The sequence below is a fragment of the Phyllostomus discolor genome, chromosome 1 (genome assembly GCF_004126475.2).
Source record: "Phyllostomus discolor isolate MPI-MPIP mPhyDis1 chromosome 1, mPhyDis1.pri.v3, whole genome shotgun sequence".
In the NCBI taxonomy this organism is placed as follows: domain Eukaryota; kingdom Metazoa; phylum Chordata; class Mammalia; order Chiroptera; family Phyllostomidae; genus Phyllostomus; species Phyllostomus discolor.
This window is the reverse complement of record NC_040903.2, coordinates 53358936-53503114: the sequence shown is the minus strand read 5'-3', so window position 1 is coordinate 53503114 and position 144179 is coordinate 53358936. Positions and strand designations below refer to the sequence as shown.

Genomic DNA, 144179 nt, shown 5'->3' with positions numbered 1-144179 from the left:
CCTTTTCTGAGAAAGCAGTGCAGTATTTTGGCAACTAAGAAAAGGACATGCTGGTGGTAGTGATGGTGGTAGTGGAGCAACACTGTATGGGACAGGTCTGGAGGCATTGGTGGATCCTTAGAGAGACTGACACCCTGTGGTCCCAACTGCCTGCAGATCATAGGGAAGGTAGGGTCTGTAAATGGTGGTGGTGATGGAAGGAAAAGCAAGTAGTTCTTCCTTACTAGGTTCCTGTCATCTGCTGGCTTCTTCAAAGGGTGTGAGATTCTTATCACTTGGGGTTTCCCTAATCCTCTGGGGTTGGGTTCTTAAAATGAAAATTAAACCAGGGAAGAAATTGGGTCAAATTTCCTTGGGGTTATCTCCACAGCTTTGGACCAATAGCAGCAAAGAGAAGAGTGGAAGGAAAGCTGTGACACCCTCACCAAACAGAAAATTAATGCTAACTAATTTTTTTTAACCATGAAGTTCTTGGTAATATGGATGGTTATATTACCAAGAACCATGAAGTTCTTGGTAATATGGATGCTTATTTGCTTCAGAGAAACAAATAAGAAATGAAAAATAATATAGTAAAGCAAGAAAATTGAATAAAAAGATAATTAAAACAAATCCAAATATATACATAATCATGACCAATATAAATGAAATAAAATTGTAAATGAAAAAACAGAGATTGATGGCATGGATTTTAAAAATCCAGTTTTATGCTAATTTATAAGATAATCTAATACATAAGGCTATATAGAGGCAGGATATAAGAGAATATGAAACATATGTTAGGTAAATGCTAATTAAAAGAAAGGTGGCATAACTTATTAATTATTATAACATAATATAAAATATGTACTTTAAAATAAAAAGCACTATTAGGGATACAGATGTTTATTACATAATAGTTAATGTTCAATTCGATAAGATGTAAAAATTACATTAAAAATTCTAAACGTGTATATACATACTAAATTGATCTGAATATACAAAGTTGACAAAACTACAAGAAGAAATCAACAAATCCAATGCCATGGTAGAGAATTTAGCAAATATGTAATTGTTGATATATTTTTAAAAAATCCAGTTAGAAGCCCTGGCTGGCGTAGCTCAGTGGATTGAGCGCGGGCTGGGAACCAAAGTGTCCCAGGTTCGATTCCCAGCCAGGGTACATTCCTGGGTTGCAGGCCATAACCCCCAGCAACCGCACATTGATGTCTCTCTCTCTCTCTGTTTCTCTCTCTCTCTCTCTCTCCCCCCCGCCCTTCCTTCCCTCCCTAAAAATAAATAAATAAAATCTTTAAAAAAAAAATCCAGTTAGAAACATAGATTTGAATGTTACTATTAATAAGCTTGATTTAATGGACAATTTTAACAGTTATAAAAACTTATCATTCTGTAAGCCATAAAGAAAATCTCAACAAATTTTGAAGAATAGGTATTATACTGACCAAAATATACCAGAATTTAATGACAAAAACAAGTCATTAAAATTTTTTGCTACTTGAAGATTTAAACAACCTACAATTCTAAAAATCTGATGACCAAAATTTGAAAATACTTAAAACTGAATGACATTCTTTTCAATCACATGTTTTTTAAATAATCCGTATATTGTGATTCTTTGAACACAATGAATTAAACAATGAACAAAATGTAGCTAGAAAAATACTAATCTAATTACAGTCTTTAAATTATACTTTTGAATAACCTATGTGTCACAGAAGAAATCATAATAAAAATTAGAAAATGTTCTAAACAATAACAGAAATACTTTGTATTAAAATACATGCCATATTATCTTTACTATATTAAAACATATTGCAGAAAATGTATAACCATTAATCCATAAAGTTTTTTTAAAATGCTGAAAATGAATGTGAGACAAAATAAACTATCAAAACAAACCAAAGAAAGTAGGAATAAGGAAAGTAATATTTTACAACAGTGAAAACATAGTTACATACAATAATATGAATAATAATTTAGTAATGTTAGTGGAAAAAGACTACATTTAGTGTTTGCATTTATTTTGTAATGGTTTATATGATAAATAACAATGAAATTTACCATCTTAACCATTTTTAAGTATATAGTTCAATACATTTTTAAGTGTATTGCTGTGAAACATAGCTAAAAAACTTTTTCATTTTGTAAATCTGAACATCTATGCCCTCCTCTTCCCACTCCCCAGTAACCACCTTTATACTTTCTGCGGCTGTGGATGCGCCTACTTTAGACACCTCGTATAGTGGAGTCATACAGTTTTTGTCTTTTTGTGTCTGGTTTATTTCACCTAACATAATATCCTCAAGGCTCATCCATGTTGTAGCATGTGTCCAAATTTTCTTCTTTCTTAAGGCTGAATAGTATTCCACTGTATGTATATACACCACAATTTATATATCCATTCATCTGTCAGTGGAAAACTTGGGTTGCTTCTGTCTCTTGGCTACTGTGAATAGTGCTGCTATGAGCATGACACCCATTTCAAAAAAGTTTAAAGAACATTCAGAACTAAACAAGTTTTCAAAGTCATGTTAAATGAAATATTCTAAGATATCAAGAGAAGGTTAAATAGGAATTTCAAGGCGGTTGGTAATTTTAGGCAGGGTTTTTGAAGGCCAGGATATAAAATGGGTCAAAGTAATGATCAGAATTATTTATTTGGCCGGGTACTCATGACTCTTCATAATATTATGATAAATATAGAAGCAAATAAAATAAATAAGACTATGCAGGAACCAATGATGATAGTGTATTATATGCCAAAGATTCTTATTTCTTAAATTTGTTTGTTCCCCTCAGACTAATTAGAGACACAATTGTGGGTGACTGTCCTCTGTGCTGTGTTTTCATTTGCATGTGCTCAAGCAACTGGTAAATAATTCATTCAGTTTATTTTTTAATATATAAAGTTCAGAGTAAATTGCTTTCTTTGTCTTTTAAATGGATTTATTCAGAATTGTTGTTATACAATAAGCTGCACATATATAAACAATTTAAGAAGTTCTACATACTTATATAGGAAACCATCACACCATCAAAATAACAGACATAGCACAATTCTCAAAAGTTTTCTGCCCCATGTAACACCCCCTTCTGATTCTTCCCATCACCCTAAACACCCACTGACCTGCTTTCTTTCCCAATAAATTATATTGCTTTTCCTAGGGATTTATATAAATGGAATTATACTATGTACTTTTGTTGTCTGGCTTCTTCATTCACAATAATGAGATTCATTCATGTTGCATGTATCAGTAGGTCATTCCGTTTTGTTGTTAGATAGTATTCCATTGTATGGATATACCACAGTTTTTTTCCCACTCACCTTTCTATTTTCAGCCATTTTAGTTAGGTGAATAATCTTATCTTATACTTTTAATTTGTATTTTTCTAATAACTAATAAGGCTGAGCATATTTTCATGTGTCTATTTGCCACCTATATATCTTACATGAAGTGTCAGAATCTTTTTTGAGGATTTTTGATTTTGAGATTTTAAAAAATTATTTAGTTTTGATAGTTCTTTGTATATCCCAGGTACAAGTCCTTTGTATAGTTTATTTTGAAAAGCAGAAGTTTTCAATTTTGAGGAAGCCCAGTTTATCAATCTGTACATATGTGTATTGTACTTTTGGTATCATGTTTAAGAAATCTTTGCATGCCCTGGCTGGTGTGGCTCAGTAGATTGAGCACTGCCTGTGAATCAAAGGGTCACCAGCTCCACTCCCAGTCTAGGGCACATGACTGAGCTGCAGGCCAGGTCCCTGGTAGGGGGTGCACAAGAGGCAACCACATGTTGATGTTTCTCTCCCTCTCTTTCTACCTCCCTTCTCCTCTCTAAAAGTAAATACATAAAATCTTAAAAAAAGGAAAAGAAATTTTTGACTAACTTAAGGCCACATACATTTCCTCTTATGCTTTCTTTTTTTCTAAAAGTTTTATAATTTTAGCCTTTACATTTAGATCTCTGATCCATTTTGAATTAATTTTGGTACATTGGCAAGGTGTGGGACAAAGCTGATTTTTTTTTTTTGCTTGTGGATATCCAATAATTCTAGCACCCTTGTTGAAAAGACTATCCTTTACCACCAAGGTTATTTTCATATTATTTCATCTAGATATACTTTGAAATTATGTACTCTGGAATGATATATTCTTAGTGTTACACGCACATGTGCTAAGGGTAAAGTAAAGCAAGAGAAGGCCAGACCCTGAGTTCAGGATAGCAGGAAGGGGATAAAACCAGGAAGGTACCCACAGAGGACTGGTAATATTTCCATCTTGTTACATTGATGCTGGATACAACATGTGGTAAGAAGAACTCTAAAAAGGCCCTAATGATCTCTGTTCCTTTGTGTTACATCTGTGATTCTGTCAGTTAATGTGCAAAAGGCATTTTATAGATGTGATTAAGGCTAATAATCAGCTGATTCTGAGTTAATCAAAGGGGAGAAGTATCTGGGTGGGCCTAATCAGATCCCACGAACTCTCTAAAGGCAGAGTTTTTTCCAGGGTTGCAGATTAGGATGTTAGAGATTCAAAGCATCAGAAGGATTTGACTGACATGTCATTGCTGGCTTGAAGATAGAGGGGGCCACATGTCAATGAATGGAGGACTTAAATCCTACAACCGCAAAGAGCTAAAGTCTGCCAACAGCAAGAATGAACTTGGAACTGATTCTTCCCCAGAGCCTCCAATGAGCATTCAGCCTGACTGGTACATTGATTGCAGCCATGTGGCAACCTCAGCAGAGAGCTCGGTTCCGCCATGCTGGACTTCTGACACACACAGCTGTGAGCTAATAAATGGGTGTTGTTTTAAGCAGCTAAGTTTGTGGTAATGTGTGATAGAGCAATAGGAAACCAATACACAGGGGCTTTTATTTATTTAATTTTTACACTTCACAAATTTGTGTGTTATCCTTGCACAGAGGCCATGCTAATCTCCATGTCGTTCCAATTTTAGTGTATGTGCTGCCAAAGGGAGCACCAAGAGTATTTAAATTATTATAGTTGTACCTTTTACATATGTTTTAAATGTTCTTTCATGTGATTTTATCATTTAATAAACATTTTTGCCGTGTAGAATATTTTTAAATTTTTATTTTATTGAGACACAGTTGATATATAATATTCTGTAAGTTTAAGGTATATAGTGTGTTGGTTTCATACATGCACTTATTTGTTAAAAAGAAAGGCAGCAATTCTCCACTTCAGTGGGCCCCCTGAGCGATGCAGATATAAGGAGCGGTGGTGGTGGTGGTGGTGGCGGTGTGTGTGAAAAGAATGTAAAGATTTGACCTACATGATAATGATAATATGTCTTCAAGAGAAATCATGGATTATGGGCCATGCCCAAGACCTTTTCTATAATAAGTTCTTTATTAGACCGCATAAAGTTACCAAGCAAAGATTACCACATTGGGCCAAGAATGCAGACTACTATTTATGGAGGCTTGGATTTGGGGAAATGATTCAGTCCTATTGGTTCTGCGTAATGATGTTGTTGTTACACTAAACATAGGGGTTGTAAAGTGATTGTGTATGTTAGTTTAAATGTGTACATATTTCTGTTATGACATCCTTATGTATATTGATCATGAATATTGTATTTTATGGTGTGCTTGCAATAAATCCATTACAAGTGAAGAAGGCAGTTGGACATGATGTGAAACTGGTGTGGCTGCTGGTATCTGGAACCCACCAAGCATGGGTTTGCCACTAAAAATACAAGTGAAACGGGAGCTGAAACCCTGGAGCCTTAGGCAATTCCATTGATTCCAAACATTTTACCATATCTTAACAGATGTGGGATGAATGGCACCAAATAAATGAAACTTCATGTGAATAACCAGCCACAAGATGGCATTTGGATACTGATGGTTTCAAAGTTTGAGCCGGTGTTGTAACTTAAAGGCATGCCTATATTAACCTCCTCCCCTTCCCTTGTCACTTTCTCTCCTATCACCATGTGATGAGATCACCAGATCTGTTTTCTCTATAGTCTAACTGTCATAAAATATCTCATTTACTTGTTTTTATATCTCGTGATGGTTAATTTTATGTGTCAACTTGACTGGGCCATGAGGTGCTCAAAATTTGGTCAAACATCATTCTGGGTGTTTCTGTTAAAGTGTTTTTGGATAAGATTAATATTTCAATTGGTAGACTGAATAAAGAAGATTGCCTCCCATAATGTGGGTGGGCCCCATCCAATCAATTGAAAGCCTGAATAGAACAAAAGGTTGACTGCCTCCCAAGGAAGAGAAAATTCCTGCCTGATAGGCTTCAAATTGGGACATTGTCATCTTCCTACTTCTACAGCAGCCTACTGTCTTCAGACCGAAACTGCAACCTTGGCTCTGCAGATTTCGGGTTTGCCAGATTCCATACTTGTGTAAGCCAATTCCTTTTATCTGTCTACCTACCTACCTACCTACCTACCTACTTACCTACTTACCTATTCTATGGATTCCTTTATCTAAAGAATCCCAACTACTGTATCTCTCAATTTGCTGTTGACTAATCCCCCAACATAGTGAAAGTCTCATGAAGTCAAGAACTTTGTATTATTTTTCATTATATTCCCAATGTCCAGATTAGCTCTTAATCAATGTGCAAACAATTGTTTGCTAAATTAAATTATTCTGCTGGGGGGGGTGGGCAGTGATGCATTTAGATGTTTTGGGAGTGGCACTGAAAGGGACAAATATGTCAACTTGAGAAAAGAACATCAACTTGAGTGACTCATGAAATAGTGTCCCACTGATATGAAAACTAAAATGGAAGAAAATTTTTAAGACGGTTGAGGCATATTATTACTAAATTGGAAAGTATGTAAACTCTGCTAAAAGGAAGAGAGAATCTATTCATGAGTTTTAAATATTGTTTGTAGATATTTTGAAATTGTATATGTGGACAGAAAAATCTGAGAGACTTATACAAAAGTTTTGGCCATTGCTGACGTCTTCAATTTTATGTTTGTTGTCCTAAACATTCCCAGACTTGCCCATGTCATTCAGCTGAAAGCAAACCATAAAGAAATCAGTATCAATTATGATTACACATTTTGCTTGCCTCTATTAAGAAGAAATGGGAGGGCTAGAAATCAAGGGATAGAATGAATGAGAACTTTTAAAATGTTGTGCTGATGGTTGCTGAGACTCTGAATGTGAGTCAAGGGGATCATGTGTCATGTGTGTGAGTGCAAATCCTATGACAAATCACCATGTCTTAGTGCATAGTGTTGCTGTGATGAAGTAGGTAGGCCCTCCATTGTAAGCAGTCTTAACAAAGTGAGAAAGAAAAATTGAATGAGAACTACATCGTGTGTAACTGACGTACTTCATGGGCTGAACAGAGTAGGGCAACAATCAGGAAGGAGCATACTTTTCTCTCCCCACTGCCTCTCAGCCAGCTCTTCCTCATCTCGCTTTCTGTGTTCATTGATGGCAATTCTGGCAGATTGCATCGTTCACTTTTGTCTCTGAGAACAGTCACATTTTCAGATAGTAAAAGTCCAATACAGTATGACACAAAACCTCAACCTCAACTCTAATTCCCAGCTTCTCCTCTCCTTCTTCTGTGGCCCCTTGAGTCATGGTTCGGGAATCCTCTGTGGCTAGAGGGGTGGTTCTGTGCCTTTATTCATGCTCCACCATGGTCTCCCACTTCTCCTCACTCACAAGTGATTTCCTAAGTGGAAGTAGAGCAAGGTTGAGGAGAAGGGACAGAGGAGTACAGCTCCGTTCACATAGGTGGTGTTGTTTATCATTCTCTCTACAGCCTTCCGTCCTGCACACCTCCAAATGCTGGCTCTGTGCGGGGCATGTTAGTGGATTCCTCAGAGATCTCTGCCCACACTCTGATGCTCATTGGCTAGGCCCTGCCATCTTTATCCTAGTCCCTGCTTCCCTGGCATGACACCCCCGCTTCTTTCTTTAACCTCTTCATCTAGATTAGAAGCCCTTGTGTGGGGTCCCTTCAAGATCTCTCATGTGCAGTTGCCAGCCATGGCATCCTTTGGCCCAGGGATTTGTACTTGCTAACCTCCCTCAAACAGTGAGAAGTGCAAACTGCCAGACGACTGCCTCCTGCAGCCTCTGCCCTCATGTGCAGGCTGATCCAGAATGCCTCCTGCCTTCAGGTTCTTCCAGTTGGGCAGCAGACACCCCCAATCTCCTGGAGTATTTTTTCATGGAACACCCTCACCTGGATGGAGTAAGGGAATAACCTCTCTCTTCCCTCATGGAGGGGCAGTGAAGTTGAATGCTACTCATCAGCCACCTCGCCTAGCTGCACACTTGGAGGGTGCAGGGAGACTGGGTTTCCCACTTCACCTCTGCTCTTTAAGTGCTGGCCACACCCTGCTGAGCCTGGGCTCTGGGTCTCTCTCACTGCCTTGGCCCTGAGGGGTACTCTAGTAGTGGGTTTACATGGCCAGTGGTTTTCAACTTCTGCACAAGATATTTTAAAACTTTTTGTTAAAGGGGACCTCAAATTTTTTATGGTTAGGCTCCACAAAACCTGGTTAACCCATCTCCTGAGGGAAACTGCTTAGACTCAGAATGAATTGCCCCCACGACAATCCAAGGAAGACCAGGGGTAGGAGCTTAAAATGGAATGAGTAACCCTCAAGTTGTCCTTTCGATCATTTAAAACTGGCCTAGAAGTCACCACTTAATTGGGACATATGTTTGACTCAGATTTGGGAAACAGTATTTTACCTGTCCTCCTTACTCTGGGTAATTCAGTAGCCAACTAGAACACATATATCTACCAGCCTATCTAGTTGTCTATAATCCAGATAATTTAAAAACTGAAAGAGAAACATGCACACAATATATATACACAACCCTATGATTTCCTTTCTTAACATATCACAGATATTTCCTTGCCATTATATATAATCTCTCTCACAGATATTTCCTTGCCATTATATATAAGAGTGTAACATAATTATTAGTTCCTATTAGTTAACATTTAGGTGTTTCTTATTTTTATTTATTATAAAATACCTCTTCTATGCAATTTTACTGTCGAACAAGACCATACAAATAGTGACATTTGACTGACAATACCAATTTTTTCATACCTTTGATAACCCCAGATACTTTTAAATCTTGGCAATTCTTACCAAATATGTAGGCCCCCAATGATATCTCCTTTCTTTAGTTTGAAAAACTATTATAAATGAAACTGAGCATTTTTGTCTATGTATATTGTTGACCTCATTTAACTTTTATTTCCCTTTCAATGATTTGATACTTTCCCTCTCCCACCTTTCAGTTCTGAATCTGGAAGTCTCATTAAGTCACTGTAAGTACAAACTAGGTGGGATGTTTAAAGCTCAAGTTTCTCAAGACTCTGTCATGTGGCATTACCCTGTGGCAGCTTACTGCACTTAGACTGTTTTTACCCTCAGCACAGACATGGAACACTATACAGATGAGCGATACAACGTCTGTTGGGACTGAGATTACATAGTGCAATTGGTGTGTGTGCCAGTGGACCTGAGCCAGACAGCAGGTGTGCAGCTTGCTATGAAGGGGCGGAGGGGGGGGGGTGTCGAGACTAAGTCTGCAGCAGCATGATCTTGATTCTCACTGGAACAAAAGACTGAGGTGGGATTAGACCTCCTCAGACACTGATGGTTGGAACAATATTTATTTCTCTTCAACAGCAAGGAGCTGAGTTTAGTGTATTCTACAAAGCACAAGTGAGGTTCTAGGTTAATGTGGCTGCCAGGCCTAGATAGGCAGCACTATATCAGTTAGCTCCAAGTGTCAAGGTTTATTCAGGGCCAAGGAAGGAAATATGAAGAGGCCAATTATGAATAAATGGCACTCCTCAAGTTGGAGTCACCCCCACCATGTACATTAGCTCTACATTAGGGTTGCCAGATTGAGCGAATCAAAATATAGGATGCTTAAGATTAGGAACAAGACAGGGATGTCCACTTTCACCTCTCTTATTCAACATAGTACTGGAAGTTGTAGCCACAGCAATTGGACAAGAAGAAATAAAAGGCATCCAAATTGGAAAGAAAGAAGTAAAGCTTTCATTATTTGCAGGTAACATGATACTATATAGAGAGAACCCTAAAGATTCCACTACAAAATACTAGAACTGACAAATAAATTTAGTAAAGTAGCAGGATACAAAATAAATATTCAGAAATTAGTTGCATTTTATAGACCAATAATGAACTATCAGAAATAAAAACTAACAAAATAATCCCATTTGCAATAGCATCAAAAAATAAAATACGTAGGAATAAATTTAACAAAGATAAAAGGCCTATACTTTGAAAACTATAAGACACTGAAGAAAGAAACTGAAGAAGATACAAATAAGTACAAGCACATGGATAGGAAGAATTAACATAGTTAAAATGTTCATACTACCCAATCTATAGATCCAACACAATTCTTATCAAATATCAATGACATTTTTCACAGAACTAGAACAAATAATTCAAAAATTTGTGGAACCACAAAAGACCCCAGATAGCCACAGCAATCTTGAGAAAGAAGAACAAAATTGGAGATATTATGCTACCTGGTATCAAACTATACTACAAGGCCATAGTAATCAAAATAGCATGGCACTGGCATAAAAACAGAAGCATACATCAATGCAATGGAATTGAGAGTCCAGAAATAAGCCCACAACTATATTGTCAGTTAATATATGACAAAGGGGACAAGAACATACAATGAGGTAAAGGCAGTCTATTCAATAAATGGTGTTGGTAAAATTGGACAGATACATGCAAAAATGAAACTAGATCCCCTTCTTACATCATATATAAGAATAAACTCAAAATGGATTAAAGACTTAAATGTAAGACCTGAAACTATAAAATTCTTAGAAGAAAACATAGGCAATAAACTCTGTGGCATTTCTCTTAGCAATATTTTTTTCTGATATATCTCCTTAGGCAAGGGAAACAGGAAAAAATCAACAAATGGGACTACATCTAACTAAAAAGTTTGTGCACAGTAAAGGAAACCATCAACAAAATGAAAATACAACCTACTGAATGGGAGAAGATATTTGCTAATATATTTGATAAGGGATTAATATCCAAAATTTATAAAGAACTTATAAAACTCAACACCAAAAACAAAGAATCCAATATAAAAATGGGAATAAATCAGCAAATAATTAAGTTTTGAGAAGGATGTGGAGAAAAGCAACCCTCATGTACTATTGGTGGGAATGTAAATGAGTGCAACCACTGTGGAAAGCAGTATGGAGTTACCTCAAAAAGTTGAAACTAGAACTGCTTTATGACCCAGTGATTTCACTTCTGGGAGTATATCTGAAGAAAGTAAAAACAATTCAAAAGAATATATGCACCTCCATGTCCATTGCAACATTATTTACAATAGCCAAGATGTAGAATCAGCCCAAGTGCCCATCAGTAGATGGGTGGATAAAAAAGTGGTGGTACATAAATACAACAGAATATTACTCAGTCATAAAAAAAGAATGAAATGCTACTATTTGTGACAACATGGATGGACCTAGAGGGTATTATGCTAAGTAAAATAAGTCAGTCAGAGAAAGACAAATACCATATGATTTTACTTTCATGTGTAATCTAAAAAGCAAAACCAACAAATAAAATAGAAACAGACTCTTAAATACAGAAAACAGGCTGATGGTTGTCAGAGGGGAGGAGGCCTAGGAGCCTGGGTAAGAAAGGTGAAGGGATTAAGAAGTATAAATTGGTAGTTATGAAATAGTCATGGGCACTTAAGTTCAGCTTAGGGAATATAGTTAACAATATTATAATAACTATGTATAGTGCCAGGTGGGTACTTTAATTTTGGGGGTGGGAATCACTTTTATATAATTGTTTAACCACTCTGCTGTATACTTGAAACTAATATAAAATAATATTGAGTGTCAACTGTAATTGAAATATAAAATTTTAAAAATATAGGATGCTTGTTAAATTTGAATTTCAGATAAACTAATTTTTTTTAGATTTAGGTTATATCCCATGCGATACTGAGACATACTAAAAAGGTTTTGTTGTTGATTTGAAATTCATATTTAACTGAGCATGCTGCATTTTATCCAGCTACCCTCTAGTAGGTGGGTCAAGTAAACATGCTTTTAATGTAGCTTCCAATGCCCAGGACTCAAACTGTACAGTGTGTTGTATGGAGTAGCAGCCCATGATAGAAGAATGGTGTTCATTAGAGCTCTAGGACACCAAACACAATTTTCAAGAGCTGCTTTGATCTTCCATTTGAAACAGACTTGGGGAGTGAAAGAGAAACCGTCCCCGGCAGGCAAGTTTCACAGGCTTTGGCAGGAGAGCCGCTGAAGCACAGCACTGAAAATGCCTGTCCACATGACAGCACAAAGTACGGGCAGGACAGAGCCATGCTCAGCTCATCACGACATCGGGTTATCCAACAGCAAAATGAGAAATTAAGATGATTGAATAATGCTGGCTGAAAAATGAAGGCTCCTCAAATAAAACCTAGTGCTTGGAACTACATCATTGCAGAAATATTATTAAGGACATAACATTTTAAAAAATGCCACTTTCTGAAAGAGGGCATGATGTGTAGATAGCTTTTTTCCCTTGATATGTTAATGCAGGGTGCCAAATCTAACCTCTTGATGGAAGATTTCTTCCAACAGAGTTTAAATTCCCAGGTGGTGGACTCTGGACAACTGATGTAGACTAACCATTATCCTGGGGAAATGAAGCAAGCTTTTCATCATTCTTTCCTTCTTTCAGGCACTAATGAATTTTTGCTTTGGATTCTGGCAACACTAAGCTCTTGGTTCTGAGAACATAATTTTGTCTGGGATAATTGCACTTAGGGTCTGAAAATTGGCTTGCTTCCCAAGTTTGGTAGCTATAAGCCAATGTTGTGATAGTCTCACCTTTCTCTGAATACAGTGGACTTTTAAAAGGCAGGGTATATGAGAAGCTAGTTCAACTTCTGTGGTCCAGAACGAACTACACCCTTCCAGTCGTTAGCCTGATCTGCAGCCCTGAGCAACACTCAGCTTACCTACCCAAACATGGAGGACCGTCTTGTGATGCTGAACAAAATCATACATACATTGCAGTAGAGGAGGAACATTTCATTTCTTTGCATTTTTCACTCACAAGGGCAAGAAATTTGGAATATTACATCTTTTAGACAATAACTTAATAATTTTTGGATTTTGATCTCTTTGGGATAAAATCTTTAGATCTTAATTTCTCAGGAGAAAATTAATACTGGGAGGGGATTTATATGCAAATTTGAAGCAATTTATAAATTGGAATGTGATTTCCATAATAAAGGATTTAATACTAACACAATACTGAAATAATGTTGAAGAGTCTTTGGCAATGCGGCAGGATGTAATTGGGTTGGAAAATAGGATGGAGTGAGCGTTCAGTCTTTAGTATAGATTAGCCCAAAGAAAGGAATTTTTGTATTTAAACGTTTTCAAATCATATTAAAGAATAAAAAGCTTACTAATGAATTTTATGAACTTAGCATAGTCTTAATATTAAACTCTGGTATGAAGATAGCAGTTAAAGATATATAGCAGTTGTTTTTATTTACAGTATTTGTGTTCTGTGAGGTTGCCACAAACAATGAATCAGCAAATGGTGAAACATTGCTCCTAGGGAAATACACACAGGGTTCGGTTCCTACAAGTCTCTGATCATAACATTTTCATCAACCAATCAATACATGCCCTCACTGAATGCATGTTTCTGTTTGGAGACACCTTGTTTAACATACAGGGGTAGGTGAAAATAGGTTTACAGTTGTTCACATGGAAAAAGACATATAGGTTATGATTATTACAATAGCTTTATTAACATAGTTCATTCAATAAATGCTATTGGGAAAATGGACAAATACATGCAGAAAAATGAAACTAGACTACCTTCTTATACTACACAGAAGAATAAATTAAAAATGAATCAAAGGCTTAAATATTGGATCCCAAACCATAAAAATCCTAGAAGAAAACATAGGCAGTAAAATCTTGGACATTGTTCATAGCAATATTTTATCTGATATATCTCCCAAGGTAAGGGAAACAAAAGAAAAAATCAACAAATGGACCTACATCAAAGTAAAACATTTTTGCACAGCAAGAGAAACCATGAACAAAATGAAAAGACAACCCACAGAATGGGAGAACATATTTGCTGATATATCTGATAAGGGGTTAGTGTCCAAAATTTATAAAGAACTTACAAAACTCAACACCAAAAAAATAAACAACCCAATTAAAAAATAGGCAAAGGACCTGAATAGATACTTATTCAAAGAGGACATACAAATGGCCAATAGACATATGAAAAATGCTCAATGTCACTAATCATCAGAGAAATGCAAATTAAAACCACAATAAGATATCACCTCAATCCTGTCAGAATGGCTGTCATCAATAAATCAACAAACAACAAATGCCGGAGAGGATGTGGAGAAAGGGGAACACTTTTCACCCTTGGTGGGAATGCAGACTGGTGCAGTCACTGTGGAAAGCAGTATGGAGCTACCTCAAAAAATTAAAAATGGACCTGCCTTTTGACCCAGTGATCCCACTTCTGGGAATATATCCGAAGAAACCTGAAACACTAATTTGAAAGAACATAAACACTCCTATGTTCATGCAGCATTATTTACAATCACCAAGATATGGAAGCAGTCCAAGTGTCCATCAGTAGATGAGAGGAAAAAACAACTATGGGACATTTACACAATGGAATATTACTAGGCCATAAAAAGAAAATTTTACCCTTTCTGACAGCATGGATGGAGCTGGAGAACATTATGCTAAGTGAAATAAGCCAGTGAAAGACAAATACCATATCATTTCATTTATATGTGGAATCTAATGAACAAACTGGACTGACAAGCAAAATACAGACAGACTCATAGATAGAGAGCAGGCTGACAGCTATTGGTGGGGGAAGTTAGGGAGTGAAGGGACTGAGCATAAAAGAAAACTGGCTTATGGCCATGGACAACAGTGTGGTGATTGCAAACAGGGAGGGAGGCATAAGGGGGTTAAATGGTAATGGAAAAAATACAATAAAAATTAAAAAAAAAACAATAATTTTATTAGCTCTGTGCTTTGCATACTCACAACTTTAAATCAACTTTTGCCAACCCCTGTATATTGTTGATTCACTAACATGGAACTCACAGTCAACTCATGCCTATATCTCACGCCTGAATAAAGCTTTTCTAACACACATATTTTCTTCCTAAGGCACATTACAGTGTTTCTACACTGAGGCACACTGGGCAGCACTTCAGTACTACGCTTAGATGCCATTTTAGAGTGAAATCACCAACAAAAAGTGCAAATAGTATGGCACTGAATATACTGTGAAAGAGATACTTGTTTACAGTATAAAAGCTAAAACAAAATGTTGGAACATCTACTTTTTCAACCTCCGCTGAGAACTTGCATATCAGGTGACTCAAATTTTTGCGACTTTGCGCATGCCCATTAATGACCATGAAAGTGCAGTGAGTTACAAATACCTTTTAGCAACTAGGTGTATTCGCAAACACACAGAATCTGCGAACAATGAAGGTTGCCTGCATGGCAAAATTTTATCCATATTAGCAACATAGTTCTAATTGTGGAGGGAAAACCTAATTGAAGATTTGTAAAATGGGTTTATAGGGCAATAGATGAGACATACCATGTTTCTTTATGCAAAAATTTAATTACATAAGATGTAATTTCAATCAGAAGTCCAGTGAGTAGTTTTTGGGTTTTTTTTTTTTTCAGTCCTAACCCAAGGATGTTTTTAAATTGCTTTTTTAGAGAGAGAGGAATGGAGAGAGAAAGGGAGAGAGAGAGATATCGATGGGTGAGAGGAGCATCAATTGGTTGCCTTCCACATGCACCCAGACCAGGATCGAACCCGCAACCTAGGTCTGTGCCCTGACTGGGAATAGAACCCTCAACCTTCTGGTTCAGGAGGATGCTCCAACAAACTGAGCCCCACTGGACAGGACCCAGTGAGCAGTTTTTTTAATAGACAAACTATTTTATAGTTTTGTATAAAAACAGATATATGAGTTGCCCCAAATTTTTCTTAAAAGGTAGAGAATATTAAAACTTACTGTGAAAGCATTGTAAAAAAAGAATGTAGCAGAGTCATAGGCATTTGAAAGAGAGAGAGAGTGTAGACACAGATTCACGGGAACGCACTGTGTGGCCCCACGGCATTTCAGCTCACCAGAGGACAGGGTGATGTTTCCTAGGAAGCGTGGCCATGATCGGCTTTACTTATCAGAAGAATCTAAACTAAGACCTGAACCTCACATAATATACACAAAAATAAACTTAAGACGTATGATTTAAAATTTTTGTTCTTTTTAGCTATAAATATTTTTAGGAGAAAATTTAAGATTTTACAACCTTGGTGGGTTAAGACTTTAGGAAACCCAGAATCTGTAAAGAGTTAACTACCTAAAAATTTAAAGTCTCTGTATGTCCAAGGGCAAGATTAGCAACCAAGCTAAAAGACAAACAAGTCTGGGAAAAACATTATTAACATATGTGCAAGACCAAGTGTTAATGTTATGCAGCTTCTGAAAATAAAGAAGAAAAAGAACCTACTATGACAAGGGGTGGAGCAGGCCTGCAGGGAAGAGAAAATGCTTATTATATGACCAATAAACATATACAAATATGCTTGACCCGACTCACAGAAATGCGGGTAAAAATAATATTTTATGTCCATTGAAGTGGGGAAAACAGAAGCAACTGTGCTCACAGGAGCGTGAGAAAGCTGATGCTGCCCCTGCTTCTGACGGGGATGAGGCTTGTTAGTGTCACTTGTGGGAAAAGAGTGCACGGTGGGGCAAAAGCAGGTTTATAGTTGTGAGTGTGTGAAACACAGTTTATTCTTGTATTATTATTTATTAATTATTGTATTATTTTCCATACAGACAACTGTAATCCTACTTTTGCCCCACCCTGTATGGTAATATTTATTAAATATTCAATGTCCATGCTGGTGATTATTCTTAATCCATCAACATTAATTGTGAAATTCTTACTCTATAAATATATGCAATAGATATGAACATATATTTATTTATTTATTTGGCATTGATTATAAGAGAAAAAAGTGTAAACAACCTGGATGTCCACCAATAAGCAGTATAGCCATATTGTGGAATAGTCCACAACTATGAAAAAGTATGCCCAGAAGGCTTTTTCTTTTAATGTAGTGGCTTTCCCAAAATTATACCTTTAAGACCTTGTGAGATCTTGCTCTCAGTTTCTCTAGAAATCCCCTTGGCTTTGCAGGGCTGGCTGAGCTTCAGATAGGATAGTATTATGGAAAAATTGTGTTTGTAATCTCGCATTTAGTAGCAAAACAGGTGTCCCTCTCTGGGGCCACCCACACGATCCTGCTTATATACTTAAAGGGTTCACAGCTTTTCCCCCTCTCCCCCTGAGAGGCAGAGGAAATGGCATCATCCTTCCACCAAACCGTTTCGGGTCTTGCTTGGCCCAGTGAGGATTGCCCCAGACCCTTAGAAATTTGACCAGTGGGGTAGAACCATGTTAAAAAGGTTTTTCTTTTAAGAAATGATTTAAGAAAACCCTGGGGGAGGGGGAGGGGGAGGTGGGATAAAAAAAAATCACAATATGGGTTTTTAAATAACATCTTGAACTTATAACTCTGTGAAATATTGTCTTTGAGCCATTAATGAAACCCACATTGCACCAGTGGCCTTGATGTTGAACATGGAGGGGGAGGGTGGCTGTATTTACTTTCCTTGGGCTCTGTGCTTCTCATTACATTCTTGTTCCCTTTTGTAGTTGAAGGGGACTTCTGGAGCTCCCATTGCTTGTGTGACATTTCTTCTGGGAAGAACCGGTTCAGAAATTCAAATAACGCTTGACTCTATGTCCCAAGCACGCCACTGCCACGTGTGTCGCCTGGATATGTCTGGGGGGGGGGCCTCTGACTCTGGTCAGCTCTCCCCAATTTGGATTGATGAGAATTCCCCCAAAACTTTTCAAACCAGCCCAGTGGAACAGGAGTCCTACGAATTAGTAGAGAGAGGTACACAGGCCCTAAAGGAAATTGGAAATCTTAGATATCACAGATTTCTAGGCTGGTAGAAGGTTTAAAGCTTTTTTTAAAAAAAAAAAATCCACCCCATTTACATACTGAAGGGAAATGTAAATTCAAGAAAGGAAGACTCACTTTAAGCTTCAGATGGTTGCTCTAGACCTGGGCAACCCTCAGCCAGCGCTTCTTGGCATGTGGCCTGTGGACCTTGTTAAAAATGCAGATTTCACGGTAGGTCTGGAATAGGAACCAAAAATAAGGAGTTTAGTCTTCCAGGTGATTCATCTATTCTCTGAAATGTAAGAACCACTGCACTATGCTCAATCTACCAACCCCAAGGTACTTCCTCTCAGCTGATGAGGTGGGCTGGCAGGCGCATCTGAAGTTGTTAGACAGCTGAGGTTTAGGAATTGAGCCCTTAAGCCACCCCAGACACTTTTACTGGAAGACAGAGGTGTTCTTCCTGATTATTTAAAGGACTGTGACTTCTAGCTCTGATAAAATTAAAGCTGACACTCTCTTATTTCTGTGCCTCCATAAGCATGTCAGTCATTTGCCACCTGGGGAATTTGTGGTTCCCCTAAGCCGAGGCAGTTTGATCCCTCACACGGATGTGCCTGCTGCTGTCTGCAGAGGGTGGGCAATGCCGGCGTGAGGCTGGGAGAGAAGGCAAGAATGGTTGGCGTTTGCCATGTGTGTACAGTTACACTGATCTCATCTTCTGATTTTGGTGGACATCATGGACCTCATCCACAAAAAATTTACATCCACAAACTTTTGCATAAATTTCTAAAGATGCCTGGGCCCCTTGAACTTAAATCTAGAAAACTGTACCAGAGAATTTCTTCTACTTGAATTGACTCTAGGAACTCAAAGAAGTTGTATTCCAGCAGATCAAGGAAACAGTGGGTAGGCTAGCAGCAACAAATTCTGTAAAGTACTGATGATTGTTAAAGCTGGGTCATGGTTTTGTGAGGGTCATTAATCCACTTTCGTTTGGGATTGAACATGTCTGTAGTAAAAATGGGAAAAAAAACTTTTAAAAGATCTAGTTTCTATTATCCCACTTACTTTACAGTGACAGTCATTGAAGGAATCTAGGATGCCAACCTAATGTCAATGAGAATCAGTCAAGTCACTTTGCTAAAATACAATCTCCGAATTTTGCAGCTGTAAAAAAATCCTGTATTACACACCAAACATCAGGCTTTCACTTGTAATTTATAACTTGTCCTACTTTCCATGGGGACCAATAGCAGTTAGCTATTGCTACAGAAGGCTGCATGACAAGCCACCTCCAAACATGGTGGCATCAAAAAATAAACTTTTGTTCTGCATCACTTGTCTGTAGGTCTGTTGGGGCCAGCTAGCTTCAGATTCCCAGCTAGCTGGGGAAGCTCTGATGATTTCACTCTTCAACTCAGTGGTACAAGTATGTTCCAGGAGTTTGTCATTTTGGGGGTTTGTCAAGTTACCCAGCACATGCTCTTCTCATGACACAGGCTCAAGAGAGCAAACACTGGCTTGCATTATGTTGCTAATACAGTGGTCCCCCCTTATCCACGGTTTCACTTTCTGTGGTTCTAGTTACCCATGGTCAACTGCTGCTCTAAAAATATTAATGGAAAATTCCAAAAATAAACAATTCTTTTTTAAAATCTTACCATCTAACTCCATTCCACCTGTAGCGTAAGTCTCCCCTTTGTCCAGAGTCTCTGCACTGTAGACACTCCCTGCCTGTCAGTCACCTCGTAGCCATCTGGGCTACTAGATCAACTGCCACCATATCACAGTCCTTCAGTTCAAGTCATCCTTATTTTACTTGATAATTTCCCCAAAGCATAAGAGTAATGATGCTGGCAATTTGGATATTACAAAGAGAAGCCATAAAGGGCTTTTTTTTTTTAAACTGAAAAGGTGTGTACTTGTATATACAGGGGAAAAAACAGTATGTATAGGGTTCAGTGCTAAGTTGATGGGCTTTTTCATCTGAAATGATAAAAAGTGTAGTCAAAAGGCTCAGGTATCACTCTAAAGAATCATTCCAAATGCAGGTCAACTTCTTTTTTTTAACTTTAAATATATATTTTTTTAAATTTTCAACTATAGTTGACATACAATATTATAATATTTTCAGGTATGCAACCCAATGATTAGATATTAATTTACTAAGTAATCATCCTGATAAATCTTGTACCATCTGACACTATGCATAGTTATTTCAATATTGTTGACTATCTTCCCTATGCTGTATTATACATCCCTGTGACTATTCTGTGACTACCAATTTGTACTTCTTAATCCGTTCACATTTTTCACTCACCCCTTAAAACTCCTACCCATCTGGCAACTGTGAAAATGTCCTCTATAAGTCTGTTTCTGTTTTGCTTGTTTTTTTTTTTTATTTTGTTTTTTTAGATTCAATTGTTGATAGATATGTAGTTATGCCATTTTATTATTCATATTTTTTCTTATTCTCAAAGAAGACCCTTTAATATTTCTTGTAATACTGGTTTGGTGGTGATGAATTCCTTTAGCTTTTTCTTGTCTGGGGAACTCTTTATCTGTCCTTAGATTCTAAAGGACAGCTTTTCTGTGTAGAGTAATTCTGGTTGTAGTCCCTTGCTTTTAGTCACTTTGAATGTTTCTTGCTAATCCCTTCTGGCCTGCAAAGTTTCTATTGAGAAATCAGCTGACAGTTTTATGGGAGCTCCTTGTAAAAAACTATTTTTCTCTTGCTGCTTTTAAGATTATCTCTTTGTCTTTAACCTTTGTCATTTTAATTATGACATGCCTTGGTGTGGGCCTCTTAGGGTCATTCTTGTTTGGTACTCTCTGCATTTTCTGGGCTTGTATGTCTAGTTCCTTCACCAGCAAGTTTTCTGTTATTATTTTTTCAAATTGTTTTTCAATTCCTTGCTCTCTCTCTTCTCCTTCCAGCACCCCTGTGATGTGAATGTCGGTGCACTTGAAGTTGTCTCAGAAGCTCCTTATACTATCCTCATTTTGGATTTTTTTTCTTCTTCCTGTTCTGATTGGGTGTTTTCTGCTTCCCCTATCATCCAAATATCTGATTTGATCCTCTGCGTCAACTACTCCACTGTTGATTCCCTGTAATGTATTCCCTGTAATGTCTGTCTTTCAGTAATGTATTCTTCATTTCTGACTGGTTCTTTTTTATGTTTTCTAGTTTCTTTTTTATGTTTCCTATCTCTTTGTTGAAGTCCTCACAAAATTAATCAAATATCCTTGTAACCAGTGTTTTGAACTCTTCCTCTAGTAGATTGCTTGTCTTCATTGTGTTTATTTAGCTCTTTTGCTAGTTTCATCTTGTTCTTTCACTTGGGACATGTTTTTTTGTCTCCTCTTTTTGGGTCCCCCCCCCCCAGATTTGTTTTTATGTATTAGGTAGAGCTGCTATGTCTCCCAGACTTGGAAGAGTGGCCTAATATAGTTGGTGTCCTGTAAGGTCCAATGGCACAGCCTCCTGGATCACCTGAGCTAAGCTGCATGGGCTGTGTACACCCTCCTCTTATAGTTGAGTCTTGATTGCTGTTGGCACCTCAGTGGGAGGGATTCACCTCCAGCCAATGGCTGCAAGGACTAGCTGTGACCACTGGGGAGAATCACCTTTACAGCAGCTCACCCCTTATAGCAGTCTTAATTCAGTGGAGCTTTGGTGCCCACTGAGTTTGCTCATAGAGTGTATCCTTTGTGGAAGAGGTTGGTTGGTGCTTCAGCAAAATCTAAAGCTTTCTACCAGGTGCACTGTCCCTGAGTCCTCCCAGGAGGTACATGCCAAGGTCAGCTGCTGCCTGTGCCCCTCCTGGGACAACCCAGCATGAGCTACAAAGTGATCTGCAGATGGCTGCTGCTTGTGCTGGGCTTAGAGGTGCCCGGGAGAGGCCTCACTGTGAAGCAAGGTGGCCTGTTCCTAGTGCTAGGTTGGGGCCACTTAATGGCAGATATGTGGCACACTGAGGCCAGATGTTGCCTGTTTGAGAGATGTTAGGAAAGTCTGAAGCATGAGCCAAAATGAGTTGTTTGTGTGGAAAAGTCACTGGAAATAGCTTGAGTGTGTCATGCATTAGGATGCAGTGGGGTCTCAGGGACTCACCAGGGGGAGGCAAACAGGGATAGCCAGGTTGATGGAGACTCAGATATGGCACCTGCCAGCTCAGTGGAAAGAGGACTCAGAAAAGGCACAATGGCCTCTGCCGGTACTTCTGTCTGGGAGAAAACTGCCCCTCCAGCTTTGGCCTGATGCCAGACAGTTCAGTTCCTCCCTGTGTGTTCCTGGTTCCTTTCAGGCTGCTGCCCCAGCTCTGGATCTCAGAATTAGTGAGTCCAAGTAAGTCCACATGGACCCTTTAAGAGGAACTGTCTGGGACTCCAACTGCCTTCAGTCTCTCTTAGCCACAATGCCCACTGGTTTTTACCACCAGAAATTATGGGAACTTCTCTTTATGGTGCTAGAACCCTAGGATGGAGGGACTAATGTGGGACAGGGACCCCTTCCTCCTCAGGAGATACCTCCACAGCTGAGATACCCCTCCTGATTTTCAACTGCTACATCTGGGTGTGGGACCAGTCAATTCAGCATCTCTACCCCCCGCTACCAGTCTTGATGTGGCTTCTTCTTTATATCCTTAGTTGTAGGACTTCTGTTCAGCTAAATTTCAGGTGGTTCTAAGTGATAGTTGATCCATAGTTGAGTTGTAATTTTGATATGGTTGTGGGAGCATCTGAATATTACATTTGCCTATGCCGCCATCCTGACAGAACCCAGTCAATTTCTTTAACTCTTTTTGACAGTGGGAGACAGCTGAGTTTGAAAAGTGAGGTTGCAATTTTAGCAACTCTGACACCCTCTGAGTTTCTTACTTGGAAGGGGCAGGATGTATTAGGCAAGCCCGCCCATGCCCTCAAACTCAAGTCCTGCCAGTCCAGCTGGCTGCATAAAACCCAGAGCAGAGTCACCTACTCCTTTTTCTACATACTACCTTCCATCCCATATTGGTGTCAAGAGAAACTGGAACAGCTTGTGCAGGTAACTACCTGCCCTCTGCCCTCTATCTTCTGCTCAGCCTGTTTAGAATAATTTGAGAACAGTACATTTCTTGTGCACTAAAGGAACTTCATGCTTTAAAAGTGCTTTCAACATCTTGACAATTTTATCTTAAACATAAAAAATGATTCAAGAGGGAAGAAAGGTCTTCTTATTTAATAGATGGGGGAACTGAGATACTAAAGCTCACAGGTAACCCCAGGTGCCTGGGACTAACCCCCAGCCTGATTCCTGTATGACCCAACAGATGGGCAGCTTGTACAATCAGTATTGACCCAGCTCATCAACTTCTACCCCTGGCTCTAATCTCAAAAATTACTAAAGAAGACATTTTCCCAGAGTGGCTTTTACTTACCTAATTTGAAGCTTTCTGTTTGGATGCCTGAAAGTGAATAACACGAAGAGGGAGGAACATTTTATTTTGATGTGGCAGAGTCTATTGACAAGTATTCAGTTCTATGGATATTGTTTTCCATTACCCTTTTCCAGTGGAACTCTCGGGAAGTTTTATTACTATTGATCCCCTCTAATTTGAATGCTGTAATAATGTTGTTTCCATTCACAAGGGAGACGGTTTTGTACTCAGACTTCTATACTCCAAATTGTGTGAAAATATATCCATATATCTTTGTTGTCATAGCAAAGTTCTCAATGGCAGTTAAAATTACATGCCAATGTCTTTGCTAAACCCCTTCCAGATGTGTCAAACAGCAGCATACTGGAAATCAGACTTTATTTTCATTTGTTGGTATTTGGTTTTAATGTGCCAAGCATTATGGATTATTGTATTGAGGAGATTACTATAGAAGAGGTTTGGCCCTGTCTGGTGTGGCTCAGTGGATTGAGCTTTGGCCTGTGAACCAAAGGGTCACCCATTCCACTCCCAGTCAGGGCACGTGCCAGGGGTGTGGGCCAGGTCCCCAGTAGGGGGCACATGAGAGGCAACCACACAATGATGTTTCTTTCCCTTTCTTTCTCCCTCCCTTCCCCTCTCTCTACAAATAAATAAATAAAATCGTTAAACAAATAAAATAAAGGCTAAAATTTTAAAAAAGAAAAGGACGATGTTTGTTCTCTTTCTCTTTTTTCTCCTCCCTTTCCCCCTTTTAAATAACTTTGCAACAGACTCATAGATGCAGAGAAGACTGATGGTTGCCAGGGGGAAGGGATTGGGGGGCTGCACAAAAAAAGGTGAAGGGATTAAAAAGTACAAATTGGTAGTTGCAGAATAATCATAGGGATGTAAATTAGAGTATAGGGAATATAATCAATAATATTATAATAACTACGTATGGTGCCAGGTGGTTACCGGAAATATCAGGGAGAACACTTTGTAAAGTATATGATTGTCTAACCTGTATGCTGTACACCTGAAAGTAATACAGAATAATATTGAATGTAAATTGTAATGTTTTTTTAAAAAACCTCTTTTTTAATGTAAGAAGTCAAAAGCTTCCTGTGTTATTCTTTGGGTTTCTCTCTACAACATTCAGACTTTTGTCTGGGCCAGAAGAAGAGCTAAGGAGGCTCCCTCAGACTGGCAGCCAGCTTTCAGAGTCTCTCCTTTCCAAGTGGAGAATAAATTCAAGCTGACACTTGGAGTGTGTATGCACCCGCTGCCTTTGGATTTGTGCTTGCATGAGCTTATTTATTTTTGCTCTATTGCAAAGAAATTTCTGACCCCTAATTATGGATTCTGACACTTTTGAGCTATAAGGATGCACTTAGATTAATGTTCACTTTCTGATGGCTTTGAAAAGCTTTCCTTTTCAACTCTAAACCCTCCAGGGCAACAAGGGTCTCTTTTGAAAGAGGGTCTGGCCAGTGGTACTGCTCATAAAAGCTGTTTACATGGCTCAGGTTTAATCAGGGCCCGGGGATTCACGGATGAGGAGCAACCTCGGCCGCTGCTTCATTGACTTTTTCTTGGCCCTTTTCTCCCTGAGCATTGAAGTGACTATATTAAAAAAATATGTTTTCTAAATAAAAGTTGGCAAGTACAGTGTCAGCCTGGAAGTAACCTTTTCAAGACATTTCAGGAAAACAAGACTACTTCATTATTTAAAGTTGAGAAAAGATAACAGTTGATGGCTGATTTGGCTGGATGGTGGTGTTGGCTCGGCAAGCGAGAAATTGCATTGATTTTGTATAACAGAAAAACTGATGTGAACTTCGTGGACGATTCATCCAAACCACCATAAAAGATGTGGGATCTTTTGGTTTTCTTCTACTAATGCTTAGCTTACAGGATTTCATCAGAAGTAAGCAAGAAGAGAGGTCGGTTGGATGGGTAGGGCAGTCATGGTATTAGTGCTGGACCCAAGTGTCCTGCAGGAAGTATGGGGGGTTCACGCTGGAGAGAGAGTGTGTCACACAGGACTGTGCACCAGCTAAAAATCCAGGCAGATTCTTATCTCCTCCCTTTCCAGCTTCCCACCTCAGGCCAGAGCCTGTGTCCCTAGTTTTCATTACACTGTTTATGAACCCCTCCTGCAAGATCCAGTGATTTAAAACAACAACAAAACACCTACTAAATTACGCAGATGTCTTGCTTCCTTAAACCTCTCCAGAGATTTCCTGTGAGCTCAGAACAACACGCAAACTCCTTGCCGTGTACCTATACAACCCACATGATCTCCATGCCTTTCTAACCACCCCATTCCCAACCTCTCTCTTCGGATCCCACTAAGCTTCAGCTATAAGGATTTTCTTTCCCCTCCATGGACATGCCCAGCCCACTGTTATATACTGTGTGGAATCTTCTGTCACCGCGATCTTTGCAGAGCTGGCCACATTCTGTCACTCTCATCTCTGCTCAAACATCACCTCTCTAACAACTCCATTGCCTCCTAGCACAAGTCTGTCGCCTCAGGGCTGCATCAGAAACATAGCGTCCTCTTTTATTTTCTTCACTGTACTTAACAGGTCTCTGCAGTTCTCTTGTTCATTTGTTTATTTATGCATTATCTTCTCTTCTCCATCCCCACCCCATCCCTGAATTTATTTATTTTTTAACTGAGATATAATTGACATAATGTTCTATTAGTTTCAAACATACAACATAATGACTCGATAGGTGTATATATTATGAAATAATCACCACATTAAGTCTAATTAACATGCATCACCATACATTGTAGTAGCAATTTTTTCTTTCTATGTCTTGTGATGAGGACTTTTGAGATTTATTCTCTTAGCAACTTTCAAATACACAATACAGTATTAACTATAGTTGTCATGCTGAACATTACATCCTCATGACTTACTTATTTTATAACAGGAGTTTTATACCTTTTGACCCCCTTCACCCATTTCACCCACCCTTGGCCCCATCTCTGAATTTAAACTTAATGAGATCAAAGAAGGCTTTTTCTGCCTTATGCCTCATGGTATCCTCATGCTTGGCACAGATCCTGTTACATATTTAGACGGAGCACAGTGAACATATGTTGAATGAATGAATGAATGAATGAACAAATGTGCCAGGTACTGGTGGCTGAGGATCAACAGTAACTGGTACCCTCTTCCTCCACATGGCTTGCAGGCCAGTGGAGGACACAGTAAATCAGCGTTTGACAGCTTCTAACAGGAGACTGGTCTAGTGGAGGGATCCAGGGGGGCTTCCCTGAGGAGGTGGAGTCTGCAGATATCATTTGAAGCATAAGAGAATTTTCCACTTGGTAATTTGATATTAATTTGTTAATTAGCCGGGATTTAAGAAGATAACTGTGAGAGAGGGAAGCCATGTGGGAGTGAGTGGCCCCCGGAACAGCTGCTGAGTCTCCCTAAGTCCAGTGGACTTTTTTTTTTCACTCTTTTCACACTTGAATTCATTGACTTTCCCCCTTTACTTCTTTTCATCCTTTTGGAAAAGCATTAAGAAACTCTCCTCAGCAAATAAACTGATTTTTTTCAGTCCATATTTGTGCCCCCCCCACAGCCCCATGCCCCCATTGTTTGTTTCCAACACAAGCTCTTTCAAATGTCTTTTTCTGCATGTTTTGATCTTTTCTGTTTGCCAGACGGTGATGTTCCCATGCATGACTGGAGTGGAGCTCAGCCCTGTGTCCTATTTGTCCTGGTGTCCCACACGTGCAACCTCGAGACAGACTGGCTGGAGGACGTGCCGACCCCCAGCGTCTGTCATCTGGGGCGAAGCCAGCGGGTGGAAACCAAATCAACCCAGCCAGGCTGTGCCAGGTACATTTTTGTTCCTCCTTATACTGTGTGCACTTCAAAGAAAATTTCTCCTGCGGGTTTCCTCTTTATGTAAATTAGCTCCTGACAATGGTGGTTGTAAGAGTCCTTTCAAGCTCAGCAAATTTCTCTGCTCTTCAGAGCCTAGTAATTGAAAAGCTGCTTGAGATTTCAGATGCTACCACCTGGGAAAATGTTCCTGACCTCACTGTCCGGGCTCTGCTACTGTGGGAGTGGTCTCTACCTCAAAGTGAATGAAGCACTGAGGAGACTCGATCCTGCCTTCCATGCCTGGATCACTTGTACATTTCAAGGAAAGGACTTCATGTACCAAATCAGAGAGAGACTTCAGTTACAGGCAGTTGGAAAAAGTTAGTTCTCCAAAACAATAGTTCAAGTTCCAACAAGACTGATCCTGAGCTCCTCATTTGGTAAGTGCAATCCCCCAGTTGGGCAGAGGAGGGCGCACTGGAGTCCCGCATCTGAGGAATCTGCTGTGCGCCATCTACCAGATGGTCCAAGGTCTCAGGACACCAAGTACCCTAAGTGCCTCTTAAATACAAAGAACAAATGTCCCTTTTAGGGACCATGGAGTTGCATGCTGGGCCTTACCTTCTCTATGGCAGCAATGGGTAGATGAAGGTGACTGTTCGAAGCCTGTGAACTTCAAACAATTAGTTGAATAAAAGTTGATGCTAAAATGAAAAACACACAGTTTCAGGTAAAAAGGGTCATATCTTTGTAGGCAGTGATTATCAGAAACAAAAAGATCCTGCTTCGTGGGTAAGAGTGCCCAGAAATCCAGAAGAGAAAATATTGTGGTATGAAAAGATTTCCTGAAATATTGTGAGTAAAGATTAGTTCTTACTTTAGGTAAAAGTTGGGGTGGAAAGAAAAACATATCCAGAGAAACAAAAAAACTTACAACAGGGTTTTAGAAATGAGGTCTTTTTAGACAGATGGATATAGTTTTGGAATCGTCTTTTTGGAAATTGTTTTTTAACTTGTTGACTTGAAATTGTGCTTAAAATTTTGAAGAATGAAGAATCCTTTTGGTGTTGGTTATATAGTCTCTTGTTAAGAATTCAGCATTATTTTATCAAGAGATATATTTAATCCAATGGGATAAGAATATTTTCTTTCTCTTCCCCCGTTTTTTCAGACTGAAGGAATCTAAATTCAATCCGAATGAAAAACAAACAACGATGCCCATCCATCAGGGGACAGCTGGCTTCTTTAACAGCGATACCGGAAATCAAGAGCTGAGGCTACAGGTAAATAGAAAGGGTGATATCTCTGCTCGAAACTCTTAGCTTAAGATGAAGTTATATTTATGCATAGCACTAAGAATGCCTTCCATTCTTTGCTTCGGAAATGTGTCAGACACTGGAAATCAGGTATCTCTGAGCCCTTCAGTTCCCATTTTCAATGGATTTTTAAAATTTTGCTGAAGTTTTCCCACATGCTAGATTTCTCAATATATGTTTCTCGTTAGATGTTTCTCGTCAGTATGTTTTAGCTTTCGCTTGTTAAAGTTATTTACGTGGCCTAAAGTCAAATGGTGTTGTTTCACATTTTGCTTGACACAAACCTCACTGGGCCCCATTGTTTTTATAGCAAAGGATCAGGTTCAATGAAGTGGTAGTGAACTTCACTTCTAATGTGTCTGTTTCACAATACACTCACCAGGCATTCAAATCTTCTCAAGAAGATGTAAGACCATGAGGTCTGCATCTGAAGTTTTAATGTGGTGGTCCCTGATCTGAGGTGGGCTGGTTCACACGTTGTCATGCTCACACACCAGCGAGGGAGACGGTCAGGCGTAACATTCTTTCCAACAGAGGCAATGGAGAGGTGGCTTTGCTTGCTTGAGGATTATGTAAGAAATTGAGATGTCTGGAGGTCATCGATGGTAACTGGAGGAGAAAATTGAGCTGAACAGGCTGCTTCCACTTAGTGAGGCTCCTCCAGGAGATTATTTACAAGTGTCAGAGTTCCACTCTGGTGGAGCTCAGTTTCACAGACTCAGAGAAAAGATGTAAAATAAGTTTAAACCAGCCCATCCAACATTTGAAAGGGCAGAAGAGGGGGTGGAGAGAAAAAGGACCCATTTCAAAACCCGCCTAATTTATTCCTCTCCTCTTTGTCTTCGTCTCGTTGGCTCTCATCTTTTTCAAGAAGTCTGCAAGTAGAGCCGATGGGGGTGAACAGCCAAAATGCTAACCATCTCTGTTGTTCAGTAGCACAGCCTCCAGACTCGGGCAGCCATTTTCCCTTGGATCATGGATGTCCGAAGTCACATTCTATTAGCTCAGCAGCACATGCAAAATAATAACCATAAACCCAGAAATGTGCTGTGGAATTTTCTCCGGCTCTCTTAACGAGCTTTGCAAAGCTCCTCTGTCAAGGAGAGTGGGGAACGTGTAATTTCAAACACATTTTTAATAGTTTCTCTTGGCTCTCTCTGAAGAAGAGGGAGGCATGCTGACGCGGCTCTAGGAGAGGCAGCAACTTTACAAGAGTAATGTTAAACAAATCACCCAGGTGCTGGTAGCACTTGGAAAGCATGGGAAACCAGGGCTGGGCGGGCACAGGGCGGCGCTGGAGTTTGATGTGCGGTGCTGGAAGTCAAACCAGAAGGGCAGATGGCAGGTTCGAATGAAGCTAGGCAATCTCAGTGCTCTCTGCCCAGGTCACTCTCAGTTGCACTACTTTTCAAACTCCCTTTTCCTCTTATAACCAAACAGGATTTGGTAAAGCAAAGGAAAAGAGGTAGCAAAAGTGGAAATGGTAGCAGGTGCCACACCGCCAAGGAGAATCAGTGAGAATGCCGGGAGCTCTTGGCCTTTGGCTATAGCAGTAGACAGATACTTTGTGTAGTAGCTCCACGTCTTAGAATGCTGAAGAGGAGTCAGGACTCCTAAGACTATGGGCAGGGGTTGGGGAGGAAAGAGGGTGACGGGGGTGGGTGAGCTATGTGATTTCTGGGCTTCTCAAGAACTTTTAAAAAGTCTTACCCAGAAAAACGTAAAGAACTAACAAGAAAACTTCATACTCAGGATCAAAATAGTTGTATGAAATAATAACTCTATGCCCTCCAGCCTCTCTCCATTTTCCTGCCAGTGTTTGTAAGTACCTGACTGTATCTGCTTAACTGAAAACTAGAACTCATGGTGTGAGAGCAGGTCAGAAAATCTGAAATCAAGACAATTTTGAAAAATCTGTGACTGTGGTCATTGTATAATATATTTCGATGAATTATTGAAGTAATTTAATTTAATGAATCTATTGAAGTACTTGGGCTTTTCAAATTTTAAAAATGTCACCTTTATTGAGAAAAAAACTTTCTATCTTTCATCTGATAACTAGTAATGGAAAAGTTATTTCCTCATATCAATTTAAATGTATTATCTGTTTTTTAAGGAAGAGAAGAATCAGAAAAACATTGAATCAGGGGGCTAAAACAATGTTAGGGATCATCTTTTCCAAGATCCCTCTTATACAAATGATATGACTGGGTCTCAAATAAATGACAAGTTCATGGCTGAGGAAACCAGGAATCTGATTTCTAAGCTCAGTGTTCTTTCTCCTAATACTTTCTGCAGCCCATTGTGTATCTGCCTCATCTGGGTCCCTTCTGCCTTGAAGGCTCTGCTCCCAGCCGTCTACCCGCCCTCTCCCCCTCCCCCAACATCATCTGCTGGGGAAGACGGTAAACTTCTCCCTTAACTCCCAGAACTTGAGCATCATTGCAGCCCAAGTGGGGACCATGGGATGGAAAATGCTGAGTGGGGTCTGGCTTTGGTACAGGTAGGCCAATCATGGTGAGTGGCTGGTAGGAGCTGTGAGAGAGACATGAGCTCCCTATAGTACCATTTTCTTCCCTGAGCCCCACGTTTATCTTCCCTGCCTCCTTTAGGTCATCTATTTCTTCCCTGACAAAAACATCTGGTTGTTTCAAAACCGAAATTTTCATGCATTTTAGCTCATGTAGGAATGTCAAAAAGCTGTTCTGAAAAACATAGCTCCCCTCTGTGCCAAACCAGTTGGGCTGGAATGAACAACTGTTGTTATAAATCTCCACTCTGCCTCTTCAACAGCCGCAGAAGGTACAAAATAGAATGTTTCATGAGCCAGATGGATTGAATAAGACCTGCCCAGAGGAGCCCTGTGTGTGAAGGGTATGAAAACACCCCCTCTCTCTCCACCCTCCTCCCACTCTCTTTCAGACAATTTCTGGGACTGCTGGCAAGTAGACAGCATGTCAGAGTTTTCTGTGTTCACACAAATTTTTTGTGTCCTTAAAGGGAAAATTATTTTGTGACATGACAGAGCAACTGCTTGTTCCATGAGTGATTCACAAAGAACATGTAGCGACGTAATGACGTGTGTCCTTGCCAAGACCAAGGCAGGGAAAGGGGTCGCAAAAAGTGCCCCAGAATCAAAAGGCTGAGAGGGACTTTGGAAGTCACTGAAGTCACGGTTCCACCAAGAATTTCCTAGACTGGGCTAGGAAGCTTTCATTCTCTGGTTGCACAAGCCTGTCTCCCGTCACTCCTGACCGCTGCAAGAACTCCTGCTTCTCCCTGGTGGACAGTTCTTTAAATATTTGAAGAGAGCACTCCCACTTCTCCAAACTATCTTTTCCAAGCAACACATCCTACCTTTTGAGTGATTTGTCATGTTTCTTTGAATTCTCCTCCATTAGCCCTCCTCCTCTGCTTGCCTGCTGGTTATTCTTAATCCCCCAATCTTTTTCTTATGAATTTATGCCAACCTAAATCTCCTATATCCTCTTCTTCTGTGATTTATTTTTGGAGAGTAACTATTAAGACTTTCCATTTCTTCTGTGTTAAGATTCATCCCATCAATGCTTAGTCAATATTTGAGATTGTTGATGACATTTTGAATCTTGAATCTGTTACCCACGGCACTGGCTATCTTTTTTGATTTTGCTTTTCCATTGCAATGTTGATAATTTTCTCTAATCATTAAAGTCACTGGTAAAAAAAAGTTTGAGTTCAGAAACAACTCTCCAGATGTTATCAGGCTGTTCATCACTCTTCAGACTCCATTGTTCTCCACTTCCAAATTTAGCTAGCCTTGTTATCATCTAGCCCGTATTTCACCATACTTTCTATAAAATATTGTTGGATATTTTGTCACAGATTTTGCTGAAATCACTGCACAAACTATCCACTGCAGCATCCTCATCCATCTGCTGGAGATGCTGTTTGAATGGAACTGAATCTCTCACAGGCACCTCAGTTGGCTGTACAGTAGCAGCTTTCCTCTCTCCACACCCTCCTCATGAACCTATTTGCTTTGCTGCCTTTGCTGCTAGCATCCTCCTTGGTTTCACTCTAGGGCCCCTTTTCTTTTTCATTCAGAGCACGAAGATGTCTTTAGCTGACCATTAAAGAATTGATCTGACCCACTGTCACAAGCATATGTTTGCAATATAGTCTTTCCTATAAGTCAGCTGGGCAACTGTTCAGCTGGCTGCCTGCTGAGCCGCGGGGCACCAAGGAATAGACAAGAGTCACACACAGGAACTAGGCTATTCACTCAGCTTTTATTGAAGTCAGGTTCAGTCAAAGTAGAACATCAACATACATTAATATCCTACTTACACTCTAACAATCTAAGAGAATTATAACACATACACATAGAGCAATCACTTGGGGGATAGTAAACCCAAGTTCCCGAGTCTCAGTCTGCAGGTCCAGGAGACAGCACAGTGGGCAAGGGAGTTGTCAGCATCTTGTAAGGAAGGATCTCTGGAGCCCGGTGGGCAGCAGGGCAGGTGAAGTAGTCGGTCTGGCAGGGCAGAGCCTCTGGCAGCCAATGCCAAGGGAGACCAGCGTGCACGGAACAGCACTATGGTTTGTGGAGCTTGGCTGTCTCAGCAGTGGTCTGGGGCCTGCCTCAGTTATACCTTGAGAGTGATGTACTCCACCCTTGGGGTCTTTTAGATAAATGTCTTGGCACCCCTGATGCCAACTATGGAATTTGCTGAGGAGCCTCTCTATGGGTGGTCCTGCTCTGCAGACTTGGCTACTCTGACCATGTGTGCAGATATCTTATGAGTGTCTCCTCGTGTCTGCTCTGACCATGTGGGTAGATATGTCTCCATGCCAGATGTGTTTACTCTGACTTAGGTAATTTTCCTCTTGAACCAAACTGTCACAGCTGACTGATAGCCATTTTAGTTGACGTGAATGACTCCACTTTGTTTTATACTTTACGCTGTCTTGATCAGACCAATGGCATTTTATTGGTCCTGCTCTCCACACCCATTCCCGAAGTTCCTGCTGGGTTATCCTCCAAAAATCACCTGCATTTCAATGGCAGCCCTCTGTAACTCAACCTTAAAGAGAGGGGAAGGGGAATTTGTGGCAATACCATCTCCTGGGAGGCAGTGTGCTCTTTCAAGCTGGCCTTTCTCACACTCTCCTTGTTTATGCTTCTGATAACTTTGCCACTTTTCACCTGCAACCAACCAAATCCCCAAACTCCACACCCCAGCACTGACAGGTTACACACTGGGAATTCTCCTTGAGCCCTAGGCCAGGTTTCTCTTAGCCAATAGTTAATATAGCCTGTTGGGAACCGCCCTGCCTGGTTTCAGAAGCTGCAACCCCCACCAAGGCTAAGGCTGAGGGAGTGACCTTGTACTGTAAGCCACCAAGGAGACAAAAGCTTTTCTCCCTGGCAGGAGCACTGCTTCTGCTCCTTTTACTTCATCCATAACTGGCCCCTAATGCTTGGTCGGTTAGCCAATGATGGGTAAAATTCCCAAAGGGGGGAATGATCTAAGACAGGCACGATCACGTGGGAGGCCCCCAAAAGAAGGACTTTGGGGGCTACAGCAAAAGGGGGTGATGGGCCCTCGCCCCCCTCGGTTTTGACAAAGCCTGAGTCCTCATTGTATGGGGGAAATCTCCTAATCTCTTGGCTGCCTTAGTTCCCTTGGTCCACCTAAGCCTGAAACAATGACAGGGTGGTACAGCCCTGTCCTGGAAAGGGCGGGTTCCCCGGGTGATCAGGCCTAAGAAAGAATATGTAAAATCCTGTGAAACCTGCTTTGTTTAGAATGCTCTTAATTAAATGATAAGGGTCCAAGCAAGAAGTAAGCTTGTTCCTCAAAGTTTTACAGCTCTTTAGCTATCTGACCCTGACTCAATTGGCCCTCAGAGTTCTTTGTTATCTATCGTTTGATCCTTACTGCCTGACAATGATGAATGAGCTTTACCTGGATTCTTGTGCAAATGAACCCAATAAAAGGCCATTGAGGAAAAGGCTCTTGATCCTTCTCCAGTGAGAGACCGGCCACCTTTCCTCCCCAAGCAGATCATGTCTTGGTAGACTTATTCTCATCCGTGGCGGCTGGGGGGTAGGAGGGGGGTCTGCGGGCGCAGCCCCCTGATAATAGCCTCAAGGGATTTTGCCTTTAAAACTCTTTTCTAAATCATCCTGTCCAAATTAGACCAGTTGGGGTCTTAAAAACTTCCATCTTTCTCTCTCTCTCTTTCCATTTCTTGGCTCCACACTCTTCTTCATTAGCAGGGAGCAGCAGGGCTCATTTTTTCATTCATTAAGCCAAGAGTCTTTAAGAACCTACTATGTGCTTCTCTGAGTTAGGTACGGCAGATTCAGAGGTGAGTAATACAACAGAACTCAACCTCAAGGAGTTGCCAGTTCAAGTAGGCAGATAGGTTTTAAACATATGAACCACAGAGTGAGAGGGTATATGGGAAGGACAAAGGCATACCTCAGTTTAAAGGTCAATGATGTGAGAGGTAACATGCAAACAGTGATTGCACCTGAGTGCACCTAAAAGCCTAAGAGAAGCCAGCTCTCCCAGGATACCATGCCCAGAGTAGGACTCCCAAAACTGTCTGGCTTGACACACCCAGAGCCACCTTGATGGAAAAAAGGACAGCCCATATACAGACACCAAATGGCTCCCGCAGCTCTTCTGAGAAGTCTCCACCACTTTCCCTGAAAAGATCCTTAATATTCTTCCCCCTCATTGAATACCGAATCCTCCATTAAATGAACCTTAATAAAGGGAGCAAATCCCGCAAAACAGGGGGCTGCTCTGTCTGTGGAGGAGCCCATTCTCTGTTTCACTGCCTCACTAATAGACTCACTTTTACTTCAACTGTCGGTTGCACAGAACTAAGAGCCCCTAGAGAGCCCCCCCCCCCCATGAGCTCCCCTAAGAGGTTGTGGATGGGGAGGGAGGCCAGGGGGCAGGGGGCATTGGAATTTAGATACTAGGGTTGGGGAATGTGTTTTTTACAGCTGTAACCACGGCTGCATCTATACGGCCCAACAAGATTAGTGGAGGGCACTTCCAATCTTGTTTTGTGAGGACGTCACCGTCTGCTGCACGCCCATCTCCTGGCCCAGGGACCTGCAGAGCCCGCACAGCCAGAGGACTATGAAGGCAATTGTACGCGAAGAGTTTTCTCGGCAGTGTCCGTCTTGGGATGGGGGCCACTCCACTCCTGAGCGCCAGCCTCTGCCCGCGCTCGCTCCAGCCTCTGCCCGCGCTCGCTCCAGCCTCAGGATGAGACACATTTTGCTGGTTGTGGCTGCACAGCCACCTGGTCGTTTTGCCAGACATCCCTTCATTCCCCTACCTCCAGGCCACCCCGCGGGGCTTTACCCCCAGAAGCTCCTCGAATCGGGGTGTAGGCTTCCAACAGACACTAGGGGTTGGAGCCCGTGGAATGCGTCTCAAAGGTGGAAAGTTGCCCTTTTGCATTCTCCCTAAACATTTGACAAGAATTAAAGTTGCCCCCCGGGGAACCAATTTCACATATTGAAACCAAACTTTTTTCCTGCCTATAGTCTCTCTCAGTCTCGGACTCACAAAGAATGATTTCCTCTGAGATACAACCACTCGTGCACCGAGCGCGCGGCCAGCACTGCCCGCCCAGAGCCCCCGGCGGACCCAGGGCGGCGGCGGCGGTCACTGGTCTCCGCGAGCCTCGGGCCTGTCGCAGCTCACCTCCTCCCGGGCGCGGAGGCCGGGGAGAGGCCAAGCCTGTTTTCCCTGGAAAAATAATAAAACGTAGAGCCGGTTTCTTTTCAAATGGCTTCTGTTTCAAAATTCAAGTTGCGTTTTCTGTCGGGAAACGGTTCTCCGTTAGGTCTGTAAGGCGGAGGCCGGGAAAGGGGAGGCAGGCCGAGAGGGCCGTTTCGGGGTCCTGCGCCCTGCGTCCGGCTGGGGGGCTCCCGGCCGGGACGGGACGGTCCCTGCGCGCAGAGCCTCCGCTCCCGTGGCCGGCGGCCCTCCTCTGTTCGTGGCGGTCGGGTCTCGCTGTGGGCCCGGCTCGCTTCGGAAGGATAGGGTCCCGCCTAGCCAGACAGGATACGCACGTCTGTAATGAAGCGGGGCAGCCACTGGATGTCAGCAGCCCGTGTCATTTTCGACCACGGGGATGGGCCAACGAAAATCCCAGGCGGCCCTAAACAAGTCAGCCTCCATCCAGAAAAACAAGAATGGAAATGAGGGGCGGGGGCGAGAGGGGCCCAGTCCGACAGAAAAGAGAGGCCCGACCATAAATATGCATGTCTGGGCAGTTTGTGTTTCAAATTGAACGCTAACGCACACACAGGGTATACTGGAGTATGTTTGTGAACATCCCCCAAAGGGTGGGGCGCTCGAATACACATTTGGAATTTTCATTGGAAACACATGCACAATTAACAAAAATGAAAGCATATCTTAGAAACATTGAACTTGCACCCAAGCAATTAGCAAGCCAGTTCATTTTGATTTACTCGATTGTGGGGCCCACGTTACCGAATCCTAATGCTGTGGAAATCTAGGAGATTTCAGGGGCACTTAGCCCTATGGAAGGCTTTCCAGATTCATTCTATGGCTGGGGGAATGGGGGGAGACAGGATGGAGACTGGACTTTTTTATACTCACACCGTGTGATTCCCAAGTTTGGAAAAGGGATTTAGAAAGAAAGTATTGCTCTTATTTTTAAGATTTTTAAGTTTTTTTTTTTTTTGAAATAACACACATACAGAGAAGTGCACATCTCAGCTCAATGGATTTTCTCAAACTGAACACATCTGTGTCATAGCATCTGGATCACAGGAAAGAATATCAGAAGCAACCAGAAGCTTCACTCAGCTCCCTTCCAGGCCTTGCTCTCTCCCCCTTATTCACTACACTTTAAATTACATTTTCTTGTCAGCCCTAAAGGTAATAATTTATCTTGTGCCAGAAGTTTACGGCAAAATGAGCTCAAGTAGGGGCATGCCATGCACTCCAGAGCCCTCCTCAGGCTCCCCTGACTGTGCCCTCACCTACCTCTGGCTTCCTAATGGCACCATCCCTATCATCTCCCAAATATCATCTCCCGGAAATCTCTCAGGTCTCTACTGCTTCAATTCTAGTGGCTCTTGGAATTTGTAAATTCACTCACTGTATATGTTATCTTATCCTTTAAGGCTGCTATAAGAGAATACCATAGACTGGGTGACTCATAATCAACAGATATGTATTTTTCACAGTTCTGGAGGCTGGGTAGTCAGTCCAAGATCAAGTCACCAACAGATCTGATGTTTCCTTACATGGTGAAAGGAGTGCAAAAGGTCTCTATTATAAGAGCACTAATCCCATTCATGACAGCTCCCTTCTCATTACCTAATCACCTCCCAAGGGTCTTACCTTTTAATACCATCATTTTGGGGTTAGAATTTCAACATACGAATTTAGTGGGGACACAAACATTCAGTCTATATACCATACAAACTGAGAGTCAACCAATACCAGGATCTCTGCTCTCAAGGAGTTTAGCAATCTATGGGGGCAGAGAAATGAGTAAATAATAGGGTGTGGTCACTGCTAAGGCTAGTCAGCACAAGGGAACAGAGACTATAAAAAAGGAAGCACTTAGCTCGGTTTAAGAGGTCAAGGAAGGCTTCCTAGAAGAAGAGGAGACTAAGTAAGGACCTAGAGGACCAATCAGAGCCATCCAGGTGAAGGGGTGGGTGGTAAGGAGAATGAAACTTCAGACAATGAGAACAGCATGTGGGAAAATGGGAAAGGGATGGGAGGTGAGGTAGGAGAGATGAGCAGGGGTCAGTTCATGAAGGTCCTCTGTGCTCTGATTGACCCTATGTCCCAGTTTACCCTGGAACAGTCCCTATTTACACCTACTGTTCCAGCATAATCATCACCCACACCCCTCCTGCACTCTCAATAGTGATTGGTTTGGACAAATAAAAATGCCTTCCAGGCATTTTGAATGGTCACCCTATTCAAGCCATGCCAAAGAATATGATCTCAATACTGAAAACTCAAGGAGCCAGGTAGGCTTTTGAAGAAGGAAGAAATACCACATTTGCATTTACATAGGCTGTAGTAGAAGAATGGTTTGAAGAAAAGACTACTGGAGGCAAGAGATGCAAGAGATGTTTTATGAGATTATTGCATTGATCCAAAAGGTAGAGATAATGACGGCCAGGGTTAAGAGACTGATAGTGATGATGGATGAATTCTAGACATGAGAAACAGTGAAAGGGAAGAATCACAAGGACATGATGATTTTATTTATTTTATGTTTATTAGTCATATATGTGTTGCCTTCTAAGATTTAAAATTGGATTCTGCTGGCAGGCTGTTGCTTGGATTTCAGGATCACAGAACCCTTGGAAGAGCTGGAAAAGAAAATGAGACCAGGCCCCCAGCCTAGACTCTTCTATCTCTGGAATGCAGAACTTTCCTGGGCTGAGCTTCGTCCCCATGGTGGCCTGGGTTGAGGCCAATGTTACCACATTGGGTTGAGCTGGAGCAGGATGGTGCTGGTTTGGGGTGGTAGCGGCAGCTTGGTGGCAATGGGGTTCTCTGCAAGGACTCTACCCTTTGACTGGGAGGTAGGTTGACATTGTGTAGGGTTGAGGAATGTTACAGGCTTGTGAATTACTTTTTAAAAATTATTTTATCAACACCTCTAAAGTAGAACAAACTCTAATCCATGCCACATGTGTTTTCCATGTGTGTTGCAACAGTAGAAAGTAACCAAACAACTCTCTATTGAACTTGTCAGAATATAATAAAAAATTCCTCTAATTACTTCAACATGAAGCTTACTGAGCCCTCTCCCTTCATCATCAGAAGCAGGTCTTATGAATGGGCACCACGGCTCAATAACACGACTTTATTGTGTTTCTTGGACAACTGCAGAAACTTATCTTTCACAGGAAGCTTTGTCCCCTTAGTAGTCATCATTACTAACTACATCAAGAGTACAGTGTGAGAAAAAGTACCATGCAAAGAAATTCCTGAAGTGGGAATGGACATTCATGTTGGAGTGGTGGTTTTTGCCAGAAAGTTAAACCCCAGAAAAAAGTGGAGTTTTGTAGGCTGCTAGCTTCCTGACCTGAGACAGCAGTAAACATAAAAACCTGCCAGTGTGTACAGGCTATTTAGCACATTTTTTTCTTTCTGAGAGGCCAATAATAATGATGATAGAACAAAGTTAAAGGAACCTTGAGCCCAGAAAGAAAAAATTAAGAGGTTTATAATATTTACAAAGAAAAACATTATTTCTCTTTAATCTTTCTTGCCTCTCATTTCAGTTTCCTTTAAGCATCTGCACAGTCTGGGGGAAAATAAAAAAAAAAAGAGAGAGAGAAAGCGAAAGCAATGAAAAGAAATAGTAAGTTCTCAAGTAGAGAGAATGCACAATTATTTATACAGATGAGGGAGCCATGTAAATGTTTATTATATTTGGTTTTTAAATGAAATGTGTTAAGCCCTTTTACTATTCAGAAATCCAAATTTATAAACCAGATTTTTTTGTTATTGTTGTTAGTGGAATGAGGAGGTGGAAATGGGTCGGGATAGGAGTTTATTCACTGTGCATAAAAATTCTGTACTTTGCAAAATGATTCACTGAAGCCTTCCTTTAAATAACAACTCTGCTGGTGCATTTAATTTACCAAAAAAAGTCCATTTTAAACAGAATTTTAGGAATAAATTTTGTGTTATGCAAGGAAATGTAATAGGCCTTTTAAAATTAAAACAGGCTGGGGTGAATATTAAAATAAATTTGCATCCCTTGAATAAGTAGGCAAGAAGGTTGAAGTAAATTAGACAAGATTAGGGGAGGGAGCATGGACTTGTATTTAACAATTGCACATGAAATAGTTTAAGTAATGGATTTTAATGTAAGACCTTGCCTCCATAAAAGTAAATGAGTGAATTTTTAGTTTAAGGTGCAGATAACTTCTTCTGCATTTGAGCATGTAGGTAATTTTTCATTCCTTTCTAAGTTCTTATTGTAATAACCAAATAAATACATTAACAGAGAAATCTACATCAATATTTATCTGGTTGATCCTGATATTTTTAGGCTGTTACTCCTGAGAAGATTGATAAAGGTGACTTGAAAGCTAATAAACATGATATTACAAATTAATATTAGTGATTTGGATTTACAAAGCTTAGATTAATTAGCAATAATTTGGAGCTGGGGCTATGAAGTAAAAGCCTGTTAAAATGTCTGATTTTACATGTGAGAGGGGCAATGAATAGATATGATTTCTTACTTGGCTGTTATCATGAATTTAGGCTCAAATATCATTGAAAAGAAACCTCCTATAGGACAGAAAGAAATATATAGAGAAAAAATAATTGTAGTATGTCATGTCAAAAGGACAGAGAGTCTTTGTATTGGTCTTTTCAACCTATAGAGAATGTTTTGGGGGAAGACCGAAGCTTTAAGCTTTAAGCTTCAATCTTTAATCACATGCAGATACTTTGGTGCTGGTAAGTATAAGATTTGAAAAATATATCCCTTTTCTAGTGTAGTATGCTAATGAGTTTTAGGGATCTACAATGGTAGATAGACTTTAACATGGGTAAAGAGCTAAAATGTTACCTATGCAAAAATAAAAGTCTAGTCTGGCCAAGATGGAAGTATAGGTAGATATGCTTTGCCCCCTCGCACAACCAAAAGAAGGACAACCAGAAATTTAAAAACAGAAAATAACCAGAACAGCCAGAAATCAAACTATATGGAAGTCCAACAACAAAAGAATTAAAGAAGAAACATTCATCCAGGCCGGTAGGAGGGGCGGAATAGGGCAGCTGGGGTGAAGAGGATTTGTGGCAAGGTGGTGGCTGCAGGAGCAGGTGGTCCCACATTTGTGTGAGGATAAACTGGGAGGATCAAGTGAGGAGTGAGATAGACAGTGCAACTCAGGGTTCCAGTGGGGGAAATAAAGCCTCAAAACCTCTGACTGAAGAAACCTGTGGCAGTTGAGGTGGCAGGAGAAACTCCCAGCCTCATAGGAGAGTTTACTGGAGAGACCCACAGGGTCCTAGAACATACACAAACCTGCTTACCCAGGAGTCTGCACCAGAAGGGCCCAATTTGTTTGTAGGTAGTGGAGGAAGTAATTGAAAGCCCACCAAGGGCTGAGCAAGGGCCATTGCTTCCTCTTGGATCTCTCCCCCACCACAGCACCACAACGCAACAATGTGGGTTACCCCACTATGGTGAATACCTAAGGCTCCTCCCCTTACTATGTAACACCAGGCATACCAAGACAAAAAAAAGTATGGCCCAAAAGAAAGAACAGATCAAAACTCCAGAAAAAAAATACAACTAAGTGATGAAGTGGTAGCCAACCTATCAGATTCAGAGTTCAAAACAATGGTAATCAGGATACTCACAGAAATGGTTGAGTATGATTGCAAAATAAAGGGAAAAGGGAAGGCAATGAAAAATGAAATAAAAGAAAATGTACAGGGAACCAACAATGACAGGAAGGAAACTGGGACTCAAATCAGCGGTTTGGACCAGAAGGAAGAAATAAACATTTAACCAGAACAGAATGAAGAAACAAGAATTCAAAAAATTGAGGAGAGGCTTAGGAACCTCCAGGACAACTTTAAACATTCCAACATTCAAATCATAGGGGTGACCGAAGGAGAAGAGGAAGACTAAGAAATTGAAAACTTATCTGAAAACATAATAAAGGAGAACTTCTCCAATCTGGCAAACGAAATAGACTTCCAGGAAGTCCAGGAAGCTCAGAGAGTCCCAAAGAAGTTGGCCCCAAGGAAGTACATGTCAAGGCACATTATAATTAAATTACCCAAGATTAAGGATAAGGACAAAATCTTGAAAGCAGCAAGAGAAAAGAAGAGAGTTACCTACAAAGGAGTTCCCATAAGGCTATCAGCTGATTCCTCAAAAGAAACCTTGCAGGCAGTAAAGGGCTGGAAAGAAATATTCCAAGTCATGAAAGGCAAAGACCTGCATCCAAGATTACTCTATCCAGCAAAGCTTTCATTTAGGATGGAAGGGCAGATAAAGTGCTTCTCAGATAAGGTCCAGTGAAAGGAGTTCATCATCGCCAAGCCCTTATTATATGAAATGTTAAAAGGACTTCTCTAAGAAAAAGAAGATCATAAATACATATAGTAAAATGACAGGAAACTCACAGCTATCAACAACCTAACCTAAAAAAAACAAAAACAAACAAAGCAAACAACTAGAAAGCAACAGAATCACAGAAATGGAGATTACATGGATGGTTATTAGCAGGGAGGGGTAAGGGGAAGAACAGGGGACAAGGTACAGAGAATAAGAAGCATAAATGGTAGGTACAAAGTAGACACGGGGAGGATGGAGAAGCCAAAGAACTTATATGTCTGACTCATGGACATGAACTAAGATTGGGGAATGCTGGTGGGAGTGGGGTATAGGGCAAAAGGGAATAAAGGGGAGAAAAAGTGGGACAACTGTAATAACATAATCAATAAAATATATTAAAAAACGAAAGTCTAGTGAGAAAAAGAATTGAACTTTACACAGTGAGAGCAATAGTCACCTGTGGAGAATGGTGGCTTGCAAGAAATCTCTAATGTCAGGATGATCAAAGAAATTTTATGAAGAGATTTGCTTCATCCAATATTCTGTTTCTTGTGCAGCTATAACTCACTGTCCCTTCTTTACCTCAAGTCTTCAGTGAAAGCTTTGCGGAAGATCCAGAAATAATTAAAAGCTTAACATAGGTTTGAAGTGATGAGGAGGTTGAGAGGGAATAAAGAGAACAGAAAACACGTTTCAGCCAGAATAACGCTGTGGGATTGCAAAGCTACGGTAAGTGTCACAGAGATATTGAAGTTAGAAGACACAGAGAATCAGAAGCAAAATTCACCATGAAAATTTAAGTGTCTATAAATTTGCCAGAATCTTGGAGGGGATGTTAGTTTTCTCATTGAATGTGGTAGAGAGGGGATCAATGGTTTGGTTTGGTTTCAGATGTCAAGGAGCCATGTGACACCTGGGGTACACAATGTCTACACTATTGGAGTTATAAAGATAAATCTATGAAAAATAATTGCAAAACAATACATCTTTAGTAAAGATATAAGAAATTAGATCACATAAAGGAGTTATCACATTAACAGTGAATAGTTAAACTTGCTATTGAATGACAAAGACTCAGAGACTTGCACTTCTTGGCTGGATGTAGTAGGTCATAGTAATTCAGTGTTCTCACTGCATAACCAGACAAATCCTGAAACTTTCCTAAATTATGTATTTAAGGACATAGGAGAGTTGTGGAAACAAGGAGAACTAGATGAATTAGAATTACAGTTCCGAGGTGATCTGTCAGTTTTCTCCACTGAGCCCATTTGCCAATTTGGATTAAAAAAACACCTGACTATATGCTATTTACAAGAGACACACTTTAATAAAATACTGTTCGTAAGAGACACAAGAAGATGGAAAAATAGGAAGGGAAAAATGTACCATATCAACACAGACCAAAAGATAGCTGATATATTCCTATATTAATAACAAATAATAGAACTTAAGGCAAAAATATTAACAAAGACAGGAATTTCCATAGTGATAAAGGAGCCAAGATATCAAGGAGACATAAAAATTTTAAATTTGAGTATACCTAATAGTTAATAAAAGCTACAAAGCAAAAGTTGATAGAACTAAAAGTAGAAATTGAAATGAACAATTATAGTTGGATGTTTTAAAATACCATTCCCAGTAACTGATTATAATTGATAGTAATATGAAGAGAAAATAATCAATAAAATCATGAACTATCTGAACCTAATTGACAGGTATAGAATATAACACCCAACAACTGCAACATGCATGTTCTTTTCAAGTTTATATGGAACATTTACCCAAATAGACTACATGCTGGATCATAGAGTAGGCCACAGAAAATTGTAAAGGATTAAATATATTCAGAAAATATCCTTTGACCACAGTAGAATTAAACTTGAAATCAATAACAGATGGATAAGTAGAAAATTTCCAACTTTAATAACCTGTGTATGAAAAAATCACAGTAGTAGTAGCTATGAGATATTTTGGACTCAATAGTAGTAAAAATTTGGTGTATCAATTTGGGGGATGCAATTTCTGACTAAGAGAAATTTATAATTTAAATGAATATGTTAGAAAAAGAAAAGTTGAAAATCAAGTATTTAAGTATCCTCAAGAAATTGGAATATAAAAAGCATATTAAGCCCTAAGTGTTATATACAGAACAAAAACAAAGCTCAAGCAGAAATTGATGATAGCAAAAGCAAAGATATAAGAGAAACAAAATTAACAAATCGAGCAAAAAGGAAAAAGCTCTCGTGGACATGGACAACAGTGGGGTGATTATGGGGAGGAAGCATAATCAATAAAACATATTTAAAAAATATTTTTAAACGATCATTTAAATCACAAAATTAGACATAAAATATCAACATTAACCATTTCCAAACATTTCCAGAAGCAAAATGTGCAACATTATTGGTTTCTATTTGAACATGCAGGTATCCTCCTGGGGCGCATGGGTGCACTTTGCTCATGGTCTTATTTGTGGCCCTATTTTATGAGTGCTTGCATTGAGCTGTTAGAAAAAAAGAGCATGTTGAATGAGTGAATAAAAAAATATCCTTAATAAGGTTTTTGACAAGTGAACCCCAAGATATCTTAGCCTTTCCTGTTCAGGTACATTTCTGGAAATAATGTTTCTCATTTTTAGGACAGGATACTTTGGAAAGGGTAAGGTGACTACTTTGGGACCTTATTTTCCCATGGTCTTAATGAAAGTAGCCTACTGTGCATTGCACAATGTTCAATCATAATCCTAAAGACAGTTTTGCCTTTAAGACAACCTTTATGAGTGCACTCTTAACCTCCTTGTTCCTCAGGCTGTAGACCAGAGGGTTCAGCATGGGGATGACCATAGTATAAAACACATAAAGCATGTTTATGTGTTTATTACCATTTATAAAGCATAAGGGAACTAAATGGTAATGGAAAAATACAATAAAATTTTTTGAAAAAGAAAAAATATCTACGTGTATAGAAAAAAAATGGAAAGAACACACTACTTAAGAAAACAATATGTATTAAAGGTGAACATGTGTATATCCTATGATCCAGCAATTCTCCTGGGATATGTACCAAAAAATGACTTTTTATGTTTTTCCAAAATAAAATAAATATAATGTATGGGCTAGACATGTATAAGAATGTTAATAATAGCATTGTTCATAGTAGCCCAAAATGGAAACAACCCAAATGTCCTTCAATGGAAGAATAGATAAATAAATTTTGATATGTTCTGACAATAGAACACTGTATAGCAATGAGAAAAGCAACTTCTACCTGTAGTAGCACGATGGACCTCACAGGCATAGTGTTGAACAAAATAAAGTACCTAGAATGAAAGCACGTGCCGTGTGATTCCAGTTAAGTGAAATTCAAAATTAAGTAAAACTTATCTGTGGTAGAAGTTAGAATGACCTGGAAGGCGCTGACAAGGAGGGGATGGCAGACATGAGGAGGCACTGCCTGGACTCTCCCTGCGAGGGAGGACTTTTCCTCAGCTGCTGGGAGTGCAGTCCGTGAGAAGAGCGGTCAGTTGCCTCAGCTGCAGAGAGCTGCCTCGTCCAAGCTCGTGCTCTTCCAGAGACTGTCCACATCCAATAATTCATGAAGGCAAAAGACTGTCCGTTTTGGCCCAATTCGGGACAACTCTAATGTGCCCTCTCAGCTCTAGAGTTTCCTGTGGGTGTGGGTGAGGTTGTGGACCCTGCTTCACAGCATGACATCTTCTCCCTGGTCATGCCTCTGCCCCTCCCTTCCACAGGTATTGATCCTGAGGGTTCATGGGAAATATCCTAAGGACTAAAATTTGTCTCAGAGAACCCAAACTGCAACATAGGGGTGGAAGGAAGCCTGCTGGGTTGATGAAAATGGTCTATAATTTGATTTGGGAGTTGGCTACACAAGTTTATGCATATGTAAATACTCATTTAATTGTACATTTAAGATTTGTGTCTGTTACCATGTATAAATCATACCTTAAAAAAGAAAAAATAACAGGCTCAAATTGACTTTAAAAATGCCAACTATTTGCTATCTTCAAAAGACACACTGTAAAAAATAAGAAAGTTTAAAAGGTAAATAATGGAAACATGGTGCATTGAACACACAGGTTTCTCCCCACTCTCTCCAGAAACACCACTAAAATGACTGTAAAAATATTCGAAAGGTATAAATCCATACAGAAAAAAAGAAGGGTAGAAACCAATAGCAAATCCTATCTATCAACATTTTGAAAGCAAGAAAACGGTGACTGACTCCACAAAGTAGAGAGAAAGTGGAGATGTAGGCCTACAGGTGGAGAAACCAACAGGAAGTAAGATAGAGACCTCTGGCCCTTCTCCTTCACTTGGGTCTTAGAAAACTAACAGCCCACATGAACGCTACAGCAGAATTTTAGTTCATTCTTTTCTAGGGAAACCGCCCAGCGCAAATGAAAAGGCTGCTCTCATCCTTTCTTGCAAGAGCCCTAAATTCCTGAAGCCCAAGCAACTGGCTTTCAGCAGGAGTGGCTTCAGTCAGCTGAAGAGTCTAGGATATTGGTTCTGAACATGTTGCACATCACCAATATGCCCACCTGTCCTTGAAGGTCCACCTCCTCTGGGTTTCCCACTGCATTTGAGAGAGGGTTCAAGACAACTCAATGCGAATGTTAAAAAATGTGCGAAGTCAGTATCTGGATTATACCCATGGGAAGAAAACAGAAAAAATTTTAAAGAGGAATCTTTAAAAAAATTGCAATGATGTTAAGTGCATCCTAATTTAATAAATAAATCTTAATAGAGGTTTTTAATAAAATCTGTCAAATGATTCTAAATTTCACTCAGAATAAATATAAATATAATAGTATTTTAAAGGTCCAAGGAAGTAAACTTACTATATAAGATATGAAAATTACTCAGAAATTTATAGAAATAAGAAGGGTCAGACTCTGCTGCCAGAACATATATCTCAATATAACAGAGTAGAATTAAATAATGAGAACTCCATCTTTGACAAATGTGGCATTTTACATCAGTATGGAAGGAGTAGGTTGTCTAATGAGTTGTCTTGATCATCACTAAACAAAGAGAAGGGAAATGATTTTATTTCTCTTTCTTTTTTTATTGCTTTGTTTTTTATTGTTGACACTTTCACGGATGTCCCCATCCCCCCCTTTGCCTACCTCCACTCACAGCCCCTCCCTTCTTTCTGGCCAACACCACACCGTTGTCTGTGTCTTTTGGGAGTTACACACATGCTCACTGGTTGATCCCTCCACTTTCTTTCATCCAGTCTTCCCTCCCCCCTCCTCTCTGACTGTTCCTTTTTCAATGGCTTATTAACATGGGCAACCCATGTCAAAGTTGGTAACCTTGACTGCTCCCAGTTTCCCTAACTAGTAAATAAAACATTGTCAAATTAGCTGCCCACTCAGATCCCTCTCAGCTGCAATGTTCTGTAGTTAACCTAAACTAAGATGGAGGCTGCTTTTGTCTCTTTTTCAGAGCTCAATTGAGCAGTGGCATTTGGTAAATCAAAATAGAAAGACAAAAGTAAAAATAAACTTGTCTGGCTTTCTCTCTTGAAAGAAGAAGAAAGATGACTGTGATGGGCCCATTCTAGCCTTCAGGGCCCAAGGGACTTGTGGAACTTTTTGACATGCACTGTTTGTTTTCAATGGGAAATTACTCAAAATGTAATAAGGAAATATTTTGCTGAGTAAATAGATTCGTTTACATCTTGTGGCATGGATGGTTAAAAAGAATCCTGGCCTTTTAGCTCACTTGGCTGAAATCCCTAGTCAAAGAGAGGGATTTCTCTTTTCACTAGTACTTCTGTCTTTCCAAGGGGTCCTTCCTCCTCCTTCTTTTGAAATCAGATATTTTAAGACACTTGAAATCCAGAGAGGAAAAGAGACTTTATTCTACTGTGATGGGAAAGAAAATTATTAATGTTATGGGTTACAGCCTTTCCAGGACCCCCTCTGCCTCTCTCATCAAGAGAATTCTAGCTTTGTCAGCTCTGAGCCTGGGTTTATGATACAGAACTGAGGCAATGGGAGAGACAGACACACACTGGACGAGTGAAGACATGGAGTTTACATTGGAAAGGACAAGATTATTCATGAGAAGGAAAACGGGAGATGAAAGGGAGGGCAGACAGAGGGAGAGTGGAGAGTAGCAGGACATGGGCCTTGGAGCACATTTGGATTGGTCGTTGAGAGGGAGGGAGAAAGAAGCTTCTGGGGTCAGCTGTGATTTCTGTGGTGAATACTGAGAGTGGAGGAGACTCAGAGAAAGGGTTCAGATTGTTAAGAATAGAGACTTAGAGAAAAGACTCATGACGATTGGCCATGCACTACATGTGTAGTTCTCTCCACATTTCTTGGTAATTTTTCCCTAAGTAAAAATTGGAATTGATTTCATTTGTTTTTCAGTGGAGTGTTGTTCTTTGAGTCAAAATGTATGCGCTGAAGCTAGGCCAAGTGGGTTCCAGTGATATGTGAGTTATGCCACAAATGCCAAAGGTGGTAGGTATCACCCCTGACCCTTTTCTCTGTTTTCTCTTGGACTTGCCCCCTCTTTTTGCTTCACATGAATGTTCTTCTGCTCCTTGCTCACCAGCCTTCTCTTGGCTGCAGGCTGCCCCTTAACTGAGTCCTCTAATCCCAAATTACATAAAACCGCATTTTAAAAAACATCAGTGTCCAATACCAGTGATGTCATCTCATCTTTGTCCTCATTTGCAGTCTCTGAAGAAAGTTTGTGTTTGGAGGTGATTATTCCTTTCAAAATTATTGCAATGTATTTCCTACCAACTGGCTATCTACAGACATAATAATATTATTTTGAATAAACAAAATCCAAAAGCTATGGTGGAAATGTTTTATGTTTGTGCCTTGCTTCCTCACATATCCTTTCCCTGCCTTCAAACACACAAGCGCTCCCTTAATGGTGTTTGCTGAGTCATATGCATTACACTTATGCATTCATTCAACAAACAGTCCTTGGGTGCCTGAGCACCAGGCACTATTTAATTGCTGGGGATATAGCAATACGGAAAGATATAACAAAACAGACCAAATAATTTCTGCTTTTATGATACTTGTAGTCTAGTTGAGATCATTTATATTTCTTTCTTTTTTTAAACTTCACCTGAGGACAGTTTTCATTGCTTTTAGAGAGAGAGAGGATGAGAGAGAGAGACAGAGACAGGGACATTGACTGGTTGTCTCTCACCTGTGCCCCAACTAGGCATTGAGCCCGCAACCTGGGTATGTGCCCTGAACAGGACCCATGACCTTTTTGGTCTATGGGACGACACTCTAACCAACTGGGCCACACCAGCCAGGGCTGAGATCATCTGTATATCTACGTTATCTATAATATATACAAATTATAGTATACTATAATGTACAATAGTGTCTCTATATAGAATTATGTATTATATACTATATTATATCATAGTATTATAGTGTTAGCACAGACATATAGTGTACATATATATATGTAGTATTATATACTATATACTATATTATAGTATAGTATTAGTACAGATACATAGTATATATATGCTAATTAGTATGATAGGTCGTAGTGAATGCTGAGACTTAAAATTGAAGCAGAGATAGAAAATAGGAAATATCAGAATGAATGAGATAGTTGAAATTTTAGAGTAGGTGGCCAGGGGAGTTTTCACTGAGAAGGTGACGTGTGAGTAAAGACCTGAAGGCCTTGAGAAGGGGAGCATTTCAATGGAGGGAGCCACTCAGGGAAGGCTGTGAGGCAGGGAGGAGCCTGCCAGAGCGGTTGGAGCAGACCCAGTGAGGGCGACAGCAGTGGGAGATGACTTCAGGGAGATTATGGGGAGGGGAAGATCATGTAGGGTTTTGTAAGACATTGTGAGGACTTGAACTTTTACTTTATGAGACATGGGAAGAGAGCAGAGGAATTTTGATAACAGCAGACACATAATGTGACTTAAATTTCAATGGGATCGTTTTGGCTTCTGTTTTGAGAATAGACTGAAGACAAGGGAAGAAGCAAGGAGAACAGCTTTGAAGTTTTTGTAGTAGTCTAGATGATCTTGAGAAGCTGGATTCTGACTTATTTTTAAGGAAAACCTGATGTGATTTGCTGACCCTTTAGATACAAGATGTATCCTTGAAGTAGTTTCCTTTCAGTGAGTTTATTGAGTGTTTTTTTTATCATGAAAGGGTTAAATTTTTTCAAAAAGTTTTCCTGCCTCAATGGAGATGATTATGTGGATTTTGTCCTTCATTCTGTAAATGTGGTGATTACATTGATTTCTGTAGGTTTAGCCAGCCTTATATCCCAGGAATAAATGTTACTCGATCATGGTGTATAATCCATTTTATATGTTGTTGGATTTGATTGCTGGTGTATTTTTATATCAATATTCATCAGACATATAGGTATGTGGGTTTTTTCTTTCCTTCTTGTAGTGTCTTTGTCTAGCTTTACTTGTAGAGTGATACTGGCCTTAAAGAATGAATTAGGAAATGTTCCATCCTCCTCAATTTTTTGGAAACATTTGAGAAGGACTGAGGTTAGTTCTTCTTTGAATGTTTTGAATAATGCACTGGTGAAGCCATTTGGTGCAAGGTTTTTCTTTGTAGAGAGTCTGTGATTAGTGATTCTAGTTCCATATTAGTTATAGGTCTATTCAGGTTTTCTATTTCTCTTGGGTTAATCTTGGTAGGTTTCTAAGAATTTGTTAATTTCGTTTAGGTTATCCAATTTTTGACAGACAATTATTTATGATATTTTCTCATAATCCTTTTTATTTCTGTTGAATCAGTAATAATGTCCTTGTTTTTATTATTTTTTATTCTAGTAATTTGAGGCTTATCTCTTTTACTTAGTTGTCTAGTTAAAATTTTGTTAATTTTATTGATCTTTTCAGAGAAGCCACTTTGGTTTCGTTGATTTTCTCTATTGTTTCTCTAGTCTCTATTTTACTTATCTCTGTTCTAACCTCTGTTATTTTTTTCCTTCCACTGGCTTTGGGTGTAGTCTGTTCTTCTTTTCTAGTTGCTTGGGCGAGAAAGTTAGGTTGTTGATTTGAGTGCTTCCACTCTTTTTAACAGAAGTAGTTGCAGCTACATATTTTCTTCTAGCACTGGTTTCTCTATATGCAATAAGGTTTGATATACTGTGTTTTTGTTTTCTTTTATCTCTAAATATTCTCTAATCTCCTTGGTGATTTCTTCTTTGACCCATTGGTTGTTCAAAAGTGTGTTGTTTAATTTCCACATATTTGTAAATTTTCTAGTCTTTCTTCTGTTATTGATTCCTAACTCCATCACATTGTGGTCAGAGAAGATAATTCATATAATATCATCTTTTTTAATCTATTGAGACATTTTGTGGACTAACATATGACCTATCTTGGTGAATGTCCCATATGCACCTGAGAGAATGTGCATTCTGTTGTTGTTAGGTGAATTATTCTGCATGTGTCTGTTAGATCTAGGTGGTTTTATTGTTAAGTCCTCAATTTCCTTACTTACCTTCCATCTGGTTGTTCTATTCATTATTGAGAGTGGAATATTGAACTCTCCAACTGTTATTATAGAACTATTTTTCCTTTCAAAATGTGTTGCTTCATATATTTTGAGGAACTATGATTAAGTGCATGAATGTTTATAATTGTATGTCTTCTTTTATTGAAACTCTTATTAAAATATAATTTCCTTCTTTATCTTTTGTAACCTTTCTTAATATAAATTCTATTTTGTCTGAGGTTGATATGGCCACCCCAGCTCTCTTTTAGTTACTGTTTGCATGGAATATCTTTTTCCATTACCCACATCATAAATATCAGTTGATTTTTTTGGTTTATTTTCCTTAAGAAGAAAGTAAAGCAACATAGAAACGTGCCAGAACTTCACTTGTTTGATAGTAATGTGGAGAGTTCTTGGTTGAATTGAATACTAGTTTTTGAATGCTGGTGAATAGTCCTTCAATTGTTTTGGTACATTTTAAATTGTATTTATAATGTAATACTTGAAAGAGACAACACTCAATGTTAACATTTAAAAATCTGCATTCTTATTATTTTCTTCTTAGTTTCTTAAAATCTAGACCAAATCAGAAAATATTTCTGTAAATGCTCCTGCCTGCTCTTCTGCTTGCTCACCCCGCCCCGACTCCTCAGTCTTCCATGTGCACCGCGCCAGTGTGTAATCCCACTCAGCACAAGGTGAAATTGTTTTGTTCATTTATGTCTTCTTGTTTACTCTCTTTCTCTTCACATGACAATGTGAGCTTGATGAAAACACAGAGACCTTACCGTTTAACTTCTTATCTTCAGCCCCTATAACACCACCTGGTGTCTGGTAAGTGCTCATAATTATTTTAAAAGTAATAATGGGATTTCAGTAGTAAATCCACATTCACCACACAATTGCTTTCATTCTAGTGCATGTTTTTATGAAACAGAGCCAAGGACTACTTCACATTACAGATGATGTGGGGAATTCTCACTCGATTTTGCTCTGAGCAAAGCTGCAGAGAGCCACGCCAGGCCTTGCTCCTGCCGCAGGAGGTCCTGTGGCTCCTCTCAGAACGAAAGCAGTGTTCCAGCCAGCGTGGCTGGATAAGGCAACCCTCTGTTGGAAGTTGGTTAAAAAATATTTGTGAGAAATGTTTTCCTTAGTGTTCACAGCTTAATGGAAAGTTGTTATTTTAAAGGTGCTATACAAGGCCAGTCATGTTCCTCAAATGAGTTCTCTATGAAACAGCTCTAAATGAGTTTCAGGCTCTCTGGGGACTTTTTTTGATAGAGACTGAATTTCACAGTTCCTGGCTTGGCCGTGTTTGCTCAGGGAGACAGTCCTGTTTGTCCTGCCCCATAATTGGGAGGCAGAGCGTCCTAAGGAACCAGCCAGTTCCACGAAGGACCCCTGTGTGTGCAGACTGATGCTTCTGCTGCCCTTCGATGTGTTTTAGGTCTGTCTTCTGACTCCAGGTGGATCTGCTGAGCTGTAAACTAGAACAGATATCATTCTAAGTCACACTCCAATAAAAATGGTCATGCTTAAAATTAACCCATGTCCCTGTCATGATCTTAGAGACATCTGAAATCATTTCTAAAGAGAGCATTTTCAGTATTTGCCACCTGTGTCACACAGTGCAGAGTTTATAGAGCCATGTAATAGTGCTAGCTGGAACACCCCTGTTATCTAGGCCCACAAGCATCCTTACAATCTGTGTACTCCTGACCGCACTCCTAACCTATGTATTTAAGCAAATTTTCCACAAGTGTCTCAAACTCATCAAATTAAAAGAAAAAGAATAAGAAAAGAAAAGAAACCAAATCTTTCCTCCTTGACCTGGTTTTCATCCAATGCTCACTGCCTCAGCCCTTCATTCATTCTTGAAGTCACCCAAGCCAGAAAGGCCTCAGTGTTGCCCTAGTTACTTCTGTGTCTGGCACTCCACACCCAATCAGCCCCCAGCTGCTACAGTTTCTCCCGAACTGTTTCTCCCAAACCCCCATCCACGTCTCTCTACCCTTCTGCTGCCTCAAGTTTGGGGTGCCTTTATCTCTAGCCTTGACCTCCTAACTGGTCTTCCAGCATCTGCACTGGGTTCCCTCCACACCATTCTACATGCTGTAGTGAGAGGGTTTTCTTGCTTAAATACACATGTGCTGCTGGCTCACATATTCACGATGCCCATTTACCTCAGCTTAAAATCTGGACACGTCAGCATGAAAGGCTCCCCACCGTTCATTGCCACACTTCTCAGGTCTCTGCTCTGCCACTCTCCCTGTCTCCTCCCTTGCAGGCCCACAATTACACCAGCCTTCCTTCCACTTTCAGGCCTCTGGCCATGCTCTTCCCTCTGCCTTAGAAGCCAGCCTTCCCATGTGTCTCCTGTGTCTGACAGCAGCTGGACCCACTTCCACAGTGGTTTCCCTCTAGTCTCCGCTCAGCGGTGCCCACACAGGGAGCACCAGCTTCCCCCAAGCCAGGCAGGCTGCCTCTCCTGCCTGTATCCTCTGCAAGCACTGCCCTTTTCTGTCTGGCCTTCCCCCCCACCCTCTCTATTTGTCTGTCTTCCTAGTGGAGCAGGGACTGTATCTTTGGTTTGTGCCCTTAGATCCCCACTGAGTCTCTAGTGTCCGTGGCTTTGCAGGAAGTAAATCGAGAGGATCTCGCACTCCGTGGACATACTCTGAGTCCAAAGGCAAAAGAGATAACTGGACAGAGAAGTGCTCCCTACTTGCAGTCACTTTGCCTGTGTCAGGGAGGCTGGGCCCACAGCCCAGGCACAGGCAGTCACCACGGTCAGGGCAGGGCGCCAACCTGGCAGCAGTGTGGGGGCAGGAGGTCTCTATAGGAGTGCGAGGGGTCTTCTCTCTACGTTCTATCTTTAGGAGTGGGGGTCAAGGGTGAGTGGGTGGCTCCCTGACCCCTGCCAGGCTATGGTCTGTGGTGATTATTATAGTTTCTCAGGCACCGGCAACAGGCTGAAGGCCTGACAAGGGGAGTCTGGCTGGGCAGGCTGGCTGTGAGGTGGCCACACCATGCAGGGTCCAAGGCCCCTGTGAAGGAGGCTGCCTGGATGAAGTGCCTGCAGACTCAGGAGGAGGCCGAGACACCGGGGGAGTGGTGCCTGGCAGCGTCTCCAAAGTCAGACAGGAGCCCCACTGCCAGGAGAGCCCCTGGTCCTTTCCTCCATTCCCTTAGTTAGTGTACTGTGCCAGCTTAGCATGTAAGAAGCCTTCCACAAGGAATCCTTTTAGCACAAATATGAGGCCCATATAGAATCCCCATTGTTCAAAAAGGAGTAGAAAAAAACCTCAAAAGCAGCCAACAGCATAAGGCTGTTCTTCTTCTTCTTTTTTTTTTGCTTGCTTCAGATCCTCACACTATGATACTGTCCTGTATCAAAAGCTTTTCTTGCTCTCTGGAGGCTCAGAGAGACTGCAGTGTGGGAGGAAGGGAGAAGTCAGGGTGTTCTCTCCCTGCTTCAGAAGGGCCCTTGTTGTGCCGGCATGCAGTCTCCCCTGTGGCTCCAGCTCTCACCAGACAGGAGAGCCTCTTCCCTTGGAGGTCCCAGCCCTTACCCCTACCCCGCCCCCCACCCCCAGCAGGCTGCTGAAGCTCAGCTTCTGCCAGGTAGCCTGGCGCCTGGGCTCCACCAGTACCTTTGCTGTCATCTCTGCAGTCTGGGGTGCAGTCTCAACATCGCTGTTTGACCTTGCATCTCCTCCGTGACATTGTAGCCAGTTCTCTGTGTATTGCTTCCTTCTTTAAAATATTCGGAGTGCTCATGTTTTCCTGATTAACTTTGACACATACAATCATAGGAAGAAAATCTCTAATATAAGAAGGAAAACATCATATTCAAAAGACAGAGGGAATGTAATTTTATAAAAGATTTATTTTTGAAAAGGAAGTACATTTTAGTAGCATCTGCTATGAACTCAATAAAATGTAAGAAACCATGGACTCTATGAAATAGCTTGAAATTAGTCATGGAACTAAGATTTTCTTAAAAAGCCAAGTGATTTAAAGACTGAATATTATGAAGTATAAGCTGAAATAAAATATTTGAATTGCTACCTTGATTAATGCCACGTTAGTGATATGAAAGACAAGCTTAGGAAAAGTTCCCAAAATAAAGAGAAAAGGAAGAAAAATTATTCTGAGAGAAGAAGATAGTTTTGCAAGCCAGCTTTGTAAACTTAGTGAAGAGTTCTATATTTTGCTGAATACAAGATGGAAAAATTATTATAAAGCCGAGGGAACTTTGGTAATTCTTTAAAGTTAGATTTTAAACAAAACATAAATGTGTGTCATAGTTTGTATTATGCAAACTATAGGGAACCACAGGCAAGACCCATGAACAAAAGAGGAGCTTTCTTTCATAGAGGAAAAGCAAAAGTCGGACAAGGCAGCTTTTTTGATTGTTTGTTTGTTTTGCTTTTTCACTTCAAATATTTTTTTTATTTTTCAATTACAGTTGATGTGCAATGTTATGTTAGTTTCAGGTGCACACCCAGTAATTAGACATCTATATAACTTACTGAGTGATTATCCTTATAAATCTCATATCTATCTGATATCGTACTAGCCAATATTATTAACTATATTCCCTATGCTGTACTTAGCATCCCTGTGACTATTCTGTAACTACCAATTGATATTTCTTAATCTCTTTATTTTTTCCACCTTTCCTCAACTCCCTTCCCATCTGGCAAAAATCAAAACGTTCTCTTTATCTATGAGTTTGTTTCTGTTATGGTTATTCATTTACTTTGCTTTTTAGATTCTCTATATAAGTGAAATAATGTGGCATTTGCCTTCCTTTGTCTGGCTTATTTCACTCAGCAAAATACCTTCTAAGTTCATCCATGTCATTACAGATGGCAAGATCTCGTTCTTTTTAATGGTCGAGTCATAGTCCATTGTATATACACTATTTCTTCTTCACCCATTCATCTATTTATGGACACATAGGTTGCTTCCATATATTGGCTATTGTAAATGTCTTTGCTTTTTAAAAATATATTTTACTGATTGTATTATTACAGTTGCCCCATTTTTCTCCCCTTTATTTCCCTCTGCCCTGTACCCCCTACCACCAGCATTCCCCAACCTTAGTTCACATCCATGGGTCATACGTATAAGTTCTTTGGCTTCTCCATTTCCCATACTATTCTTAACCTCCTCCTGTCTATTTGTACCTACCATTTATGCTTCTTATTCCCTGTACCTTTTCCCCCATTCTTCCCTGTCCCCTTTCCTAATGATAACGTCCATGTGATTTCCATTTCTGTGAATCTGTTTCTGTTCTAGTTGTCTACTTAGTTTGTTTTTGTTTTTGTTTTTTTAGTTTAGGTTGTTGATAGTTGTGAGTTTGTTGCCATTTTACTGTTCACACTTTTAATCTTTTTTTTCCTTTAGATAAGTCCCTTTAACATCTCATATAATAAGGGCTGGGTGATGATGAACTCCTTTAACTTGACCTTATCTGAGAAACACTTTATCTGCCCTTCCATCCTAAATGAAAGCTTTGCTGGATAGAGTAATCTTGGATGGAGGTCCTTGCCTTTCAGCACTTGGAATACTTCTTTCCAGCCCATTCTTACCTGCAAGATTTCTTTTGAGAAACTAGTTTACAGCCGTATAGGTAAGGCTCTCCTTTGTAGGTAACTCTCTCCTTTTCTCTTGCTGCTTTCAAGATTTTGTCCTTGTCCTTAACCTTGGGTAATTTAATTATGATGTGCCTTGACATGTGCTTCCTTGGGGTCAACTTCTTTGGGACTCTCTGAGCTTCCTGGACTTCCTGGAAGTCTATTTCCTTTGCCAGGTAGGGGAAGTTCTCCATCATGTTTTCAAATAAGTTTTCAACTCCTTGCTCTTCTTCTCTTTCTGGCATCCCTGTGATTTGGATGTCTAAAGTTGTCCTGGAGGTTCCCAAGTCTCTTGTCATTTTTTTTTGAATTCTTGTTTCTTCATTCTGTTCTGGTTAAATGTTTGTTTCTTCCTTCTGGTCTAAACTGTTGATTCTAGTCCCAGTTCCCTTCACTTTTGGTTCCCTGTACATTTTCCTTTATTTCACTTTTCACAGCCTTTACTTCTTCCTCTATTTTGTGACCATACTCAACTATTTCTGTGAGCATCCTGATTACCATTGTTTTGAACTCTGCATCTGATAGGTTGGCCATCTTTTCACCACTTAGTTGTATTTTTTCTGGGGCTTTGATCTGTTCTTTCACCTGGGCCCATATTTTTTTGGTCTTTGTGCACCTGTTACATTAAGAGGTGAAGCCTTAGGTATTCTCCAAGTCAGGGCAACCCGTGTTGCTGCATTTTGACACTGTGTGTGGGGAGGGGTCAAAGAGGGAACAGTGCCACTTGCTCTATTCTTGGCTGGTTTTCAGTCACTTCCCCCGCTACCCAAAAGCAAATTGAGCCCTTCTGGTGCTGATTCTAACATGCGTGAGTTTGTGCATGTTCCAGGACTCTGTAGGTCTCCCCAAACTCTCCTGTGAGGAGTTTCTCCTGTTTCCTCAAAGCCCACAATTTTTCTCAGTCAGAGGTTTTGAGGCTTTATTTCTCAGTGGTGGAAATGTGGGCTGTGCAGTTTGTCTCACTCCCTGGTTGTTCCTCCCAGTTTATCCGCACCCAAAATGTGGGACTACTGGCTCTGCTACCTGCCACCTCACCTGGTCCTTCAGACTCTACCTTGCCATGAGTCCTCTCTGCTATGGCTGCCTGTCTCCACCCCTCCTACTTGTCTGGATGAATATTTCTTCTTTATAACTCTTTGGTTGTCAGATTTCCATACAGTTCAATTTTCTGGCAGTTCTGGTTATTTTTTGTTTTTAAATTTGTTGTCCTTCTTTTGGTTGTGCGGGGAGGCAGAGTGTATCTACCTATGCCTCCATCTTGGCCGGTGGATGTACATGACTTTTCAGTCTACTGTTTTGGGTTTCTTCAGATACATACTGAGAAGTGGAATTGTCTCTTGCAATATAGTTTTTGTTTTAAAGTCTATTTTTTGGTATAAGTATTGCTACCCCAGATTATTTTTTGTTTATTTGTTTCCATTTCCATGAAATATCTTCCTTTATCTCTTAATTTTCAATCTGTATGTGTCTTTTGATGTCAAGTCAGTCTCTCTCTTTTTTAAAAAATCTTCACCAGAAATACATTTACTGATTTTAGAAGGAGAGAAAAGCAGAGAGAAACACACACAGAGAGAGAGAGAGAGAGAGAGAGAGAGAGAGATCAATTGATTGCCTCCCATATGCACCCTGACCAAGGATTGAACCAGCAACCTAAGTATATGCCCTGAGCAGGGATCAAACCTACAGCCTTTTTGTGTATGGGACAATATTCAAACCTAGTGAGCCACACAGCCAAGGCTGAAGTGAGTCTCTTATAAATACGCTTACATTGTTGTGTTATCCATTCACCTTCCATAGGTCTTTTGATAGGAGCATTTAATCCATTTGTGTTTAAAGTAAGTGCTGATAGATATGTAGGTATTTCCACTTATTATTCTTATTTTTTATTTTTTTCTTCTTAAAGATATTTTTTAATTTTTTTAAAGATTTTATTTATTTATTTTTAGAGATGGAAGGGAGGGAGGGAGGGAGAGAGAGAGAGAGACATCAATGTGCAGTTGCTGGGGGTCATGGCCTGCAACCCAGGAATGTGCCCTGGCTGGGAATCGAACCTGGGACACTTTGGTTCCCAGTCCGCGCTCAATCCACTGAGCTACGCCAGCCAGGGCTTAAAGATATTTTTAACATTTCTTGTAATATTGGTTTGGTGGTGGTGAACTCTGTTAGGTATTTCTTGTCTGGGATTCTTTTTATCTATTCTTTGATTCTAAATGATAGCTTTGCTGGGTAGAGTAATCTTGGTTATAGGTCTCTGCTTTTCATCACTTTGAATGTTTCTTGCTAATGCCTTCTGGCCTGCGAAATTTCTTATGGGAGCTCCTGTGTAGGTAACTAACTGATTTTCTCTTGCTGCTTTTAAGATTCTCCCTTTGTCTTTAACCTTTGGCATTTTAATTATGATGTATCTTGGAGTGGGCCTCTTTGTATCCATCTTGTTAGGGACTATCTGTACTTCCTGAGTGTGTATGTCTATTTTCTTCACCAGATTAGAGAAGTTTTCCTTCCTCACTTTTTCAAATTGGTTTTTAATTACTTGCTCTCTTCCCCTTCTGGCACCCCCATGATGCAAATGTTGGTATACTTGAAGTTATCCCAGAGGCTCCTTATACTATCCTCATTTTTTTTATTCTTTTTTCTTTTTTTCTGTTCTTATTGGGTGTTTTCTGCTTCTTTTTTTTAAAGATTTTATTTATTTATTTTTAGAGAGGGAAGGGAGGGAGACAGAGAGAGAGAGAGAAACATCAATGTGCGGTTGGTGGGGGTCATGGCCTGCAACCCAGGCATGTACCCTGACTGGGAACCAAACCTACGACACTTTGGTTCGCAGCCTGCGCTCAATCCACTGAGCTATGCCAGCCAGGGCATTTTCTGCTTCTTTATCTTCCAAATCTTTGATTTGATCATCTGCTTTATCTATTCTATTGTTAAATTCCCTGTAAAGCTTTCTTAATTTCAGTTAGTGTATTATTCATTTCTAAGTAATTCTTCTCATATTTTCTAGTTACATCTTTATGTTTCCTATCTCCCTGTTGAAGTTCTAAGTTCATCTACTCAACCCCTCAGTTCACTGAGCATCCTTATAACCAGTGTTTTAAACTCTATATCTAGTGGGCTGCTTGATTCTATTTAGTTTAGTTTTTTCTTTGAGCTTTGTCTTGTTCTTTCATCTGGAACATGTTTCTTTGTCTCCTCACTTTGGATGCCTCCCTAAGTTTGTTTCTATGTATTGGGTAGTGCTGCTAGGTTCCCCAGGCTTGATAGTGTGGCCTAAAATAATAGATGTCCTGTAACTCCAGTGCCAAAATTTCCTGATCACTTGAACTGGGCACTCCTTGTATGCCCCCTGTGTGGGCTGTGTATACCCTCCTGTTTTAGTTGTCTTAATTGCTGTTGGCACCTCAATGGGAAAGATTTCTCCCAAAGCCAATTGGCTGTGACGACCAGCTGTGACAGACCATCACAAAAAATCAGTTGTGCAGGGTTCAACCCCAAAGAACAGGACTTACTTCAGTGGGGCTCTAGTACCCACTGAGTCTGCCCCTTGGCTGTGACATGTGCAGGAGGTTGGGTGAAACTTCAACATGGTCTGAAGCTTTCCGAGAGGTGCTCTGGCTCTGGGGTTTCCAGGCAGGTGCAAACCAAGGTTTGTGCCAGGATACAGGATACCACCTATATCCTTCCTGCCCAGGGCCACTGGACATGAGCTACAAAGTGATCTGCTGATTGCTGCTACCTGTTATGGGCTTGGAGGTGCTCAGGAGAGGCCAAGGCTGACTACTGTTAGTGCTGAGCCTGGGGTACCTTAGCACAGGCTTGCAGCACACCGAGGCCAGATGTTGCTTGTTTGAGAGATTTTGGGATTGTCTGAAGCATGAGCCAAGACAGGTAATTTGTATGGAAAAGCCACTGGAAATGGTTTGGGTTGGGCCTGTCAGTTGGATCCTGCAGGGGTTTCAGGGAATCACTAGGGCTGGGTGAACACTGTTAGCCAGGTTGATGGAGATTCAGATATAGCACCTGTCTGCTAGTCTTGTGAAGGGAGATCCCAGAAAAGGAACACTGGATTCTGCCAGCACTTCTGTCTTACATAAAGCTGCCCATCCTGCTCCTAACCCTGTGGGATGCTAGACTACTCAGTTCCTCCTAGCCTGGGTTGCTTTGAACAGAGATCTATTGGAGGAGAGTTCAGGTTTGTGGTGACTTCTCATTGGCTGAGACATGGCAGTTTCTCATTGGCTGGCTTATTGCTGGGCAGGGAAAAAATCTTACTTCTTCCTTCAGGGGTATGTAAAATAAGCTTCTTCTTGCCAGGGACTGAAACAGATATGTGGAAGAGATCTGCCCCCTCAGAGCTTCCAACTCTATTTAAATGAGGTTTTCCCTTATTTATTTTCCGTTACTACACCACTTGGTGGCATCAGGCCCTAATTGCACATTCTGGACAGGAGGGAGAGGAGAAGAGTGTTTGTTGGCTAGAATAGAACATGACTTCTTTGAACTGAGTTAATTCTATTCAGCAAAAATTAGTAACTGGCTGCAAATGTTTTGGGAAGGAAGAAGGAGATCATTAAGTGAATTGGCTGGGAAAAGGCAAACGAAACACCAACTTCCATGTGAATTAAGGCCAAGACACTCTCAAATTAGTGTGAGAAGGGGACTCTCTTTTTTGAGGGAAACCCCAAATTTGTCTCTGCCTTAGATCCTTCTTTGTAGGGTCATGATTGCCTCAGGAATTCATTGCATCCTTAAGATACTCACACCTAAAAATTGGCAAAAGGGTGCTTTCCTTGACACCTTCAGTAAAACAAATTATTTAATCATGAATGGGAATAACCAAAGGGAAATAAATGTAGAAAACACTGAAAATAGAGGCAGTCTGCCTTATGCGGTAGGGCTTGCAGCCCGAAGGCCGCAGCTGCATGTGGGATACCTGAGCATCAAATCTAGCCTTGTTCTGAGACTTTCTTTTCTAGGTGTCAGTTTGGAAATGCCATGTGTAACAATCACCATTCAGGGACTGCCCCCTAGACATCGGACCTTGTGCTGCCCAGACCAAGAACTCTTTTTCATGGCCAGCCTGGTCCATGCTCTTTGTTCAAATTTCCTTTCTGAGGCTCAGACTTCTTTCTCAAAGAAGTTGGCCCATGAATCACTCCAAATTTTCACTGAGACTCCACTTACCAATGGAGGCTTAATCCAACCCTTATAGATTCAATAGTAAAACCATATTGAAATGCAATGCCATCCAGTCATTTTCATTCTGTAAGATATACAAACATGGCAAAGAGGAGTTTCTACAAAGAAGATTTCACACCTGAGCTGTTGGAGTTAGCTGTGTGTGTTTTAAAATTTTTTTTTTATCACTAGATTGCTAACTTCAACTCAAAGGCAAATTTTCAAGTAGCTTCATAAAGAGGAAAAAGGAGAAAGAGGGAAAAAGGAGGAGGGGGTGGGCAAAGAATTGAAGAGAAGTAAGAAAGCAAAACAAAAATGTGGGGCCTCATTAGAGAAATCACATACTTGTGTAGGATATTTCTGGGGACATCCGTGGCAAAAAGAGAGTGAGTATAATTCCAGATACTTTAGTGCTGCTATGCTTTGAACTAAGAGTGCGGTGCAAGAGGCAGTCAGCACCATTCTGGTTTAATGTGATCAGGGGCCTTCCCCTGGGATGAGATGCTAAGTCCACTGGCTCCTTTCTGAAAGACCTTAATGAGCCAGCCCAAAGCTGAGGCTGTTTCTCCATTGGTCAATGGCAAAAGTATGGAAAATTCCAGACAGTAGGTAAACAAAAACCTTCCACTGTATTTGGCTTTGGGGTGAATGATATACGATGGTAGAGTTTTCAGTAGCAGATTTCCTTCCTAATGATGTTTTTCTTAGGCTAATAAGGCAACCCCCTTCACACGCCTGTACATTTGTGGCTCCACCAGTCCATACGGATTCAGAAGCACCGACACACTGCTTCTCGCACCTTCACTTGCTCATGCGAATGTTCCTCTGGCAATTCTTAATGAAGTTAAGCAGATACATGCAATTTATCTCTGCTTCCTGTGTTCCTTGGAACCTGGAATTATTTGCAATGACTAGGTAAAAAAACCTAATATTTAATACATATAATGGCATATTATTCTCTCCCTCTGTGTCTATATGACAAATACTATTTTCTGAGAAGTCTGAAAATGAGCTTTATGTGAACTGGAGTCACCTCTAACTGGGAGTCACAGGGCTATGCACTCTAATTATCCAAAAGAAAATTAAGTAAACATCAATTCACTTAGTGACCAATTTCCTGGTATAATGAGCATTTCTCCCAAGTTTTGGTTTTTCCTTAGCTCCTGCACAGGTCCTGCCTACTTTTGTCTTGTCACTGGTCTCTGCGTATCCCTGGGGAATTAGTTCCAGGACCCCTGTGAATACCAAAACTCAAGGATGCTCAAATCCTTTAGTTGGCCCTTCACATCTTGAATTCTGCATCCATGTATTCAAACAACCTTGCATCAAGGCACTGTTGGGTGTATCACAGACACGAACCCACAGATACAGAGGGGCAACTGTACAAACTGAAGGCTCTCTTGTAACTACACAAGACAGCATGCTATCTTTTCTACTTGTTCAGATTTAGCCCCTGGCCTGGTATTTGATTTTTCAATAGTGTCTGCCCTTGCCTCTACAGTTTTTTAGAAAGTGAAGCAATCCTTCTTTAAACCCTGTTTAGGGCCTTCTCTATTTTTGCTGATTTGTGCCATATGACACTCCTCCTGCCAGATGCCTGTACCTGCCCCCAGCTGGGGGCAGGTTTGCTGGGAAAACCCAGCAAAATGACCACCTGGTTTCAGAGTTAAGGGCAGGTGCACAGGTCAAAAACTCTTCGCCAGCCCACGTGGTGATTTGGAATACTGTTTCCAGTGATCTGACTTGCTTCCTGAGCAGACAGCAAAGATGAGGCTGTGGCTCTTCATGGTCGTGGCCACTCTGTGAGACTACGACTCTGTCCCAGGGCCCTTCTGTTTCTCATGAGGGCCTGCAGAGGGAGAGGAGCCATAGTGGTCTTTGCCCAGAAGGTCTTTGCAGTAGCACAGAACTAGGTGAGTTTTGCTAAATCTCACAGACCAGAAGAATGCTGAAGGGAGTGTCACTCAGCCTCGAAAATGAGAAAGAGGGACTTGGGGTCAGATTGTTCATAGAAGGGGAGGGTGGGAGACAGGAGTCAAGTGTGGCCCCTCCTGGAGAGAGAGCAAGGAATGGAGAAACTGTGGCAGGTGATGGAGAGAGATTCAGCAAGGCACAAGTAAAGGGCCCCAGTATCCTAAGTGAGGAGGGAGGACCCTAGGCAGGACCCTCTGAAGAGGGAAGGGTAAAGGAGATGAGAGTTCTGAAGTTACTTCCAGGCATTTTTTTTAAATGTGAAGTAATTCTTTTTTAAAAACCATATAAACCATTTTTAAGTGTACAATTTAGTGGCATGAATTACATTCACAATGTTGTTCAAAGCATCACCACTGTCTATTTCCAAAAGAAACTCTCTACCCATTAAGCCATAACTCCCCATTGCTCCTCCCTCAACCCCTGGAGATCTTTAATCTTCTTTCTGTGTCTATGAATTCACCTATTCTAGGTACGTCACTTAAGTGGAATCATCTATTTGTGTTTGGCTTGTGTTACATAGAATGATGTCTTCAAGGTTTATCCATGTTGTAACATGTGTCAGAATTTCATTCCTTCTTATGGCCAAAATATATTCAATATTTCTTTTTAACCACTAGATTTCTCCCACTTTGGATACCTTTGCAAAAACACCGAGTACTTGATGAAATGCATGAAGTCATTTTCCACGGAGGTCTCCTCCCCATCAAGGCCTGACCACATTCAACCTTATGAGTTGGATGAACGTGGGAGAATGACCTGCCAAGGAGTTAAATATATGGAGAAAGATGATTCAGTACTCATTTTAATATTTGCCTACACCTTAAAGGGGAAGCAACTTTCCTAATTTGTGGTTATTTACAGCAAGCATTGTAAATCAAGCAAACGCCATGAAGTACCAATAAAAATTTTTAAAAATCAGCCTTAAATAACTAAACTCTCAACAGCAGCTCATAAAGTGAGGCTTGGCAGTTGTTAGGTAGTTATGGTTAAATTGACAGTCCTTTGGGGAATTAAGATATCCAAAAAGCAGAGGTAGTTAAGACTATAGTGATAAATGGTTGGGCTTGTTGGTTGGAGAGATTTTATAGCACACATTTAAGCTTAACCGCCTGTGAGAAAGTGAACAGGAAATAGAGGTTATCACTTCTTCATAGCCACTCCATTCATTATTGACTTCAGGGGGTCTTATGACACACTAGGAAAGGCAATACTGAGGCTATTTAAAGGAGGAAATCATTTCTAGGTAACATGATATTATCAGGTGGGAGGGTTAGAAAGTTGTGCAAATCTAGCAAAGGTACAAAAAATAAAGTTAAAAATGAAATATCAGAATAGAAAATTTTAAGACCACAATAAAGGAAAATATTAAGAATGTATTTCCTTGAGACTCCTGGTAGAAGATGGTAACATAAAGTTATACTTTACTTTCTTTGCTAGTACCCCCACCAGTACCAACGAGAAAGAAAAATGAAGGCAAATTTCCATTTTTGATAAAACTTGGCTTGGACCCACTTCAGAATATAAAGAATACCTGTTTTATGTAGTGGTGTTTTGAACAAATCGAAGGATAATGAGAAAGTTGATGTATACCTCTCTACATCTTAAGGAAGGTATACGTGGCTCTCAAAGTCAGTGACCGATGTTCTAAAACAGCCAACTAATAGTCCCTTACTTAAAAAGACAAGCGCTTGGATTAGGGGCAGACCACAGGAAAGGGGGGGAGGTCAATCCCAGTGGGAGTTCAGTTTCATAACATAGAACCAGAAGGGAAGTGAGGCTGCGAGACCTATTTTCTCCTATTAAGAAATGAACTAGAAGTGAGCTGGGGCTGGAAAGAAGAGAAAACAATGATCTAGTTTATAACTGCTGACCTGAGTCAGTTGAACAAAGAAGTAATCTCTGAGAATGACCATATTTTACTACGAGCCTCTTCCATTCCAGCCTGGGAGACCTGCCCACCCTGGAGATGAGAGTTCTGTCCTCATACAGACACAGAGCTGATTTGGGAAGAATAAGAACATGGTGTTGTTCTAAAGCACATACCTGGACTAGAGCTGCCAGAGACACTGTGCCTTTTCCACCTCTACACCCAGTCTTTAGTAAAGAGTAGTACTAAGTATAAAGGACAAAAAAAAAGGGACCTCAGTGTAATTCTTGCAAGTGAGAAAAGCAAATATAACAAGCAAAAAACAAGTGAAGACCCAGCATAAAAAAGAAATTCTCATCTTGGCCAGGTGGCTTGGTTGGAGCATCGTCCTGTACACACACACACACACACACACACACACACACACTCTCCAGGAAAAGAAGAACAGTTCTGACGAATACTATTCAATATACCCAAAGATGTTAAAGAGCTTGAAAAGTAAGCTCAAAGAGGATATAAATGATATCACGATCATAGAGAAGAGAATAAGGAAGTGGAAAGTGAGCCTCTTTAGAGCAGGAAAGAAATAGAAGATAATTTTCAAAACAAAACAAAACACATAGATGTGAAAACAAAAAATAAAACTCGATACTGTTAAAAGTAGGTATAAAAGACTGATACAGGAGATTCAACTAGGTTTCTGATATACTCAGTTTATATTATAATACCTAACACCTAGCAAATTGCCCAGCGTAGTATTGGTACATAACAAGTAATAAGTTGAATAAATTAATATGACAATTTGGCAACATTGAGGAAGAGAACAGAAAAGGGGAACTTAAATAATTTAGATGTAAGAATTTTTTTCATGAATTAAATTAGATTTCAAACCATAAATGGAGAAGACACAGAATGTTCCAAAATAACCCTTAGACCCTTCTGGTTAAGTCACTGAACTTTAAGTATACATAAAAAATTGTATGGAATTCAGGCAAAAAAGTAGTAAGTAATGTTTTGGTGGATTTCCAACACATAAGGCTGACCTCAGGGTTTCCCACACACTATCCAACTAATCAATTAGTAGGACAGCAATAACAAGAATTCTGAGGGTGAAAGTGAGACTCCAGACCAATGTAGGTTATCATGAATGTATAAAGGAACAGAAGATAGCTTCAGCCTGAGGGAATACAGCATTTACGAGCTCATCTTTAAAAAACATGATGAAAGCCATTGAATCAAAAGATAAAATACAGAACTCAAGAAGGAGAAGTAGTATATGAAAGGACTCAAAGTAAGCATTAAACCTTTTCAGTAACTGTGGGGGGTCATGTTTTCAGAGAAAAATTTAAGTAGCATAAATACTGACAATGTAATATTAATGAGAAAATTGAGTGGGAGGAAGGCAAGGGGGCATAGAAAAAAGGAGGAGGGAATCCAAGTGATACATCTAGAAAATTAATTTTAAAAAATAGAATTTTTTCATAAATTAATTTATTGTTGTTCAATTACAGTTGTCTGCATTTTCTCCCCACCTCTCCCCCCATAAAAAGTAGAATTTTAACTGAGCAGAAGTTGATATGTAATGTCATCCCAACAAAGGCCCTTGAAGCCTCTATTTTGCATCCCTACCAGCAATGATGAGAGTTTCTAATGCTCCACATCCTTGTTAGCATTTGATGTTGTCAGTGTTCTGGATTTTGGCCACTCTAATTAATGGGTAGTGGTATCTCATTGGTTTAATTTGAATTCTCCCGATGACAAATGATGTGGAGCATCTTTTCAAGTGCTTATTGGCCCCCTGTATAACTTCTTTGGTGAGGTATCTCTTAGGGTCTTTGGCCCATTTAAAATAACCAGGTTGTTTTCTTATTGCTGATTTTTAAGAATTCTTTGTATACTTTAGTTAACAGTTCTCCATCAGATGTGTGTTTTGCAAGTAGTTTTGCCCAGTCTGTTCTTGTCTTTTATTCCCTTGGCATTGTCTCTCAAACATTTTTTTTAGTTTTAATGAAGTACAGTTTATCAACTGTTACAAGCCTTGGGTGATGCATCCGAAAAGTTACTGCATTATCCAAGGTCACCCAGGTCTTCTCTTATCTAATCTTCTAAGGATTTTACAGTTTTATGTTTTATATTTAGGTATGTGATCTATTTTGAATTAATTTTTGTGATGGATGTAAGGTCTGTGTCTAGCTTTTTTTTTTTTTTTTGCATGTTGATGTCCACTTGTTCCAGTACAATTTTTTTGAAAGAGTATCTTTTCTCCATTGTATTGCCTTTATTAATCTGTCAAATATCAGTTAACTATATTTGTGTGGGTCTATTTCTAGGCTTTCTATTCTGTTCCACTGTTGAATTTGTATATTCTTTTGTCAACACTACACAGCTTTGTTTACTGTAGCTTTTTTTAGAGAATTTTTAAAAAGATTTTATTTATTTATTTTTAGAGAGGGAAGGGAGGGAGAAAGATAGAAAGAGAAACATCAATGAGTGGTTGCTGGGAGCCGTGGCCTGCAACCCAGGCATGTGCCCTGACTGGGAATTGAACCTGCAATGCTTTGGTTCACAGCCCATGCTCAATGCACTGAGCTACACCAGCCAGGGCTGTTTACTGTAGCTTTAAAATACCATATTTGCCATATATAATGCACATCCATATTTTTGGCCCACACTTTCAGGAAAAATCTTTTGTTTTAATTTTTACGTTTTATTTATTTATTTATTTATATTTAGATACTTGCTTTTTGCATTATAAAGGAATTTTAGCATTTATTTTTTAATATATTATGGTACAAGAAATTTTATGTAACAAATAATTACAAAACACAAGAATAGATACAAGGTGTTTCAGGCACTACCCACATATAATGCTCATCCTTATTTCTCTCAAAAATCTGGGCAAATAAAAAGTGTCCATTATACATGGCAAAATACAGTAAGTCTTGAAGTTAAGAGCATTAGGACTCCAATTTTGTTCTTCAATATTGTATTGGCTATTTGGCATTTCTTGTCTCTCCACATAACTTTGGAATCCATTTGTTGATATCTACAAAGTGATTTGCTGTGATTTTGATTGGAATTGTGTTGAATCTATAGATAAAGTTGGGAATAACTGACATGTTAACAATATTGAGTCTTTCCATTCATGAGCATTGAATATCTCTTTACTTATTTAGTTCTTTGATTTTTTCCATCAGAGTTTTGTAGTTTTTATATCTGGATCTTATACATATTTTGTTAAATTTATCCATAAGTATTTCTTTTTGGGGGGTGCCTAGCTGATTTTTATGTAAAAATAAATTGCCAATGGATGTGAGAGTTAAGCATACAAAAACAGCAATAGAAGAATATACCATAATACAAACTGCAAAAGAGATGGATGACTCTCTTTACAATCTTTGCACTATCTAAGCCAGGTACTATTATTGCAAGTACTTTATATATAATAACTAATGTAATCTTCACAACATTAAGAAATACATTATTATTATTATCAGTATTCTATAGATGATAAAACTGAAGTTAGATAGGTTAAGTGTCTTATTCAAGAATGTAGAGCTTGTAAGCAGAAGAGATAAGATTGGAACCTCAGCAGTCTGGCTCCAAAACCTGCACTTTGGAGAACTACACTGCATCTATGCTGACCAAATAGATGCAGACCCCTCCCATACTCCTTGTGTATATATGTGTACAGATGATATTTAAGCTTCCGAGTTTAAAATATTGTAAGAGAAGTAAAAATATATATAAAATACAAACCAGAAAGATATTTGTAACATATACTATAGACAAGGTACTGAATTTTTAAATATAGAAATAGATTGTAAATATCACTAAGAAATGAATAAAAGGAAATAAAGAAGGAAGAAAGGAAGGAAGGAAATGAAAAAATAGTTCAATGAAGAGAAATACCAATGGCCAATAAGCTTATGCACGATGTCACTCATTTAAAAAAGTACAAGTTAAAACAATGATGAGCCATCATTTTTTACCTAGCATATTGTCAAGTATTGAAAAGTTTAGTAATCCTCAGTGTTTTGACCAAGTTATTTTAAAAAAAGACATTCACACCCTACTGTTGGAAGTATAAGTTGGTAGAACTTTCAAACAGTAACTTGTTTTTATTTTTTAAAGATTTTATTTATTTATTTTTAGAGAGAGGGGAAGGGAAGGAGAAAGAGAGGGAGACAGACATCAATGTGTGGTTGCCTCTCATGCACCCCCCACTGGAGACCTGGCTCAAAACCCAGGCATGTGCCCCGGCTGGGAATCAAACTGGCTACATTTTGGTTCACAGGCCTGCCCTCAATCCACTGAGCTACACCAGCCGGGGCTTAAACAGTAATTTGGCAGCATCCATCAAAACATTTAATATACTTATCATTTGAGCCATTAATTCCACTGCTAGGTATTCATTCCATGGGGGTGTAAGTGGCATAAAAGACCTATGTTCACTGCATCAGTATTTACAGCAGTGCTATTTCAATATGGTCTGCTCAGTGATGACAATCCACCAGTTGCTTATTATTAGTCTGTGAGGAGTTAAAGGGCCAGAATGTAAATCAACTACACTTCTAAGAGCACTGTGAGTTCAAGTGATGATTTTTTGTTCATAGAAAGGCTTTATTGATTAAGAAAGCAGTATGTTGATTTATATTCTGGGACAAGCTGCTTATCTCAATGTGAAACAATTCTTTGGTTAACATTAGATTATAATAACTAATAATTGGAAATGACTCAAAAGTCTATCAAGGGGGTATTTAGTAAATCACTTATAATAAATAAAAAATCCTATGTATTCATCTAATAATGAAATCTACATATCTATGTATATATGTACCAACTCTATATATACATGATAGAATGGAAAAATATTGTGAAGAATGATAAGTATAGTCAGAAGTGCAAGATGAAAAGTACAAGGTTGTATATGCACAGAGTTCCTGGAAGCATACACAAGATATTGTTAGCTATGGTTATCTCTGGGCTGGGAGGCTAGGATCCTGTAGACACAGGGCATGGGGCTTCTAATCTTGTGCTCTGCTGTACTGCCTACACTTTTCTGCAACTAGCATAAGTTAAATTTATACTTTTTAAAAGCAGAAATTAAAATTTAAAATTTTGTTGAAAAGTAATGAATACAAATCAAATTTCCAGAAACTGGCTTTGGGGTGAAATTTATTTTAGAAGACTTATTGAGACAATCTTTACATGAATTTCCATGAAGTCATTTGTATAAAGATGTAAAAACACATGAGCTTGTTTTTCCAAACTCAGAAATCTGGTTTTCTCATCTTAAAAAAAAAAACTGTTACAGGCAATGTGCACACCTCCCAAACCAAATGTTTACTCCATCTCTAAGATGTGTCTCAAAGCTGGGAAGTTACGATTCTTTACCTGCAGTGTGACGATCAATCACCTAATTCTGATCACAATTGTTTCAAAGAAGTACAGGGCCAAAGATGTGTTGCGCTCCAAAGGTCCAAAATGATAGATCGTAACATGTTTTTGACAAAATTGAGGGGTCCTATGTGCTTCATGGAAACCACAATTTATATTGCCAGAAATTATGGCACATTAGACCTTTCAGAGCATCTGGAATACATTAATAATTGTTAACATTTGTATAGTACCATGCAGTGTGCAAAGAAGGGCTTTTATATCCGCTGTCTTACTTAATCTGCACAACAGATCTTTGGAGTAGGTAGATTTCATAGGTTCAATTTTACAGTTGCAAACTGCAGGTTTAGGAGACTTATGTTTATTCCCCAATGTCACTGAGGAGTGAAGAGTCAATGCCAGGCTGTGCCAGCTCAGTTCTGACCACCACTCCTCACTGCCTCCAAGACGTGGCCAACCTAAGCTGCCCCAGACAGAAGACCCTGGGTGACCTGCTCTTATTCTCTGTGTTTATTTGCATGATGTTATTGCATTGAGCTAGATGAGTTTAAAAGCAGACCATAGCTGTTGCCACTGTTTGTTAAACATTGCTATTTGGAGTGGGCAGAGAATACAGACAGTGGCTTGAGTTCCTAGTCACCTTGCACAGGAAAATCAAGCAAGACCAAGAGAGGGAAAAGCAATTCTGGTTAATCCGAATAAAGGAAGCTTTGCACATGCTGGGCTTTCTAATGAAATGTTGTTCTTCTCTGTGTTCTACTTTATACTTTTTTCCAGGAAGTTCGAACTAATAATACAATGATCTTCCTTGAAGGTCTAAACTGATACCCACTTTCACTGTTTCATTGCAGTCTCTCATGTCAGATATCTTTCCTTTCCCAAGGCTCTTCATTAAACTACCCATATCTCATGCCATTTATATTTCTACTTTCTTTCACCTAAATCCTATATAGATGGTTATAATTATGCGATAATACCTTCCATTTATTGAGCACCTATTAAAAAAATTTCAGGCACTGTGGCAGGCACTTTATAAACTATATATTATCTCTAAAGTTTGTGGCAAGTTTTACAAGGTTTACCTCATTCCTCTTACTTTGCAGGTAAAGAAACTGAAGCCAGGAGGGACCGACCCTGGGTTTCACAGTAGTGAGAGGTGGTGCTGGGGTTCAAACGTAGATCTGTCTAGCTTCAAAGCCCAGGCTCCCTCCAGTACATAGCACCCAGAAACAATGCTTATTGTAGTAGCTACTGAAAGAAGGTATTTAGTGAAAATGTTCATTCTAAAGTAGTAATGTAGTTTAACAGTTAGAACCATACTCTCCTTTCCTTAGCTCTGAAAAGGTGGGTTGGTGGTCTAAGGTGATGAAATCAAACCCAGCACCAGTACAACACTCCCATATCACATCCCTTACGACCCCAGGGGAATCACAGCATATAATGGGCTCTTCTGTTTTACTTCTTTCCCACCTGGTCAATTCTCAAAGGAAAACAAAATTCATATGAGGTCTAGAAATTAACTTTTATTTCAAATCTGTCAAGAACTCCTGACAGTTATTAATTTTATTAAAATGACTACATGTGGCAAAACAAAGCGTAGAGGTAATTCTATTTCTCTACAACATAAATTATGAGTTAGATTTTTAGCTGCTGGCTCAGCATTGTTCAAGATTCTTTTAAAGGACTGAGGGGACTTTAGTTTCTAAAGAATGTTAAAGCAGCAAGAGAAAAAAAAATTAAAAGTAATTATAATTGGAGATATTGCCAAGGATGTGCTAATTACAAAAACTTCTTGATGTGTTTATAGGCTAGACTCCAAACGTTTGTATTTAAAAAAAATTATGTGAATAGCTGTCCTTTATTGGCTTGTCATCCATAGTTTACAACAAAGAATAAATTTGTTGATTTTTTTTAAATGGCAAAAATGAATTATGGCTAATTCAAATGAAAAAACCAGCATCCATTCATCTAACAGGAATATGTCAAAATGAAACAATTTTATTAAAATATTTAATACCAGAATAACTTATAGTAGTATGAAAAAGAGTGAAGTACTTGTTTTTAGTTGTCATTGATATGACCCCATTGTGGCAACATTGTTTTACAAAGATGAAACAGTTTTTATCATGGATCTGTAAGTACTTAAGGATGTAAACTAAAAGACCATGTACTTCATCTGATCATACAGTCATAACTTACATATCTTGCTTTGCACTTACTGTTACTGCAAACAGCAATTTAGAAAACAAAGTAAAAATATATATATACAAAATATTTTTATATCAAATTATCTTAATTACACTAAATAAACCCAATTCCCAAATGCTATGTTACATGAAAAAGTGTCCTACAATTTATGTCAAGATTGATACTGTCCACATAACAACTAGAGCAGCCTTTGGTTTTAAAAGCATTTTGCAAAATAAAAAAAAATGTCACCAAATGGCTGCATTACTGGCTCTCATTCACACTCACAAAATGCTTTCCAGTTTTTTAAAAAATTACAAAATACATTACATACACAAAAAAACCCATCCCTCATAAGAGAGTCAAATCCTTTTTATTTCTCTGTAGCACATAAACGCTGTTATATTTGGCATCTCCACTGCTTATTCAAGTTTCAAGTCTCCCCAAGCTGATTAGAATATTATTGTTTGACTGAAAAAGATAGTCTTCTTTCATGATACTGATTATTCTCACTCAATGATAGCTTAATTTAGAAACAAAATGTTCTTTCTTTTAATGCACAATTTCGCTTAATTTTTACTTTATATCCTACTTGGCATAATTCAGAAACTGTTCAATGTTTTGATGTTTTAAATTTTAAAATCAATTTTATGTATGTATATGTATATTCACAGAGATACATTTCTTTCATTATCTTGTTCTCATTGCAAAATAAATTGCCCATCAGCAATTGTAATTTGAAGTGAACCAAATAAAAGGTTTTTACCCATGCTTTATGAAAAACAATTTGCACCACAAAAATAACTGAACTTTAATGCAAACAAGGTTATGTTTTAAAACTAAACTATAAGTTTAGTTCTACAAAGGAAAATTTCCTGTTATCTATATGATAAACTTAATACTTCAGCAAAACTTGAGAAAAAGAAAATCCAAATTGATTCTAAAGGGCATTGTACTTTCCAGAAGTGCTTGGAAAGTTTTTCTGATCACAACGTAGTTGTTGCGATTCTTCTTAAATATACACATTATGTGATCACTGCTCCTTTCATTTTGGAAGTTTGTAATGTATCAGATACGCAGGCAAGACGCATGCATAGAAGTCTCACTGTCTCTCTGAAAAGCACACTGAACAATTTTACATACGACAGACGTTTTTCTTAAAGGAACATTTCATTTGGGCTGAAAGATTTCCAAATTTTAACATGTGACTTGTTGAATATGTTTCAAGGGCTTTGGCAATTATGGTTTCAGTCCTGGACTGGCCAGGTCCATCTGGAATGACACACAGACTAGCAAGCATTACGGCGTTGTCATTTTGAGGCATAGCTGCTCTGCTGTGCCCACGTTGTAGCTTATTTTGGGGAAGCAAGGCACTTACTGTGATGGCAATGCAGACACTGTATGCATAGTTTGAGTAACATAAAATAAGTTAATATTTTAGATTAAAGTGAGTTTTTTTATAACTTATGTCTTTTACAGAAGCAACTAAATGATATATTCAGGATATTTAAAAATAAAGAGAGGTTTGAAAGGGAGTCATTTTCACTCCTGCTTCAGCTCTTAAGATGAGGACTTATGAAAAAACACTGGTGTGAAGGACAGCCATCGATCTGGAAAACGACAAACTATTAAAACTGCTGCACCAGGGGCACCTTGACCGTCTTTACTTCCGCTATATGCGATGACTTCTGGATGATGCAGCTGGTGGTTCCCTGCAGTTTGTCTTTTCCTTGTGCGAGATTCGTCAAGGCCATGGCTGCGTTGATCTCCTTCCAGTACGTGTCATCCTTGCTCGCTCCCTTTCTATTAGCTGCACTGAATTTAAGCAAAAGAGGGAAGAAAATGATCAAACTCACTGCATGTACATAAAAAATGGCACCAGTGAAAAGCACTAGTGGTGAATGGAAGCCCACTGCTCACCTGTCGCCCTTATGGGATCCATTTTCCAGAGTGTCTGTAAAGAAAAGCAAAAATTCAGTTACTTTTTTCCTTTCTTTTTTAATCTCAGGAGCTGCATCATCAATTACCAGGAATAAAAGTTCTCCAGGCCCTGGCTGGAGAGCTCAGGTGGTTAGAGCGTCCTCCAGACATGCCAAGGTTGTGGGTTTGATGCCTGGTTGGGGCACATACAAGAATCAACCAGTGAGTGCATGAATGGGTGGAGAGACAAACTGATCTCTCTCAAAAAAAAAATCAAAAAATTTAAGAAAAATTCATCAGTAAATGCAGACAACTGTAATTGAATAACAATAATTAAAACTAAAGAAAATATGCTGAAAATTAGTTTTCACACAAAGTAGTTTAAGATGCAAAAAATATCTCTTTACAAAGAAGCAAGCATATGATGAAGACAAGTAATAAAGAATAAAAAGTAGCTTTCATAGATATACAAAAATCTGAGGTTAATTTATTCTGAGAAATTGAGCCTTCTCACAAGGAGGCAAATGAGAGCCGGGTTGTGGTTCCGGTTCCACCCCACCACTAACCCGCGGTGTACCTCCGGCCAGAATATGGTGCCCCACCACATCTGGGGTGCAGTTTTCTCAACTATATAATGAGGATGTTCCTAGAAGATCTTCAGGGTGCCTCTGGCTCAATATTCTATGATTTCATGGGAATCAAACCCCCACCTCAGAAGAAGGACTGGCAACTAGTTCCCTTTGGCTGGGTAGCGAATGAGTAATAGACCCAATGCTGACAGCAACACAGGAGTCCCAGGAATATTAAAATAAGCAGGCACCAGTCTTCAGGCTGCAAAAGAACTTCTTTTCCTGCTGCTCCCTCACTCAGAACACTGATGTCAACCAGTACTACATCAATATAAAGAAAGACAACATGGGTTCTTGGTCTTGATTAAATCTCTCTGGACAGTTCCTCTAGCTGAATGAATTGGGAACACAAAAGTGGACAGATAGAGGGAAAGAGGGGCTGCCAGCATGGCAGGGGGATGGGGAATAAGAGTAGGCCTGGGACTCCCCATCAGCCTGTGAGACCCCCAAACTAGATAGTGGTTAAGTCACCAGCATCACCCCCAACAAACATTACCGAATAGCTACAGAATGAGGTACTCTGCCACACACAGGAAACATGAAAAACTGTTTGCTCAAGGCTCTCCTTTCGCTCTGTGGCCTTTGGAAAGCTGTCTCTTCCTGCTCTCAGTCCTTTTCCTTTCTTTTACCACCCCCAAATCAACATTTCTGAAAGCAGTTTTTTTCTCTGCAATGCTTAAGGCTGGTTAGAGCCATAATTTCTGGTTCTGAGATCTAAGACAGTCACAGAACTAGAAGAAAAACATCAACATGATCGTATATTGTTCAGCCAAGGCAAAATTCCCGGGCAAGATGTGGTCAATAGAATATAACTAAGTAGCCATGTAGATAAGGCAGCTAAACCTCGAAGCCCTCTATGAAGCTAAAGAATCGGGAAAGACCACTAACTCATCCTAAGTCAGGCATTACGGTGTAGACAGGGAGACAATAATGGACCACTGTGAGCTCTTGCACAATCTTTCACCCAGGATCCTGGGAACTTAAAGAAACAAAAATGCAAGCAAAACAAAAGCATTTACTGAATAAATGATAAGGTTGTCAGGACGAATCAATGAGATAATACATGTCTAGCCCAAAATGGAATAACGAGTGGTATTAGTTCATTTGGACTCCTTTCGTTTTAGGGATCCTTTGGAGGAAATACATGAATCAGTGAGCCGTTGGATGGTCAGCCTCTGGATCTTCTGGCTCCCATTAGTTCTGCCTGGATGGTTAGCTATTCTGCTGTTGCTTTTGAAAATTTTAGGATTACAAAACTACTCACACAAATGGAGGAACTTTTAATTCACAGAACTCTGATGATCCTAGTTCACAGATTACTCCCTATGTGTCAGGCACTATTCTAAGCACTTTGCATTCTAATTTATTTGGTATTAGTGCCCCTGTGCATGGACAGCATGTCTGCGCTACGTCCGTTAAATCATTCTTTGTTTAGTGCTGTTATCTGTGAATCTTGATGCAGGAGTGCCAGACACAAGATGCTACCAGAACACAGAACAAGTCAAGGCTTTTGTTTAGGAGGAGGAAAGCTAGCACATTGGACATTTTACAGAGGGAGAAAAAAAGAGTTAGGCCTTTGCTCAATTTTGCCCACAAATTGCAACAATTCTGTTGCCAGAGTGAAGCAATAGGTTATGGAGATATTTATTCAATGGAAAGACTTGGCAAAAGCAGAATAAGTTCCATGAAGCTTAAATAACATTAGGGAAATAACAAAACATAATTTAGAAAAGACCATGTAACCGATGCTCTGGCTCACAAAGCAAGCAGTCTCACATACATGCAGGGCCAGAATCAGACTCCCCACCTGAATGGTCAACCTGAGAGTGATTATGGCACCGACTGCAAGAAAGAAGCCTGTGGCTATCAAATATGTAATGGGTTACAGAGCCCAGAAACACCAGAAATGAGTGCAGCCTGCTTGTGGAAGGGGAACATGTAATTCACTGTTAAGGTCCGCGGAGTGCTTCTATTTGAGATGTAGAGTGAACTTGTAGGTCCTGCAGTCTCCTGAATGGCTGTGCTCCCTGGGGCTGCCTCCTTGAACTTGTGCCACAGAGAAACAAGTTTACTACAGCCTCCTGTGAGATTATAAAATTCTGCTTACTCTTTGGGTATATGTGCTTTACAGTTTGGTGCCTATGAAAATACCTTTGAAGTACAAAAACACAGACTCCAGTCCCCACTTGGGTATTCCTAATTAGTTTCACAAATTTCAACAATGTACTCGGCAGTATTCAAAAGACCGAATCCTTTATTTCATTTCTCAGATGGACAGGCACATGCAGTGTCATTAGGGATAGGATCGGGTTCCATTCCCAGCAACAGAAGAAAAGTCTCCATAAGAAGTCATGTAGAGGAGAAACATTTTGATTCTCCATCAACAGCAGTCGATGCTAAAACAGTGTATAACATAGCTCTATGTCAGACGTTTCAAACCAACGGGAAAGAGAAAGCTGACTACTACAGCTTATGGGGGTCTCTGTGTCCGGGGTCGTTCGGTTGAAAATCTGAACTGGTGTTAGAAGGGCATTCTTTCCTGTTGCTGCTACTGGGGGCTGCCCATTGCCCCTAGGACATTATGCATCTAAGAGCCACCTCCTGCCGTGTAGTGTTTCTAGTTTCCAGAACTAAGCAGAAGGGAGACAGCAAACAGGGGCCTTTTACTCAGAAATATTTGTGTTTTTGTAGGTAAGCAAAGAACTATAAAGATGTGGGAGTTTGGGGAATTTTTTTTCTATTTGTTATGCTGAGATAAAATCTGGGGAAATGCCCCAGGTATTTTAGAGAACTGGCTTCATTTGTGGGGAACTCAGAAAATTTACAATTCACAAATTACATTAAATAATTGTATTAAATGTAAAGTTTTTTTTTCTTATGCTCTTTTCCTTTGAAGTTTAAACTTGCTGGCTCTTATACGGTTCAAATACTCATGCCTTTTCAGTCAATTGTCAGTATTTAAGGAGTGTGGGGTGTTAACCCATCACCAGGGGCTCATGCCACTTCTGCCCACCACAGGCAGGTGGTCTCACTGCCTCCTCTCCACAAGTGGCACCCAGTAGCTCAGCCTGACAGGAGGAGGAAGGATTCTGAACGCTGCTGAAAAGAGAGAAACTGTAAGTCTGAGCTAGAGCAGACTTTCCCTGTTGTTAATTAGCATGCACAGACCTCAGCCTGACTGCCCCCTACTTTCAGCTCAGCTGTAGCTCTCACTCTGCAAGTAGCTTGGCTCAGCCTCTCCAAAGTCTGAGCTAAAATGCCTTTTTAGATTCTAAGGTTCCAAAAATCAGCTACGCTGTCAATTACCATAAAAGCAACTGCTTGGCAGTAACAACGTATTAAACCCGCCAAAAGAGCGTGTTTTAAGACCAAAAAAGAAAAGGAAAGAAAAAAAGAGGTGTGTAGTTAGGAAAATCTTGAACGCTGTAAAACCCAAAGCATGTTGAAACTTACAGTGGGGCTATCCTCGGTTTGGACATGTGTTTTCTCACACAGTTAGGCAGAGAAACAATTATACAGAAAATTCAGGTCTGCTGCAACTCAAGATGGGTAAGCACAAAGCTCTGTGGGCAAAGTGTCCACTTAAGTTTGATAAATGCCGATTTAGAAACACATTAATTCTGATATATATTCCTGAGAGAAGAGTTAGAGTCATAAAAAGAAACAAAAATATGACCAAATCTTTTGCTCTGAGATTTTTTTCAAATTTAATCAATAAGCCCTAAAGTTAGGAATGTTTTTAAATTCTTCTCAAAGTATTACTCATACCACTAAAATAGAAGTAAAATTAAGTATGATTAAGAATATGCATATTTTTAATTAAATGGTCTAAAAGTCATATAATATGCTTCCCTAAGTTACACTAGAGAGAGTCAGAGCTCCAGATGCTTGGCAACTGCGTTTCCTCACACTTGGGTCAGTTTGGGGCCATGACTGGTGACAGCAGGTGTGGACAGCCAGGGCTTTGGTGTGTTTCTGATCTCAGAGGTCCCAAGAGCCCCCAGGACAACAGATCAGTTTCTGGAGTAATTACATACTTGGAACAAGTGAGATTAAAAACAAGACTTGGTGAGGAGAGCAGATACAAAACCTCGCTGAAGATTCTGAGAGACCGATTGCTCCAAATTTTAGGACCTTATGCAAGTGGACTGAGGGGTCGCCGGGCTCTCGGCTCCCTTCATCACGGCTTCTCTCTCTACCGCCACCCACAGTAGACCCAGCCTGGGCGCGCACACACCCACGGATTGGATCCATTGTGGCTCTCTGCTCCGTTCCTTTTAAACACAGCACATGTTGTTTTTCTCTAACAGGAAAATGCAGGTTCACTGCAGAAATCTGGGAAAGAATGTTAAAGAGAAAATAAAGGACTTAGGGATACCTGATATTTACATTTAGACATATGGCCTTTCAAGCACATTTATAGACATTTTTAAAAATGGGGTTGTTCTGTATATGTTTTATAACTTGCTTTTCTCACTGAACTTCTACTTTAGCCTTACCCTTTGTTAATAAATAAGATAATCTACCATTTGGTCTTCCCTGATGTGGTGGTGGTTTTTGACTGTGAAACAGAAACAACCTGAAAGAATTCAAAATCTAGCTTTCTCTAACGTAAATGTGAATACTGAGAGATTCCGACATTACGAGAAGGGGTTATCTTTAAAACAGCGATTACTAACACTCATTGAATGCTTATTTTTATGCCAGGCATTCTACAAATGCCATCTCTGGTTAAATGCTTCCAATAACCCTGAGAGAGCATCACGCCCCTTATTTACAAATGACACTGCAGTTCAGAGGAGTCCAGAAACTCGCAAAGGACTCAGTGGTAGGCAGTCAGGGCTGTGAGACTCAGCTCGAGGCCGTGGGACTCTGAAGGTCATGTTTTCTACTGCTGCATCTTGTTACCCTAGTGATTTCAGTTGCTAAAGCCACTTTCAAGGACCCTGGCAAGGCTGAATGCATTGTTTACACAGGAAGTCTGCGGAATGATAACCTATGAAAAACCTACTAAACACCTTTTTCTGTTCTTTTTGCTAGTATTTTAGACCCTAGAGCTACAAAAAGACTTTTTGCTCTTATAACTTAATTTCTAATATCAAAATATCTCTCCAAATCACAAAATAGGGAGTCTAAATAAGCTCTCTTGAGCTCTTTTTCACACTTTAATTGGTGACATTTTAATAGATGTGATATATGTATAATCACTTCTTTTAGCGATATATTACTACTAAATAATGTCTAGACGGCTGTTGTGCAACACTTTTAGAGGAAATTTTTGTTGTTATCCTCTCTTTAGAGTAGTTAGAGCTTTTGAATGAGTAAAGAGAAATCATTCTAAGTGATTTTTTCCCAAAAAGGAAGGGGAGAAAACCACCCAATAACCTGTAACACTTACCTGTTGATGACTAACCTGCTTCTTACAGTTCCACTGACCAAAGAAGTGAGTTCTACTTGAAAACCTCAGGAAGGGATTGCAACTTAGCTCGGTGAATATCTAGGTTACTGCTCTCAGAAGTGTTACTGGAGCATACGTTCTGGGAGCTTTGAGCTGGGGGAGCTTTGCAAGCTTTCTGAATAGTGAGAATTATTCAATAAAGTCCATCTCATCTTCATGGATGGATCTGGTATTTTTTTCCTTTTGTAATGTACTAGCTAAATTATTTATTCTGGGGCCTTAAAGAATGGGTGGCTTCCAAAATCACTTCAGAGTTTAAAGAACAATCTTTTCCAAAAATTAAGCCAGTGTTTCCTCCAGCCATGACTTCCACCCTCTGGCCAAAGATTCTTTTCCTTCCTACTGCCTCACATGTGGACTGGCCTCTCCATGGCTAATGATGCCCAGATGTCCTGGATCCACAGGATCCCCACCTTTCACTGCCTCTCTGTCAGGGCACCATCCTCTCTATCTCCTGCCAGAAAATAAAAATTAGAAACCACACCCTTCTATTTTGGACTGATAGAGAAGAGTTCCTTGGTCAGGATGGGGAAAATTGACATCTCAAAGCTTTCAGAATAGGTTCTATTTCCATTGACACCACCAATAGCAGAATACCTTTATTATTCTAGAGTAGCCATGTCTGTGGGTAAACCTATGAGTGCACTGCCTGGTTCCTTATCAGTTAGGGAGCTATGGCTTTGATGGCTTTCCTTGTTAGGCAGAGCATAAAGGTTTCAGGCTGGTGGCTTCTTATTAAGTCCCAGCTGTACCTTTGTTCTGGGAAAATGCACAGCTACCCTGACCCCATCAGTCTGGGCTAGAGGACTAAAGTAGTAGGTAGGAAGTGGAATTTATAACTTGAAAGAAAGACACTTTGAAATAAGCAGAGTACCACCCAATTATAATTTCTGAATGTCACTTTCAATCTTTTCCACTAAATATATTAAATATTGTTGACGCTAAGCTACTCTGCATAGTGCCATCTACCAGGATTTCTCCTCTGTGATTTCAAAGGCTCCATCTTCCCAAAGTCTAAAACTTTCAGTCTGAAATTTCACTTTGAAGATTAGAATGAGGTCTATGGGGAGGAAATTGTTGGCAAGCGACCAGAAGAAGATCTGGAAATGTTAAATATTCTCATTTCCATTATTAGCTCATCATTATGAGCTATGAGTGTGGTCTGGTGTGAGGCATGAGGCAGCGCTCACAGTGGTTGGAGCTCAGACGCTGGAACCAGACGGCAGGGGCTGAACCCTTCTTCCACCACAGACTGTTCGTGTGACGGTGGGCCAGCGGCTTGACTTCTCTGTGCTTCAGCTTTCTCGCCTATAAAATGGGGCTAATAGTATTGGATGCACAGTCTTGTTATGAGGACACATGATTTAATATTTTGTAAAAGATTTAGAAGAGAGTGTGAGCACCTATACCTAGGACTATATAAATTCTATAAAATAAAAAAAGCTAGCTTTCTCATTTTTTTTTACATCTAGAATATGGGGTTGAATGCAGTTACCAGAAAAATTTGTATTGTTCAGAGGTTTAATATGAAAATCATTATGTAAAGATGAAATACATCAACCCTGAGCAAAGCCCATCATCTCAGATGAATGGATTAAGTGCACAGAATCTATCATCTTCAAAGACAAAATGGCTTTCTTATGCTATTTTGTGCCAAAGTACTATAACATGCCAAGACAAAGAACACTGGAGCCACATTAAAGAATATCTACTACCTTGAAGTGTCTAATGGATTTTGTTACTTCATGTTCTCAAGGGGACTATTGGAGATGTTCCCCAAAATGTTTCATCCATGATAGCTCAGTTTTCAACCCATCTCAGAAAATCACCTCTTAACTATGCATGCATAACTTTTGTGTGCCTGTGTGTTACAAGGAACACTAATTGTTTATAAAAGCAGTCCTTTTTACAGGCAAGTTGGGCTACTATGTCTGAAAACTGGATGGACTTACTGATTCTTAGCTAAAGCTTAATGAGGGCTGTTTCTCCTGAGATCAACTTTATAGCTGCCACACTGCAGTTCTAGAAGGTTGACTTGTTCAATAAATATATAGCTGAATAGCTTTCAGTTACAAAATACTAATATGACTCTGTTCAGCAAAAAGACCCTTTAAATGAAAAAAATATGCCTTCATAACAATCTAGAAGTTGGCTGGAAAGTCTGGCTCCATCCATGTATTTGACAAGGTCTTCAGCGTCTCTAAAAAACCATCCTTTGATGAGTGAACAGCCGCGTATCTGTGAGTTGGCTCACATTGCTGCCACACTTTTAAAATTCCTCAAATAACCGACTCTAGAAATGACTCTTCAGCCTAGGAGATCTTCGTGTCGAACCTGTCTGACTGCATTAACACCAGAGAGACACAGTAAGAGAGATGATGTTCACAACCTTCTTGGATCTTTCCAAAGGGTAGCAAATGGCGGTTTCCCTACCCACAGTTCATCTGCTGTATTTATTAATAGAAACAAAAACATATTTTAGACATAAGATGAGCGATATTACCAGTCTTTCTTGTACATTTTAAATACATTTCAATGTTCTTAATATACTTAAGATGTTAAAACTCTACTTGGCATGTCAGTGTTCTATGTTCACACATTTCTACATTTAAAGGTTCTGTGATTTTCTGCTTTTAATTGCAGAAACAGTCATTTAGAGTCTAAGCTGGGAACAGGAGGGACTTTGAAGTGAAAATTGGAAAGATTTTGCTTATGGCACCGATGGGCATGAGCAGTTGGAAAGGAACTAGGGCAAAGAGATGCAGTCGGTGCCTAGCCCTGCCTTGGCGGTGGGTGGAGATCCAAGAGGACTCACACCCAAGAGGCTTCTGATGACCTGTTCTGACCAAGAGAAAACCAAATAACCCCTCTCTACTTTAAATCTTGCCAGGGGAATCCACATCCCAAATCATTTATTAAATTCCAATGGCATACAGATCGTATTCTACCATCATCGCCTACATTTAGAATACAAGTGAGCTAGAAAAAACTGGGGGATAAGTTCCTTAAGGATAATAGGTTGATATGTTTAGGGAGAAAACAAAAACAGTTCATGGCTCGAAACCACCTTTTTGTATAATAATTTGCCGAAGATACGAGATGTGTCTTAGGAGCACAGGACAATGTTAGCCGACTTGCCAGCTAGGTATGTGACCTTGGGAAAATCGTTTATGCACAGTGCACTGAAGTGTCTCCCCCTATAAAATGGGGGTAAGAGTTACACCTACTTCCCCAGGTTGCTGTGAGGAGTAAATGATGTACAGGAAGTTCTCGCTTAATGTCCTGGATAGGTTCTTGGAAACTTCGACTTTAAGTGAAACAACATGTGAGGAAACCAGTTTTACCATAGGCTAATAGATAGAAACAAGAGTTAAGTTTCTGTGGTATGTTCTGGAAACAAAAATATCACCACACTTCTAAGTAAAGACTCAAAGCACTTCCAATATTAAACATTGGATTCAATGTGAACTATACATACATTTAACAAAGATGAATAAAAACAAGAGAATTCTGCTCCAACCCTTTTATTCCAGTTTAGAATCTTGGGTGATGGGAGACTGTCCTGACAGCTTAGGGTGCAAGGTGGGACTCACCCTGGGGCGAGGCACCTTTTTAATGAAGGGTGCACTTGCACACACCCACACTCACTGAGACCGTGGCAGTGGAGACCACGTGCTAACTGACCTGCTGTGCACATCTTTGGGACAGGGAGGAAACTGGAGCACAGGAGAAAACCCGCACAGACGCCAGGAGAATACGCTAACCTACACCAACCTACACAGGCAGTGGGTCTGGCAAGAATCAATTTTTTTTTCTCATTAACGTTATAAGAAAATGACATTGAATGAAACAACGTTATTCGAGGACCGGCTATACTAAGTGTAAAGTTCTTGGAATACTACCTGGCACGTAGTAAGCAAAGGCTATGGCGCTACAATTCCTTAAGGGAAGGGGAGGGGGGAAGTTCAGTCGGCCTCCAGTAGTCCTGGGGCCACTCCAAGTTCTTTGGAGGTGCTACTCCCTCTACAGGTGGGTTAGAGGCTAGCACACCTTACTTCTAACCCGTCTTCTCAGGATGCTGTAGAAAAGAGAATAAAATCCACAGGAGTACTTCTCAAAAGGGCTGGCTCCTGTCCTATCTCTGAGTCAGTGATGATGGAGATCACAGACAGGTGCGGAGGACGCTCCGCAGGCGTTCTGTTGTAGATGGTAGAGGGGCCGCCCCGTGAGCAGAACTATGGTGGAGCATCCGAGTGGACTGCTTTCAGTAAAGGGTGCCATGATACTGGAAGTCCGGGTATTCACTCAACGGTGGCAGCACAGGCAGCATTTCTTTGCTACTTCTTAAAAATTATTATGGATTCCTAGTATTCCAAGAAGGGTCAAATAACAGTCTAAGGGCTGTATTTAATGAACCAAGCTCTTGATTCTCTTTTCATTTTTAAAGAATTGTTCAGAACAGTATAGGGAAATATTGCTCAGAATGCAGCTTCAAAAATACTTTTCAGTGTCTGTTTTTTGCTTAAACAAATATAATATCACTAAAAACACTTTTTTGATAAATCACTTCACTTTAATTGCATTATTTCCTCCAGTAATTACCACCTTTTTCTGTGCTGTGACATAGAACTCAGGGACAGCCATCACAAAGCTGAGAATGAAGGAACCCAAGATTTTTATTGTACTATATTACAGACTACTTCGGAATAACCCAATCACCTTCCCTCTTCTAGTTGAAACAGCCTTGGTAATAATAGACTGTTATAAGATCTGTTTTCTGTTTTGAAAATAAACAGTCTGGCCCAGCTCTCTATGGCTGTGATGATGAGGCCTTTCATTTTTGTAATCTTGCATTTTTTATCTTTCCTTTGGGAAAATAGGGTGACAAATATTAATCCATGTGGAGTTATCAAAAACTAATTATTCAACCTAACAGAATTTTTTTCTAGGATAGCATAATAAGCTTTTATAAACTAAAGTAAACTCTGTTTCTGCTGCTCTCAGTAGAATCTTTTATTCAGGCCTGCCTCAGAAAGAACTGAGCATTGTTTTTATGCTTCAACAGAATGATGAGGTTTTACAAACAGTTTTTGGTTAGTTTTAATCTGTTATTTTTACAGCAGCCCTGAGAGGTAGATGGAGCTATGTGATCTCTAAGAAGGAACAGGGACAAGGCAATAAGAAACAGAATCACCATGCAAACAACTCGGCCACCACCAAGACCAAAGCTACCAAAACAGAGCTCACTGGTCATGACGTTGAATCTACTTGGGAAGGAGCATTGAGAGGGCCCTGTCTGGCCTGCTGATGGCTTTGCTTTTGTACAACAGCAGAAGGTCATACCATCTGGGACTGGAGGGCTGAAGAGAACCAGAATGCTAATGGTAGCTGTCTCGAAGCCACCCAAAGGCCCAGTGACAGACTGAGAGCTGCAAATGACTCTTGGCTGGGTGTCTGCTGGAGAGTGAGCTGAGACGGTTCTTCCCGGAAGCATATGGAGCCATCCTGGGCTGGGACCACTGCTGTCAACAGCCACCCAAATTAGATGGAGCAAGTCTAAACAGCAAGGCTCCACAGCTATGGCCTTAGGAAACGTAATATTCAGGAGGGGTATTTTGTGGGCATCACAAGATATTAAAGACATAGTACTAATAAAAGAAATCATAAAAAGAGAGAAAGCACCCTAAAGGCCTTAGATTAAAAAAAAAAGATCTCAATGACTACCAGGAAAGAAAAATGAGTATAACATATAGAAAAGTTCTTGCAAACCATTTCATGGAAATTTAAATACAAGAGAGTGGCATGTTCACATGCTTTAAATATATTTAAATGCCCAGCAGCTGCCATACACATTGTGTTATACATGTCATGTGTTATTATAATAAGACACCTTAAAAATAAAAGGAAAACATTTATTTTCATCATTAAAAATTATCGATTTAGAGAAAGGGGCAATAAGCCTAATAATGTATTTTTGGACTAAATGCAATCCTTTGCTATTCCTTACATTTTCTGGTAGAAAATGTATGTGAATGGTATTCACATACTTTTTTAAAGAAAGCTATTTCTTTTTTTTGAGAGAGAGAGAGGTAGAGGGGAAGGTAGGGATAAAGAGAGGGATTTCTGATGTAAGAGAGAAACATCGATTGGTTGCCTCTTGTATGTGCTCCAACCAGGGAACAAACCCACAACCCAAGCATGTGCCCTGACCAGGAACCAAAGGGGTGACCTTTTGCATAGCAGGATGACGCCCAATCAACTGAGCCACACCAGTCAGGGTCCTTTCCCATACTTCTTGATGACTTTAGAGAGAAATGTAATATTTTAACAATCAATAACATAAACCAATTTAAAAATAAACAAAAGGGGGTGGGGGAAGCAGAATGCTGTGCAAAAAAAAAAAAGTAAAAATTACAGTTTCAGAGCAAACTGAATCCACTTACCAACATATTTGGTTTTGGTGATGGAATATACTATGCATACTCAAAAGTGATTTAAAAATCAAATCCTCCAATTCTAAATTCTCTCAAGACACCCAGAAATAGATGGTGAATGAGCACTGAGAAGATAGTAGTTATTGCCTTGAATCAAAGTATTATACAAAAGAGTCAGGCTGTCACAGACAAGAGTAAATAAAGTACATATTTTCATCATGGAAGCACCAAAAAACTTGCCTTTTTTCAGGTGTTTTTTTTTAACTTTTTTTGCCAGGGGGTGAGGCGGGGAATGGGATAGGGAATAACAGCCAGGAAAAAATCATACATCCCTTGAAACACAGGTGGCAAACACAAGGCCCACGGGCCGAATCCGGCCCTCCACCTTGCTTTATCCAGCCCAGCACCTTGTTTCTACCCAGAGGCAGCACTGATCTCTCGCTTAACTGTTAAGGAGTAGTTATATTTATACAGTTCTAACATTACATTTGGCCTTTTGAAGGCAACCGCAAGGCTGATGTGGTCCCCTGTGAAAATGAGTTTGACACCCCAGCCTTGAAAGATTCCCCAGCTCTTGTAGGCATGTGGGGTAGTTCTTGTCACTTTTCCACATTCAGGAGGTAGAAGCAAGAGGGGTTGGTATAGCCCAGTCACAGATTTGTGGGCAGAATAGTTTCTTATAAGAAACTAAGAGATGTGGGGGTCCCTCCGGCGAGAAATGTACCACACACCACTGCTCATGATGCCCTCTACTATTTCAGATGTCTACCCAGTTACACACACACCCAGTTCATGCTTAGCATGACTGAGCCACTCTCTGTTACGCATACGGTCTACACATGGGTCCAAGCCCCAGAGAACTGAAAGAGGAGAAACCATCCTCCTACCATGGGAGGAAAAACCATCCTTCCAAGGCCACCCACAATGGTTTCCTAACACAAGACTTTACAGAACACATATGAAGAAGTAAGCCATTGTCTCAGGCCTCTAGGCAGCATTTAAGTACACAGCCCTCAGAAAAAGACAAGAATAGGAGGTGGAAAGGTGGAGTTGGTTAGTAAGGTTTTTTAGAAAAAGCATTTCTTTTATTTTTCAAACTCTAAGCAATAATATACATTATCCAGCTGGTTTTCAACTTCCTTTAAGAGGTTTATAAAAGTCATCCTATAAGCTAGTTTATTAGATAATGTAATATATAGACTCTTATATGGACAAGAAGATGCAGAAAAAATATTTTTGAACTGGAGGAGCAAGGAATTTATGTATGTGCTGTCTTACCTGAACTCACAGAAGAAGAATAAAGAAATGAAAGGTAAGTGATGAGGAAGGTGAAAGTATGAAAATACATCAATTAATTATTCACAAACATCATAATAAAAATAACTGACAGAGCTAGGAAAAGCAGCAAGTGGGCCCAGAAATGAAAAAAAATGATGATGATTTTTATACTGAAGAAAAAAAGAAAGTAATGGGAGTTCTGTGGGGCCAGGATTGGTTACTTTAGAAATAGGAGTCTCATTTTATGCTTAATTGAAGAATTATTCAAATAGAATTCCATGATAACTTTGGTAGTCTTTAGGACATAGAGAAAGAAAATACCCCGTTAATGACAAATTCCTACAGCTGCTTTTAATGGGATTTGTGTCCTTTTTCTTTCTTTTGAATTGAGAAATTGAGCACACCTGTTCACTACTAATCAGCTCAAATGGTGGAGGGTGGACTGGCTTAATCACACTCGAGTCCTCCAGCAGTGAGGCACATGGGAAAGAGGAGAGATTTGGAACCAGAGAGCTTGAGGTCTGAATCCCAGTTCTGATGCTATTAGCATGTGATTTGGGGCAAGTTACTTAATTTCTGAGTCTCTTTTATTTTTTTCCTCATCTGTAAAATAGATACAAAATACTGCACTGTAAGGACTGCTGTAGAAGTTAGAATAATCACTGTAAAATATCAGACACCCAGTAATACTGAATAAATAGCAATTATAACTATTCTACAGTTGCAAATACTCTTTCTGCAGTGGTACCAAATTTTGCTGAATGCTGAATCTTGGAATGGAACAGATAACATGTAACACAACAATTCAAAAATAGTTTTTGCATTTGAATTGTCTAAGTTGGGTCAAGGGCAGCCATGTTATGTCTATGGTGCTCTGGTGTGAAAAATCCTCAAAAGAGCAACACAGCATGTTATGGAGGCATCGATTTTGCAATGGCTCAGAGAAGGTCACTTAAATTGCTTAGTAGCCATAACATACAAAACATTAGGATGGAATCTTTGATGAGAGTGAAAATGAGAATAAGCACCAAGGCAAATTTCAGGATCACCATGGCAAATACCCGTCAGCATCTGGTCTTCTGCTGTTCCTTTCCGGGATTGGCCCATGTAACTACTATTGGACTAGAGGTTTACACATTACCCGTGCAATCATATAGATGTGTTAGAGAATTTTCTCCTAATTGTGTGGGGAAAGTTTAAACGTTAAGGTCCTCTCTCAAGATAGAATATACCATTTGAATCTGGGGGAGCAGCTTTGGAAATTCCCAGTTTTTAAAAGCTACTTCTCTAATCCTTGTCATTAAGAATGTCCTATGAAGATCTAACCAACTGGTATACCCACTTTTCACAAGGAGTAAAATAACTACCGAGAACATATATTACTTATAAGACATTAATTCTGTCACTGCTTTACTCTAAACAACTGTATTTGGTATCCCTAAATTCTTAGATTGACTGAAGCAAGAATATATAGATTATTTCAACTCCTGATACCTTACAAAAAGACTGACACTTATTAAAGGGTTCTTCCCAATGCATAGCAGAATGGGAGGAACACTCAATTTTTTGGAATATTTTTTGCTGTCTTTGGATGCCTGGTACTTTGGTAGCAAATGGGCAAACACATTGCAGCGAATTAGAGCTTACCCAAGTGAAAGCCAAATTATCTTACTGTGAGAGTCAAGTGAAAAACTACAATCTGTACACAGCATCTTGTCCCCTCCCACCTTACATTCGGGAGCATAGTTAAGGACCAGGTTAACTTAATTCATGGTGATAACAATAATTATGGAGTATTTTGTGAGTCATAAATGTTCAAGTAATCTCATTTTCTTTTTGTGCACACTTGTATTATTTCTCCATTTTATGATGTGAAAATTGAGACTAAGAGAAGCTGGCTGACAGGTACAAAGCCACATTGTTAGTAAACAAGAGGACCAGTAGTAGAAGCCAGATCTCCCAGCTTTAAGTGCAGTATAATTTGCTCTTCTCCACATTGTATTCGTTGACTTATTCATGGGTTCAGGGGTTCATTTGGCAAACATTTAATGAATGCATCCTATCTAGCAGGCACTGTGACAGTTGCTAAAAATACAAATTACAAACGGATTTCAATACCAAGCAATCTGCAGTTTGGGAAACAAATGACAACAGTGTGGTAAGTGCTATGGGAGCATATAGGAAAGGGATCAAGGACAAGGGCAGGGGAGGGGTGGGGTGGTCCTGAAAAGGAGCTGCAAAGGAGATGAGGAGATCATACACCCCTGGGGCAGCATGGAGAAAAGACCCTGGGCAATTACTTCCAGCAGCAAGCAGCCTCCTCCATTCATGCCAGCATGCCCAACCAACTTATAATCCAGATGCCTAGACCCAGAAAAGATGGAAAAGCATAGGCCTGAGGTAAAGGTGAGCAGGAAGTACCAAGGTGAAGATGGGGAAAAGCATTCCAAGGTAAGGGAACAGCTGTGTGAAAGCCAGTGTCATTCATGTCACTGCACAACTCCTCTTGGAAACTCTTTTTGGTGAAGTGGAAATGCATGAGGTGTGTGAAAGGGCTGTTGAGAAATGAACCAAAAGAGATGAGTGGAGGCCAGGCATTGAGAGGTTTATGCTTTTGCATGCCAAGAAGAATGTGAACTCTATCCTGAAATGTATGGGGAATGCCTAAAAAATGTTTAACAGTGATATGACCTGATTTGGATTTTAGAAAGATCCCTGAAGCCTTAGTGGAAGATCAGATTCAAGGAGCCAAGTAGAATCATGGCAGGGACCTAAGAGATAAGTGGGGAGTCTGAGGATTAAGGCATTAGCAGTGGGATGGATGGGAAGACAAGCTTTGAGAGAGATTAGGAGGGCAGAGGTTGAAAGGCTGATGGCCTTTGGGAGCAGGAGGCAGGAGTTGGTAATGTCTTTCAGATTTCTGCCTTGGATGACTGAGTTAAGGAAGAAAAGAGGAAGAGCGAGTTTTACTTTGCAGGAGGCAGGTCATAATGGGTTTGATTTTGACATGTCGAGAGGAGGAGAGCTTGGAGGACCTTCGAGTGTGGATGCTGGCCATACTTTCAGAGATGCACGATGGTGCCTTTAACAGAAAAGAGGAAGCTTCATTGCCGGATTACTTAGCAACATCTTTAGAAATATTCTGATATTCCCACCTCAAAGCATGCATTTTAATATAGAAACACATCAGTATATAGGAAAAAGAGGTATACACATAAATACATAAATAAGAAAGGGTCTTAAACAAATGTAAGTATAGAATAATATTTTGGCACATAGATTTAAATGTTTTTGTGTATTCTTTGCTAATATTATTCAGCATGTGATTAAAAAAACAAAGCAAAATAGTGTAAAATACCAGTCTTCAAAGATGAATTATTTTAAAATCTTACTAGTCACACACCCTTAATGCATACTACATTTACTCTTGAAAGAAAATGCACACCTGAAGGGCGAAGGGGAAAGAAATTGTTTCCTTAAGTGAAAGAACAGAAAGAACGGAGGGTCGATCTGGCTGCCAGCCAGTCAGAGGACACAGAAGAGCCAGCAGTTACAAGGCAAATCTCCACTAATCCAAAGTTCCCACTTCTAGTCCACCTTTGACGTGAAATATTTAATAGAAACTTCATTTGAACCATGAAATGCCTTTAAATTTTTTTAATATTGGATTCCATACTATGCTAAAAGGAGACAGGATTAGGTGACTGAAGAGAAACACATATTTTTTTAAAAAGAAGAAGAAAGGACTAGTGGAAAGCATAAAATGGTTAGTGAGAATTTCTACTGAAAACCAAAAGTTAATGTCACCACAAAGTTTCTTTCCGATTGACGACAGATGCTTCTTAAAGAATGGATAAATCAATAAAATTCATTTCCCAGTGGCACTTGGAAGCACAATTTTAATCTGCTGAAATGGCACAGAGACAGAAAAAAGCAAAATACAAATGAACAACAGCAAAAAAGATTTTCTTTTAGAAAGAAACTCCATTTAACTGGTTTCCGCACTCGAGGTTTATATATTCAGCTCCCTGGAGGGGAATGAATATTCAACTTCCCTCAGGAAGGTGGCTTTTTGCTGGGTGCGTGCATGATGTTCATTTGTCTTGCATGTAGAAACTAGAACATAACAAGCTTCTAATCATCACTTGTTAATGTGAAACAAAAAGAATTCTTTTTTCCATTGAAAGCAGATTGTAGTAAAAAAGCAGCATTCTCCAAGGTCATATGCTGTTGGCAAAGCTCAAAAAAACCTTGTAGTCCAACTTGCTTATGTTCAGCTGTGTTTACTTAGACTTAACTTGACAAAGTCTGCCTCTGATTATACTGAGCAGTCATCTGCCCACAGATAAATAGATATTACACAAACTTTTGGAGAAAATGGCATTTGGCCTCCATAATTTTGGAATAATTTACTCTGTACCCTCAACTAAAGACACCAAAATGATCCACAATATGTTTGGGGGGTTGAAACATAAATATTTCATTTAACAGAGGGAGCCGCCTCCATGACCTTTCTGGATTTCAGGTGGTTTACCAGTGAGGTATGGTACCACTTTGGAAGGTGTGGAGTACCCCAGCAACAGGCAGTTTCAGGCAACATTTATTTCAGTTTTTTCAATAACCATCAAGATTTCAAGGAATTTCTGTAAACAAACTGTCACTTAAAGAAAATAACTTTCCATCAATTTTTACAAGTCTCCAGAACAGAACATGCATATAAAAATAAGAGTTAGCTAAATTATTTCCAGAAACTGTATCTTGGAGTAATGTTTACACTATCAGTAGAAAGCAAAAGCTCAATATTTTACCACTATATCTTACACTAAATGCAAAATTTTGCTTTTGGAGTAATGTAAACCATTTGCATGGCACAGAGTCTGTTTCCAATTACCCAAGAATGGACTCTGGCCCATCGTATTTACTTTGCTTGATGTTGTATTTACATAACAAAAGATATACATACTTTCCTCCCCAAACTAAGATTGTTTCAAAGGTGGGAGTATTTTTATGTTCCCCAGAGATCAGTCAATCAGCAGATCTCTACTGCACTTTGCTAACAACTGGCAATACAGTAGTGAACAAGACGAAGAAGATGCTTTCTGTCCTCTGGAGCTTGCCCACTGAGAAAAATGATAAATTGAACACATATTGTCATTTTCTAGCTTGCTCATGTTAATTTCTACAACTAGGAAGAGGCCCCCGGCCCACCCCCCACTGAATGTAACATATTTTCTTCCCTGACTGCTGTTGTATTATTGAACTAATGGGGTGGAGCCCTTCATTTAGAACGCTTGGGGGTTAAGGGAGCTGTGAATACTCTGCTGGGCCAGCTCCCTCTCGCCATTTGAACTATGTCTGTAGAGGGGTTAGTTTTGAACTGATCCATTTAATGCCTTCTATTTTGGCTTTTATGCTAATTTACTAAATTTGATTTGACAAGTGCTCTGTAAAATGAACGAGTGTGAACGACGATGGTACTGCTACTGTCGGAACAACTGCCACCTGAGAGAATTGCATGGACCCATGGACCCACGGCACATTCCCATGTTGTTTTCTCGTGTTATGCTTTTGCTTTGAGATTCACAAAAGATGAATTAACATGTATAAATAAAAGAAGGAATATGTTTTCCAAGGTATGTGCCTTTCAGGTCAGCAAATAAACTTTAATGCATGCTAGAGACTAGAAAGGCCTCCTTATACCAGTATCTGTGAGAGAAACATTAAGGCCTGGCTAGTTTTTAATGCAAAATGGCATCCACAATCATTGTAGAAAGGGCAGTTTCTCTGATTCGATGAGCAGCTAGAGAAATGAATCCAGGAAAACGAATTTCAACCATTTCTCCCAAAGCCCAACCACATGACAAAGCCAGAGGCATCTCCAGAGCCTCTGATATAACAGCAGGCCAACTGAAAAGGCTGCTGCTTGAAAATAACTCTCACAGCCTAATACCAAGCGCCTAAGACAGTGCCCAGCAGAGGAAGGTAAGAGAGGCTATAAAACACAGGGATGGTGATGATAAACTCCTTTAACTTTACCTCATCAAGAATCAACAGAATCACAGAAATGGAGATCACATGGAAGGTTATCAATGCATTGTGCGGGGATGGGGGAGAATGGCGGGGAAAGGTGCAGGGAGTAAGAAGCATAACTGGTAGGTACAAAATAGGGGAAGGTTAAGAATAGTATAGGAAATAGAGAAGCCAGAGAATTTATATGTACAACCCATGGACATGAACAAGGGTCAGGGGGATGCTGGAGGGTTGGGGGGGTAGTGCAGGGCAGAGGGGATAAAGGGGAGAAAAAAATTGGGATAACTATAATAGCATAATCAATAAAATATACTTAAAATTTTTTAAAAAAGAAAACACAGGGTGGATGACCACATATTTTACTTTTTAAGCATGGAGGAAGGGGGCAGTTGATACATCAAACTTCAAGTAGTGCAAACCCTGTCAGAAGTGGAACTACTTGTGGGTGGTTCTTACAAAGGAAAAATCCATTTGTGAATTGCAGCAGATTGGATCGAGACATAACTCTGCACAGAAACCAGTAAGGAAGCCCAGTCAAGGCTACCAGGCGGCAGTGTTATGTCTAAGAAAGTAAGCACAGCCACTGGAATTTCTAGACACGCAGTTCATTCTTTAAAAGACAGAATTTAACACAGAAGAAAATGTTGGTTACGGATCACTGACAGGAATTTGTTTGCAGTTGATTCAAACTTATATGGCCCTCTCAATTTAACGAAAGTGGGGAGGGAAAAAAAGAAAGAAAAGCTTTCACAACCAAAAATCTCCAAAAATGTCCTATCTTTTCTGGTTTCATTTCCCCCAGAACTGAAACAACACAAAACAACACCACCTCAGTGCACTCACTCCGGCTCAGTCAGGAAGTGCCGAGGTACATAAACATTTTTATTACACTTTTTTTTAACAAGAAGGTGACCAACATTTTCTTAGCATTCCAAACAGCTCCAGGTTTGGAATACATTTCATTTAAATGTCAGCAAAGGAATTTGCTCATCATTCAGAAAGTGCTTTTTCTTTCCAAACTTGGAATATATGTAGAAACTGTATTGTGAATGGAATTACAAAGCGGCCCAGAGGCACAAAGGGAAGTCCATTTTCCAATCTTTAAGAGAGCTCTGTAGGAAAGCATTCTGTACTGGAGGCAACAGAAATAACAAGAGACATTTACATAACAGAGCTTATCAAGTGCTTTCATAATCATTATCAACCTCTCTGTGGTGAGGCAGATATTTTTCTTTATTTTATACTTCTTGATTTATTTAGAAATAAATCAAAAAGTTAGATGATTTACCTATTGTTTCTCAATTAGTTAGTGGTAGAGAAAAAAAATCTGAACCTAGATCTTCAAATCCTAAAACCATAATCCAAAGGCATTGACTGAAACCCAAAAGCTAGCATCATAGTTAATGGGAAAATACTGTAAGTATTGCCACAAAGGTCTGAAACAAGATAAAAATGTGCGTCACTCTTATTTAACACTGTGCTAGAGCTATAATTCAGTGCAATAAGCCAGAGAAAGAAATGCATTGGCAAAAATTTCAGAAAAGGGGTAAAACCATCACTATTTGCAAACACTATACTGTATTTTGCCATGTGTAATACTCACCCACAGTTTTGGCCCAACTTTCAGGGAAAACAGTCTTTCGTTTTAATTTTTTAACTCAATTTTTTATTTATGTATAAAACTGATGATCATATTCCAGGTTATTATTTTGCATACAGGTATCATTATTGCTTTCTAGAGTTACACTTTTAACACATAAGCATAAATAAAAGAATGAAAAACATTTATATAGATATGGAATTAACACTATCCATGTATAATATGCATCCTTATTTTTCCCTCAAAAATTTGGGCAAATAGTACTTATTATACGTGGCAAAATACTGTAATTTTATTGAGTTGGCCAAAAAGTCTGTTTGGTTTTTTTCTGTAAAATAAAAGATACATTTTTCATTTTCACTGATAACATTATTGATTTGGATATTTTGAGTGTGTCAGCTATCTCCTGCTATTGGCTTCTAGTGGGCAGAGGCCAGGGGTGCTACTCAAAACTTTTCAATGCATAAGACAGCCCCACAGCAAAGAATTATTTGACCAAAATGTCAATAGCACCAAGAAACTTCTCAAACCACTTTTGACATGTTTGATCAGTCACAGCAACTTCTCCATATGCTGCACAAATCTTTCTTTGCTTTTCAGTTGCATTTTTACCTTTCTTGAATTAATAAAGCATAATATGCCAAAAATGTTGCACATTTTCTTATATCTTCAATATTAAAATGGCTGCACAAAAATTCACCTATTTTGATGTTTTTTTAAATGCACACTGATATGACAGTTGCCACAATACAATGTAACAAAATTGTTTTGAATAAAGTTAAAGACAACTAAGTACTACTAGAGCCATCATTCAGAAAGAAAAAATGTAACAGACTTTTTGGCCAACCCAGTATTACTGCACAAGAAAGTCTACTGAAAAACTATCAAATATGATAAGCAAAGTTATGGTCATTGCAGAATACAATATTAACATTGAAAGCAGTGTCTTTCTCATATAAACAACAATCAGAAATATGTGATGGAAGAAAGGACCCTACTTACAGCAACAAAACTATAAAATGTCTATGCATAAATTTAACAAGAAATGTACAAGATCTATTTAACAGCCATAAAATGAGACAAGAACAGACATAGCAACTTTTGTATATCATGAATCTACATCATAAAAATATTAACTTTTATAATTGATTCATAAATATCTCAGTCCCAATACATAAATGTACATACATAAATGTAACACAACCCAATAAAAATAACAAAATCTTTTTAGTGGATAAGTTGAGACATGGACGGGGTCTAATTTCCAATTTGAGGATTTCTGCCTCTTTAACACAACTTCAGAATTGCAGTGGGTATAATGACATTTCTGGTCCATCATTAACTCTACACTTCTGCCAGTTTCTTAACATTTGTGTTTACTAGTGATATTTCTAAATCACATTATGGTGTTTTTTGAGAAAACTCACATAGGGAGTTTTCTTCAGAAATGTGATAATTATATCATTGCTTTCAAGTAAGATAAAAATCTTTTTTTAAGATTTTATTTATTTATTTTTAGACAGGGGTAAGGGAGGGAGAAAGAGAGGGAGGGAAACATTGATGTGTGAGAGATACATCAATTGGTTGCCTCTTACACGCCCCCAACTGGGGACCTGGCCCACCATCCAGGCATATGTTCTGACTGGGAATTGAACTGGCGACCTTTCAGTTCCCAGGTTGGCTCCCAATCCACTGAGCCACACCAGCCAGGACAAGATGAAAATCTTTTTGTACTGCCCAATCACAACTAAGAAAACTATATATGCCACAATACCCTGGAAACAGAAGTAGACCTCAAGTAGCAGTGCTTTGAAATCATAGACCATCACCAAGACAGGAAGTACCATCACTGGGAACAAGTATGCATCTCTTAGAATAACATGGTTTCAAATTTAAATCAGGTTAAATAATAAATTCCTTTATTAAAATTGCTATCCACTTTTAAAATACCATTTTATGCCATCTTCTATTCCTGTATCATATTTTTACTTTTCCTCGTAATACATGTGTCATTTTCTCTAAAGAGCACATAACCAAGAACCAAAGTGTGTTTTTTGAACTAATTGATTTATCTTCTTTGTTCCCAGAACCTTCAATACCACCCTCAGTTTCTAGAATGGCCAGGCAAATGGAATGGGCTCCTGAGCCCAGCTGTTAGCTCCACATTGGCTGTGTTAACCTAGATGCAACCCTGCAGTGGTCTTGAGTGTGCCCTGTGCTTACTTTCCAACTTTGCTGCAAAAATGAGCCCCAAGAAAGTTCTAAACTCAGTCCCTAAAAAACCAGAAATTCTAGAAGCTATCTCCAAATGGGGTTCAAAATCTGGCAGAGATGACTATTGGGTATTAGGGAATCCTTAAAACCCCTAAAATTACAAAAACAGGTATAACTATGAAATAAATGGTCACTGAACATCACAAATGCTTTACAAAGAAGGTGAAGGCTATGGACCAAGTCCCTTCCATTTGCTTAGTATCTTGGTGCATGGGTTTGAGCATCAAAGCTAGGGCTGGCATGGTATGGGAGCTGAAGCTGGAGAGATATGGATTATATTACATGGTGTGAAAAGAACTTGGAGATTTTGAGGCAACTGGGCATCCAGGGGGTGAGTAGGAAAGGGTGAAATGGGGGATCTTGGAGCCAGTGAGATACTGTGAGTCTGGGGACCATGTAGGGCAGAGCAGGCAGGGAAGAGTCCCATATACAGTGGCTAAAGGATGCTTAACAAAAAGACGTTGTACTTAGTATAAAGTTAGGTGACCTGCAAACTACATGACGTGTGGCCCTTCTTCATTCCCCCAACTTTTCCATTCAGTCTGCTACGCATACACACTTTCTGCATGGGGGGAAATCATTTGGCATGTGAGAAGGGAGTACATTTCATATCTGAATCAACATGATGTAAAACAGGGAACCACATGTGTGGAATGGTGATGCTACCCATAAACTGAAAGCATTTTGGAAAGCACGTGGTAACATAGACTTTAAAGACAGAACCCTCAGCTATTAGCAGAAATCTTCAGAAGGGTCCAACCTTCCACACTATGAATAAAGTGTCCAAGAGAATCCTATTTAGATCTTGTTGACTCCAAGAAGAAATATACCTTCTAGAAAGGACGCCTTGTGGTTAACTGGGCCCAAATTCATAATCAGAGTCTAGCAGTTGTTGTTTACAGGGCACCTCTCACACACTTCAGGAAAAAGTCACAGACTGAGCTGCCAAGCCTCCTACACTTCATTCCTGCCATCAGAGCTAAACTTATAAAGTAGTTCCTGGAGTCCTATCTCAACCAATGAGCTGAGACCTGCCCTATCAAATAGGAGCTGGGTAGCTACAGTATAACTTGCATCTGTACTAACCAATCAGAGCAGCTCCTTAATGACCAATCAAGACTTGTGATTCTGACCAATCAGAACAGTTTATTTGAACCAGAGTGTGCAAATTTAAATCCTTCATTTGCATAAGAATGGACCAATCAGGGGCTGGGGTAGGTACTTTCTGTAAATGGGTTTCCTCTTTGTTTCTGTGCAATGAACTTTTGGTTTTCATTGGAGGTTCTGTCTGTCTCCCTAGTTTGTAAATTGTTTATCTGAATAAATTTTTTCCTTTTATTGAATCAGCTTGGGGACTCCTGCTGGCATTGGATTGGTGGCAGTGACTTTTTGTTGATAATCTAAAAGATCAGAGATACCCCTGTTGTCCTCTGGGTTTCACAAAAGTGTGGCGGTGAAAGGAGTGACTACACATTTCCCTGGAGAAAGATCCAAAGATTTTCATCCAATTTTCAAAGCAGTACATGTACAAAAGGATGTTTTAGAGGGTTCTACTCCATAAATAATGTTTTATTTTCAGTACACTTAACCAGGATGGAAAACACAGTAAAATCGAGTGGAAAGAGCCTGAATGAGGAGCTGGAGACTCAACTTGCCTTTCTGGCTCATCAGTGAGTAACTCCCTCCCAATTGCAAGAAAGTGAGAATAACTGAAAGTAGGAATAATTATCTTTATTTTTTACCCACCAAGTTGTAATGAAAATCAAATAAAATAACAGATGTTCATGCACTTTCTACACTACACAGAGCAACGCAATATATTATTAGATCTAATCTGGCATGAGATTTACTAACCCAATACCAGAATAGCAAGTACAAAAATGACCTTAGTAAAAATATTTTTACAGTTCAATCATGGACATTATCCCCTATTCTTGCCATCATAAACAATGGCATTCTACTTTAAAGTATATTTTTATGTAATATTTATTGTATTTTTTCCATTACCATTTAGTCCTTACACGCCCCTTACCCCCTATAAAGGATATTTTTATCATTCACCTAACCTTTGTAGTTTCGCTGTGTTCTGGCCTCACTTTACAATGTCTGTTTTGTGTTTCTTCCTGTCTGCTGCCTCACTTCTCGCAGGCCAGAGCATCAAGTTTGTGGAAGGCGAAAGAGGCTTCACTCGCTTTTTCTTTGCATGGCAACCGGCATGACATTCGATCTTACATAGGGATTAAGTCATTCATGAGTAGAGCCCAAAGAGAACACCTCCCAAAACACAAGCAGCCTTGCCGGTACTACAACATCCAGAAACTCAGTCCCTTCAGCTAGCTCTAATTTGCAGTTTCTCTGGCGCTGAGAGGTCTAACTGCAGTCTCTGTGGCTTCAGGCAACGATCTACAGCAGCTTGGAGCCATGTTTTCAAACGTTCTATGTTATTTTAGTTCAAGGATAAGCTTTTAAAATTAAAAGAAAACTTTGGCTTTAATTATCGATTAAAAGCCAAGGTGAAAGTTGTTTTTTTTTCTTTTTTAAAGGAATGCTGTTGAGTCCCACTTGCGGAGTCAGCATTTGAAATTAAAAAAAAAAAATTCTCTTAAAGTATCAATCTTCATTGGTATAGGAAGTTAAAAACCTGAGTGCAAACACTCATACATAAAGACAACATTTCTCTAGTTTTAAAACTATGCTATTCACAGATCATCCACTCACTATTTTACCATATAGTGATTTCAGTTACATTTTAGGACCAGGATAAAATATTTTAATAGGCATTACTGCTGACACAAGGATAGATGTTTTTGTTGCTGTTGTTGTTGTTGTTGTTGTTAAGGCAGTTTATATTGTTTAACCTTAAGAAAACCCCACTATCTTAGCATCTGAACTTATGGAGCACGGAAGTTGAGTTATATTGTTCATACAACAAAAGGGTGCATGGCAGGATTATTTTAAAATACCAAGTGTCTGCACTGTCCTTAAAGCATGACTCAGTTTAAATCTAAAGTTTTAGGAAGGTGTCTATTCTGATATTCAAGGCACAATTTTATTTCCTGTGGATTTAGAGTGGCCTGAAGGAGAAGCCTTATATCCAGTGCACACTAGTTAGGATAGTAAGGGAAGACCTGTGCCAGGTCCAGGCAGGTGCTACCTCCTCTCCTGCCCTGAGCGTTCTGGTGCCACTCAGGAAGCCACAGGAAGGAATCTGACTATAGTCCTACTTGTTTCCTCCACAGATTAGCTGCCCCTTCCAAAGGAACAGCTTTCCTCTGATAAAGGAACCTACCACTCTTGTTCTGTGCCATTGTTTCTTTCTCCCTTCATCACATGTATAGACTCTGTAGCTCTTAGGAGGATTGCTGAAGGCAGCCTGTCTCCCTCTGGCCACTGTTACGTCTCTGGACTCCCCTCCTCTCTACAGAGGTGCTCTTTGCCCCCTCTTGGGGATCTAAGGCCAGAATGCCATTGCCTGTCCTACAAAGTAGGCTCTATCCCAGTGGCATCATCGCCAGTCTCAAATGCCCACACCGAGACTCTAAAAGACAGAGTCTGCAGCAAGATGAAGGAGGCAGTGAAATAAACTCTGGACTGAAGGCTGTAATCAAAGATAAAGGAGCCACATGGCTTATCCTAATCTTTTGGAATGGGGAAAGGATTATGATGGCCCAGAGGAGTTAGGGAAGCTTTCTTTAAACTCTTACACATTTAATCTTTTAAAGATTTACCAGTTCTGCTTTCAAAATATCCTGTGGGAAATAGGAATAATAACGGTACTGACTTTATGGAGTAGTTAAGAGGATTGAGTAAGCAAAGGCAAGTCAAGTGCTTAGCACAGTGCCTGGTGCTTGATAAGTGCTCAGTGACTACCAGCTACTATTATTGTCATCAGTATGTCCTTGGGTAAAGTATTTTGACCTTGCTGTTTTCATATCCCACAGGTATCAGCTGTCCTGAGACAAAGGCCTGCAGGGTTGGATTGAGACATGGATAACACCAACGAGGACACTTATTGTCCAAACATTTGAGGTTGAATGAGCAAAACCTTATCTAAAAGTCCCCCTGCTAAGTGATGTCTGGTGGGATAGGGAGAATTTTCTTCCTTGACTTTTCCCCCTAGTGTAACCTCTGTGAATACGTTATGTTACATGTTAAAAGTGACTTTGCAGATGTAATTAAGATCACCAATCAGTAGACCTTAAAATAGGGAGATTATCCTGGATTATCTGGACGGAGGGCTCAATGTAATCATGTGAGCCCCAAAACATAGAGGTTTCTCTTGGTTGGGGGCACAGGGGAGAGGCCGAGTGAGTCAAGTGCGAGAAGGACCCAACACGCTGTTGCTGGTGTGAAAATGCAGGGATCAGAGAGAGGAAATGGGGCAGCCTCCAGAAGTAGAGAAGCAAGGAAATGGGGCCCTCAGTCCTATCGCTGCCACAAGTAAACTTAGAAATTACGCCAAAAGCCTGAATAAGCTTGTGAGCGAGCTCTTTCCCAGTGCTGCCAAGTAAGACCTCAGTGCGATAGACACTTTGATATCAGCCTAGTGAGACTCTGAGCAGAGAATCCAGTCATACCCTGCCAGCCTTCTGACCTGAGATAACAGGTGGTGTTAAATTGGTTAAGTGTCTGGTAGTTGGTTGTGCACCAAGAGAACACCAATACATAAGCATAAAAACATACTTTGATTTACGACCACAGTCATCCGTTCTGAACCTGTCATGGTTAATCAATTCTAAAACAACCTAAACCATTCCTGACTGAGGCATACAAGCTGTCCTTTCCTGGCTGTGTATGTGTCACAGTCTCAAGCCATCCTTCTGGCACACCCCTTGTCCTTCTGAGTTTCAGGGGCTTCACTTAATATTTTCTAAAAATAAGTGCTTGGATTTGTTGTTGTTCATTAGCATCTCCAACAGGGGGTGTACAGGATCAATAAAAAAGAAAACTCTTCAAATCCATACATATTCTAGGACAAGTCTTGGGAAAGGATATGCAGCAATGGCTGATGAAGAATTAGGTCTGGATACCTGCTCTTTAGCTGCCTGCCCAGCAGGGATAACAGCTAGTGATAATATGGAAAGCTTCTGACCTCATCAGGATGATTCTAGTAATTCAGAGAATATACCAAAGCATTTGGTACATAATCCAGGCAAAGACCCAACCAGTATAACAGGTACTGCCTGAAACAACGGCAATGAAGTCACTGCAATAAGGGCTCTGGAAATGTTTCATGCTCCTGTAAAAGAGGGTGCTGCTCTAGGAAAAATATGAGAACAGTGGCCCATTTTAAATTTATTGCTGTATAAACAGCACAATATCTACATGTTGACAACTAGACAATCAAGCAAATCCCTGAGGGAAGAAAGAAAACTCACAGAAAAGTACTCTGTGGTCAGTCCACCAGTTCCAGAGACATAGAAATACAGCAACATATTCAGTCAGCTCAGCTGCAGTCACACAAACCAGGGAAGGACCTGGACAGCAGAATATTGAACAAAGACAGTGAAGTTTATTGTTTAAAAAGAAAAAGAAAAGAAAGCGGGAGGAAGGGAGGGAAGGAGAGAGGGAAAGAGAAAGAAGAAGGGAGAGAGGAAGAGAGAGGGGCAGAGAGAGAGAAATTAAAAGAAAACCAAGATATTTTGGCATTTTTGAAATAAATTGAATATGCAAATTTTATATGTACTTTATTAATATAATGATTGAAACACAATAACCCTTTTTTTCCCATGGTATCATTTTATTTTGATGTACAACTTTAATTAAGTACATTTTAGCACTAGATAAAAATTATTAAAGTAATCCAATATGAAAAGGTAAAAAAGTATGAAACATTATTATTTAATGCTCCATTTAATTGATAATTTTGCTTGAAGGAAAGATGGGCAAAAAAAAAGGAATTCTTAGCTCTTTGTTTTTTTACTTAAAAATTCCCAACACTATTCATTCAAACAAAGAATGTAAGTTTTCCACTGAGAGGAAGAAAAAAATGTTACTTTACCATGCTCTCCCACATGCTTAACTATGGAATGAAGTAGTACATTTTTGGATTCTAATCACATTTCCAAAGTGTAGTATTTATAAAGTTCACAATTGCCAAGCACCACCGTATTATACTGTTATGATTACAGGCATTTTTTAATTCAAATTACATTTAGCTCTTAATTTCAAGCACTGTACTTTGGAAAATCTTGCCCATGGTAATGTGTCATGTTTATGTGCATGACACCTATCAGGAATTTTTAGGAGCTCCCATGCTCCATTCTGTACATAATTACCTATAGTGATTATTCTGCTACTCAGAATCTGTTCATATTTCTGAATGTGTGCAAATCCTTACTAAAAACTGTCAGAAACAAAGGAAGCATCTTTATAATAAAATCATTTATTAAGTTTATGTTATAGAGTTCCCTTTAAGATGGTGCACTGAATAAGTTTATGTTCTTCTCTCTCAAAAACCCATTAAAATTACAGAATGAAAATTTAAAAACAAATAAATACCTAGCAATACTTGAAAACATTAAATTACTAAATCAGAAAAGTTGAGAAATTCATGAAAGATGAAATGTACATGCCATCAAGTTGGTGAGGAAATCCAAGCAGAGAACCATAACTCAAAACAGGTGGACAGCAAGACCATGGTGGAGTGTGACCAGGGCACAGGAGATATTCCAAGTGAGCCATTCATAGATAGCAAGTGGACCATGAGGGAAATCATGAAAGTTACTGTTAAGAGACAGACATCAAAAGAGCTAGGTCATGCCTTTCCTCCTGAGTTTATAGAACACTACTGAGTCATCTGACCCCAGGACACAGCTGCTACAAATGTTCTTTAAATAAGTTAGGGGACCTGTCTAAAGAGGGCTCCTAGCAAAGGAGTGAGGACATTAAGAGATGCAGAGTTAAGATTCAGGTAAATTCTGATCTCTACAGGGGTCACGGACGTTATGAAGAAAAGAGCAATAAGAAAACAAGATGTTCTTGGAAAACAAAAATGAGATAGCAAAGCTAGAATGGAAGGGCAAAATTAAAGGCTAAATCAGTAATCTGGAAAGGTAAAATTGACGGAAGTGTTCATAACATAGAGGGAAAAATGAGAAATGTGAGAGGGAAAGTAGAGACCCCCAAAATCCCAGGCCAACATCATTTCATGGGTGAATTCTTTCAGACCTTCAAGACACAAGGAGGACCTCATCCATATTTCATTTAACCTTGACCAGAGCAGGAAAAGATAAAAGACTTTCCAGCTATTTCCACAAGACAGGAAAATTCTTAATATCAAAACTGTACAAAGAGAGCATTCAAAAAAAAAGAAAATTATAGACAAAACTCACTCGAGAATTTTGACATAAAATTACTAAAATTGTCAATAAGTTGCATCCAGAACTATGGCATATTAAAAGAATGTTATGTTGTGATGGAATAGAATTTTTCCTAAAATTAAGGACATTAATTCAAGGACAAACATAGTAGATGTATTCTATACAAATAGATCAAAAGAGGACAACTAGATGATAGTCTTAAAAATTGTGGAAAAAGCATTTGATAAATGCAGTAGCCTATTTAGTTATGTGTGTGTTTGGGGTTGGGGAGAATATCTTATTAAATAATCTAGAAATGGAAGAAGAATCCCTTCACTTGATAAAATGATTATACCAGAAACATTTAGCAAACATTATACTTAGTGGTAAAATTATAAGAAATATTTCCTTTAATATCAGCCATCACTTCTATTACTCAGCATTGTTTTGGAAAACCTGGTAAATGCAATGTAATAAGTGCAGGAAGGGAAAGAGAGAGAGGAGTTTCTATTTGAAGAGTATATGTTTGTATGCTTTGACAATCCAACTGAATGTAAGAAAAATATACAAAACCCAACAGATTTTCCAAATATCAGTGATAATTATTATAAATGTGACAAAGAAGTCATCTACAATAGAAACAATAAGACTAACAAAATAAAATATCTAGTAATTAAGTTAATGAGAAATATGTAAACCCTATGTAAAGAAAACTATAAAAATTTATTGTGTCATCATCATAATTAAAATGCTAAAGGTTAAATACAAAGAAAGAATCTTAAAAGCAGCACGAAAAATGCAGTTAGTTACCTACAGGGGAGTCCTCATAAGACTGTCAGCTGATTTCTCAAAAGAAACTTCACAGGCAAGAAGGGATTGGCAAGAAATATCCAAAGTGATGAAAAGCAAGGACCTACAACCAAGATTATGCTACCCAACAAAGCTATCTCTTAGAATGGAAGGACAGATAAAGAGTTTCCCAGACAAAAAAAGAAAGAGAGTCCCCCCTAAAAAAGCTAAATGAGTTTATTATCACCAAACCAGTATATATGAAATGTTAAAGGGTCTTATTTAAGAAGATCAAAAATATGAACAATAAAATGGTGATAAATACATATCCATAAACAATTGAATCTAAAAAACAAAATAAATAAAGAAGCAGAAGAGAAACAGAATCATAGATACAGAGAACATTTTGATGGTTGCCAGGTAAGAGGGAGAGATTGGGGGGTGGGTGAAAAAGGTGAAGAGATTAAGAAGTACAAATTGGTAGTTACAGAATAGTCGTGGAAATGTAAAGTACAGGATAGGGAATATAGTATCCAAAGAAATACGGGCATGACCCATGGACATGGACAATGGTGTGGGGATTGTCTGAGGGAGTGGGAAGAGCCGGGTGGAAGGGGACAAAGAGGGAAAATCTGGGACAATAGTAATAACATAAACAAAAAATATAACTAAAAATGTATTGTGTCATGAAAGATGACTAGAATAAATGGAGAAATACACCATGTTTCTGAGTGGGAAGACTTGATATAACAAGGATAACACCAATACATACATTCAATGCAATCCCAAACTAATTTCCAATAATTTTTTAAAAATTGTCCAACTTACTCCAAATTTCAACTTGAAAAGTAAATTCAAGAGCCTAGATGAAGATATTATAAAAAAGTGAAAGTAGCCCTGGCCAGGTGACTCAGTTGGTTGGAGTGCCATCCCATACACCAAAAGGTTATGGGTTCAATTCCTAGGCAGGGCACATAGCTAGGTTGTGAGTTCAATCCCAGTTTGGGGCATGTATGGGAGGCAACCAAGCAATGTTTCCTTTTTACATTGATGTTTCTCTCTCTCTCACCCTCTTCCTTCCTCTCTCTCTAGAAATCAATGACTGTATCCTCAAGCAAGGGAGGATTAAAAAAGAAAAGTAAAAGGAGACATCTACCATATGCCAAAATGCACAGTAAAGCTACAGTCATGGAAACAGTATACTATTGATACAGAAATATTTTTAAAGTTCAATGGAATACATTAGAATATAGAAATAGATACACATAAAGAAAGTATGTAATAAAGGTGGCATTTTGAATCAATAAGTAAAGGTGGAAGTACTTGGTAAATTGCGTTGGGACAACTGGCTATCAATTTGGGGGAAAACACATTGCCCGATGTAACCATGAGCCCCTCCCTTCTCAGCCACCTAAGTCAGGATCCTTCATCTGCTACCACTGTTGCCATGCTCCACACCGCTCCTTTGAAATGTTCCTGTCCTGTTGCTCAGAGCCCAAGTTCTGTTTCTAATAGAGATAACAAGCTATGCATTTACCTATGGTTTTCTGTAAACTGTGGGTGTCCTTCTCTTCCTACACATTTCACAGAATCTCCCCTTATCAGAGGCAATAAGGTATTTGTGGATTTTCTTGTCACACTCCCTCATTCTACAGCTAAAGGAACTGAAGTCCTGGTTAATAAAGTGACTTGCCTTAAAATACATATCCAACTGCTGGCAATTGTGGCTGGATCCTGGGCTGCCGATTTCTAAGGCAAACCTGTCTTCTCTTTTGGCATTGTAACTTCTGTGGCCTAATCTACACATGGGTAAATTGCAGGTCAGACAAGCAGGCTGACTGGAGACAAAATCTGGGCCCAGCAAACCACAGATAAAGCAAGAAATTCAATCAAACTTAATTTAATTACAATCAAAATATAGACTAAACTGGTATGGCTTCAACCAGTCCTCTATGCAGACTTTAGCTATCATGTTAATTAAAGCACCTTAGAGAGAGGCTGAGGTCAAATAGAGCATAGCTCCTTTGTCTCTGTGCTTCTTCTCTGAGCTTCCTCTCAGCATTCACTGAGTGTGTGTGTGAAGGGGTGGGAATGGTATTTGGGGGCTGGTAATATGTCATGAAATCATAAAGTTGAGCTTTTTAATATTTTCCTAATGAAAGGAAAGTTATTGTAACTATAAACTAAATTTTACTGCTTCAATCATAGTAACTGTGAAATAGAACTCAAACACCTTTCAAGATAGTTGAGAATTACTATTCCAGATAATTTATGTTTATACTTTTCAAAGTACATTTTAAGAAAAAAGTAAATAAAAAATTATCCTCCAAAAGACGAAAGTATACAGGTTAGATAAACTGGAGACCCTGTGGGTTATGAGTAAATCTGAAGTGGTGCCATATTTCTGAAAAGGTCTAAAGTAAAGGAACTCAGGAGACACAATAAAAGCTGAAACAGGACCAACTGCACTACTGACAGGTTGTGAAAAAATTCATGATCCAGCTGGATAGATTTCATCTCTGAAGAGAACTAAAGGAGAAAATATATATAGTGAGAATAAATTCAACCAAAACTACGATAAAAGAAAATGCACAGCAGCAGCAGCGCTCAGCCTTGGCTGCAAGCAAGCAACGGTGATGCAGATTCTTCAGCAGTCACAACATTGCAACCACCAAGCTTTGTGCTGGGCAAAAACATCACAGCAACGGCACATGGCACCAAGCCGCTTTTGGCCAGGGATTTTACGCTTCGAAACGTAAGACCCAGTAACATTTAAGGAATTCTCACTCTTGGCAGGTAGCCGTCCTCTTGCCCTGAGGCCATGTGACAAATGATCCTGAATACCACTTCGCCTTTTCAGCATCTGTTGTCTAAATCAGTGTAGAAACTAGAAGGAGAAGCTCTGAATTTTGGCCCTTAGCAAAAGGGTACATTTTAGTGTCATAATGACAGTCTTGGCAGAACAGGGCATTCTCACTTAGAATGTCTCTGCCATACTGACAGCTTTGTCCACCATTACCTGAGTCTGGCTCAATCGAAGGGACTAGCAGTTCTAAATTTTAAATATACAGGCAACGATCTGAAAACTCAAAGAGCAAACTGTTTCTTGGAAATCACACTTTATGAACGGTTGTCACTGACTACCTTTTAGAGGTTTCAAAGGTTTCATTTTCATTTGTTTTTTCATTTTAATTTTACATTACCAAAATATTCCTATTAAAATGACTATCTGAAGAAATTTTATTCTCTTTATTTAAATGAAAACTATCAAAGGCAAAATTGCCTCTGTGTCCAGTATATATACTATATTATATCCAAATATATATGAATACGATGGTACCAAAAAGGGAACACATTTTTTTTCTGCCAAAAATGTCCATCTTGGTCATTGTAACAAAGATATTCCAAAGCACTGAAGTCAGTGGGTGAGAGCCTTTAGCTTTTTAATCCTCATCTGAGTACATGGCTATTCATTTGAAAGAGAAAAAGAGGGGAAAGGAGAAGAGGGGAGAGAAATATCGATGTGAGAATGAAACATCAACTGGTCGCCCCAAACATATCCCATCTGGGACAAATGGCAACTCAGTCATGTGCCCTGCCGGGGAACTGACCCTGCAGCCTTTTGGTTCACTGGATGTCGCTCCAACCAACTGAGCCACTCCAGCCAATGCTAGAGGTGATTGTTAACCTGACTGCAATCCAGTGACTGTGGAAGACACGGCGTGCACGTCAGAGCGCCTTGGCCATGGCGCCATCGTTCAGGTGTTAACCAAACCTGTGAGATAGTCAAGTCTAAACTGCAATTTAGTTTTTCCTTGGTACATTTAGTGAAGCGCTTCACCTGAAGAAATGTTAATGGTGATTTTGACATTGAAACACCTTAGTGTTTCCTGCACTGTAATGTCCTTACTGGGTATGAAGAATGGTTCATGACTGGCTTTTCTGAGTGGGCAGACTCAAAATTGTTGGAAGTCGATGAGTGATGTTGTTGCTTTAAACTGAGACTAATTTATCTTCTCAAAACACTTTCCAGTTGGGTTGTTATGTCTCCAGTATGTGCACAAGGCAGAAGAAAGATACCACTGGTCATTTTCAAAGCTACTTTGTTTTCCCAGCTGTGTCCAATTTCTATTACTACTACTACTACTAAGTGACTTCACACACACACACACACACACACACAGCACAGGAATATTCACTGTCTTGGAGCTTCTGCAACCATTAGGATGGTCTCTCAGATACGGTGTGCCTGTTTCAACCTACAGTCTATCAACACGTGTGAAGACCTTTCTACTACAGCTATTAAAAGACGGACTTTTAAAAAAATGTACACACACCTAGCCTAAATTCTCAAAAGTTCAACACTAAGGATTTAAGTATTTTTTAAGTAAAAGTCAACTAAATACCTGAAATTACCAAAAGCAATCAGGCTTCCTGTACTGGGGTTTCAGGATCACATCTGCAAGCAAGCCCAGCGCTCAGATCCCAAAACCCAACAATTATGATACCTATTGAAGAGCCTAAAGCAATTTCCTAATTTGCAAACTAAAGAACTGAAGTAGAGAATCCTTTAAATCCAGGATTCTGCTGGATTTATGAAATCCTTGGCTATTGCCCTTTTTAGGACAACAAAAATGAGAGAAATTGGATAACAAAGCTGTCAAAGAAGCAAGGGAGAAAAGGCTCATTATGTAGCTACTATTTAAACATGCTCTGCTTCATCAAACCTGAAAACAAACAAAAAACAAAAACAAAAACAAGAATCAAGTCTTGTTAAAGAACCTGGGCAAAGTAAACAAAAATATTATTATAATCCTTTCCCAAAACACAATATAAATTACATAATTTCTAATAGAAAACAAGCAAACCAACTTTCCAAATTAAAAAGTACCAAAATCCTGAACTGGAAGAAAACGCATATTTAAGTAAAAATTTTGTCACATCAACAAGACAAATTTTGACACAGAAAAGTACCTGTTTAACTTTAGAAACAAAGTAGGGAGGCCGAAGGGGAAACTAACTGCGGCAAACCCAAAAAGAAAGAAAGGAAAGGAACCACTTCCATATTCATTAGACAGAATGCCTTGTTATTTTCATAGAAAGTAAAACCTCTTTAGTACCAGACTGGAGAGGTGTCAACAGATCTTATTTGGTCTTGTCAGTGTGTAAAGAGTTTACAAACCCAACTAAATTTAGAATTAGGGGGAGTTATGCACTTATATTCTTTATACATAGGAGAAGGGGAAAAAGGCCCTTTTATGCCAACTTTGAGTCTGGCTTGAATTTTTATGACTTATTTAGAAGCCCTAGGGAATGAAAAAAGTCTCTGAATGGAAACACTGACACAGCCTTAAATATAGTGACATGAACAAGCACTTCTATGAAATTGCACCAGGATACGACTGACTGCTCTAGCAAGTTTGAAATGCACAGAGTGTCAGGAAATCAATTACAATTGATTGAATGCCAGTATGCAGTAATGCCAGAATATAGAAAATGCCCTGCAGAGTCAAAATTTCAAGTTGATAAACTTGTTTTTTACAGGAAAATGTGTAAAATGTATGGGATCTTTACTTTCACATGAATAGAAGAAAGAAAATGTAAAATTTCTGCATAGGCTGTCTCCATTTCTACCATATGATTAAAAATAGTCATTCTGAAAAAGTCACAGCTGTCATGCCAGCTCTGAGGGTGAATACGCAGAAGGGTTTAAATCCGTGGGTCTAACTCCGTGCTTTGTTTCTTAGGTCTCGCCTTCGGGGTTGTGTCCTAGATATCCACAATGAACACCATCAGTGAAGTCAAAATCACTAAGGTTCCACTGATTTTTGTCCTATGCTATACTTTGTATTCTCTGGTGGATTTGATCACACTTGTATTTTCTTAAAAGTCACTCTTTTACTTAACAATCTGTTTAGTTTCATTTTATATCTTCTAATTTTTTCTTTTTAATCTCTTAAACATTTTGTTTAAGATTTCAAGCTTCATTTTGTTCAATTTTCTTCCTCTGGTTTTAACTTCTTGTATTTGCCTTTTCTTTTTGACCCACTTAAAAGTTATTTAGGACCATTTTCTTTCTTGTGCCATGTTCGCAGAGATCAACATACACATTAAAATGTCTCCTATGACTTAAGAGACAGACTCATGAAAACACTAGCTCCTTCATTTAAGAGACAGTTATGGAGCAAATATATAAAAAATACCATACTAAGGGATAAGGGGACTATAAAAATGAATAAAACACCATTTCGGGGCCTCAACAAACTTTTAGTATGTACAAGGCAGTGAGAATCAGCACAAGAGAGAAGATACAACTGCACTTCAGAAAATTGTCTACATTCACACAAATATAAAGTCAGTGTTATATCATTTTCAGGTGCTGCATGGAGGAAATACAACATAAAAGGCTGATCAAGGTCAGGATTAAACACAACCCTAAAAATGCGTACATTTTGTTAACTGAGCCGCCGTATACTTCTGTTTGTTTGTAAGTCACATTGTCGAATGGGACTGTGAGTCTCAGCATCTGCAGTTAGGTTTTGGAAGGCTGTCACATGATACCAGAAAACAAAGAAAATAAATTAGACGCTAACCCCTGAAAGAGTCAGCAACTGCTCATGCCAACATTTGTTCTCTTTTTTATTTTTGACTGCAGTTAATCTCTCAATTTTTAATAGTAGGTAGAATACAGAAAAATTTCACTTAAATTTTGCAAATATATCCATAAAATATTTATTTTTCAAAAATGTAATTTTAATTTTAGAACTAATCCATGTGTATGTGTTTTCCCACCAAAACCACTGACATTAAAAAATCTGTGGTGTTTAGAACAATGCTTAAATGTTTATAATTCTATAGTAATCCCATGCTTATTCAAAGGTCAGAATTTCTAGAAATCTCATCTAAAACATTACTGCTTTGAAATAAGTAATTAGAAAAACCCCTTTTTTGAAAAACATTTTATTTATTTATTTTTAGACAGAGGAGAAGGGTGGGAGAAAGAGAAAGAGAGAAATATTAATGTGTGGTTGCCACTCACACACCCCTTGCTGGGGACCTGGCCTTCAACCCAGGCATGTGCCCTAGACTGGGAATCGAACCAGCCACTCCTTGGTTCACAAGTGGGAGCTTTATCCACTGACCCACACCAGCCAGGAGAACAGACCCTTTTTTAAAAGGTTATCAGAAAGTCACCATTTTTTATTCAAAGGAGTTGTTAGTCAAGAAAAATGTTTGGAAATGGTATTTAGTCTTTGTCATTCTCCCAGATTTCATTCTACTTCCTAGTTCCTCTTTCTTCAATAACCAAAATGCTTCATTCTCTCATTTGCTCCAAATCTGGCAAGTCATCCAAATGGACTCTACCTCCCAAAGTCTTCCAGGTACCAAATAAATGACCTGTCTTCTCTCAATCAAAATCTCCCTTTCTTCAGGGATATTCACTTCCGTCAAGTAGAGGGGAAGCTAATCTGATTAATTCACACTTACCAAGAAAAGAATCCCATCTGCCTATATGTTTTTGCAACAACAGATGTAAAATATTAAGAGGGATTTTAGACAGTTTAACGAGATGAAGTTTAAACATTCAGTCTTGCAGAAGCAGGTTATATTTATGAATCCCACGTGGACTTTTAGTCAAGATGGTGGTGTAGGCAGACATGGCTTGCCTCTTCACATAACCACATCAAAATACAACTAAAATGTAGAACTGCCATCCCTCAGAACCATCAGAAATCAAGTTGAATGGAAGTCTGAAAGCCATTAAATTAAAGAAACCACATCCATCCAGGCTCTTAGGAAGGGCACAGATATGGAATGGGCTGGTCCCTCACCCATGTGTGGTAGATAAAAATTCGTGAGGCATATCTTGGGAGAAAGGAGTCTCAGACCCACACTAGGCTCCCCAGCCCAGGCTTCCAGTTCCAGGAAGATAAGTCCCTACAACTTCTGGCTGCAAAAACCAGCAGGGATTGAGTCAGTGGAAGAAACTTCTGGAGCTCCAAGCAGTTTCTTTTAAAGGACTCACACATGGACTCATCTACTCAGACTCACCTCTTCCGAGCTCCAGCACTGGGGTAGCAGCCTGAAAGGCACTGGTGGTATACAGGGAGAAACTGAAGTGTCTAGCATCAAAGTGAGCCGAGGTCTTTTCCCTTTTCTAAACCCTCCCTCCACAGAGCCACAAAGCTGACAGGCACAAGCCATGTCTGGCTATCAATCATATCCATCAATCTGGCTTACACTGTTTGACCTGACTTGGAGATGCCCAGAGACCCAGGCCTACCCAAGATGCTTTTCCATATGAATGGCTGGTCTTGGCTCATGCTTCACAACTTCCTAAATCTTCTCAAACAAGCAACAGCTTGTCTCAGTGAGTCCTAGGCCTGGCACTAGCAGCAGCCAGCCAAGATTCACAGGCCTCCACCTGGGAATCTCCAAGCCCACCAAAAGTAGCAGCCGTCTCAGACTGCTTTATAACTCAAGCAGGGTGGCCTTCATAACTCAGGGCAGGACAAGGTGCTGACCATGGCCTGAACTACCTTCCCAGGGCCAGCGCATGCAGTTGGCAGCTACAGACCATGATGGAGCACCACCACCCTGCCCTGGTACAACTGATTCTCCACAAAGGGTTGAGGTTGGTGGTCAGTGGTCACAGCCAGTCCTTGGAGCTGACTGGTCTGGGTAAATCCCTCTAATTGACCTGCCAACAGCAACCAAAGTTCAACTACAAGCAGAAGGTGTACTCAGCCCATATGAAGGACATACCTTGAGCACCCAGCTTTGGTGATAGGGAAAGTTGTATCACTGGACCCTACAGGACACCTACTACATTAGGCCACACTACCAAGACACAGAGTCAAAGAAGCTCTACCTAATACATAAAAACAAACACAAGGAGGCTGCCAAAAATGAGGAGATAAAGCAACATAGTCCAAATGAAAGAATAGATCAAAGCTCTAGAAAAAGAGCTACATGAAATGGAGATAAGCAGCCTATCAGATGCAGAGTTCAAAACAGAGGTTATAAGCCTGCTCAAGGAACTTAGTGAGGACCTCAACAGCATAAAAAAACATCCAGTCAAAAATGAAGAATACACTAATTGAAATAAAGAACAATTTACAGGGAAACAGTAGTAGAGTGGATGAGGCTGAGAATCAAATCAATGATATGGAACACAAGGCAAAAAAACAACTAATCAGAAACACAAGAAGAAAAAAGAACCCCAAAAAGTGAGGATAGTATAAGCAGCCTCTGGGACAACTTTAATAGGTCCCACATTTGCATCATAGGCATGCCAGAAGGAGAAGAGAAAGAACAAGAAATTGGAAATCTTTTTGAAGAAAATAATGAAAGAAAACTCCCCTAATTTGGTGAAGACATGCAAGTCCAGAAAGCACAGAAAGTCCTAAACAAGATGGATGCAAAGAGACCCACTCCAGGACATAACTAAAATGCCAAAGGTTAAATAGAAAGCGAATCTTAAAAGCAGCAAGAGAATAGCAGTTAGTTACCTACAGGGGAGTTCCCATAAGACTCTCAGCTGATTTCTCAAAAGAAACTTTGCAGGCTAGAAGGGATTCTCAAGAAATATTCAAAGTCATGAAAAGTAGTGACCTACAGCCAAGATTGCTCTACCCAGCAAAAAATATCATTTAGAATCAAAGGGCAGATAAAGAGCTTCCCAAATAAGGAAAAAACTAAAGGAGTTCATCATCACTAAACCATTATTGTATGAAATGTTAAAGGAACTTATTTAAGAAAAAGAAGATCAAAACTATGAACAATAAAATGGCAAAATAATACAACTCTATCAACAATTGAATCTTAAAAACAAACTAAGCAAACAAGAAGAACAGAGACAGAATCATGGATATGGAGAGCGTTCTGCTGGTTACCAGATGAGAGAGGGGAGGGGAAGAGTGGGTGAAGAGATGAGGGGATTAAGAAGTATAAACAGGTAGTTACAGAGTAGTCACGGGGATGTAAGATACATTATAGGAAATAGAGTAGCCAATGAACCCACCCATGACCTGTGGATGTGAACAATGGTGTAGGAATTGCCTGAGGGAATGGGGGATGCTGGATGGAGTGGGAGGCAAAGGGAAACAATCGGGAGAACTGTAATAGCATAATCAATAAAATACATTAAAAATGAATTATATGCTGGCAGATCAGCAGGGTTCAAAATGTACTAGACACTTAAAAGTTGATCATTTGTGAGCTGCAAGAGAGAAAGAACAGGACAGGGATTTGTCTTCAAGCCAAGTAAAAGAAGAGGGGAAGTCCACACATCTAATTTTAAAACTTGCCTGAGGTCTGGCCAGGTAGTTTAGTTTAGAGGATCCTGATACACCAAGATTATGGGTTCAATCCCCAGTCAGAGCACACACAAGAATCAACCAATGAATGCATAAAGTGGAACAACAAATAAATGTTCCTCTCTCTCTAAAATTAATAAATAAAATTTTTAAAAAAGACATGCCTGATTTTCCCTATCAGTACACTTCTTAGAAATGTCTCCCCTTTCCTTCAGCAAAGAAATAAATATGATAGGCTTGGGTTTGAAGGCAAATCAGACTCTAATCCAAGTTCGGAAAGGCTCCACCTAAGACTTTGTAAGGTGGCACCGGTGGCAGATGGCTCCTTCATGGGTGGTCCCACGTGGAGACTACTGGCATTGATTCGACAAGAATGGAGATGGATGTGATGGGTAGAGCCCTTGTCCTGACACCTTAGAGCAAACCCACCTATGGGCTAGAGGCATGGAAGTCAGTTTGTAATAGGAATTCACTCTATCGAATACCTGAAAACTACCATCTGTTAACCTAACATAATGAAAATGGATTATAATTTTAATTTAGATGAATTAACTCAACAAACAGCACTGGCTAAATTCTCTTGAGTATTACTTAATTTTATTTACAAGCAACGACCTTAACAACTCTGATTAGTTATAATGTTATAATTGCTGCTGTCAGAAATGTTTTAACCAATATTTATTGTTATATAAGTAACCAATATTTACTATGCTCCTAAAAAAAAAGAACATTTTTTTTGTGCATGATGTGGGAGACTGCAGATTACAGAGAAATATTTAATGCCTACAGAAAATCAATGAAATCAATAAAAACATGTTTGTATCCACTTTATATCCTTCCACGCTTCTCCCTGCCAGAACCAAGGAAGAACCAGTGAAGTGAAATTCAGCGACACATTGTCCTCCCATCCCATACACCCATTCCTTTACAATGCATTATGAGAGAACAACTCTTTTACAAAAATGGGCGGAAAATAGATAAGTTTCTTGGCACCAATAAACTAATAAGATTGTAATTAAAGGCAATCGTTTCTCAGAAAAGAATTTAAAATTTGAAATCCTTGCACTACTCTAGAACTGGGAAGGGGAGTGCTATTAATACCAGACTCAGATATTTCTTTTTAGGTGAGGAAAGAAAGTAAAACCAGAAGGAACTGAAGGAATTCAGAGTGAGTCTGCATGCCAGAGAAAACCATAGCAGTTGCTCAGAAAGCATTTACTGAAATCCCCTGTTCTGCCATTCGTGCCTGAGTGCTAACCCGGCTCCAGCCGTACTGAGGCTGTCACTCAGTCTTAGCAGACAGCCATGTGTTGTTTTGGTCTGAAATGTAGCAGTCTTTCTTAATTCTCCACCCACAAAACCCCAAAATGTATTCTGTCCTTCTCAAGTTTATAAACATGCATGAAAACCCAGAAGCTGACGTGTCTAGGCTGCTTTCTCATTTGCTTGCACAACTAAAAAATAAGTTTTAATTTAAAAATAGAACTTGGCACATGAATAGTCCATTGGAATGCTTTAATAAAAATAAATGGCCATGATATTTAACTTAGAAAAGCATCAACTACACAGGCATGTATTCTTGCTTTGATGTTTTTATTTTGTTACCTCTGAAAAAAGCATGCATTTTAAGAAGACTCATTACACTGGGTAAATTTCACAGACATATGACCTTGCTTTTACTGAGCAACAGAAAGAAATTTTTGAAAATAATAGGCCTTCAATTATCTCATCAAAATTAATTTTCATTGTTTCCAAAAATCTTTTTTGTCTTTGTCTATACACATTTGTATCATCATAATTATATTTGGTGTTCCCACAATTTTAAATTGTTTTTCACTTAACATCACATTTCCCATGTTGTTTCATAGTCAAAATAAAAATTTTGACTTTTATGCTATCTTAATCTAGTTTGGGATTTGGATAACATTCACATTTTTAAAAACTAAGATTATACATATTATATGTGTGTATGTATTGAGAGAGAGAAGCATTCATTTACTGTTCCACTTACTTATGCATTCATTGGTTGATTCTTGTATGTGCCCTGACCAGGGATCAAACCCGCAACCTTGGTGTATCAAGATGACACTCTAACCAACTGAGCTGCCTGGCCAGGGCCAATATTTCCCATATTTTTATATGTTTCAGACCAAAAAATGTATAAAGCATGAAAATGATTTCTTCAAAGTTTGAAATAAATCCAATGAGCCTATAAGTCATGTGTTTTGGGAATTGGATTTACTAAAAAACCTTTATTTTTCCTTAATTAGTGGTGATTTAAAATGTTTCTCATTATGAGTTTATAATTTAATCTATGTGGATAATACCTATTCATTTTATCCACACATTTGTATACAGTACCTTGTCAACAATTGCTCATAGTATTTTATCATAATTCAAAATATTTTTGTTTAGTACCAAACATATTGATTGCTAGATCTCCTTTCCCATTTCCAACTTTACCTAGTGTTAATTTTTGCTTATTTCTTTTACTATTTCTTTCAAAGAGTCAACTCTTGATTTATTTATCTATCTTTTAGCTTCACATTTTATATTTTAAAAAATATTCTTCTCAATTACCTGTCCTTGTATGACTTATTTTCCTTCCTCTGTAAATTAGCATTCATAAAGCTCTAAGTTACCTTGTAGTTCCTCTCTGGTCATATTTGTTAGGTGTTACTATGTAGTTTTAAATTTTATTTATCAGCTAAATAGTCTTTTATTACATCTTATACTTCTTCCTAGACTCAATCATTATTTATAAGACTATTTTTGTATTTAAGACCATTTGGAGTTATTTTCATTGTTGGAATTAGAGACACAAATAAAAATGAGATTAAGTCTTTAAAAGTATATTTAGATTTTCCTCTGAATCCTCAGAGATAATGTATCTTGTATACTTTGTAGACACTTGATTTCTGGCTCGATAATGTGAAGGTTTTATTAAACAAACCAAATTTAAATTGTTTTATAAAGCCCTATAGGTCACCCATCAGGCTTCCTGATATGATAAGGACTAAATGTAGTAACATTTGTGTAGCGTTTAGCATAGAGCCTAGCATATCATGACTACTCAATCAATGATGGTAGCAGTATATGTAATATAAAGGTGAGTAGTAGCTACATTAGAATGTGTAATAATAACAGTAATAGTAGTCTGGTAGCAGTTGCATCCTTCCAACCTGTTGTGCTAGCTCAGCTGCACTACTGATCTGCACAAGAATAAACTAGCTGCATGTTCTTAGTCTGGGTTTTCTTATTTATGACATAATGTGGCTGGACAGGATGCTTCTGAAGTTACCTTTATTTCTAACATTTTTAAACCTCATTTGTTGGCATTTTCAGGACATGGACTCTATGTACACCAGATATAGGTTACACATGTCCTTTGTTCTGAATCTACTTGCTCGAACACTTTGTGATCAAAGCTCTCTAGGAACTGAAGTAAAGATAGAAAATTTTACCAAATTTACTTCTCCCTCTGACTATTTTGGACAGGTAGTAATCAGTTCATTATTTCTGAAATAAAAGTAAAATTTCCAAAGCAGTTTAAGCTAGACCTATAATGTTCTATCACCAAAGTCTTGGTACCCATGCTAATTTGTGTTTATTGTCCACCATTATTAGTGATAAAAGAATTTAAGAAAAATATGGGATACAAAGAATTCTCATGTCTAAAGATGGAATCCAGAATATTCCTCCACTAAAATCTATTAATAAGAGCCAATATATGTATCATCTAAGAATGTTTATCATTAAGATTAAAATTTATTATTAAGAATAAATATTCTTATCATTTTTATTAAGAATGAAAATTTTCCATCATCTACTACAAGCATCTCTGGTAATTAAAAACAAATCAAAAGCTTTAAAACCTAATTATAGGCAATATGTGAATAATCTGATGCAAAAGCAATAAAAACTATGACTTAATACCTGTTAAAATCAATGCCCCTGCTTGCAGTTTTAATGGTTTTAAACAAGAGGTCAGAAAAAGCACAGACTTACCTGTGCGATAAACGAAGTTCCCTTCGGTTTCTGATGATGAAGGAGACACTAACTCTTCCTCAAATTCATTGGAACTAAAAGATCCCGAATGGTTCCTTTGCCTTGTCTTTCCCATCATGGCCGCATTTGTGGCCATGACATGTCTCAAAGAGTCATTAAGGTAACGGTTCAATAAGCTGCTCTTGTATTTTGGGGGTGACACGTAGTCCTCATTGGCCTGTGACTCTGGCCTCACTCCAGCCTTTATGACTGAGCTCTCATTTTTAATCACAGGATGGTGGACCGGATTATTATAGCCCCCTTCATTCATGTGGCTTCTTGGAGGGTTTTCTCCATCTAAGGGGGAAAAATATCAGTAGGTAGGATGCCCATGTACTTTCCCCCAGCCACCCAACTGGTATGTTTAATCATTAACAATAAATGTAAAGAAAGAATATTTGAAGTGTATAAAACTATCTTTGATATTCAAGATTAATTTGGGGGCAAAGAAAAGCAGGAATCTATGTGATCACTCCCTATGGTATTTTAATTTTAATGAATTTCACAGAAAATGTCATTCTGACACACAATAAATTATAAACAAGAGGAAACAGCCATCATTCTGGTGGTCATTTATAGTACCATTAAAGTGAAAAAAGAACTGTTATGGCACCATTATATTTTGTGGGATTGACCTTAAAAATAGCAATTGAGGCAAAGCTAAGAAAGCAAAATAAAAATATGAACAAACCTTCGGAACACGAATCATCACTGCTTACACTAAGCCGCTCAGCATTTCCTTGAACATACTTGTTGTACAACTTTATTCTTAATGCCCAGCTTAAATCTGGCTGTCGAACAGTATTCTTAAGTCGACGTCTTGCATTAGCAAACCAATTTGACACCTAAAAAAGTATTATTTTTCAATTAACAAAACATAAAAATTACCCACCATACAATTACTTTCCCTCAGGCCTTAGGTCCTGAGGTAGGACCTAAGCCTCTCTCAGTATCTCTCACCACTAAATATTCTTATGGCATAACAGCACTGGACACTCAATCCACTTGTTCATTTGTTCAACAAGTATGTTGAGTGCTTAGCACAGAGATTGAGTACTTATTGTATCTGGGGAACAGAAAAAATGAAAATGTCTTGCCATCAAATTTTCAGTCGAATAAGAGAGGTAGGAGAATATACAAACAAGTCTGATATGGGAAAGAGTGGCTTAAGATGCATTACAATAAAACTATACAGGACTCCAAAGGAAAGAAAGGATACTTTTATACCTGACTCAAGACTTCATGAAAAATTTAAGGTAGGCTTTGAAGGAAAATGTCAGGTGTAATACCTAGAAAAGTGTGTTCCTGATAAAGAGGACACAGGAACAAAGACAAGTCAAGCTCCAGAGACATTCTGGTGGGTAAGGAAGGGGGACGAGTTAAAGATGACTTTGAATTACCAAATCTGTGCCATTTAAAGAAAGAAAATAGGATTGTTTAAGGATGGAATGGTATATTTGTTTGGGGGCATGTTTAGTTGGAAACACCTTCTAGCATGTAGGTGAGATGTGAAGTGAGAAAATAAAAATGATAACTGACAGTTTAAGGAGAGAAAGAACAGATTTGGGTCAAATGCACAGAAGTGATAGCTGAAGTTGTGAGAGGCAGAACGAAAAGAAGGTCGAGGACCAATGGAGACCTCTAGCTATTAATGATGTAAGAGTACAAAAGAGGAGCTGGCAAAACAACCAGAGACAGAGAAACCAGACAAGCTGAGGGAGAAAAGCCCAAATAATGCCCAGCTTTACCCTAACAGTCAAGTGCTACCAAAGAAATGACCACTGCAAAACAAAGGACAGTTGCTTCCATTGTTTTTTAATAAGATGCTACCAAATTTCTAGAGGCAAAAATGGTACTTGAGGTTTCTTTTCAAATACCAGGCTATCATCAGAACACATAAATGAAAAACCTGAGAAGCTGGTATTTGCCTTTAAAAGAATAAAATGTGGAAAGAGAATCTTTCTGCCAATTTGTTCCAGAATATGACCCCACATTACCATAATGGTTTATGTGGCAATGCTTGCACCAGAAGTTCCTTTTTTCAGATTTGTACTATAAATACATACTTTTTGCATATTGCTCAAGCCCTAATTATTGAATGGAACTGGGGTGATCCCTACTTAAAAAACAAAAACAAAAAAAGAGCCAAAGGTTTTTTCCTCTTTGTCCCTATGGGTAAAGCAAGGTATTTTTTTCCCAGCTTTTATATATATATATATATATATATATATATATATATATATATATGCACAAAATATATCCTAAGCTTTAGATATATATTCAAATTACTGCCCTTGTGTCTTAAGCAATGATTAATTGTCCTCTTAAACTTATATACAATGAGGTAATATCTCACCATGGCATTTCAAAAGTCTTAGTTTTCACCAATCTTTCTTCCTGCCAAGCTGTGCTGTTATTACCATGATTCAGTCTGACTTCAAATTTTCAGTCTTTTCCAACCCTCTATAGACAGAGAACTTCTGGAACCCCTCATTCAACAAACATGTATCAAGATGCTCTTTTGCTTTAGCCATGGTGGTAAGTGCTAGGAGTGGACATTGTGTCCCATGCACACACAAAAGGACCAGCAGTGAAAAACTATGAAGGGAATTAACACTGTGATACACGGGTTATTGCTACGGAAGCACAAAGTGCCTGGTCCATTTCTTTGATACATTTTTCTTTCTATTGTCCAGGTCACGGCCAAGGTATTTGTCCAAGTCCTCGCTACTACTAAGAATTTTAGAACATTCTTTTTCTGAATTTCCATTCTGTCCAATTGAATGGATCTTAACAACCACCATCAAATTCAATTGTTGATGAACCATTATGATTTAATCACTTAACTTCTTCAAACCCACATGAATGTCCCATTATCCTGTTACTGTGGTGCAATGGAAAGAGACCTGGTTTCTTGTTCTGAATTTGTCAAACACATGCTGTGTGAGTTGAGATAATACACTCACTTTTCTGAACTTCAAACCCTTCATCTAAAATATGTGATTCCTAACATCTTCGTCAACTCTCAAAATTAAGATCTGTGGATACAACCCACACTGTCCTACGACAGTGGTAATTCCCTTCAGAGCTGGTACGAACCCACATTCTGCTCCCGACCACTACTCCCTCTAGCTCAGATACGTGTTTCTGCCCTTCTCTGTCCCTCTCATACACACACAACACGCTGCAGCTTCCTCTAGGCTGATGTCATAGATCTACTAGAACCCAAGTCCAAAACTTTTTGTTACTTTCTTTACTAGACATCGTATAATTCAGACAAACCTCAAATTTTAACTAATCTTAATTCTTAACTAACCTTAAATTATAACATCATCGCCACACAGTACAGTGTAAAAATCTAATTCTTAAAAAACTCCTCATATTTTTATTAAAATGCAATGGGTCTTCTAACTTCAAAAATTGTTAGTATACTATAATTTTAACATAGAAAAATGGGGGACCTTTCAATGCCATGGTAACATTAACTAGCTTTTCATATATAGGGGTCATATCCTTTTTTATGTTTTAAACTTTTTAATCCTCACCTGAGGATATAGTTTTTATTACTCATTTTAGAGAGAAAAGAAAGAGGGAGAGATAAAGAGAGAGATTCGTCGGTTGCCTCTGGCAGGCACCCCAACAGGGATCGCACTGCAGCCCAGGCATGTGCCCTACTTGGGAATCAAAAGCGGAACATTTTGGAGCACAGGACAATGCTCCAATCAACTGAGCCACCAGGCCAAAGACATTTTTTATGTTTTACATACCCATAGTATATTAATTATCTAGGGTCCTGTAGAAGTAAGACCTACTTGAGAGTGGTTGGTAGGGTAATAATATGGGTGTAATAATTTATAGTTTTAATTTGAACACTTCACCTAAAATGGCATATGGCATGCTTGAGTGTGATATTGTTATGTTGCAGAATTACATGCTTATGATTTTTTAATAAAATATTTTGTAATAGAAAGGGGCATTATTTGTGCTAGACCCTTGTATATTAAGAGATTTTCCAGAAAGTTTTTCTGATGTCTAATATAGGCTGTTTCTAAACTGATTTTAAGATTTGATGAGCACCCAATCTGCTAATATATTTACTGTGCCAGTATTTTATTACCAGACATTCACAGCACAGTCAAAGGTCTGGATACAATCTGAGACTTTAATATCTACTTGCATTAAGTTGTGCAAACAGCAGAAAAACAGGTTAACAAATCTGTGTAAATATTATTTTGCAATTTTCTCCCTGATGAATTAAGGCAAACTTCATCTGTTTCACTGAAAAAAAATCAGTTCAGGTTTCCTACCTTTAACTTACTAGTGGTTCCTTCAGGTTATTATTCAAATTCTCTTTAAAGTCTGTTTTACATGAAACAGGCCTCTTTACCGGGGGAGGTTCTGAAGGAACAGTATTTTAATGTCAAACTCAGAGCTTTAAAAACACTATTTTATAGTGAATGCTTGGAGAACCAAATATCTAGATGCTGGAAGAGTAAATAAAGTAATTTTCATACTACTCCAACTGAGGTGTTTATATCCATCGTATTGACGGAGGAATCATTACAGTAAACCCAGGGGATATGCTGGCATCTGTCCACCTGTGAACACGCAGAATTAACAAAGTGACTCTGGGTTGCTCGACTGAAATACTAAGCACTTCATTTCCACGCCATGTTGTATAACACTGGAATAACGTAGAAGGACCTTTCTGAGATTTTGTTGAATATTTAACAGTTGCTATAATCCTTGCAGTTAATAACTACATACATATCTCGGCAGAAGCACTCATACCAAGCAAAACTAAAACTGTGTCAATATAGGAAGCAAACTCTTGCAACACAGCAGTTTTAACCACATGGTGCATGGACATATCCTTGAAATTTCAAAGTTTTTCTGTAAGAGGAGGAAGCATGAACATCACTAAACTGTAATTTCAAACAGCTCTTGCCCTGCACTCTGAATTGTGATTATGAAAGATATCATCCTAAGGAGATATTTCACTCCTATAATCCAGAAAAATATAAGTATATTATTTTAAGGGATGAGAAATAAATGATAGAAAATATTAAAACCAGAGAGATACAGCCTCATCTGCCCTTTGAAAATCTCTCTAAAGGCAATGATTCTTTGGTAAGATTCATTTCTTAAAATAATACAGAACCTTAATTGTATACCAGTTTATATTATTCTATAATAAAGCTATTTATCTTTTGAGGGCACAGAGTACATTTTTATAATATTTCAACAGTGGTCAGCAATAGGAACCAAACACAATGAAAACTTTTGGTTGATTAGAATTAAAACACACACATACACACACAAATCATCTCATTGATAATTTTATAAAAATGCTTGTATCTCACTAGGAAGTAAGATGCCAGATTCATGATGCAAATGAGAGTCAAACTTAATCACAGCACATTAGGCCAAGTCGAGTGTGTTGTGAAAGTTGCCAAGTCTAGAAAGTTTTGTAAATAATTCTTTCTGCTTCATTTTTCAGGTACAAATAAAAATAGATGCCTATTAATGTCCATAGAGCTTCTCTTTATTAGAAAAAGCAACTTTTATGGTCCTAAAGATATTCTATCCATTGAAGTCGCAGCTTTTTGTTTCTGGGCTTCATGGAGATTGCTGATGAGGTTTTACATCCCTCCTTATTAATTTAAGAGTAACAAAATAAGGCAAAAATATTTATCATGAAAAGCTTGACAGTTTTACTCATAACCAAAAGGAAATGGTTAAGTATAAAAGAAATTATCAAAATATAAACTAGTTTTGTATTAAGTAATGAGAGATATGCTAACAGCTTATTAATATAAATCATGAGAAAAGGAGATAGGTGTTGCAATAAATAAGAAATAGGAATTTGAAGCCAGGAATGAAGGGAACACTCCATGCTTGTCTACAGACAGGAAAATAGGGCATATTTCCAGATATATTAAAAATAATAAGGTTAGTTATACTCTTTCTAGTTCTATAAAATCATCATATAACATTAAAGATAAAGAGTTGCACCCTGGCTGGTGTAGCTCAGTGGACTGAGCGTGGGCCTGTGAACTAAAGGGTCACAGGTTTGATTCCCGGTCAGGGCACATGCCTGAGTTGTGAACCATGTCCCCAGTTGGGGGCACTTGAGAGGCAACCACACATTGATGTTTCTCTCCCTCTCTTTCTCCTTCCCTCCCCTCTCTCTAAAAATAAATAAATAAAATCTAAAAAAAAAAAAAAGACAAAGAATTGCCCTCCATGTATTCCCTACAGTAGGATGGATTTTAAAACTTTCTTAATCAGATTTCAAGACATTCTTTAGCTTTCACAAAGGTGTTTTGGAAATCCACATGGTGATTATCATGGCATTCCCTCATTAGAACCAATTTGATCTATAAACATGTAGGGCCACTTTACTACATGGAAAGTACTGTGGTGGGTGGTATGGTGGTAGGAGAATGAATACGACATGGTCACTCTTCTCAAGAAGCCTGACTCCACAGGAGAAATTTATTTAGTGGGGGAGCCTGACTCATTAAGTAGGGGACTAATTTGCAGGGATCAAAAGCTTTATTCAGATCACAGCTTTATTTTTTTTCCTCAGAAGTGTAAGGTATTTACATAATTTATTTGGTTCCCCATAGGGTCAGAATTTGGACATTAATGTATGTCTGACTTTTATAAACCCCTCATATATATAAACATATAGGTAGGTAGATATGAGTGTGTACGTTTTTACACTTTACATTATGTATATACATTACACATATACATTTTTTCTTGCATAGATACCCCCCTATGGCTAACTGAAAAAACTGAACCTAAATTGGATTATATATAAGGTTTCCTGATTGTAACATAGCTTTTGATATTTTCATTTACTTTAAAGTTCCAGAAACCAGCTTCATATACTATAAAATTTAAAAATTGTTAAGCAAGTATCACTTATTATTAAGAATAATTATCATTGTCTTATTTAGAATTACATACTTTTATACAGAAAGAAACTATGAGAAAAGTTTTCATTATAGGAATGAAAACCTCATGTAAATTTGAAAAATGTAATAGCCTAACCAATGTCTAATGGCAAAACAAATTGTTATTTGTATTTGCACTATCATTACAGGTAGAAACTGATTTGACTCTGCATTAAAATGAAAAATACTTGCATTGCATATTACAAAATTATTGCACATGAAAATTTAAATGTCTGCGAATGACAAATGTTATTTTTCATAATTAAAAATGTTCAAGATATGTCATAAATATTTTTTTGCTTTTATATAAAAGAATGGCAAGCATTAACTATGGAACTATATAATCAACCAAAATAATCTATTGTTATTTTGCTAACATCATTGTCAAACTTTTAATTCCTAAATAACAATCTTAAATACTCTGGAAAGCAATTTTTATTTTATCTAAAAGTTAAATATTGTTTTTTAAATTTTGGGGTTCTTCTTTACTACATAGTTAATAGGATGACCAAAATTTCACAAATGCATCGATGTAGTGCTATTATAATGCACAAAACTTCTCAGCTCATTTAGTGCCTCCCCCTTTTTTGAGGACATGTATTCTGTTTGCATGTATAAAAGTTCCTGTCACCAAATTATTAAAGAAAACTGTGGTGTGATGGAAAGAGCATTTGATCTGGAATTACATTATTTCCAGACCTACCTCTACCCTTACCAACACATAACCTCCACGTGCCTCGGTTACATCATCTGTGAAATGCTGACAATAACTTCTGTGCTTCCCCATGTTTTTGTGAATACCAAGTGAGATTATGTATGGGAAAAAACGCCAGCCAAATGTAAAGTAGTGTTGCTTACTAGTGTTGTCCTACACTTGACGAGTAACTCAGCCATTTGAGATCTGCCTCTTCTTAACTCCAGTAGAAGGTATCATCAGGGAAATTTGTGGATTTTAGCTAATGCCCAGAATGCTGCTTCTTAAAAAAAAATCCAAACACTCTTCTTGCCCTTCCAACCCACCTCCTCGATCTGTCAGTGAGGCTAACACTGAAAGTTCTACTGTGCTTGGTTCTCAAAGTGTCACCCAGAGCCAGCAGCTTCCCCATCACCTGGAGAGCTTGTTAGAAATGCAAATCATGGGCCCCGTCCCAGACCTACCTCCTAATCAGAAGTCTGGGGTGGGGCCCAGCAACCTCTGTTTTCACAAGGCTTCCAGCGATTCTGATGCACACTCCAGTGAAAATCATTGTGACTAGTCCCCATCTGTATCCATCTATACAGGTCCATGACTCCGAATTCCCAGACACCTTCTCAAAACTCTGCTTTGACTTTTCACTGCCCGCCCCTAACAGAACACCAAGAGATCACTCCTGGGACCGAGGATTAGCACTGAACTAAAAGAGAGGATTGAGAGGAGACCCAGAAACTCTACGAAGAATACAGCTCTGCCCCTGGGCCAACCCGTCATCATCCTGAGCGGCTGGAGCCGAAGCCTCCAGCTGGCTTTCCTCTGCTGCCCCCTTCTCCAGGGCGAAACGCCAGGTGGAGATCCGCACAAACAGGAGGAGTGCCCGCTCCTCACCTCTCGCTAGGATAAGGATCAGGGGCTTGGTGGGCCGGGGTTTACCTGCACTAGCGTCATCTGCGAGCCGAGCGCCAAGAGTATCTTCTCGGTCTTGGTGGGGTACGGGTTGTCACGGTGCTTGTAAAGCCACTGCTTGAGGGGCCGCGCCATGTCTTGCAGGGCCTGTCGCTTGTGCCTCACCTTCCCGCCGTTCTGCCGGGCCCTGGGACACCGGGGGAGGAGGAGGAGGCCCTAGTGAGTGACACTCTCTGGATGCTGCCCGTGGGGAATCCCTCACTCGGGGACACACGCAGTTCCGCGGTCGCGGAGTCCCCGCCAGGCACCCCCATGGCATACAGCCCAGCCGCGCGCACCCTTCCCACGCGTGCCGAGGTTGAGGCGAGGGAGCCACACAATGTCTGGGTGTGCAAGTATCGTTTCCTCGGCATTTCTCTTTGAAGTGGCCTGGTCGTCGCAGAGGGATCATGTGGCAGTAAAGAACCTTAGACTTATCTTGAAACGGGGGATATCTTGAATACAGGCACCCGAGGGTAGATATCTGGGTGACGATGGTTAAATGATTTGAAGGAAAACGTTATTTAAGCTACAGATTTGCGCAGCAGGGCTGTCCCCCTTCCTCGCCCGCTGGCACTGTGCCCCTCTCTCGTGGCCCTGGCCCGGTGGGCTGGCTGGGTAGAGGTTGCTGCAGGCTCTTGAACGTTCTTTCAAGGAACTCCTGCCGGCCTCTCAGGGCTCCTCGTCGCCTGTGGTCAACGGAAAGGTGGCTCACTGGACGGCGGGAGTAAAGCAAGGAATGACCGCCGCCCCGCTGCCCTGGTTCTCTTGGAGCTCTATCCAGTCTCCTTTGAACCTCTGGAGAAAAGGAGACACTTTCCAAAGGAAGGGTACGAGGGAAAACACTCTAGGGGATTTTTCCTGATATAAAGAGAGTTAAAAAGTTTGAAAAGATCTGTTCCGTGGAGTTAAAAAAGAAAAAAGAAAAAAAAAGAGCCCTGGAAAGGCATATTCCTAGGAGGAAGAGACAAGCAGTCTGGAGCCAGCGTTCGGCGCTGCGCTCCCAGGAGGCTCCGGGAGGTGTCGCCGCGCTGACGCCCTAGCGCTCGGCGACTCCGGGAGGCTCGCGCTGTCGAGCCGCAGCCTCGGGGGCTTTCGCCTCTGCACACTTTGAAATGCAATTCCACTCGAAGGGACTGGTAGTAACATTTTGACGAAATCTAATCTCTATTTTACTGACCGGCAGCAATGCAGGAACAGCAGCTGATGCAATCTTCCAGGTGGAGAGGGCCAGGACGGCTGCCCCTACTCAACCCGGCACTCCGGGAGCCTTCCGGAGGTGGCCGCGCTAGGGACGGCGGTCCACACGTTTGCAGCAAGAGCAGCTGGGCCCACCAGCGAGCTTCGGCCCCTCACCCTTCTAAAACGAAACCCGGCACAGCAGGCTCGCGGCCTTCCCCTCCCAGCTGGCAGCGAGCCCCGACCGAGCGAGCACGATGAGTGCACCCTGGGCAAAGCCGACCTTCCCAGCACCCTGGCGAAGGCGAGGCGAGCCGCGAGGCGGTGCGAAGCCTTGTGACAGAAGAGGGGCAGCCCACGGGGCTGGCCTGACCTTGGAAGCCCCCGACTGCTTGGCCCTGCCCTGTTCCTAGCTTCCTGCTTTGTCCTTTACATCTGGCTCTCAGTCGCGTGTCTGCACCCGCGGTCCAGAGAGGGACAGGTGACCTACTACCCTGATATCCAAGTATGGGAGGATGGCGGGGGCAGTTCCAGGTGTCCTCGGCTTCCAAAAAGTCTCTTTTGACCTATCCTAACGAATAGATCCCCCCTCATATTTTAAGAAACTACTACCTTAAAATGAGAATGCGCAAAACCAGGAGGCGGAGACCTGCCCTACAGGGAAACTCCGCGTTCCAACCCTCGCGCCCCCACTGCTACTTGCATACCCGCGCCGCTCACTGCCCCCACCCCCCTGGACTGCGCGCGAGCCAGGGCCCCCGGAGGGTGCGCATACCCGGTCCTTCGGTGTCTCAGGCCGAGGTTGTCCTTGAGGGGTGGGCCTTCCGGAATGCCCATCTCGGGACGGCCATGGGGACTGTCCAGGACGCCGCCATAGGGCCGGCTGCCCAGCTCCCGCTCCGGAACGCCGTGGTCTTCAAAAAGCACGGCGCCGTTGATCTTGTCGAAGACGATGGTGTTCATGGTGTGGCTTGGCAGGGGCGCCCCGTGCGGCCACAGCGCCTCGGAGCCGGGCCACCGGGAGCTCCGCAGGGCTCGGGTTCTAGGAGATGAAGGTGCATCACGTTACTCACTGAGAGCGCTCACACCCTGAGGGGAGCCCCAAACTTGGCCAAAGCGAGGGGCTGCGGAGTTCAGGCGAGAAGCAGTACTGCCGCACCTGAACCAGGGAACCCACACTTCTCCGTACCTGACTAACCCGCTCCCCTTGCTCCCGCACACTCTGGGGCAGGTCCCTGCCCTCTTCGTTGCCAAGGCACTTCAAACGGGAATAGTGTACCCGCGGCGGCAAGGAAAGTAATTCCTAAAGGAGCCTTTCTGCCTCGGTTTTAATCGCAAAGAACCACATTCCAGACAGCAGAGCGGGACCCGCGTGTTCTTCAGTCATAATGGAAGACTAAAGTCTCTCGGAGCTTCCACGAGGGCCATAAAGAAGGGTTGGAGGAAAGGGAAATTGGGGGTAACAGGAACAGCCGCATGCGCAAGCCCAGTTAATGAGTCCCAGGCCGGACCGGGATTTCATGTCCTCTAGATCTTGGATGGTTTGGCTGATCCCCCTGCGTCCGTCCCTGGGGTGGGGGTGAGGGCTAGGAAATTTAGCAGACTCCAGAGCTAGAAAGTTAAGTGGCGTCAGAGAGAAACGCACCACATGCTCCCTCTCCCCCTAGATCTTTCTACCACCCTCAACCCGCTCGGGGACTCTCAGGGTCCGGGCAGTTCAAAGACGCGTGAGTCCCCGGCTTTCTGCAGCCCGCTGTCAGTGAGGTTCTCTTCCGCAGCGCGGGTGCGAGCCTGGCGCTCGGAGCCCTTCCACACCCGCCCCTTTCCGGGGTTTCGGGAAACCATTTCGGAGGCTGCAAATGTTTTAGGAGAGGAGGAATCACGGTCCATGCACCGCAGGGCCTGCGGCTGCCACAGTCTGAGAAAGCCTCCAGCTCACCTCCCGAGTCGCCGTGGCGGGGAGCCTCTGCCGGCAGCGCACCGGCGTCAGGGGCAAGTCCGCGCTGCAGCGGATCTGCAGAGTGACCGCCCAGAGGCGCGCGGCCACCACATCCCGCCCCATCTCCCCGCCTCGAGCCACCGAGCGACCGAGCAGCTTTCTTTCCTTTCGCTGCCAGCGCCCCTCACCCCGCCCCCCCGCGGCGCGGGCTGCCCCCCCAACCCATGCACAGATCCTCTGCCTCGGCGAGCGCCCACACTCGCCAACGCCCCTCGCCCCGCCCTCCGGCTACCACAGCAGCGGCCACGCGCGACAAGTAGGGCCGTGAGCACCACGAAACGACGGCTCCCTTCAGTATTCGTGGGGACGTGAAGTCAGACCTCTGCTTGCAGCCCCGAGTCCCATAAGAGTGAGTCCTCCCTCCCGCGCAGACAGGTACGTGTCTGGGGTTTGGACACAATCTCGGCGACATGTGAAAGCCAATTTCCGTGCTCGCTACCCGGGTTCAAAGGTCAGGACTCGGTTTTTTTTAATTGTTAAATCCGTGCGCTTAGTGTTTTGCCTTCTCGCTGCTCCGTTTGTATAATACACCCTTCCACAGCCCCACAGTCTCCCCCACCGCAGTGCTCCTATATGTAGGAGTGTTTTTCCCAGCGCATCTGCCCTGAAGTTTGGAAGATTGGGCCCCTCTCCGGCTGTCCCCAGACTGCAAAAGGTGGCAGGCAGTCAGACACCCGGCGTGGTTTGGGTCCAATGGCATGGCAGGAGCCGGCGGGAGAAGTTCGAGAGCTGGATGCTGACGCAAGGGGTCCCGGGGGCGTGGGAACCGCCGCTTCTCAGCTTCCAGGGAGCCCACGCGCGGTACCCCACGCCTCCTCTCGGCTCCCGGTGCTCTCCACTTACCCTAATTCACTCCTAATTGTCACTTGTGGAGCTCCCTCCCATAGTGACTGCCCCGCCCAACGCCCGGGAACAATTTTAAAGCAAAGGAGGAGCAGTCAGGTGGGCTCCCGGGCCCTAGCAGACCCTCTGGCCAGGCTTAGCGGCCACCCGTGTGCGTCTCCTATGAACTGTGGAGAGAAGTAGGGGAAGGGCGCGGAGCGCTGAGGCGCCCGGGGACAAAGTGAGCCTCCCACCCGAGGCTTCGGGCGGGGACTCCGCGCCCTGAGGGCTGTACCTGGGGGAGTGGGGCCGGCGGCAGGGCTGCTGGCTCTCCCGCGTCGAGGCTAGGCGCACTCCCATCCCCGCCGCATGTTTTCCGCGCGGGCTCCAACGCGCTCACCGCCGCCACCGCCGTCGTCTCGGCTTTATTTACCCAGACAGGCGCGCGCGGCCCGGGAACAGGAATATCAAGGCCTTCTCATGTTTCCTGACTGCTTGGCCCAGCCAGCGAACATCCTGCGGGCGCGGTATCCACGTTCCCGGGCTGTCGAGAGGAAGCCTCTGCGCCCGCCCGGCCGTGCGGCTGGCAGTTAACCCTCGCAGAGGGGATGCCACAGCCGGCACAGCAGGGAGCCCCCAGCCCGCGGAGTCCGCGCCAGCCAGGCCAGGCTCCCAGCTCCACCAGCCTCGCAGGCGCTGAGCATAAGGGGCTACTTCCTTCGCACTTAGGGGAGAAATTCTCGGAGAGGCCTCAAGTAGCGCCCGGCTCAGGCTCTGGGAGCTGAGAGGCTGCGGTGCAAATCCCGTGTCTTAGCTGGCTGGAGTGTCGGAAATTTCACTACAAGTGGCTGGGAGGGAGAGACCACTACAGCGCGCCCTTTATTTTCCTCGGGATTAGTTGGAGTGAAGTTCCTGCTCGGGTTTGTGCCTATAGCGCGTGAGCGTATGTAGGAGAGGCTTGAATCCAGGGAGCCTTTTTTCTGGTGTTACTAGGTTTCTGAGGTCATGGCTGTCTCAAAGCCAGGCACACATTCACCGTCCGGGGCCCGCGCTGGAGTGGCCGCCTTCGCCTCGGGAGAGGCTGGGGCTCAGAGAGACCACAGTGTCCAGGTATGGAAGAGAGGACGACCCTAAAGCACGAAGCAAAGTGAACAGAACTTAGAAGAATCCGAAAGGGGACACAGTGCAAGGGGAGAGAATGGTTCTCAGATTCTCTTACTGATGATACTTGGCGTCTCACCTTCACCCCCAATATGAGAGCAGCGAAGCTGTGGATTAGGTGCACAGGAGGCTCAAGCACCTAGATGCCCGCGTTTTCGCTGCCGGCCTTGCCGCTGCAGCGACACCTTTTCTCTGTTTTTAAGAGCGAAAGTAGAGTTACCCAAACCTGAAAGGCATGGCCCCTTTCTCCTCTAAAGGTAGCTGGCAGCGCTGGGGCAGTGGCTCACCTATCCATGTTTAGATGGCCTGGAAGTTGTTAAAACATATACTAAAGCTATTTTTTTCCAAGACAAATCAGACCCCTGAATTTTCTATGTTATCTCCCAAAATACGAGGCAGTAAACTGGGAAGTAGCACAATGTAAAGCAGAAAGGGACGTAGGTTTACATTTTTGACCACCAGGCAGATAAATAAAATCATTTGATCGCGTTTCCCGATGTCCTTGGTTGTCTTTCATGATACGACTTGCGCTTCTAGAGCGCGCACCTCGTCTGGGAGCTGCACTTGACTAGCTGTGGTGTGAGCTAAGTGCAGACATAGGTCGACAGACCTCGCTGTAAGGATTTGAAGTCCAGGGTACCTCGCAAAGTTTCACCCACAGACTTGCTGCGAACAGAAGCTGCACAACAGAAGTAGTTCTAATTGATAACTTACAGGAGGAAAGAAACCTGTTCCCCCCTCCATGGTCTCCATGACTGTGATGGTGGTCACCAGACATGATCATGAAATCAGCTGCAACGTTTCCCTCTGACATGTACTTGGTCAGCTGTGCTGGGCAAAGCAAAAGGCATGTATGTAATTGCTTCCATTTTCACAATACCTACTGTAGTGAAATATGGAGATGTATGCTTTTTAATATAGGCTAGTATAGGACAAATTAATTTTGTTTTGATCTTACCTTATTTATGCAATTTTAAATGCATTTAGAGAACATTGATTAAAGATATATTTACACGCAAGATTTGTTTTCTTAAAATCTTATGTAAATATATAGAAAAATATTTCTGCAAAATGTTTTATTATTATTATTATTAAGTAGAGGAATAATATATAAGTTAGCCTCAGGTTAAGTCACTGAAAATTAATATATGATCATTACATTATAGTTTAGTCATTAGAATTCATTTTAAAATGATAGAACAGTGGAGGGTCTATTTTCAAATGAAATTGTGTGGAGAATTCCTCTCTAATATACAAATGAGTGTGTATTTTGTGATAGACCAAATTTTTATTTTTGCATTTCATCCTTTGTGTAAGAGTAAAATATCTTCATTTCAATCCACTGTTTAGGTACATTTATCATTATTTTAATTGTCACATTTTTCTAAATTGTGTTTTACTCAGCTTCTTATATTATATTCCAATCTCAGTATATCAAATGCTGTATTATAATCCTCAGAAGTAAAACCTTCAGTTTTAGAAAGATGTAAGAAAGTGTATGTAGTTTGTGGGATATCGCCTTAACGTAGCGGGGAAAAAAAACTTAGGCCAGAGCCAGAAGACTTGATCACTAATCTTAATTCTGGTTAATTTGATGTTGGTTTAACATGAATTTACTGAAATGTAAAATGAATATTATTAAGTTTTCCATAAACTTTCCTCACACTCTCATCAAGATTTTTTTTAATGTGAAAGCTACACATTGCTAAAGCTAGAAATATGTTAAGTAGGAACATTTGGTAGAAATCTAAATTCATTCTATTGGGCTTCAAGAGTAGTTATAAATATAATTTTTACTTTCTAATGAAGGAAAAACAGAAGACTTCATTTTTAGCATGTTGATATTTTACCAAGGAACCTGATATTTCAGAACAAATATTCATTATAATTTTTGAAAATAATGGCTGCTTTTAAACTCTATTTTCCAGTTATTACTTATAGGCAATGAAATAAATTACAAAGCAGGGAATGATTGCCACCCTTCCTCCAAATGGTAAAAACCAGTAGACTTATGAACAAATAGCAGATTCACCTCACACTTGGCTAGCAACCTGTAGAGACACGTGGTGAAAGACACAGCTGCAGAAACATTGCGAGCAAACTAGTAGAATGGGTGGCCCACAAATACCTCACAAGGCATTGTTGCTTTATTTATACTTTAATTGTATAAATAATACAGAATAAATTCTCTCAGAGAGGATCTTCTCCATAAATCCACTCTCAAGCAACCAAAGAACAAGGGTACAAAGTGGAAGTTCCTCTTCAGCCAGCTACACCCAAACCCATTTCTCAGAGGCAACCACCAAGAGATGGCCATTGCTGGTTTGATGGGCATCTTTTTTACCTTTTTCTATGCATTCACAGACATGAATATAAACAAAACATTATGTTTGTTTTATTAGTTTTCTTAAACAAATAAGACCTACTTTACATGTGGTTCACAAAGAGAAATATTAAACTAAAACTTGCATTTTCACTCAATAATTTCATAGAGAATGTTAATAATAGAACATGTAAATATAACCCCTTTTTAACTGTTACATAATGCTCCACCATCCATTTAGCCATTCCCCAATGAATGTTTCTGTCTTTCCAATTTCCACTATTATGAACATGAAACATTCTTGCATGTGATTCTTTCTGCACATGTGTAAATATTTCCCTAGGAATAACTACACAGACGTAGAATTGCTGGGTTGAAGGAAACAAGATTTTTAAAATTTTGATAGATATTTCTAAATTTCCTTCCAACTCACACTGGCAGTAACACATGGAAGTCCCCATTGCCTCCCAGGCTTACACACCATTGTGTGTGTTGGTCTTCATAACGTTTGCCTGCAGGGGGTAAAATAATGTCTCATGGGTTGAGAATATTTTCATTTATTTATAAGCCATTTTTAATCTCTTAATTGAAGAAATTTGCTTATAGTCATTGCTTATGTTCTTATTAGATGTAAGAACATCAATTACAGCCTTGTAATTGATGGAGTTTTCTTTTGTAAACCATTTTTCCATGATTTATATGCTTTATACATTGCAAATACGTAACTTGGTCTAATGTCTGCCTTTTACCTACTTTGTCTTTTGCTTTACTATAGGTTTAAACATGACTACAGATCAATAAGTCTGTCTTTTTTATAGATTCTGGATTTTGTGTCTTCCTTAAAAAGTTTTTTTCCCTATATTTTCCTGTAATAGTTTAAAACAATTATTTTTGCTTTGTTCTTTAATCCTTCTGAAATTAATTTGTATATGTTGTGTTGTAAAATCAAAAATCTAATTTGATTTTTTCTTCTTCAATTTAGTGGGCAATTATTCTTATGGCACTTATTAAAGAGTTTCCCCCCATTGATTGGAAACAACTTTTCTCATGTATGTGGTGGATTCCTTTCCATATGTAGGTTAGTCTGACAAGGCTTTGAGAGGTACAATACACCAAATAGATTGTAATAAATTTATAATAGACCTCACAATTTAAAAAGCATCTTGCACTCTAAAGACTTTCAATATTATTCTGTTCTAGTTTCAGAACACGTCAAGTATCAAAATAGCACTGTGCATTGCCTGGTAATGGTTCCAATTAGAAGGCTAATTCAATGCTGTTCCACGAGGCGCTGCTGTGTGTTTGGTCGTGCCCTGCTCAGAAGCAGCAGAGCGATTTCAGGCAGCCATATTCTCCAGGGCAGAGTAGGCTGGCTGCACACAGATTTTCCAGCACATCACAGGACGAGGTGATAATTGGGAATGAGCAATATAAGATCATTCATAACAGTGATGGGCTCCTGCATCTATGATTTGAAAAAGTAAACTGCATCTATCTTCTTGCTCAGTTTTTCTATAGAATCAGAATTAATTTTTTCACAAAGCAGCCAGTCAGGATGAGAACCTTCAATATGGTTGTACTTTAGTCAAACTCACTCCAGACAAAAATGCAAGTACTTTGTCACCACCATTACTAAAAAACATGAGCTTCATATAAGTGCAGACAATACAAATAATAAGCAGTTAGTAGAGCTGAGATCCAAATGGGTTAATATCTTGGGCCACTTCTCAGAGCTTGAGACAGGACCTGAAGGAAAGCCGGAGCCCCAACACCCCAACTGCTCCCTGACACTGTGAGTCTCTAGGACATCGCCCACACGGGAATACACCGTGTACTGGGATCCTGAGGAACACTTCACTTTTAAAACTTGTAACGAAATACTAGAATTCTTTCCAGAAAATTATTCTAGCTCAAACATCAATTTGCTTTACATCCCAAAGTGGCTATTTTAATAAATACAGTGAAGACTTCTGACCGTAGGCTAGAATGACTCTCTGTATATTGAACCTAATGGACTTCAGGTACTCAATTGATTTTAAAGGTTCACCTGACACCTCCAACCCCAAATTCATCTTCCTTGCTTTCATTATGTGTGGTATATTTTAATAAACTCAACAAAGGAATCCATGTGAGCAAAAGTGATGTGTGCAACTTCTGCTTCACATGCTTAAAGAGAAATTGCTTGCTCTTGTTTTTCACCTGTCCCTCTTAGTGACAGCTGGAACATGTATGTAGCAGTGGCTCATGTGCACTGATTTGATAGAAACTTAAAAAACAGCAGAGCTGCAAGAAGAAGAACCCTGGACCTTCGAATGGACCACAGGAGAGAGAGCTACCTAGTGTGGTCTCAGCAAACTTTTTCTGTAAAGGGCTAGATACTAGTAAATGCGCTAGACTTTGTGGGGCATATTGTCTCTGTTGCAATTATTCAGCTCCACCATTGTAGTGCCAAAGGAGTCCTGGGTAACAATTTGACTGTGAATGAACACTTGCCTTGAATGAATGAATGCTTGACTATGAATGATTCAGTGAAGGAGTTTTGCTGTGGTCCAAAAAGAAAAACCTGTATTTAATAGACTGAAGGTTGAATTTCATATAATTCTCATGTGCCGCAAAACATTATTCTTATCCTTTCGTTGATTCTTTTTACCTATTTAAGGATGTGAAAACTATTTTTACCTCACAAACAGAAACAAGAACAGGCTACATTTGACCCAAGGCTGTTTGATAGCCCCAGACCTAGAATGATCAGCTCTGGGCTGTTATGGGGGACAAATAAACTTCCTCTTATTTATGTCACTGTATTTTGGGGTTTCCTGTCTGAGGGAGCTCAGTCTCTACCTTACATAATGCACACCTGTACAAAGATAATCTTGGTTACCCCAGATGGGCTTAAGAAAAGTGCTGTTTAATGACTAGGGGCTGCCACAACCAGAAGGAATGGGAAAAGAGATGGAACGAAAAAGTGTTTTTGCCATTCTTCTCCTGAAAATGTGTTGCACATGTGGAGAGAAACAGCCTAATTATTTTTACAATATTTTTGATACTATGCTCTTTTTTATTTTATCCACTTTTTAAAGGTACTAATATACCTTTAGACATTGTATTGGTGTTTGAATTTTAAGACTTATGTTTTTTGTAGTCACAGAAACTGGTGAATGACTGTTAAGAGTTACTATTTTCTGGCTCACTCCTCCCTTTCAAAAAACGCTCACACAATTGGAACTACTTTCTTACTGTTTTCTTTTTTAATAATCAACAATAAATATTTATGGGGCACCTGTATGCAAAATCCTGTGCCAAGAACGGCATTGAATTTGATTTAAAAAACACGATCCTTGCCTAGTGTATAAGCCTGTTAGGAAAAGCACAAGGAAACAAATACACCTCATCTAAAATATTTTAGGGTGTCTGATATAAAGATTGCTTGAATCCAGTAAATCTGTAAATCATCTGTAGAAATACATGAGGGAGCTTGAAGATGATAGAAGGGCCATTTTATGTGTCTGCTAAAAATTTTGTAACCATATTACCGACATCCTTCCTGAAAAGATGCAAAAAGATCCTTATTTCAGAAATTTGAGCCTGATTGGAAAACAGCATTTTCACCTCTTACATCAGACTTTTTCAAGTTTTATGCCAAAAACCTCTGGGTTTCGAGAGAAAATTTTAGGACTCCTTTTGAAAAAAATGCAGTAAGATAAACACACTGAGGTTAGCTCACTATCTTCCTTTCCTCCTGTGCTTGTCCAGGCCTTCCTTGAACCTGCCTTGGGGCTCCTACTTGCACACTCCTCCTGTGGAAAGGTGCAGAATGGAAAAGGGGGGTTGGGTGAGAAGAGTCAAGGACAAACCTGTCAGGTGTGGTGGTGCATTGGTTCTTGAGGCTTATACAGAGAAGCCTCCCGTGGTCCCCAGCACGAAGGGACTAATTCTTCCCTGAGTATCTGGGACACAGAACCACTGGCCGGCAGCTGGTGGGGAGAGAGAGGTCAGGTCTGCACCTGAGACTACACAGTGACCCTAAGTCATCAGTCAATTCTTTGTTGTGATATTCATTGATCTTTCTTAAGTGTGCTCTGATATTGTAAGCTACCACCAATCCCAATTTAGATGGGAATTTGGGCTAAGTGGAAGGGAAAAGGAAAAAGTTGTTTTGTCAATTAACGGTGCAATATAAATAGCCCGAAGCCTAGGATAAAGGTGCCCTTGCAAAATGCAAATGCCACATTGTCGTTTTTTTCCCTTGGATCTGCACTAGCAGTTTGCATAAGATTTATGTCCTGACATTGCTCTTCCAGACTCTTGTAAGTGGGGACATAATTAAGGACATATAACAAATTTGAATAATATGCCCACAGCATGTACTGCATGCCCATGCACTGTTCTAGGCCCTTAACCCATATAAATGCTCACGGCTGCCCTTTGGGGTAAGTACTCACTAGTACCCATATTGTAGAAGAGGATACCTTGGCATAGAATTGCCATAAACACAAGTCGATAGCTGATGGGCCCAGTACTTGGAAGGAGTCAGGCATGCACCAGAACTTGTGTGCTGAGCCAAATTACATGGCCTCTTTGAAGGTGCATGGAAAGGACAGAGAGGAAGAGCTACAAACACTTGACTATGTAATTGTAGGCACAGCCTACTATGTAGTTGCACATCTTTTGGCTTCTCACTTAACAGAAGGAAGTTCAATGCCAACATGTTCATTTTTACTTCTGTATGTGATCTTTCTCCTAGGTGGGGAACAAGTGCAATTTCAGTGTCACTGGAATCCAATGACTTCGCACAGCTAAAGGGCTTCATGTTCATCTTCATGTGTGGACTCACACTAAAAAAGCCAGTAACTGCTGAGTCTCCTGTGAGTTCTCTAAATCTGGAGAACATTCTTCCCATTGGGCAACAAAAAACAACATCTTTGGAGTAACCAAAACAACCCTGAAATGGTGTTTTATTGCAGGAGAAGACATAGCCCAATTGTGAGCGGCATATCTTGCTCAGCCGGGGTGAAGCCCAGTAGGTTTGATTAAGAAGTCTAAGGAGATGGTAGTGGCCTCTACAAGTTCATAACCCTCTTCTTGCTGTTTTGTCTGTTTTGTCTGGTTTTGTCTTTTTTCCATTTGCAATAGTTCTCAGGCCTGTCTGGAACATTTGTGTAGCCCTAGGCAAGAAGATAAGTGGATGCCCACATCCATATGTCTAAATATTTAAAAGTTACAAATCAAGCTGTTAATTGATTATAATTGTCTATCGTTGTCTCTAAATCAAAACACTGTTAAATAAAACAGGTCCTATCCCTCCATGGTGACAAATATACCACTATGACGAAAAACCAGAAACTGTGTAGGTATGATTTTTGTTGGGAAAATATCCATGACAAATAAGTTTAATCATTACTGCATGTATCTAGATGTTTCATTGTTGGACTGGTAATATTTAGATAAGTAATAAAGTGAAAGAGACATAATTCATAATTTATTA

The 144179-nt window shown here is 39.9% G+C and overlaps 1 protein-coding gene and 1 non-coding gene across 3 annotated transcripts; both read right to left on the bottom strand.

The window, feature by feature from the left end:
* Positions 1–4885: 4885 nt before the first annotated feature.
* On the bottom strand, positions 4886–4989 carry LOC114493602. Its single transcript, XR_003684234.1, has one exon. It is a non-coding gene; the product is annotated as a U6 spliceosomal RNA (small nuclear RNA).
* Positions 4990–74408: 69419 nt separating this feature from the next.
* MKX (mohawk homeobox) lies at positions 74409–136256 on the bottom strand. Of its 2 annotated transcripts, none has more exons than XM_036022599.1 (7): positions 135506–136256; positions 133165–133431; positions 131199–131358; positions 123298–123451; positions 122568–122903; positions 76448–76481; positions 74409–76342 (listed from the first exon to the last, which is right to left on the bottom strand). In XM_036022599.1, the coding sequence occupies exons 1-7, from the start codon at positions 135568–135570 to the stop codon at positions 76156–76158; spliced, it is 1203 nt and encodes a 400-aa protein (XP_035878492.1). In that variant the 5' UTR covers positions 135571–136256; the 3' UTR covers positions 74409–76155. The 2 variants fall into 2 exon arrangements, with proteins under 2 accessions (XP_035878492.1, XP_028362345.1); XM_028506544.2 differs by lacking the exon at positions 135506–136256 and adding an exon at positions 134329–134862 and having other exon boundaries at positions 76156–76342.
* Positions 136257–144179: the final 7923 nt, after the last annotated feature.

What these genes read in the sequence shown, in the direction of transcription:
- MKX (XM_036022599.1), bottom strand. Translation starts at nt 135,570, where the DNA reads ATGGGAGTGCGCCTAGCCTCGACGCGGGAGAGCCAGCAGCCCTGCCGC. An exon ending in CTGAGACACCGAAGGACCGG is followed by an intron (nt 131,359 to 133,164) that starts GTATGCGCACCC and finishes CCGGTGTCCCAG; the next exon opens with GGCCCGGCAGAACGGCGGGA. An exon ending in CGCAGATGACGCTAGTGCAG is followed by an intron (nt 123,452 to 131,198) that starts GTAAACCCCGGC and finishes ATACTTTTTTAG; the next exon opens with GTGTCAAATTGGTTTGCTAA.